The sequence below is a fragment of the Choloepus didactylus genome, chromosome 3 (assembly GCF_015220235.1).
Source record: "Choloepus didactylus isolate mChoDid1 chromosome 3, mChoDid1.pri, whole genome shotgun sequence".
Lineage (NCBI taxonomy): Eukaryota > Metazoa > Chordata > Mammalia > Pilosa > Megalonychidae > Choloepus > Choloepus didactylus.
In genome coordinates, this window is record NC_051309.1 from 41,327,263 (window position 1) to 41,471,441 (window position 144,179).

The window sequence follows — 144,179 nt, forward strand, 5'->3', positions numbered from 1 at the left end:
CAGCAATTCTTTAACTCCAATCCATTGACTCTACTACCTTTTCACAGCTCCTTGTAAACACCATATCCTCGCTTCCCTCCTTACTCAGATTAGATTCCAAGACCCATCACTATAACTACTCCCTTGCATGTCAGCCTCATTTCTCTAGCTCTCTCATTATTCTACATTACTCACTTAAAGAAGAAGGCATTTTTGGTGCCCTTTGTCTTACGTGTTCCTTGGCCAACCCCTCATTTCAGGCACAGCCATAGTATACAATTCAGTGCATAATTAAAAGCATCCCATACCAAGTACTCCTCACAAGTCTTTCTGTTGTGATGACTCGGGGCTTTTTCTTAAGCCATGAGAGGCCACTAGACCTGCAGGAAGGCACAATCTGGAAGTGCTGGGGACTTAACAATACCTGGGGCAATCTCCCACTAATGGAGGATGGGAGCTAGCAAAAAATGCTCCAGCCCCTTGGCTTATGGAAGGAAAATTCTAGAAGACATTTTCATCTCTTCTTGGAGGTCTTGATAGAGCCAAACCCCCATTATCTACAGTATCAACTTTGATAATGCAACTTTGATTGGTTTTTCTTTATTAGTTTCATTCTCCCTTCTCTCTTACCTTTACTCCTTGGAATCACCTCCCAAATAAACAAATTGCATCCAAAATTTTTCCCCAGGCTCTGATTATTGTGGAATCCAATCTAAGACAGTTGATACCAAGAGTGGCCCTAAAAAGCAGACAGGATAATTCCCACCAGTCAGATGGCAACAAGGAGCCTATTGCTGGTGGTAAGTTTGCTGGTGGTAAGCAAGATAGTGCCTGATAAACTCGAACCGAAAATTTCCCTGAACCTTCTGGGCTAGCAGAAGCAATCCCCTATCCCTACCCAGCCGAGGACAGCTTTGCCTGCTTAGAGAACATGCAAAGGCCATGCCGAGGTAGATGCCTTGCAAAATGATGTTATCCTCCTCAAAATCTGCCCCTGCCTCCATTCATTGCTTCCAGACCAAAAACTGGGGTTAGGTAGCTCAAGGGGGAAAATATAGGTCCTGCTCCGGAAGAAAACATTGTAATTGTCCACTGTAGGCTTATTGGTAATTGTCCACTGTAGGCCAAGGTTAGAATAGGTGATTCTACTATGCAATTAGGCTCTCTAGTGTCAGTGGAGATGATAGGATTCCAGAATAACAAAGGCCAGATATTGACACTTAATATTCAGAGGCAAAATGGATATAAACCATTACAAGCCACAAGTCCAGAGTGGCAACTAGAGTGTCTCAGCCCACAGAGATTTTGGTGATGTCTAATGGACCATGGTGTTCCTAGGAGTAAGATAGATGGGCAGCCAATAAAGGTATCGCATGACTTGTAAAACTAGAAAGAAAAAATCAAGAGCTGTCAAGCAGAAGCTTGATGTATCCAGTTTCCAGATCTGAGCCAGTTCTCAGACCCAGAACCCAGGTTCTCTTAAGAAAAGACTCAGTAATGCCTTTCACATTAGTGGAGTTTCTAGGGATTCAGTTGTCTAAGGCATGTGAATCCCTTGTAAGGTAAGAAAGAGAATCAGTGCTTGGTGGGCACTTTTGGATTTTGGAGCAACATATACTATGTTTGGGAATACCACTCTGACTTATATATTGTGTGATGTTCCAGTTTGCTAATACTACCATTATGCAAAACACCAGAAATGGATTAGTTTTTATAAAGGGGGTTTATTTGGTTACAAAGTTGCATTTCTACAGCCATAAAAGTGTCCAAATCAAGGCATAAACCTGAGTATACCTTCACTGGAGAAAGGCCATTGGCATCTGGAAAACCTCTGTTAGCTTGGAAGGCACATGGCAGGTGTCTGCTTGCTCCCAGGTTGCGTTTCAAAATGGTGTTCACCAAAATGTCTCTAGGCTTACCTTCTTGGGGCAAACTATGAACTAGAATCTCCAAAACATCAGCAAAAGTCTGCTTTCAATAGCCGTCTCCAAAATGTCTCTCTAAGCTGCAACAGCAAGCCCCTTCTGTCTGAGCTCTTCTTATAGGGTTCCAGTAAACTAATCAAGACCCATGCTAAACGGAGGTGGGGGGGGCACGCCTCCATGGAAACAACCTAATCCAAATATCCCACAAGTTTGGATTAAAAGATCAAGTCTTTTTCTTGGGGGACATAATATATCCAGACTGGCACAGGTGACTTGGGAGACCAGCAGTTCTGAGTGGGACCCAGAGCAGGACAGGCTCTGCAGCAGATCCAGGCTGCTATGCAAGGTGCCCTCGGCTCATAGGATCTGACAGGACCACTGGTGCTAGTGGTATCTGTAACAGATAGGGACACTGTGTGAAGTCTTTGTCAAGCCCCAGTAGGAGAGTCATAGGATAAAGCCCTAGGGTTCTTCTGGAGCTGCTTTCTTTGTGAGTGAACTACCCCTGCGTGAAAAGCAGCTCCTGACAGGCTATCTGCCAGGCCATATTAGAGACTGAAACTTTGTCCCTCAAGCAACTGCCTTCTTTTTTTCTTTTCTTTTCCTTTTTTTTTTTTTTTTCTTTTTGTTCCCCTTTATAAGAAAGTTTCTTTAAATTATTTTCTTTATATTTATTATCTCCACTTATTCTTTTCATTCCTTCTTGAAACTACTCCAATCAGGCTTTCATCCAATTACTCTAAACCTGCTTCTGTGATACTCAAGGATGACTTCTGTATTCCCAATCCAGTGACGAATTTTAAGTCCTCTTCTTACTTGATCTATCAGCAGCACCTAACATGACTGGATCCTCCCTCCTTGAAACAGCTTCTTCTCTTTTTCCCCCTCTCTTGGTCCTCTTCCTGTCTCAGTGACTACTACTCATCACCTTGCCTGGTTTCTTCAGAGATCCCTAACCTCCAAATGTTGGAATTCCCAAGTCTCAGCCTTTGGATTGCTTTTCCCCTCTACCTAAACCTTCTTCCTAGGTGACCTCATCCCATCCAGAGCTTTAAGTATTTTTTATGTGCTGCCCACATTCAAGTTCATATCTCTAGCTCTACCCAATCCCATATATGCATGTCCACTAGGGGGTCTATTGGGCATTTTGGACTTAATTCCAAAACCGAATTCTGGATCCCCTACCTCCAAACCCGTTCCTTCCTCAGCTTTCTCCATTTCAGTAAACAACAGCTCCATTCCTCATTCCTCAGACTGAAGACCTTGACTCATTGCTTTTTTTCTCATCAACAACACATTCATCCGTCTGCAAATCTTGTCGTCCATTCTTTTGAAATACTGAGAATCTGATAAAGCTTTAGTCAAAGGCACCATCATCTCTTGATGAGATTATTGTAACCTGTCTCCTTGCTTCCATCCTTCAATTCATTTTAAAAACACCAGCCAGAATGATCCTGTGTCACTTCTGCAGAAAACCCTCCACCAGCTTCCCATCCCATTCAGAGTAAAATTCAGAGTCCTTGCAACGATCCATAGGGCCCGATGAGATCTGCAGTGCCTCTCTCTAATTCCCCTCTGACTTCATTCCTGCCACTTTTCCTTTTGCCCTCTCTGGCAAACTCCCTCTGCCGTGAACACATGCCCTTCAGTTGGCCTCAGGGCAAACTCCCTCCCTCATTGCTGCTCCAACTCTACTTCCCCAGTGACACCAGTGCCCCTCTCCTGTACCCCAATGTATTTGCCTTCATAGCACATTTCGCCATCTGATAGATTATACAGTATATGGAGTTGTTTGTTTATTGTCTAATCTCCCACCACCCCTGCAGATTATGTGTTCTGAGAAAGCAAGTGTTTGTTCGTGTTTGGTTCACTTCTATATTCCCAACACTTAGAACTGTGGCTGGAATAAGATAAATGCTCAATAGGTTTTTTTGAGTCAATGAATAAATCTCAGGCCCTTGCTAAGTCTTGGGTTGGGGAGAGGAACTGTACATAAAATAAATAAGATTTAGCCTCAGCCTTGAAGGGCTTCCAGCTTGGCCCCCTGCCTCACAGCACAGGGTGGGTACTTATGTAGGCCTCAACATTGGTTGTGACTGTAAAAATGTGCTCAGTCATACCAAATAACTGATTTTATTGCTTCTTGCCCCCTCTGAACTTAAGATACAACATTATTTCAGAGACCTGCCATAAATCCATTTGCTACAGCAAATTCAGACATCAACACCCAAACCCACATTTATTTTCTGCTCTCCTAAGAATGGGAGAATTTCATGTGGCCAGGTCTGGTCTCACAGTATAGACAAAGCAAGAGTTTCCTAGATGCCTGAGTGACACCTCCTACTCCTCCAGCAGGGCCCCTCAAAAGTCCCCCCTACTCTGGTTCTGCAGAACCTGAAATTACACAATTTACAATTCAATGACCTCTGAAAAAGTGAGTCACGCCCCAAGGAGAGCTGCAAACAAAAGCGGTCCTAAACCAGATTCCTTGTTGACACTGGTCTCTGGTTACACCCCCGGTGTAAAAAAGGGAGGAAATTTGGGCTTCAAAGCCAGTGCTTTCCCACTTTTGTCTGTCCACAGCAAAGTCCCTTCCCCCCACTCCATCCAGACGACACACACTGTAAGTTCAAAAACACGAGTGCTACAGCAGGAGGCAATTCCGGGTTACACACTATATATAGCTAAAGTAACTTATAGGCCCTGTCTCATGTTACCCGGCTTGGCAAGGGTTTAAAGCCTTAAACAATTCCTCTCAGGCATGCCCTGTTGTGAATCCCCTTTCCTGTTCAAAACCCTCCCTTGGCCCAGGCCCTGGGAGTCACTTTTCTTCTTCCTGCCACTCCCAGAAGGCTCTCTTTCAGCCTCCTCACTTGCAGGGACTTTTCCCATCTGGGACCAGGTCAGCCTCCAAGCTGCAGGTTCACAGGGCTGACAGCCCACCAGCAAGTGCCTTCTGTCCCCGGAATTCCAGAGAGGCCTTTCCCCCGACCCTTCCGCAGTTCCCTGGATTGAGATTCTCCTATTCCTCAGGGCTGGGGTTTGAGGGGACAAACACAAGGCCCAGATAAGGCACCTCTCCCATCACACACCGACAGCGAATTTCACGCATCCGTCTGGTCACCTGTTCTTGTGGCCTCACCACGATTCTCAACACAACGTTCCATACAGCCATGGGCTCGGGGTAGAGTGAAACAGTATTTATCAGTCCCGGTTTGGGATGTGGGGCTCATCTGTGCCAGCTGCACCATTTTTTACAGTGGAGAAGACCAGAGCTATGCACGAGAGGGCAATTAACCTGTTAGGGACAGAGGTGGGACAGGGTCCCTGACCTACAGACGCAGACCCTGCTCGTCTCGTGACACTAACTTCACTTCTTTCCTCAAAGCTTCTCTTTTCTTGCTCTTGTCTCTTCTTGTCCCACCTTTTGGATTTTTCTTGGATATTTCTTCCAGGATCTCCATTCTGTCCCAACCCATAGAAGCATCTCATTACACTAAGAAAAGCTCACAGCTACAACCTGGATAAACCTTGAAATGAGTAAACCTTCTTCTAAGCAAAAGAAGCTGGGTACAAAAGCCCACATATTGTATGATTCCATTTATATGAAAAATCCAGTAGAGACAAAGCTATGGAGATATGCAGGAGACTAGTGGTTGCCTAGGGCTGAAGGGGATGGAGGTTTGGAGGTGACAGTTAAAGGCTTCAGGGTTTCTTTGGGAGTGATGAAAGTGTTCTAAAATTGATTGTGGGGTGGCTGTACAACTCTGTGACTATACTAAAAAACATCAAATTGTACACTTTAAATGGGTGAATATGTGGTGTGTGAAATGTATCTCAATAAAGCTGTGAAAGAATAAACAAAACTCAAAGCTCTGCTCCCCCAACATCATGGGCCCACTCGGCTGAGCTCAGACCACTCCACCATCCCTTCTGACCTGCACACAACTGTAAAGAACGTTGGGATTCTTAAAGCACTGTCATGTATAGTAACTCACCGATCATCACAAAAATCTTGTGAAGTCAGATAGGAAGGTGGCTTATTTTCTTCATTGTTACAGATGCAGAAGTTGAGATGCCAAACAAGGAACTAGTCCACAGCCACATGGTGGGTGGAGCTGAGGGGGAGGGTCTCTGTCCCCACCTCTACTTGCCAAGAGTCTTTCATTTTCAGTCTCCCCTCCAGGGAGGGGCCCCCAGGACACCATCTGGCCTCCCTTGTTCATCTACACATTCATCCCCTTGGACTCAGCAATCTGTTAACTTCCAAGTTTCCAAAGGCATATATTTATATATTTATATATATATTTTATGTATTTATATATTTTTGTTTTGAAATAATTTCAGACTCATAGAACTTTTGCAAAAATATTACAAAACCCATTGAGAAAACTCCAACATACCCCGTGGCCAGATACCCAGCTCCACCATTTTAGCATTTTGCCACATGTGCTGTATCATTCTATCTATCATCTGTCTGTCCATCCATCTATGTTTCCTAGACATGTCCACACCTGGGTGCCACTTCAGGAGCCCTGTACTTCCCTGGGTATCTGCCTCACCGCAGCATGCTGTCATAGTGTAAGGGTTAAGATTCTGAAATTGAACAGAACTGTTTCCAAATTCTGGCTCTGCTTTTTACCTGTTTGGACAAATTTCTTACCTTCTGAGAGTGCCGGTATCTTCATTTGTAAAATGCAGGCAAGACTCTCAACCTCATGGGGCCATTGTGAGGATGAAACAAAAGCACAGTGGCACATAGTAAGTGCTCAGCTAAATATTAGTTATCATCATCAACATCCTCTCTCAAAGGAATGGCAGTGGTCTCCAAACTGTTCCCCTGCCCCCAAGCATGACCCCCTCCCTGACCATCCAAGCCATCTACAAGTTATCTTTCACACACACTTCTCAAAGGAAAATTTAGGAAAAATTTTGCTGCTATAGAAATAAAAGCAAAGGAGTTAAAAAAAAAAAAAAAATCACTGAAATCCCACCTATCCCTTCCCCCTCCCTTCTCTCACAGATCCCAGTTGCAAATCCTGACCCAGATCTGTAATCTAGTAACATGTCTCTCCCCAACTAAAAAAAATAGCTCCTCATCTTCTTGACCAAAAGGGGGATGTGAAAGGAAATGAAATAAGCTTCAGTGGCAGAGAGATTCCAAAAGGAGCCAAGAGGTCACTCAGGTGGGCACTCTTATGCACAATATAGACAACCCTTTTTAAGTTCTAATGAATTGGAATAGCTAGCAGTAAATACCTGAAAGTATCAAACTACAACCCAGAACCTATGAATCTTGAAGACGGTCATATAAAAATGTAGCTTATGAGAGGTGACCATGTGATTGCGAAAGCCATGTGGACCACACTCCCCTTTGTCCAGTGTATGGGTGGATGAGTAGAAAAATGGGGGCAAGAGGAAAAAAAAAAAAGGGCATTTAGTGTTCTTTTTTACTTTAATTGTTCTTTTTCACTTTAATTTTTATTCTTTCTATTTGTGTGTGTGTGGTAATGAAAATGTTCAAAAATTAATTTTGGTGTTGAATGCACAACTTTATAATGGTGCTGTGAACAATTGAATGTATGCTTTGTATGACTACATGGTATGTGAATATATCTCAATAGAATTGAATTTAAAAAAATAAAAATAAAATTGAGAATAAAAAATATATAGCTCCTATATTCTGGATTAGGTTCAAATTCCTCCCCAAGTCTCCCAGGATCCCTAACTGCTGATCCACCTTTATCTCCCACGAGGCCTGCAGGAAGCAGGCTGAGATCTAACTACATCAAGCCACTTGTAGTCCCCAAACAGAGCAGATCTTTTTGCAAAAGGGTTAAGAGCTTGGGCTCTGGTCAGCAGCCTGGGCTAGTCTGGCTCTCCCACTCCTACATATGCAACTGTAGGCCAGTAACATAACCTTGCTTTGCTGCAATTTTCTCTTGATTAAATAGGGTTAAAATCTGCCTCGAAGTCTTGTTTTGAGAATTAAATGAGATAATCCATGTAATCTAGTTAGCAGAGTGGCTGGCATGTAATAAATTATCAACCAGGGCCAGACACTCACTATTTTCAGTTTTCATGGGTTTTTTTTACCTTTGCCTCAACTAGTTCACTGATCCCACTGCCACCTTTCCTTCCTCACTTCCTGCTTGTCTAGGTGTCTACAGAACACCTCCTTGGTGAAGCCTCTCTGGATTGACTCTTGGGAATCCCTTTGCGAATACACTTACAGCTCTGGTCTATGTATATTTGTTTGCCTGGAGGCCACCCTCGCTACATCAAGAGCATCTTGATGAAGACAGGTCCCATACCCAGAGCAAGAGGGAAGAGGGGAAGAGAGGAAGCAGGCAGTTGAGGAGGAGGGGAAGGGTGGGAAGAGATGCTGGCACCGTGCTGGAAACTGTCTGAAGCATGAATCCTCATTCTTTAATCTGAATGCACTAAAGAAGTCATTGCTTTGATCCATAGCGTCTCAGTACTCTCTTCCCAAGAAATATTTAAAAATACTTAGGAATTCACATTTACTTCATATTACATCTGCCTCCCAACTCCACCCCTATAGCCACAATCCCTTTAGGGAGGGTGCTGTTTGGGCCACACCCTTTCCTAGCATTCTCTTTTTGAATGTTTTTTTTTTAAAGAAATTAAATTGTTAAGCCCTATAATTTGTTTTATCAGATCTATTCTTTTTTACCTTAAGATCTTGGTCAAAAGGACACCACAGTTGCCTTGGAAGAATGTACTATGCAGGGAGAACCACAGAAGCTAAAGCTAAGAGAGCCAATATGCATAAGCCTGTATGTAGCAACTACAAGACTTATAGCTTGCACATACAATACAAATTCTTGGCCCCAAAAAGCAGGAAAAATGTTTTGTCATTATACATGTCCTTTCCATTATTTATGTTCTTGCCTCGTTGCAAATGAGAGAAATGTAGTTTTACCACACCAGCACCTCCTCCCCCCACCATTGTCGCCAAATTCATACTTTCTACACATCTATTAAAAATATATGGATGACAGTTTACATAAACCATCAAAGTAAATATGAGGAAACTCAACATCTCCTGGAATTGGTACTTCTGCATTTTCCAAAAGAATAGATAAGTCTCATATTCTCCTTTGTTTGTTGTGGCACAAAATAGGGGGAAAAAAATCTAAATTCTGTTAGTTTCAATCTGAAATGCAAATGACAGGCACCAGCCTTCCCATCTCACAATGAGTGCCTTGGAGAAATGGTGATGTGCCAGGGGTGGGGGAAGAGCTGTTTTTAAAGAAACCAAACACAAATGCAGAAACTGCAACACCCAAATGTTGGCCACATCTCAACTGGCCAGAAACAGGGGTGAAAGCTACAGCCTGCACCTAAAGGCACCTGAGTAACCCAGAAGCACCGAGGTCTCTGGACTGAACCCTGTGAACTGCAGATGCAGGTTACAAATGGGAGGTTCAAGCGTGAGAACACGCCAAGTACATAACAAAACTCAATTGAAGGGAGCCAAATTTAAGATCACAGCCCGAACTTGAAGATAGGAGGCAGCAAATTCCATAGGATTTAGGCATAAAAGGAGAATTGTAATTTTTTTTTTCTTTATGAGTTAATTTAAATACTGAGTAGAATGTAGCATCATATTTACTTTTCGCTGGGTACATTTTCATGATAGAGTCAATTCTTGGGAAACAAAATTCCTTCTGTATATAATTTAGTTCTGCAAACATTATATCAAAATCAGTCCTATCTTCATAAAAATAAAAACAGATTTATTTTGGTTAACAAATGTTTATAGAAACTTATACATTTATGGTACAAGTATAAAGTGAAGCAGCCAGTAATACCCTAAAACCGTTCCTAAGTTAGACCGCAGTTTTGCCTATTTTAATCTCCAGATTTACTGGTGGAGTGGACTGGAGAAGATGAGAAGGGAAGTAATATTTTTTTGAGCCTTTACAATATGCTAGGCACTACTGAGATAGTTTACTAGACATCTCTAATTCTCACAGCAGCCGCATGACCTAGGTATTATTATTCCTATTTTACAGATGAGGACACTGAGGCTCAAAGAAGCTAAGTAACTTACCTGAGATCACACACCTAGTGAATGGCAGAGGCAAGATTTTATATTTAGGATTTTTCCTGTCTACATTTAGAGAAGGCCATTATACATCCCTGAGTATAACAGAATATGATGAGAACCATGGCACTAATTAAAAACCTGTGAAAAATGGGCGGTTTGTGGTCACATTTTACTATTCATCAAAGAATAATTTCTGGGAAGATATTTATATACCGTATTTTTGTGTGTCAAAATTTAAAATTGGAATTTATAGTCAAATTGGCAATAGTTTAAAAATATTATCTGGCCTAATTTAATGACAGTTTCACAATTTCCTTCTTTATGTTTTATGGCACAGTTCTGGAAATGAAAGTGAAAAAGAAATTCTGTTTTAACATGTTCTCTGCCCCTCTAAATTTTCTTAGCTACTACTAGTGGCTTCTATGTACACAAAATTGAGAAATCTCCGAAGTGAAAATGTAATTTTGAAAAACAGCTAATTACGTCAAAGAAAAGCAGGCATGGGAGGATGTTTTCTAGAAGATAGTACCAATATACAATTATTTGAGGGAATCTATGAATCCGATTAAAGAAAAAAATGTAAATAATCTCATCAGATCACCTGAAGAAATGTGTTTTTCTCTGCCCTGCCCTGAGATCATATTGCTATTTAACCTGTTTTTAAACAAACAAGAATTTTTAAACATTTTCTATCCTTTAAGCAAATGTTCATTGCTTGGCTAAATGAGAATGTTCAAGAAATGCCTACCACAGAAGGATAAAAAACCCTTGGCAACATTCCAGAAGAAATCTACCCTGCATAATGTGTTCCAGCAAATGCTCAATAGCCTTCTGGTGAACCTGCTGGCTCAGTGTACACTTGAACAGGATCTGGAAAGAACAAAAGAAAAACTGATAGACATTTTCCTTTTTGTTAGCCTGGCAAAGGAGCCCTCAGCTCATTTTAGCAAACTTTCCAAGCCTGGAAAAATGAGCGTGTGTATGGCTAACTTATAGACTCTGCCCTGGGCTCTGGTGTAAACTTTATTTTACTACCTTTGATTCCCTGAAATTTAAGTATAATTATATTGTCTTTTCATCCAATAAAATGTGCATTAGCATTTGGTTCCCTCGGGAGTGTATGTGTTTAGATAAATGTATCCTTTCAAATGACTAGTCATGCTTTCATAATGTGAAAGCTTTAGACGATACATGAACTCTTAATGTAATATTTAAAAGAAGGAGACTGGAGGGACAAATCTCTTCATAATGTTTCAGAAGTGGGTTCATAATTGGCTAAAGCTCTGAACTTCTCTGGATATGTATGCAAACATTTTACCAAGAGAAGAAATAGTAAAAACTCTAAAATGAAATGCATTTTCCTTATATAAAGTGAAATAGATACACATTTTGGTATTTTATGCCTCCTTGCAGCTCTTTCTTAGGATGAACATTTCCTATTAAAAAAATAAAATGATTGGACATTTTACAGGTCTACTAGACTGTGGCGATACTTTTGGCTCCGACTCCGCCCTTGGCCGTGAGGGGAGGCAGGGTTGGGCTGGGCTGACACCAGGGTGTGTACCAAAGGCCTGTTTGACCTTAAATGCCCTGACTGGTGGAAAAGGGAGAGAGACAAGGTAACATGTTCTCCATTCAAGGTCACAGAACAACTGTAGAGTCTGGAAACTGAACCCACTTTGCAGGAAAGAAGTTACAGATACAAATGCCAGGCATGGAAAAGAACCTCTACCCTGGGGAAAGCACCCAGGGCCCCAGAACTTGCTTTACCAGAGCCTCCACTCATGGTCTGTCCCCAGGCCCCTTTTGTGTGGGGCCCTTTGGGGTTCCTGGGGCAGGCACCAGGGCCATTTCAGCAGGAGGGGCATTGGCTCCGGCCTTAAAATGTAGACTTTAAATGGTATTACCAGTTATATTGACAGGATTGAATGGGAAGGATTCATCACACAACTTTTATGACTAACCATTTAAAAGATACTGTGCTGGCTGTAACGTTCTTTTGTCATTTCTTCATTTTTTACTATGCTGGAAGCCTCAACAAATGGAAGGTTTTGTTCATTACCTTTGCCTTCTGAATAATATTCCATCACTTGAAACCACCACCTTTATTTAACCATTTCCCTATATGTGATCATTTAAGATTTCTGTTGACTCTGGTGCACTCTTCCAGTTTTTCTCAGAACTGCATTTTATTGCTCCTCAGTTGTTTCATGTATTTTAGGTCTATCTCTCAGACTAGAACATAAGCTTCTAGAGAGCCACCTCCATGTCCAGCATTTAAAATGCATTATTCACTAAATTTGTAGAATGAATGAACTTTGATCTTTTGATTCCGTCAGAAAGCTGAATAACAGCTTTGACATCAGCAGAGGCTCAACAAATTCTGTTTCCTACCCTTTCTTGAAAGAGAATTTTGTATTTTCAAATCAGCTTCAACTGAAATCCACTTCCTTTCCCAATCTAGTGTTCAATATCTTCTTACGATGTTTCAAAATCCTAAGAACTAATGATATAATGAAGGCTGAATCCTTTAAGGATGTGTGTGTGTGTGTGTGTGTGTGTGTGTGTGTGTGTGTGAATGAGGGGGTTGGGGAGAAGGAAGAGAGTAAATGGAGCCAAAATCGACCTTTGGGTGTGGCCTGTGGCCCTCCCACACCTGGAGGCAAAGCCCAGAACAAAGGACTGATTGTTGTTTGAAATCAAAGCTGGAAAACAAGCACTTTTCCTTCTTTTCTTAAAAAAAAAACAAAACACAAAAAACAAAAAAAACCCACCTCATTCTGCCATTTTTATTTTATACTTTTAGGTTGCTGGTGTCAAAATCAGTTTTCATTTCTTTCCCCGGAAATTTTATTCTCTGACACTTTAGGTTCCCTGAAAAAAAAAAAAAATTGCACTTTCCAGGGACAAAGAAAGTGCAAGTCTCGACATGCCCTCGCCAGATATCCGCCAGACCATTCAACCAGACCCTGAGTTATGTCACAAAGAACTGGTCTGAAACCATGAAAACCTCTCCAAAGAGACTCAACCATTGCATTGTTTGTTACAGGACAAAAAAGTATAAAAGTATCAAAGCTGCAGAGGCAAATAGATACGTAGGGACTTCTCTGGGTTTTTTCATCTTGTGAAGTCATTTTAATTCCTTCTTAGTCCAAGATGCACTCATCAGCAGTACTTGGCTTTTTTGAGACTGATCCCTTTGCTCTCAGGCTTCTCCCAAAATACACGTATGCTTGCACATATGCAATTCTGCAAAGAATTTCAAGGACTTCAAACATCTCTTGAGACCTACAGGCACCTAGGTTAAGAAGATCTATACTAAGATGGGATTGCCAAAAATCCAGATGTTTGCAGAAACAATAAAAGTGGCAGGCACTATAAGCACTGATACTAGCTGCAAAATAAAGCCAATTTCATTTAGATATTGGAGAAAAAACTACTGGACCTGGCTTGGTCTCTTCAGCCACACTTACAGCTATAAATAACAAGTAGCAGTATGCCATCAATACATCATCATCTTCCATTACAGAAAGTGACTCTGTGTCTGGAAGACAAAATGTGGGCCAAGTAAGAGTCTCTCCCTGAGTGCCTCTTTGTTGCTCAGATGTGGCCCTCTCTCTCTAAGCCATCTTGGCAGGTGATCTCACTGCCCTTCCCCTGACATGGGACCTGACTCCCAGGGGTGTAAATCTCCCTGGCAATGCAGGATATGACTCCCGGGGATGAATCTGGACCTGGCATTGTGGAATTGAGAATATCTTCTTGATCAAAAGGGGGATGCAAAATGAAATGAAATAAAGCTTAGTGGCTGAGAGACTTCAAATGGAGTAGAGAGGTCACTCTGGTGGGCATTCTTACGCACTATATCGATAATACCTCTTAAGTTTTAATGTATTGGAATAGCTAGAAGTAAATACCTGAAACTCCCAAACTCCAACCCAGTAGCCTTGACTCTTGAAGACGACTATATAACAATGGAGATTACAAGGGGTGACAGTGTGATTGTGAAAACCTTGTGGATCGCACTCCCTTTATCCAGTGTGTGGATGGATGAGTAGATAAATGGGGACAAAAACTAAATGAAAAATAGGGTGGGATGGGGGGGATGATTTGGGTGATCTTTTTTATTTTTAGTTTTTATTCTTATTCTGATTCTTTTTTATAAAGAAAATGCTCAAAAATAGATTGAGGTGATGAATGCACAACTATAAAATGGTACTGTGAACAGTCGATTGTACACCATGGATGATTGTATGGTATGTGAATATATATCAATAAAACTGAATTTAAAAAAATTGGCCCAAGACATAGGATGATTGATAATGAGGAAATTTTCTCATAGAACACATCTATACCTTGTAGCAAGTGCTAGAAATAAGTGAACAAACGATCTTGCCCTTCAACTCAATTTCTTATCACATCTTTTGTGTCATTTCTATCAGTAGCTGCTCTACCCTCAAAGCCCTTCTTAGCCCTTCTTGAACTCCAAAGACCTCTTCAAATGGCGTCTTGCCTAGATCTAAACAATTCCAAACCCTCATTTAGTCCAAAAACCATATAGTCATAATATTACTGTCATCATAGTGACAGTCATCATTTACAGAATGACTGCTATGTGCCAGCTGTGAATATGGAACTTAAATGTACCATGGACATGTACAACAACCCTGCTAGGTAGAAAGTAGAATTTCCATTTAAAGATGAGAATTCCAAGGCTCATAAAGAAGTAATTTGCTAAAGGTCACAGAGCCAGAACTGGCAGAACTGGATTCAGCCTTAACCCCATTTGACTTCAAACTCTCCATTTCAGTCTTGTTGGCCTGTGCCAGAGGCCCATTCTAGATGATTCTTAAAATTACAGAATTCTCCATGTATGTGTTCTTAGCCTTCATTGGCTCATAGAATATTCAAGCAGAAAAGAATTTTAGAGGTGATTTTGTCTGATCCTCACACTTTACAAAGAAGGAAACTGAGCCTCAGCTGGGGTAGGTTAGTGGTCCAACTATGACCTTCCTTTTTTCTATATGGTTCTGAGGAGCAGGAACCACATCCTTTGGGAAATAATATCATGCTTCTCCTGGCATAGCTGTAGGTGTACCAAAAGTCTTCAAGTGGACACGTGAATGCCTTCCAAAAGGAGCAGTAACTTAAGTCCGGAACACCTGAATGACCAAAGCCAAGGAGACCCAAACCACATGGCATCTGTCAGAGGGAACAGAGTAATCCAGGATGTGCTACCCCACCCCACCCCCAAGGGAAGCCAAGGATGCTGCCTGGTCCACAAAGCTAGAACCGGCATACCTCAGAGATATTGCATGTTTGATTCAAGAATACCGCAATCAAGCAAATACTGCAGTGAAGCAAGTCACATGAATTTTTTGGCTTCCTAGTGCATATAAAAGTTATGTTTACACTACACTGTAGTTTATTAAGTGTGTGATAGCATTTTGTCTGAAAAAAAGCAATGTACATACTTTAATTAAAATGTTACACAGAGAAATGAAGTGAGCACATGCTGTTGGAAAAATGGCACCGATAGACTTGCTCAATGCAGGGCTATCACAAACCTTTAATTTATAAAAAATGCAATATCTGCAAAGTGTGAAAAAGAAAGTGTAATAAAACAAAGTATACATATATAAAAATGAAAACAGACCAACTAAAATCACAGAAAAGGAGGTCCAGGATACCAATGCCTGCATATTGAAATCACTTCTACTAAGGACAGCAGTGACATGCAGCCCAGTTATGCTGATAATTTCAAAGCCCTTCACCTTAAATCTTCAGTAGCTGGAAAGAGGAGAGGAAGGACAAGTCAATGCTTGATAGCTTGCCTTAGGATTTGTTATCAGTTTGAATAAGTGATTGCCTTATTTCAAATGTGTTTTAAAAGGCTTGAATCAGATAACTATCATGTCTTGCACTGTCCTTGAAAATGCAAAATAGAAAAGGAAGAAATTATCAAAGGGCATTAAACCAAAGAAAGAGGCTAGACCAAGGTGTGGGCTATAGATCATTATTACTGATGATGATAAACATCTGCTGTATGAAAATAGTGTGACAGGCCCTGTTCAGTTCACAGAAGTAAACACGATTCCAATCTCTCTCTCTCCAGGAGAGAGAAACAATAATAGAGAAAGAGAATAAAGAATCATCAAGACAATAATTGGAACTTTTATTTTCTAAAGAGGCAGTTTAGATGACCTTAATGTTTTGACAATAATTTTTGTCACTTCATTATCTTATTAGGGAACATATAAAACACAAGGTACTATATTTAATAAATCAAACGTATCAAAGAGAGGATATTTCTTCCAGCTGACAAAGATGACAGTGTAAGATGCTCCTGGGTGCTGGTCCCCCACAGAATCCTTGAACAACTAGCAAACACTGGGAGAGCCATCTTCTTCAAAACTCCAAAAAGCAGTTAAAGGGTTGCAGTAACTGGGTAAGTGCTGAATCAAAAAAAAAAAAAAAAAAAAAAAAAAGAACCACCAAAAACAAACAAACAAAAGCCACAGCTGTAAAAACAGTAGGAGAAGCTCACGGTGCCCTTGATGGCCCTTCCCACCCCTCCCCTGTTGCTGTGTGGAGCCAGCCTGCACTCCCATTGTGGATCTCTGGCCCTATTCCTGTGGGACAAGAGTAACCCTTATGCACACACTGGGGTGTCTATACATCTGTGCCAGTCTATCAGGAGGCAGCCTGAAAGATTGAACCAGGAAATTCCTCCCTTGCTCACCCTCCCAGAACTTGCCTTGTAGACAGAAGCAGCTTGCCTACAGCTGAAGCAGCGTAAGAAACAATTAAGTCGAAGTGACCTGGAGCAAAAGATTACCTACTTTAATTCATACAATGGAGCACTGAAGAGGGGGGAAAGCCTATTTCATAGTGAATGGAGGGAGCATTTCAACTCCTGTAAATGGGGGAATGCCTAAAGCCATGAGCAAGCACAAGCCCTGGACAAGAAAGACACAGACTCAGAAAAGAAGGAAAGGATCCTGCACTTCACAGTCCCCTGGGGTTAATCTTGATAGGAGGGCTGAACTCTGAAGGAGAATACCAGCCGAAACAGAACCAATGATCAAAGACAGTGAAAGTTGGGTTTTTTTGTTTGCTTGTTTGTTTGTTTGTTTTGCCTTGGCTTGTTAGTTTTTGTTAGATCCTGGTACTCAAGGAAATTTCTGACATGTCACTAACTGTCTGCAAACTTCAGAAACAAACAGCTTAAGAGTCTAAATCACGGAGTTAACACTTTAAAATATTAAACTGAACAGTGTGAAACAAAAGATTACAACAGTAAAAAAAAAAAACAAAAAAAAGGAAATGATGGCCCATTCAAAAGAACAAGACAAAAATAAAGAAGTTACAAACAATGAAGACCAGATTTTGGATATACCAAATACTTTTAAAAAATGATCATCAATATGCTCAAGGAGATAAAGGAAAACACAGAGAAAGAAATAAAGGATACCAGGAAAACAGTGAATGAACAATATGAAAATCTCAATAAAAAGAAAATTTTAAAAGGAAAGAAATAGAAATACTGGAGTTGAAGAATACAATAACCGAAATGAAAATTCACATCAAGCAGATTGGATCTAGAAAGACAAAGAATCAGTGAACTAGAAGACAAGACAATTGAAGTGATTCAGGTTGAGGAACAGAAAGAAAATAGAATAGAAAAAAGTAAACAGAGACTAAGAGACCTGTGGGACACCATCAAGTACGTCAATATACACATTATGGAAATTCCACAAGGAGAAGAAAGAAAAACATGGATAGAAGGAATATCAAAGAAAGAATGGCAGAAAATCTCCCAAATTAAACAAAATACATGAATATGCACATTTAAGAAACTTAATGAACCCCAAATAGGAGGAACTTGAAGAGAATTATGCTCAGACACATAGTAGTCAAACTGTGGAAGGTCAAGGACAAGGAAAGTGTTCTGAAAGTTGCAAGAGAAAAGCAAAATTTTATGTATAAGAGAGGCCCAATATGATTAAGTACTGATTTCCCATCAGAAACCATGGAGACAAAAAAGCAGTGGTATGAAATATTTAAAGTGCTGAAAGAAAAAAAAATGCCAACCTAGAATTTTATGTCTGGTGAGATCATCTTACAAAAATGAAGGAGAGATTAAGACATTCCCAGATACACAAAAGCTGAGGGAGTTTGTCACCATTAGACCTACCCTAGAAGCAATCATAAAGGGAGTTCTTCAGAATAAAAGGAAAGGACAAAAGATAGTGGATTGAAGTGGCACAAAGAAATTTAAATATATATGAATATGAAAGTAGGAATTAAAGGAAGAATTGAAGGATGAAAAGAGGTGTAAGACTGTAGTAGTTTGAATCTGTGTACCCTCAAAAAAACATGTTCTTAAACTTAATCCATTCCTGCGGGTGTCCAAAAAGTAGAACCTTTTGATGAGGTTACTTCATTTAAGGTGTGGTCCACCTCACACAAGATGAGTCTTAATCATATCACTGGAGTCCTTTATAAGTAGAATGAAATTCAGTCAGTTAGAGAGAAAGCCATGGGATGAAAGAAGCTGAAATTCAACAGAACCCAGAAGAGAAAAAGAAAGGCCAGAAGAGACAGTCATGTGCATTGCCATGTGACAGAAAAGCCAAGGACCAAAGATTTCCAGCAGCCAGCCCCAGAATGCCAGGCTTTGGGAAGAAAGCATTGCCCTGATGACCTCTTGATTTGTGTTTCTCTTATCCTCAAAATCATGAGCTAATAAATTCCCATTAGTTAAGCCACCCATTGCTTGCTTGAGCAGCCAAGGGAACTAAAATAAAGACTTACAAAAACCAAATAGCAAAATAGAAGAAGTCCTACATTATCAGTAGTTACTTTAAATGTAAATAGCTTAAACTTTCCAGTCAAAATGTAGAGAATGGCAGAATGGATAAAAAGCATGATCCAACTATTTGCTATTTACAAGAGACTTACCTTAAATTAAAAAACATAAGTAGGTTAAAAGTGAAAGGATAAAAAAAAATAACCAAAAGAGAGCTGAGGTAGCTCTACTAATATCAGATAAAGCAGACTTTAATTCAAAAACAATTATGAGGGACAAAGAAGGTCACTATGTACTGATAAAGGGGTCAATTCAACAGAATACATACGAATTCCAAATATATATGCACCTAATGGCAGAGGCTGAAATACATGAAGCATATAATGAAAAATTTGCAAGGAGAGATAGATGGTTCTACATTAATAGTAGGAGACTTCAATGCACCACTTTCCATAATGCATAGAACATCTAGAAAGAAGATCAACAAGGAAATAGAAGACTTATACAATACTATAAAACAACTAGACATAATAGACATCACACAACACTTCACTTACCAGCAATAGAATACACATTCTTCTCTAGTCCACATAGATCATTCTCAAGGATGAACCAGATGTTAGGTGACAAAACAAGTCTCAAAAACTTAATAAATATTGAAATAATACAAGATATCTTCTCTGACAACTATGGAATGAAGCTAGAAATCAATAACAGAAGGAAAACTGGAAAATCCAAAAATATGTGGAAATTAAACAATGCACTCTAAACCAATGAGTCAAACAAAAAAAATCACAAGGGAAATTAGGAAATACCTTGAGACAAACAGAAACGAAAACACAACATACCCAAACTTATGGATGCAGCAAATGCATTGGTGAGAGGGGAATTTATAGCTCTAAAAATCTTAGATTAAAAAGTAAGAAAGGGCCCAAATCAGAGACCTAACTTTACAACTGGAGGATCTAGAAAAGGAAGAGTAAACTAAACCCAAAGCAAGCAGAAGGAGGGAAAGGTTAGAGAGGAGAAAAATGAAATAAAGAATAAATAAAGAGAAAATCAATGAAACCAAAAGTTGTTTCTTTGAAAAGATCAATAAAATTGACAATTCTTTAGTTAAAATGATGGGGGGGGGGGACATAAGGACATAAATAACTAAAATTAGAAATGAAAGGGGCAAATTACTACTGACACCACTGAAATAAAAAGGGTTATAAGAGGATGCTATGAACAGCTATATGCCGACAAACCAGATAACCCAGATGAAATGGACAAATTCCTAAAAATGCACAAATTGCCAGCACTGATTCAAGAAGAAATAGAAGATTTCAACAGATCAATAACAAGTAAAGAGATTCAATCAGTAATCAAAAACCTCCCAACATAGGAAAGTCTAGGACCAGATGGCTTCATAGGGGAATTTTTCAAAACATCCCAATAAGAACTAATGCCAATACTGCTCAAACTCTTCCAAAACATCGAAGTGGAGAGAACACTTCCCAACTCATTCTGTAAGGCCAACATTACCCTAATACCAAATGCCAAATAAAGATATCACAAGAAAAGAAGGTCACAGACCATTATCCCTTATGAATATAGATGTAAAAATCCTCAATAAAATATTACTGAATATTGTTGAATATTGTTGAATCCAACAGCAAATTAAAAGAATTATACACCATGATCAAGAGGTATTTATCCCCCAAGAAATGCAAGTGTAGTTCAACATAAGAAAATCAATTAATGTAATACACCACATTAATAGACCAAAGGAAAAAAAAAGCAAACAAACATGATCATCTCAATGGATGCAGAAAAATGCATTTGACAAAATCCAGCCCCCCTTCTTCATAAAAACACTTTAAAAACTGTGACTAGAAGGAAAATTCCTCAGCATAATAAAGGGCATATGTGAAAAACCCACAGCTAACATCATTCTCAGTGGTGAAATACTGAACATTTCCCTGTAAGATTAGGAACAACACAAGGATGCCTGCTGCCACCACTGTGATTCAACATTGTATTGGAAGTTCTAGCCAGACAAATTAGGTAAGAAAAAGAAATAAAAGGCATCAAAGTTGGAAAGGAAGAAGTAAAAGTTTCCCTATTTGTGATCCTATATACAGAAAATCCTGAAAAATCCACAACAGAGCTATTAGAGCTAATAAACAAATTCAGCAAAGTGGTGGGGTACAAGATCAACATGCAAAAATCAGTAGTGTATTTGTACACTAGTCATTAAAAATATGAGAAGGAACTTAAGAGAAAAATTCCATTTACAGTGGCAACTAAAAGAATCAAATATCTAGGAATAAATTTAACCAAGGATGTAAAGGACTTATACCCAGAAAACTACAAAATATTGCTGAAAGAAATTAAAGAAGATGTAAATAAAAGGAAAGACATGCCATGTTCATGGACTGGAAGATTGAATATTGTTATGGTGTCAATTCTACCCAAAGCAATTTACAGATTCAACAAAATCCCAATCAAAATTCCAATAGCCTTCTCTGCTAAAATGGAAAAGCCAATCATCAAATTTATATAGCAGGGTAAGGGGCCCTGAATAGCCAAAACCATCTTGATAAAGAAGAATGAAGAGAGAGGTCTCACACTTCTTGATTTTAAAACTCATTAGAAAGCTACGCTAATTGAAACAGCGTGGTACTGGCACAAGGACAGACAAATACAAAGTGTTAGTAATAGGCAAAACTCTGTGTAGTGAGGGAGTGTATATGGTAGCTCTGTATTTTCTGCATAATTTTTCTGCAAACCAACAACTTCTCTAAAAATATACATATATATTTAAAAAGTTAAAAAAGGACAAACTGGGTCAATGGCTAGGCTTGCATAATTACCTTTAATTGATTCACTTAGCATCTCCAAGCTTCTCTGGACTATTTTGCAAAACATTATGATTAAATACAAAGCAGTATGTAAGTGTTCAATGCATAAATAAATATACATATATAGAGAGTCTGATCCTCCCACTTTACCAATAAATATATATATTAAATATATAAATATCTATCTATACATATATATATATGTGTGTGTGTGTGTGTACACACACATTCAGGTACTGAGCCTGCTGTCCAGCTAAATAAGTTAGCTTAATCTATTTTTCCATAGTTCAGTAGCAAAACCAGCAAGATCAAGTACTCACTGGGTTCTCAAAGTATAGATCCTGAACCCTCTCAGGGCACATGCACTGTTTGCTCAATCTGTAAACACATAATTATTTAACTTGCTTTCTAAAGTAACACCACACCCTGGATATGATGCAAAACCCAGCATTACAAGATAAGCTCTGTCTCAAGTTTCTGCTCGTTATAGTGCCTGAAGTATTTGCTCATATGCTCAGGGACTGAAGCAGAAGTAAACAGTCTGGCCAGTATTATAGGGACACTGTCTTACAAAACCGACTTTCTTATATTGTGAAAGCAATGAATGAAGTTGAACAGGACTTCTGTAAGAATGCTGATTCATCCCACATCACCTTGGTCAAACAGGACTCCAACCCTATCACCTCCCTCCCCAGCCCGCCCTTCAGTCTGCACCTCCTTTCCTCAGGTGTCAGATTCAAGCTCCCAGTCAGGAGTCGTAGGGGCTGCGCTGCACCTCCTGCTTCTGTCTGCGCCCTCTTTCAGCTAAATCAGCCTTGCCTTCTCTTGATTTGCGCTGCTCTCAGATCTCCAACAAGGCCTTGGCACACTGCATTTGATAAGCCTGCACTAGTGGCTCTTTTTATCCTTAAAACTCCACAACATCACTTCTTTTATGAATCCTTCTCTAATTAAACAGAGAACAGTGTCACATGACAAGAGCCTCCTGCACAACTTCGCCCCATGGTTTGATGTTTGACACACACACATCTGCCCCCACCATTGAGATGCAAGAAAGCTGAATGGTTAAGAACAAGGACTTGGTTGCTAGATGGCCACGGTTTGAATCCTGGATTCACTGCTTGCTAACTGTGCCTCAGTTTATTTACCTGTAAAATCTATCTTCTATCCGTCTGTCTATCTATCCATATCTGTCTACATATATATATACACACACACACACATATGTGTGTGTGCAAGTGTTTAGAATAGTGCCTGGTATGCAGTCAATGCTACATATAAGCATGCACGCAAAATAAATGTGATAATAGAGGGCAGCTCCTACCTACCTGGGTGTTTGGGAGACCACGGGGAGTCATGGGACTGCTGCAGTGAACTGGTGGGGAAGCCTAACATGACAGTGACTGCTTTGCATCGACCAATTGTTCTGGGCCTAGTGTGACCAGCTCTTCACATTTTCAAGAGAAAGTGAAAGTTCAACATCTGGATTTTAAATTGTTGGCTCATACTTAAAAACATAAATCTAGGGACGGATTTAGCCTGTAAGCCCCCATTTTTGTGACCTCTAACATTTATGAATTTATAATATGTGCATGATTTTATTTTTCTATATTTATCTTCTATACTTCTTCCTCAACTCAATATGTCGGGTGCCAGAAAAGCACACAGAAAGTACTCAATTAAGACCAGCTGAGCAATGAACCGATTTGTTAATGAACAGACTCCAGTGGAACTTATCTGAAAGAAAACCATGAGAAACTTAGCGTCACCCACATTTAATGCCTTCTCCCAAAGCACTTCCTCAGTTCAGGTCAACACACCAGGTCCTGGGGATACAAATATGAATAATGAGCAGTCCCTGATCTTACAGACTTGTAGGGGACCCAGAAATGTAGACCACTGTCACGTTTACAAACACATTGACATGTATTATCTCATTTTATATCCACAAGAACCCAACGCAGCTGGTAAAGTACATGTTTTTATACCCAATGTATAGAAGAGAGAGTGAGGCACAGAGAGGTTAAGTGACTTGTCCCAGATCACTCTACTAATGAGTGGAGTGTGATAAGAACCCAGTTTGGCTGACTCAAAATCCAGGGATCTTTCTAATGCACACTAAGTTTCTAACACAATATTCATGTTTCCCAGTGCCTGTGATACTCACAGGCTTAGTAGAAGGGTCAATATCCAGTGAGTTAGAGGAGGGTTTGCTAGCAGCATCATGGAAGGCAAACTTTGAAAAGTACCTATAGACGGTTAGAGAATTTTTTTTTTCTTTCTGTTAATTATAAATTTCCTTCTACCAAAGAAAATGCAAGGCCACTTTCAATAAAATATATTGCTAAAAAAGAATTAAAAATACAAGGTAACAAAGAGAAATCGAGATGAAATATTTGTTCCAGAAAATCTAGGTTAAGAATAGGTGGCACAAGGGGACAGAAATCTTAGTTCTGAGCTTCCTGAGTGACCAGGCAAACTGGGAAGTGACAAGGTTCTTGTTGTCTATAAAAAGAGGCATACTAATTTTAAATTTAGCATATATTATCACTTCGGTCTCTAATTTCTGAAATCTCATAGCAAAAATCAGTATTCTTACGGAAAATATTGGGAAAATTTATAGCATTTTATTTAAAAAAACTGATTTGCTATATTTTTATAGTCTGTGGTTGATCAGAAGATTTGGAAATGTATGACAAATATATTGACTAGCACATGGTTGCAAATATTAATGGTTTGGCATGTTTTGCATAGGAAAATTAGCACTAATTTAGACAGATCATGTAGCAAATTATGGGTACTATAATATGAGGGAGAGGATGAACAAAGGTTTGCCCTCTTCATAAGCAGCACATATTTCAGGTTTTTAGCTGGGTGAACCATGGCTCAAATGGCACACTGAACGCAAGATGACATTTAACAGTTGCAAGAACATTTAGGCATTCACTCACTCATTCAACAAATAGTTACTGAGTACCCACAGAGGTTCAAGCCGTGTTCTTAGCAATGGAGATATAAAAGTGAACAAACAGACAAAAAAAAAAAAAAAAACTCTGCCTTCACAAAGCTCTCTTCTAGTAGAGTACAGTGTGTCACACAAATTAGAGACAGCTTTATATATTGCTTATGAGCAAGCTGGAGTTCCCCACAAAGATACTCTAATCCAGATCAGTTGTCCCAGAAAGTCTACAGCCCTGTGTTACTGCAAACCTTGAAACAGATGCTTGGCTTCATAATACTTCAGAGCTTTTGTCACAAAACTACCTGGAGAGGAGGAGCAGTTAGGAAAGGGAGGAGCAAACATCAACCCTATATGCAGTAATCCAAGCCCTGGCTCCCGCCTTTTAAACTCAGGAGGGATGGAGGGTGGTCTACCCTCCTGCCACAGAAGTAGCCTACGAGCACCTCCATTAGTCTGATGAAATGATTCTCTTCTCTTGTTCTGGAAATGGCTTTAAGCAACTGGGAGGACACGGATGAGGTGGGAAAGGGGCTTCAGCAGCCACGGAAGGTGTTAGCCAAGGTGAAAAAGAAAGTAATAAAAACAAACAATGCTTTTAAGAACATATCAGCATTTATTCAGCCTTAAATTTATTATACTCACTACATATGCAAAAGGCACAGGGCCAGGTGCTGGGGAAACAATAGGGTAATAAAAAGACATGGCTCCTCCCTGCCCTCATGCCTCTTACATTCTAGAAAGAGAATAAGACATTGAACAACTAATTAATTATTTCTTTAAAAGTAGGACAACTACATGGATGGAGAAATAATGCAGAATATGAGCTATAACAGAGCAAACTAACCTAGTGCCAAAGATATAAGAAATTGCTTTATACAAACAAACCACCCACCTTTCTCTCTCCTCTCTCTCTCTCTCTCTCTGCCACACACACACACACACACACACACACACACACATATACACACACAACACAGGCAAACACAACTATGTAATTAGACAACTACTTCTTCTTCTTCTTTCAATGGTGAAGGTGGTATTCCTTCTGGTTTTTAAGCCAACAGATTGAAACCTTGGTGAATCCCCATTCCTGCTCTGCAGACCAGTTTAGAGGCAAAAAGGAATGCTTAAACAGATTATTTCTTCTGTATTGGACAACTGGTGATTTAGGAGTACAGAATGTTCCATAAGGCTGATTGTAAAGGTTCCTTACAGCAGTCACATCTATGCCTGAGTTTTAACTGTTATTTCTAAATTCTGAGTTGCTGAACTCTTTGTGTATAACCTGGCAATTCCCTGGAACATTGGGTATCTGTGTGGCACCTGAGACTCAGAGTTAGACTTCTGCAGCTCTGAAAGTCAGCATTACTCCATAAAGCAACTGCTAAAGAACTTTGCTGAAAAGGAGATTAGACTTCAATTAAAGATATGAATGAAATGAACCTGGTTAGGACTAAGGTAAATCAAAATAAAGAGTAATGGATGATATTGTCTGTATTTTAAAACTTCAACTTCTGTGTGAGACCAAAGGAAGAGAGGTTTATTTGGCACAAAATTTAAATTTTCTGTAGCACACTACCTAATTTAATCTGTATGGTCAGTTTATTTAAACATAATTTCATGGAAACTAGAATAGGGAATGAGATCCTGTTATTCAGTACAGGTTAACATAATACCCCCAATATATCCCAGAGTATTCTGGACAGAAAAGAAACAAGTATTTGCAAAATCCTCCTGAGGGACTGGAGAAAAATGTGGAAATATTAAACTTCCCCACCTGGAGAATTCCTGATATCTCTCAAGCATTAGGAACTCCCAATTTAATAAGCCAAGCCCTCAATCTTGGCACTTGCCCTTATGAAACTTATTCCTAAAAAGGAGAAACTAAGCCTACTTATAATTATGCCTAAGATTACCCCCAGAGAACCTCTTTTATTGCTCAGATGTGGCCTATCTCTCTCAGCCAACTGTGCAAAGAAACTCACTACCCTCCCCACTATGTGGGACGTGATTCCAGGGGATGTAAATCTCCCTGGCAATGTGGGACATGACTCCCAGGGATGAGCCTGGCCCTGATATTATGGGACTGAGAAAGCCTTCCTGACCAAAAGGGGGAAAAGAAATGAAAAAAAAATAAAATTTCAGTGGCAAAGAGATTTCAAATAGAGTCAAGAGGTCATTCTGGAGGTTATTTTTATGCATTATATAGATATTTCTTTTTAGTTTCTAGTGTATTAGAATAGCTAGAAAGAAATATCTGAAATTATTGAATTGTAATCCAGTAGCCTTGATCCTTGATGATGATTGTATAACTATAAAGCTTTTATTGTATGACCATGTGATTGTGAAAATCTTGTGACTGACACTCCATTTATACAATGTATGGACAGATGAGTAATTAAATAAAGACAAAAAATAGGGGAGGATTAGAGGTATGGGATGTTTTGGGTGTTCTTTTTTACTTTTTTAGAGTAATGAAAGTGTTCTAAAATTGTGGTGATGAATGCACAACTGTATGATGATACTGTGAGCCATTGATTGTATAGTTTGGATGGATTATACAGTGTGTGAATATCTCTCAATAAAATTGCCTTAAAAATTGTCATCTAGATCTTTGAGTTTATGGTTGTGTTGTCCCTATTTATGCTTAATTTGAATGTACAGACCACAAACAAGAACTTGGAGGACAGCACAGTGTAAAAAATGAAAATGACAGCTTTCCATTGGATTGTATGCTGATTTATAGCAACTCTGTCTCAGGTATTGAAGTGAGGCTAAACTACATAAAAAGAGAAGCTGTAAAGTTAAAGTTGAAAAATCAAAATGTGAAGTCTGCATGCACTGAACTTTGATTAACTATCAAGTTACATTAATTATAATTTCAAATTGGAAAAAATTATAAGAAATACAAGTAAGGAATACTATTTTGGGCAAAGTATTGAGCCAGGCAGATTTTAATCACTTTTTAGTTAAATAAGTAATTTTACTTATTTGTAGGAGACAAAATTAGAAAATAAAGAAAAGTACATAGAAGAGAATAAAAATACAGCCATTTTAATAACTGGAAAATCTTTCAGTGTACAAATATATATCAAAATGTATTTTAATCAATCCCTTATTACTGGGCATTTATGTTATTTCCAATCTTTTTTAACACAAACAATGTTTTAATGAAAACTTTAATAATATAAGTTTCTGCACAAATCTCTGATTATTTTCTTATAAACTCCTAGGAGCAGAAATTTTGTTAGACAGTATTTAGATGTTTAAAATCAGAATTGAAGCAATAGTCAAATTCAAAGTCATTTTAAATTCTTTTTAAAGGTGCTTGCAACACATACAAACTGAGCAAGCTTACACAAATGGAAAGAGAACAGTCTTTATTTCCATATAACAGTCAATAATAGCACTGCATATAAATAATTTCGTGACTCTGACATTCCTTAAAACCTCACCAAATACTGACAGACAGCGATACCATATGGCTATAGATGCTTCTCAGAGCAAGCTATCTCTGACTGGAAAACAATAAATATGTTAACTGATTATTTAATTTCTGAATTTAAAATGCTGAACAGAAAACCAATCACACCAAATATACACAATATTTTCAAATGTGCACAATGGTGTTGCATACAACATAAGGAAACTGGACTGAAAACATTTATTTCTTTCTTTGGCCATAGGCAAACCTATCATCTCACCAGGTGTGTTGGTTTGAACCTATCATCTCACCAGGTGTGTTGGTTTGAACCTATCATCTCACCAGGTGTGTTGGTTTGAATGATGCAATCTTGTGGGGCAGACATATTAGTGGGGATTAAGTTGGAACGTTTGGATTAGGTTGTTTGCATGGAAATGCACCCCACCCAACTGGAGGTGATAACTCTGATGAGATATTTCCATGGAGGCATGGCCCCACCCATTTAGGGTGGGCCTTGATCAGTGGAGCCATATAAATGAGCGGACAAACAAAAGGAACTCAGTGCAACTGAGAGTGACACTTTGAAGAGGAGCTACAGCCAAGAGGGACACTTTGAAAGCACCAGAGCTGCAGATGAGAGAGAGTTTGAAGATGGCCATTGAAAGCAGACTCTTGCTCTGGAGAAGCTGCGAGAGGACAAATATCCCAAGTGCAACTAAGAGTGACATTTTTGAGGAACCGCAGCCTAGAGAGGAACATGCTGGGAGAAAGACATTTTGAAACCAGAACTTTGGAGCAGACGCCACTCATGTGACTTCCCAGCTAACAGAGGTTTTCTGGACACCATTGGCCATCCTCCAGTGAAGGTATGCGATTGCTGATGTGTTACCTTGGACACTTTATGGCCTTAAGACTGTAATTGTGTAACCAAGTAAACCCTCTTTTATAAAAGCCAGTCCATTTCTGGTGTTTTGCATTCTGGCAGCATTAGCAAACTAGAACACCAGGTCTCAATTCTGAGGATTCCAGACATTTTGGATTTAATAGACCAATTAAACGAAAACCCAAATCAGGAAGGAACTACCAGCTAATATAGGGTTACTAAGGAAATAAAAAATTTTAAAGAAAATACACTGTCAATTAGCACATCATTCATAAATGAAAAGGTCATTTTAGCTTTAAGATAGGAGGAGAGAGACATAAACTCTGAATAAAAAAGCATTGTTTAAGTGGAATACATTTAACCAGACAAAAAAGAAACCCCCTCCCTTGCTCATATTTTTCTCATTTTGCCCTGGAGTATGAAAACTATCACATACATATACTAGTCCACATCTCTTGATTGAAAACAACTCCTCTAAATAATTCCTAAGTCCTCTCTTGCTCCAAAGTGCTGGGATTTTGTGACTCTAAAATTTAATTTTAATTACAGAAAAAAGGAATTTGCAAAGCATTTAAAATGAGGCTGCCTGTGAGTGGATCCCATAAGGGGGTGGTGGGTACCAGAGCCTTTAACCACCCAACAGACAAGTAATGAGGGTCACCTGTGGCCAGGCACTGGGCTGTTGTATCTGTCAAGGTTGTCCAGAGAAGCAGAATGAAGAGGAGGAAATTTATTTCAGGGCACTGGCTCAAGTCTGAAATTTGTAGGGCAGACCAGCAGGCTGGAAACTCAGCAGGAGTTGAGGCTGTAGTCTCAAGGCAAACTTTCTTCTTCAGGAAACCTCAGTTTTTCCTCTTCAGGCCTTCAACTGATTGGATGAGTCCTGTACACATTATCAGGAATAACCTCCTTTACTTCAAGCCAACCACATCTACAAAATACCTTCACAGCATCACCTAGTATCTCAGTAGTTATTTAATCCGGGTACTAAAGCTTAGCCACGATGTCTCGTAAGACTAACCATGACCGCTGTGCCTGGGGTCATGGAGACCAAATGCACAACTTCTGCCTTCAGGGTGTCCTCACCTGTAGGGAGACAGGAGACTTCAATAAAGTCCCAGAAATGCCGAATAGGTGATGTATATGATGCAGGAGCTATGCCTGGGACACTTAGGAGCATTTAGGAGTTGCACCCTCTCCACACTTGGATGGAGTTGTGAAGTGGATCTTCTGGGGAAAGGGATACTTAAACTGGGTCTTAAAGGACAAGTATTAGGCAGCTGCGAGTGTCTTTATAGGAAAATGAGCAACCTGTGTAAAACTAACATGTATCAGAAATTGTGGAAAATACAGGAACTCTGTCCTACATGTAGCGTGTTCCAGTGAGGAAGTATGGGCTGGAGGTTTATGAAGACACTGGAGGGGCAGGTGAGTCACCAGATCGAGCAGAACCTGCAGCACCAAATTAAAGAGTTTGGACTTGATCCCCACCACTTTGGGAAGTCACTGAAATATTTTAATCAGAGGAGACTGAGGCAAATCTCACAGTTTTCCTCTCCCCCCATCTCAAATTTTAAAATAGAGCATTATAGTTGAAAGAATCTCCAGATCAGGAACTCCTATGTTATCTTTACTTTTTCAGAATGAAGGTAAGACAGTACATACTTATTAAAACAAATCCAAACAATATAGAAAGGCATAAAACAAAAGGGAAAAATTTAGATGTCCCAATCCCCATACCCAAACCCTATACTCCAGAGTTAATCAGTATCATGAGTTTAATGTAAATCCATTTATATTTTTCATAAGTACATCCAAATATATACAAAAGCACTTATATATTACACAAATATACATTTTGTAGTTCTTTAATAAAGAGTGGGTTTTGCTACATATACTGGCCTCCAACTTGCCTTTTTCACTTAATGTATTGTCTGTACAGGTAGAGCTCATTCTTTTGAGTGCACAGTATTCCAATATATGGTATGGGTATGTTTCAAAATTTATTTAACCCTTTCCTTATCAGGGGTCATTTAGGCAGTTTCCAATTTTCTAGTCATTGCTGCAATGAAAATCCTTGACTATTTGTATAACTATATTTTCTTGTCTAAAGGACAGTTTCTTAGGTTTGGAATTACTGGGTTAAAGAATCAATTCTTTTAACTTTTTGATAGCTACTGCTAAATTCTCTCTAAAAAGTTGTTCCATTTTACACTTGTCAACAGTATGAGAGTACCCATTTCCCCCACACTGGCCAAAGCAGAGTATTATCAAATCTTTGAAACTTTGTAATCTGTAGAGGAAAAATACTGCCTCAAGTTTGGTTTAATTAGCATTTATTTGATTGATAGTGAGATTGACCATATTATCCTAGTTTATTGGGTAAATATAATTATTTTCTTTACTGAATTTCCTTTTTACAAACTCTACAGGTCAGGGTTTCTTAACCTGGAGTTCCAGAGCCTCCAAAATATGATATTAAATATGAAATGAGCATTTTTTTTTTCAGGATAGGGCCTGTGCTGATTTGAATCTATTATGTCCCTCACAAAAGCCATGCTCTTTAATGCAATCTTTTGGGGGCAGACTTATTTGTCTTTTGATTAGGGTGGGACATTTGATAAGGTTGTTTCCATGGAGATGAGACCCACCCAAATGTAGGTAAGACCTTTTGATTAGATCATTTCCATGGAGGTGTGACCTCACCCATTCTGGATGGGCCCTAATTAGATGACTGGAGTCCTTTAAGAGAGCTCAAGGAGAAAAGGAGTGCAGAGAAGCTGAGAGAGACATTTTGGAGAGAAGCTAAGATATGTAATCCAGAGTTTGCCCCCTGGGAGAAGCTAAGAGCTGACACAGACCCAGATGCTTGGAGACGCAGACAGAAAGATGTCTGCTAAGCTAAGCTAAGCGATGAAGCCCAGAGTTTGCCCTGGAGAAGCTAAGAGAGGACCCCCAGATGCTTAGAGAGAAACGCTCTGAGAGAACAAGTAAGGATGCACAGAGGCCAAGAGAGAGAAGCAGAAGCTAAGAGGGGACACCCAGATGCTTAGATGCACAGGAGTTGAAGAAGCTGAGAGACAGAAGCCCAGAGACAATTTAGAGAAAGCCATAGGGAAATGCAACCCAGAAGCAAAGGACCAGCAGATGCCAGCCACTTGCCTTCCCAGCTGACAGAGGTGTTCTGGACACCACTTGCCTTTCTTCAGTGAAGGTATCCTCTTGTTGATGCCTTAGTTTGGATACCTCTATGGCCTTAGAATTGTAAACTTGTAACCTAATAAATCCCCTTTATAAAAGCCAATCCATTTCTGGTATTTTGCATAACAGTAGCTCTAGCAAACCAGAAAAGGGACCAAGAAATGTTAAGAACCACAGATCTTAAATTTTGTAGCTTAAGAAGTGGATGTGGAAAGAAAGAAGCAGGCATAGAAGGAAGGATGTAAAAGGGATGAGAACAGGATTCTGCAATTGATTATATTTATGTATGTGTACAAACACACACATATATACACATCTTTATTATCTCTCCCTCATCTTCACAAGGCCCTCCCAATAGCACTTCCTCATTTCCCTTCCTAAAGGACCCACCAGCCACAGGGGAGCTACTAGATCAATTGTCAATTAGGCTAACGCCATTAGTATTTTTATAAATACCACAGAGAATGTTGACAAACAACCCAAATGCTTAAAGAATATAAGTAAAGATTTATATTCTGGTTTAGAGAAACATTAAAAAACTTTATACATACAAGCTGTAAACCATTTAATTTGAAATCATAGAACAGCCATTAACTTCAATTTTATTTCCTAAATATTTCTCTAATTTGTCCACATTTCCTCATTTCCACACCATCACTTAACTCCAAGCAACCATCACATCTTGCTTTGACCACTGTAGCACACTTTTGTCTCCTCACACCCTCTCACTGACCTCCCAGAGAAGGTCCTGTCCCCTTCTTTCACACTTTCGTAGCATCCTCTACTTTTTTCCCTGAGCAGTTATCCCAAATTTCCAATTATATAGTTGATTAACACCTGCTTCCCTTCTGGTAGGAGAGCTCCATAAAGACAGGCATAGGATCTGTTTTGTTCTTCTCTGAAATCCCAGCATCCAGGGCAGGGCTGACACAGAGCAGGTGATCAATAAACATTGTTAGAAGAGGGAGGGAGGAAGGGAGAGAAAGAGAAAGGATGCTATTCCAAGTGATCCTTTGCAGGCCTTTATTTCCCTCTACACCTTTCCTTAAAATAAGAGAGGATATTAATTATATCCTGAATATAGAAATTCACTAAACCATTTAGCAATTCATTTATAAATTATTCATTCATTCCCAATATTTACCATGAAACTACTATTTGTGTACTAGGCACTCTTCCAGGAACTAGGGGACACCACAGTGAACACAACAGACCAATTCTCTCCCATTTGAGTTTACTTTCTAGGAGGAAAAAACAGACAGTAAGAAAAATAGATAAGTAAGTTACTGAGTATATTTGTAAGGTGAAAATGCTATGGATGAAAACAAAGTAGGATAAGGGGGATGAGAAGAGGGGACTAACACCACACATTTTATGATAAAAAGTTAGGTTGGAGAGACCCAACTAGAAGGTCTATCAGTACTCTCAAGAAATTTAAAATAAATGTGAGAGAACACAGCAGAAATAGATACCACTACATATTAACCGCAGGAGTAAAGTATGGTGTGCACCTGAGAGTGAACAGAATTATAAAAATATTAATGGCAGCCTGGTGGCCGGTTTGCGCTAGCTTCTCTCACCATCTGAGCCCAGCAAGTGCCTCAAGAACTTCACACACTTAAATGCTACTCTTTGCCTTTGAACTTTCTCCTCCTCAGTAAAATTGGCAAATCTTTCTTCCATGTTCCTATGACCTTTTGATCATCTTTCTACCATATCTCTTACCTCTCTGTCACGTAATGATTTATTTTTGTGTGTGTCAGCCCCACTAAAATACAGGAACTTCCCAAGGGCAGAACCAAGCACCCAGTATCTGATCATTTCTAGCACTTAGGAGTATAGAACTTGCTCGAAGTACTTCATAAATGTGTGAATGAAAGGATGGATGATGAATGAAAGAAGAGAACCAGTTAGAATGAGTATAGCTATGGCAAAGAATGAATATTGTCATGGCCACGTGAGTTCCCTAGAAATTTTCCATGTTTGCATGTGCTAACCATCAGCACTTCTGGATCCCAGGAATATCAGAATGGTCAGATAATTATTCTCTAGATGGGACCAAACTGATTGGATAGTGGTGATTTCATAACCATTTATGTGTTATGAAATCAACTTAATAAGTCCTGAAAAACAGTTTTAAATTAACTAGGATACATTTCAAACTTAAAAAGGTTAAATGGTTTTGTGACCTATGGACCAGTTTGCCTAAACCCCGATTACTCCTGTTGACCCAGCAGAGTTATTACTTTCAAAAGTGTCCCAGTTTGTACAGTAAATTAGGTGATCACCACCACTATATGTATGTATATGTATAATCCATGTACCATTTGTGAAGTTAAGTGTATTTCTTACTGGGGACGATGGTAAAAAGAGTTTGAAAAACACTCCTTTAGAGAGGTTCAAACTTCTGGGACTCAGCATGGAAGAAGAAAAGCTAGAGAGAAGCAGAAGGAAGAGAAAAATATTGAATCATGCTTGGATAGCTTCTTAACACTCACACGATTCTGTGAGGAAGGCATAACTGTCCATTACACAAATGGGGAAATTGCAGTGGAGAGGGCTTAAAGAACTTACCCAAGTTCACAAGCCATTAAGTCAAAGGGCCAGCATGGAAATCTAGGTCTACATATGGGGAAAAGAAAAGACATTTTGTTCTCCTACACATAGGGAAGGAGAAAGTATTTTTTTCCACTTCTAGGAGACCACAGAATTTATTAGCCACATGCAATTGAGGAGGGATAATGGAGCACTTCTCCCACACTAGTATTATTAGCATTATAATTTAATAAACATATTTTTGGTTTGGAAGTATTTTGCATTTGAAATCTCTTAACACTTTGACTCAGATGTCAGTTCTTGATGGCCTAAAAAGGTGGATAAATGTTCAGGATTGATGAAATAAGCCTCGCTAGACAAAAGCACAGAAAATGGGCAGTTATGTATAGAGTGGCACATTAGTAAAGAGTGCAGGTTCTGGATTCAGACAAACCTATGTCCAAATCTTAATAACTATGGGACTAGGGCCATGTGTGTTAATTTCTCTGCACCTTAGTTTTCTCATTTGTAAAATGCACACAACAGAACCTACATTGCAGGGTTTGTATAAAGATTAAATGCAAGAGAATTCACATAAAGCTCTGAGCATGCTTCCTGGGATGTGGGAAATTCTCAGTAATGCTAGCTGCTATAATAATGGAAATCAAGACTATTGGAGCTAAAGGTGCTCCCTTTCTACTTTTACTTCATATATACATTTCAATGCTCTTGGCCTATATTCTTTTCAAACAACAAGAAAAGGGTGGCTTCAAATGCCTCCTGGGAGAGTTGTTGGAATGAGATGAGGTGAAATTTATGAAGGGCTTGGAAATTCCTTTTCCATTTTGGTGAGGAAATACAGATTTCAACAGTTTGTAAAATGTGAAGAAAGGAAACACTTGTTGTTAGGTTGCCACCGTTAAGAACAGAAGACCCCAGGGCTTGTGTCTTTTCATTCTCAACTATCTCACAGAATTATTTTCCCAACTCCTCTTTAACTATCAAAGAAGGCCTGAAAACTTTGCATGAGACCAAGCTGTGTCCATGAAAAATTTCAGATTAGCCAATGGGCCAATAGAAAGCAGCTCTTACTACCTCGTTTTTCTTCAACATTATTGAGGCATAATTTACATACGATAAAATGAATCCATTTCAAGTGTACAGCTCAGCGAGTTTTGATTGATTTATACATTCAAGTGACAATAACCACTATCAAGATATTGACAACTTCCATCTTCTGGAAATTTCATAGTTTTCACCTTTACAGTTAAATCTATAAACCATTTCAAGTAAATTTTTTTGTATGGCACAAGGTAGGGGTCAAACCTCTTTTTTTTTTTCATATGGCTATCCACTTGTTTCACCTCCTCTAGCTGAAAAGATTATTGCTCCCCCCATTGAATTATCTTGGCACTTTTGTTGAAAATCAGTTAACCATAAATGGGTGGATGTATTTCTGGAATCTCTATTCTGTTCCATTGGTCTCTATGTCTATCCCTAAGCCGAAATATATAGTATTGATTACTGTTGCTTTATGAAAACTTGAAATAAGGCAACTTAAGTCCTACAGTTCTGTTCCTCTTTTTCAAATTGTTTTGACTTATCTAAAATCTTTGCATTGCCTCTAAAATTTAAAATCAGCATAACAATTTCTACAAAAAGACTGCTGGGGTTTTGACTGGGAATGTGTTGAATGCCAAGATCAATTTGAGGAGAACTGACATCTTAACAATATTGAGTCTTCCAAATCACGAACATTTTGAATCTCTCTGTCTTCTTTAATTTCTCTTAGCAATGTTTTGTGGTTTTCATTCTATAGATCTTACAGATATTCTGTTAAATTAATTCCTAAGTATTCCATTTTTTCTGATGCTATTGTAAATGGTATCACTTCTTGAATTTCAATGTTGAACTCTCTATACCTCACATATAAAAATATTTTTTATTTTTTGAATATTGGCTTTATATTCTGCAACCTTCCTATGCCAGTTTAGATATATTATGTCCCCCAGAAAAGCCATATTCTGTAATACAATTTTGTGGGGGCAGACTGATTAGTCTATTGATTAGGGTAATACTTTTGATTAGATTATTTCCATGGAGGTGTGACTCCACCCATTCAGCATGGGTCTTGATTAGTTCATTGGAGTATTTAAGAGAGAAGCTAAGTGCCAACTCATACCCAGACATTGTGGGGAAAGCCATTTTGAAACACAGCCTGGGAGCAAAGGAATAGCAGATACCAGCCATGTTCCCTTCCCAGCTGACAGAGGTGTTCTGGATACCACTGGCCATTTTTCAGTGAAGGTATCCTCTTGTTGATGCCTTAGTTTGGACATTTTTATGGCCTCAGAACTGCAAATTTGTAGCCAAATAAACCCTCTTTATAAAAGCCTATCTATTTCTGGTATTTTGCATAATGGCAGCAATTAGCAAACCAGAACACTTGCTAACTTACTTGTTAGCTCTAAGCAGCTTTTTTTGTAGATTCTTTATGATTATATGCATATACGATCATGTTATTAACAAATAGTTTTACTTCTTCCTTTCAAATATTTATGCCTTTTATCTCCTTCATTAGCTAATTACACTGGCAAGAGCCTAACATACAATGCAGAATACCTGTGGTTAAAGCAGGCATCTTTGCCTTGTTCCTGAACTTATGGGGGCAGGTGAGAATGAAACATTCACTCTCTCAGCAGAAGGCATGATGTTAGGTCAAGGTTTTATATTAATGCCCTTAATCAGGTTTAGGGAATTCCTATCTGTTCCTAGTCTTTTAGGGTTTTTATCATGAATGGGTGTTGAATTTTGTCAAATGCTTTTTCTACATCTACTTTTTCTTTAGTCATATTTATTAAGTTGTATTTCCTAGGGAATTTTATCATTTATCTAAGTTGTTGAATTTATTGGCACAGAATTGTTCATAATATTCCTTTACCATCCTTGTAATGTCTGCAGGATCTGTAGTTGTGCCCTGCTTTCATTCCTGGTATTGGTAATTTGTGTTCTCTTCCTTTATTTCCTGACCAGTCTAGCTAGAGTTTTATAAATTTTGTTGAAATTTTCCAAGAACAAGCTTTTGGTTTCATTGATTTTCTCTGTTGTTTCCCTGTTTTATATTTCACTGATTACTGCTTTCATCTTTGTTATTTCTTCCCTTCTATTTTCTTCAGGTTTAATTCACTCCTTTTCTTGCTTTTTAAGGTAGAAACTTAGACTACTTGTTTTAGACCTTTCATATTTTCTAATATAAACATTTAATGCTCTAAATTTCCCTTGAGGCACTTTTTAAACTACATCCCACAAATTTTGATATGTGTGTTTTCATTTTCATTCAGTTCAAAATATTTTCTAAGTTCCCTTGTGATTTCTTCTTTGACCCATGTATTGTTCAGATGTGTGTTTATTCCCAAATATTTGGAGATTTACAAGATAGCTGTTATTAGTTTTTAATTTAACTTCATTGTGGCCAGAGGACATACCCTATATTATTTCAATCCTTTTAAATTTGTTGGGACTTGTTTCATGGCTATTGTGTTTTCTCTTGCTTAATGTTCCATATGAACTTGAAAAGAATGTGTATTCTGCTGTTGTTGGGTACAATAGTCTATAAATGTCAATTGGGTCCAGTTGTTGATAATGCTTTCTTTATACACTTTGATACTCTTATTTTCTTTCTCTATCAGTTATTAAGTAAAAAGTGTTGAAATCCCCATCTGTAATTGTGAATTTTCCTATTTCCTTTCAGTTCTGTCAGGTTTTGCTTCATGTATTTTGAAGCTCTATTACATTAAGGATTGTCATATCTTCCTCATGAATTGACCCCTTTATTATTATGAAAGCTCTCTCCTTATTCCTAGTAATATTCCTTTTTATGTAGTTTACTTCATATATATATTAATATAGCCACTCCACCATTCTTGTAATTAATGTTTATATGGTGTATTTTTTTCCATCCCTTTACTTTTAACCCATCTGGTCTATATATTTAAAATGGGCTTCTTGTGCACAGTATATAACATGGTCTCATTTTTTAAAATCCATTCTGACAATCTCTGACTTTTAATTGGAGTGTTTACATGATTTACATTTAATATAATCATCAATATGGTTGAGTTATTTGCTATTTGTTTTCTATTTGTCTCATCTGTCCTTGTTATTTTGTTCTTCTTTTCCTGCTCCCTTTAAATTAATTGGTATTTTTTACTATTCCATTTTCTCTCCACTTTGCTTACTATATGTAACCTCTTTATTTCATTTTAGTTTTTTTTAATAGTTGCTGTATGGTTTACAATATGCATTTTTAACTTATCATAATATTTCTTCAAATAACATTATACTACTCCATATATAATGTAAAAACCTTACAACTAGAGACTTCCATTTCCCCTCTCCTGTCTTTCAAGTTATCACACATTTTATTTCTACATATTTGATAAATTTCAAAAATAAGTTGTTTTTATTTTTTGCTTTATACAGTCAATTAACTTTTAAATAAACTTAAAAATTATAAAAATCTTTTCTATTTCTCACATATTACCACTTCTGGCACACTGTATTCCAAGTTTCCATCTGGTATCATTTTGCTTCTGCCTGAATACTTACTTTTTTTTTTTAAATTCATTTTTATCGAGATATATTCACATACCATGCAGTCATACAAAGTGTACATTCAGCTGTTCACAGTAACATTCTATAGTTGTGCATTCATCACCAAAATGAATTTTTGAACATTTTCATTACCACACACACAAAAATAGTAAGAATAAAAATTAAAGTGAAAAAAAACAATTAAAGTAAAAAAGAACACTGGGTGTTTCCTTTTTTTTTGTCCCCATTTTTCTACTCATCCATCCATACACTGGACAAAGGGGAGTGTGGTCCATATGGCTTTCCCAATCACATTGTCACCCTTCATAAGCCACATTTTTATACAATCGTCTTCAAGATTCATGGGTTCTGGGTTGTAGTTTGATAATCTCAGGTATTTACTGCTAGCTATTCCAATTCATTAGAACCTAAAAAGGGTTGTCTATATTGTGCGTAAGAGTGCCCACCAGAGTGACCTCTCAGCTCCTTTTGGAATCTCTCTGCCATTGAAGCTTATTTCATTTCCTTTCACATCCCCGTTTTGGTCAAGAAGATGTTCTCCATCCCACATTGCCATATCTAGATTCCTCCCTGGGAGTCATATTCCACGTTGCCGGGGGATTCACTCCCTGGGGTGTCAGATCCCACATAGGGGGAGAGCAATGATTTCACCTGCCAAGTTGGCTTAGCTAGAGAGAGAGGGCCACATCTGAGCAACAAAGAGGCATTCGGGAGGAGACTCTTAGGCACAATTATAGGCAGGCCTAGCCTCTCCTTTGCAGCAACAGTCTTCCCAAGGGCAAGTCCTGTGGTAGAGGGCTCAGCCCATCAAACCACCAGTCCCCTATGTCTGTGAGCACGTCAGCAACCATCAAGGTGGGAAAGACCAACATCCCTGAATTCTCCACCAGCCCCTCAAAGGAGCTCTGCATATTTTTTCATTGTTTTTTTTTTTAATTAATTCTTTTTTTAAAAAAATCAACTATATCAAAAATTAAAAAAAATAAAAAATAAAAAAACATTTCAAACAAACCATAACATAACAAGGGAGTAAGAAAAAGACAACTAACGTAAAAAAACTACTTTACTTTCAACATATTCCTACCTACCCCAAGAAAATAACCTAAATTAGCAACATTTCTGTGAACTGGTTCCTATCATACCCATCAGAAATTAACAAACCATAGTCATTTCTGGGCATTCCCAGAATATTAAATTTACCCATGATAGCTTATCTGTTCTTACTGGGTTCTAGTTCCCCCTTCATTAATTGCTCTCTATCGCTAGTTCCCCTACATTCTACATTATAAACCATTTACTTAACATTTTTCAATGTTCACATTAGTGGTAGCATATAATATTTCTCTTTTTGTGCCTGGCTTATTTCACTCAGCATTATGTCTTCAAGTTTCATCCATGTTGTCACATTTCACGACATCATTCCTTCTTACTGCCGTGTACTATTCTATCGTGTGTATATACCACATTTTATTTGCCCACTCATCCACTGAAGGACATTTGGGTTGTTTCCATCTCTTGGCAATTGTCAATAATGCTGCTATGAACATTGGTGTGCAGATATCTGTTCACGTCACTGCTTTCAGATCTTCCGGATATATACCGAGAAGTGGAATTGCTGGATCGAAGGGTAACTATATATCTAGTTTTCTAAGGAACTGCCAGACTGACTTCCAGAGTGGCTGAACCATTATACAGTCCCACCAACAATGAATAAGAGTTCCAATTTCTCCACATCCCCTCCAGCATTTGTAGTTTCCTGTTTGTTTAATGGCAGCCAATCTAACTGGTGTGAGATGGTATCTCATTGTGGGCTTAATTTGCATCTCTCTAATAGCTATGAAGCTGAACATTTTTTCATGTGTTTTTTGGCCATTTGTATTTCCTCTTCAGAGAACTGTCTTTTCATATCTTTTGCCCATTTTATAATTGGGCTGTCTGTACTACTGTCATTGAGATGTAGTATTTCTTTACATATGCAAGATATCAGTCTTTTGTCAGATACACAGTTTCCAAAAATGTTTTCCCATTGAGTTGGCTGCCTCTTCACCTTTTTGACAGATTCCTTTGAGGTACAGAAACTTCTAAGCTTGAGGAGTTCCCATTTATCTATTTTTTTCTTTTGTTGCTTGTGCTTTGTGTGTAAAGTCTAGGAAGTGGCCGCCTAATACAAGGTCTTGAAGATATTTCCCTACATTTTCTAAGAGTTTTATGGTACTGCCTTTTATATTGAGATCTCTGATCGACTTTGAATTAACTTTTGTGTAGGGTGTGAGATAGGGGTCCTTGTTCATTCTTTTGGATATGGATATCCAACTCTCCCAGACTCATTTGTTGAAAAGACTGTTATGTCCCAGTTTAGTGGCTTTGGGGGCCTTATCAAAGATCAGTCGGCCGTAGATCTGGGGGTCTATCTCCAAATTCTCAATTCAATTCCATTGATCAATATGTCTATCTTTGAATACTTACTTTTAATATTTCTTGTATATCTGTTGGCAACAAATTTCCTCAAGTTTTGTCTGTCGAATAAAATTTTTATTTCACCTTTGTTTTTGAAGGCTATTTTCCCTGGATATAGAATTCTAGATTGAAATTTTTTTCTTTCAGACTCGAAAGATGTTATCCCATCATCCTCTAGCTTGCAAAGTTTCTGAGATGAAGTCTGTGATCATGCTTACATCTGTTCCTCTGTACATAAGGCATGTCTTTCTCTGACTGCCTTTAAGATTTTCTCTTCTGGGATGGTTTTCAGAAATTTGATTATCATGTGCCTCATATGCACGGGTATTTTTTTTTCAGTTTATAGATCAATAAATTCCTTGGATTTACAAGATTATGATTTTCATCAAATTTTGAAGTTTCAGCCATTATTTATTTAATTTTTTTTTTCTGTACCCTCTCTCTCCTCTCCTCAGATTTGAATTACATGTAATGGTAGGCCACTTGATATTTCCCACAGATCACTCAGAGCCTCAGATCTTGTTTTTGGGTTTGTTTGTTTTTTCAGTCTTTTTTTTTAAATCTTAGTTTCAAGTGCCACAGACACAGATTCACTGATATTTTCTTCTGTAGTCCCTAATCTGCTGTTAATTCCACCAGTGACATTTTCATTTCAGATATTATATTTTTCATCCCTAAAATGCCATTTGGGCATTCCTTTTCTATATCTTTTTTTCCTATTATGTTTTTTAAAATACTTATGCATAATTATAAAAAGCTGTTTTAATGTCCTTGCCTGCTAATTCCATTATCTGTGTTATTTCTAGGCCTGTTTCTCTTAATAGAATTTCTCCTTGTTATAGGTTACTTTTCCTGTTTTTCAGCATACCTAGTAATTTTTTTAATGGATGCTAAACATCAATAATATCACATTTTAAGTGTCTGCATTTTGTCTTTCTTTAAAGAGTGCTGGGCTTTGTTTTGGTAGGCGGTGAAGTTAATTGCTACCAGTTTGATTCCTTCAAGACGTGTTTTTAAAATTTACTGGAGAGAGGCTGGAACTGTGTTGTCCAATATGGTAGTCATTAACTATATGTGGCTGTTGAAATGTTGAACTGAGATGTGCTATAAGTGTAAAATATACACTGGATTTTGAAGACTTAGTATGAGAAACATATACAAATACCTCATTAATAATTTCTATATTGAATACATGTTGAATTGATAGTATTTTTATCTATTGCATGAAATAAAATCTATTAAAATTAATTCCTATTTCTTTTTACTTATTTAATGTGCTTATCAGAAATTTAAAATTACATATATTACTTGCATTATATTTTATTGGACAGCTCTGATCTAGGACAGGGATCAGCAAACTATGGCCCACTGGCCATAGTTTCTGTTAATAAAGTTTTATTGGAACATAGCTATACCTTCACTTGCATATGTCTGTGGCTTCTTTCATGCTGAAATGGTAAAATAGAGTAGTTGCAACAGAGACCATATGGCCCATGAGTCTAAAATATTTACAAATCTGAACTCTTAAAGAATAAGTTTTCTTGGTCGAAGTAATCTTCACTCCAAGGATAGTTCAAACCTACTAATAAAGTATGATTCTCTGGGGTCTCCACTGAATGTTCCAAAGATGAACAAGGACTCTCCGCTTTCGCTATTCAGAGCCCAAACATTTCCCCACTTTGTGTGAACTCTGGGATTTATTCAGCTTACAGCTCCCCAGTACTTTTGCCCAGCCTTGTGGAGTGTCACCCCATGCATTCACGTCCTAGTACTCAGCGAAGACTCAAGAGACCCGTACGTGTATTTCTGGAGTTCTGCATCACTCCCTCCTTCCCAGAACTCTGCCTCACAACCTCTCATCACCTCAGCCTTCCCAAACTCTGATCTCCATACCATTAATTCAGCAAGGTTGCCAGAGTCTGGTTCCTTCTTCCTGGGTCCACAATCTACAAACTGCTTCCAGGCAGAGAGGCAGGGCAATTATCAGGCTCACTTCCTTTGTTTCTCTTCTCTCAGGGATCACAGTCCTATGCACACTGTTTTCAAACGTCTGAAAGCAGTTGTTTCATGTATTTTGTCTAGTTTTCTATTTATACTGGGCAGTTAAGTCTGGTCTTTGTTCCTTCATCATTGACTAGAAAGGAAAATCTCCTCTAATTGTGTTTTTTAAAAATGCCGGTTATGAATTTTATTAAACTTCTTGTCCTTCCCTTTTTCTTCCTCCAGAACCACCCGCTTACTGCAGCAGGGGTACTTACTTCAGCTTTGCCTGTGCATACAAGCCGAGATCACAATGACTGTGAAGAAAAAGAGAACCAGACACACAGAAATGATGATGCCAAATGGGGATTGGCCCCTCAGGTATCACTGCTGGGTGGGAGTTGTACTGCAGAGCCATGCAGGGCTTCCAGTTAACAAAGCAATGTTCATTTGTAATACGTTGAGGATTGAGACTATGGCAAAGGAGACAGTCCAAGATCGCTCCTCGTAGTATGTCGGAAACTGAGATTGCAGGCTTTGAATCATAATCTTTCTAAACTTTCTTCAGTTCCTGGATTAGACTCCTCCTAAAATCCATGAGCTGTTCCAACAGAAAGCTAATTAGACTTTAAGTTTTTTCTCTGCTCCTTGGTAAAGGATGCCACAAAGTCCAGTTCAGAGAGTAGTCCCAGAAAAAAAAAGTCCCTCCATACCTCGTACTGGGTCCTAGTGCAGTTCTTCAGCTGCTCAAGGGGCAGAGTGCAGCTGGTCCAGGGCCTCAAGCACAGAGGGGAAGCATGGCAGGTAGCCCCAGCCTTTGCTGGTGCTGAGCCCCAAGAACGCAGAAGAGCCAAGTCTAATTGTATTTTGATAGGTAGAATTTTCTATATAGTTAACTCCGGGTCTTCAGACTTTCCAAAGGAGATTTGGTGGGTTTGACTTGTATGGAACTAGAGAAGTAAGTGTAGAACCTTTCTTGGTAGGTTTGCCTAAGAAGTTGAAACACTGTACTATTGCTGTTCTGGATTTCACATGTTCAGATTTTAACAGAAAGAACAGAGAGAACTTTATAGGAGAAACTGAAAGTAGAGTAATCTTTGGCTGTGCATTTCTACTTATGCATTTATACCAGAGGTACAACAAACACATGAGCAGGCTCATAAAGGATGTGTCTCTTTTAAAGGCATATGAAAAGTTTAAGAAGTGATTACCATCAGCTCCAGATATTGTAGTAACTTAAAGATAGAACTCTCTACCTTCAGGAATTTACAATTAAAAGAAAGAACAGAACCAAAATATAAACAGATGATAGATGATTAGATAGATGGATGGATGGATAGATAGATAGATAGATAGATAGATAGATAGATAGATAGATAGATAGATAGATAGATATTCCAAACGGCTGGTTTGAAAAGTTTTATTTTAGTGGCATTTCTTTATTAAGAAATGGAAATTCGGATTTGTTGACAAAGGAAACACTAATTCTATTGCACATGATTTAAAAAAATATTTCAGAAAAATGTGGGAAAGCATCCATTTGTTGGAAATAGGATGAGAAATGATATTTTAGCCAAAAGGTGGGGGTGGGGGGGGTGGGGAGGAGGAAAGGATTGGGAAGGGCATAACAATGAAGATGTGTGTGTGTTAAAAATGGGAAACTTGAGAATCAGATAAAGGGGCAGAACATTACAGCAGTCAAAGGAGTAAGAAGGAGAAGAGACAGGGGATAGAAAAGTAAAGGATTTGGGGCACAATAGTGCAAGACTCATGGTAGGTGCTCATGAAGGTTCACTGGATGGATGGATAGATGGATGGATGGATGGTCAGAAGAATGTAATAGAAAAGGATGACTGTAATGGCTAAGATGGGTGAAAATTTGATCTTACTGTAGACAGAGAAGGAATTTAAGGGTGACAGAGAGAATTTAGTGATGGGTTTTGCTACACCAGAATGGTGACTGTAACTATTTTAAGTGCAAATAAGGTTTTCCCTAGCTAACTCATGCTTGAGACCCCAAATAAAAGATCACTTCCTTAAAGAGGCCTTCCCTGATTATCAATCTAAACCAATTTATCCTTTTGTTTCCTCTCATGATAGCCTAAATTTTTCCTTTATAACACCACAGTTTGTAAACAAATATTTTTTATGATTATTGTTTAATATTTGTTCTCCCACCGACTCGAGGCTCCACGAGAGGAGAAAATTTGCCTTTTTCTAACAACTGTGTTCCATGGGTCCTGACATAAAACCTGGCATATATGAAGCTCCCAATAAATATCTGATGGTTAAATGCATAAATTAGTGGATGGATTCCTAAATGATGGAGGTTGGGACCTGTGAAGACGCAGAGGGCTGGGGGCCTTAGCAGCCTCAAAAGGACTGACGCCTGTGGTGGCCACAAAGAAGTGGCTGTGGTGCAATATCAAATGCCCTGGAATCGGAGCTAGAAAGTCTGGGTTTAAGTCCTGCCTCCACTATTTACTTGTGTTAACTAGGGCAAGGTAACTTTTCCAAGGTCCAGTTTTCTGATCTCTTAAATGAAGATAATATACCTCATGGTTTTTATGAAGCTTGAATGAAGAAAACGTCCAGAACTTCTCAGATGTTTCCTCCCAAGAACCCCTCAAGAAGGAGGGGGTACTCACATCTCTTTTGAACTGAAGGTTCACTCAAAACAGAGGCGGCAATCCAACTGAGGCAGCAGTCCAGGAACTTTCTCGAAGTGGATTTCATACATTTTATGGTGTATATGATAATGTATAGCTATATTGTTTCAATATTGAAAATATTACAATCATGTTTTAAATTAAATTCCATATCAAAATATTGAAATTCTTTTAAATTATTCACCAGTTAATTTACTTGACCTTTTCCCCATAAAATCATTGAATTAAATCAATGCTTATAAAAAGTGCACAATGTTATTCTTTGGTCTTTCATGTTTTCGAGAAGCATGGATCTATGTGAAATGGCCCACCACATGCTGGGTAGGTCCTCCAAAAACGTTTGTTGACTCTGCGTCTGTCTACCAGAGGAGCAGCATGGTTGATTAAACAGGCAAATCAGATAATACGAAGAGGATTCCTTCCATAGAAGTAGAGGTGGGGCAGGCTTGCTAGTCTGGAGGTAAATCAAGTAGTAACTGTTAGAGATGACCTGTAAATTTATTTGAATCTAGATAATCAAAAGAAAAAGACCATTATTATATATAATGTGGAATTTATATAATAAATAATTATAATACTGTCAAAGATTACTTGCATCTTTGGTTTCATTCTTAGAACATTATATATATATAAAGTAAGACTTTCCCCATCCACACCTCTATATTAATATCCAGCAATTCAGCAGTTCTAAATCTGAATTAGCCAAGAATATATGCCCTACATTCAGCCAAGGCTCGATTTCTATTTCCAAGGCTTCCACCCAATGAAAACATTAAACACGCTAGCCCTAAAGCAAACCTCCCCCCTCCAAACTAATGTGATCTGCCCTCAGCTTTCTCATGATAAAGTGGGATAGCAACACTCACATCAAAGGCTGGTTACAAGCATTAAACGTGGTGATGCAGAGGAGTAAACCTGGTATAGTGCCTGGCACATTGAAACCAGAGTCACCCAATGTCTAAGCTTGATTCACTGCTTTCTCTCCAATGCCCACTGGAATGAAAGCTCCACAACAGCAAGGTGTTTTGGGTCTGTTCAGTGATACACTCTGAATGCCTAGCACAGAGCATGGCAACATAGTCAATACCTAATAAATTCTTATTGAACCCTCTGATAAATGTCCAGTCCTGACATTTACTTTGCAAACATCTGATGACTGAATAAATGATTCTCTTTTCCAAGCACTGAATCAGGACATAGACTGAAAAGGACGTTTACCTAACTTATATGTATGTATATATGTTTTGTAAAACTTTAAACATTAAATCACATTTATGAATCAGCTTAACTATTGAAAAGGACAAAATGTTATGAAATCCAAGCCATTCTTGGAAAATTCTATTTTGGTTCTTAATTGTATAAAGTACAAACTCCTTGGCCTAAATTTAAGCACTGTGCCATATAGCTCTCACTTGCCCTTCCATCCTCATTTTCCCAAATCCTCCACCAGATCCCTCTGCTAGAACCACACTGGTCTCCACATTACTTCCAGACAAGCCATACTCCTAGGCTTAGCTCAAAACCCTCCTCTTATATGAAGCTTTCCCTGACTCTGAGGCCACAGTGATACCAATCTCTTGTTGGGCTACTTCTTTTATTATTAATCACATATGTCCTTACATCACTGGTTATCTTTATTTGAATGTGTCTGGTTTCCATTCAAGATTGCAAGTTCTTTGAGGACAGGGACTCATAAAAATACTTAATTCTGTCCAGATTAGTGTCTATCTAAGTAGAGGTCTAGGAAATATTATAAATAGAGCTTTAATTAAATCATTGGAAAACAGCAAGTCAGCATCTACACCTAAAACCAGCCCTGACAGTAAGAAGAGCCACAGAAGGCGTTGGAAAGTCTCTTTCACAACTCGGGCACAAGTCTAACTGAAAGGGAAATGTGGAGCTGAAATAACGTAGTCAGCAGTGATGTGTGGCATCCAAAAGGAACAGCATTGTCATTAACATCAGTATAGCAGAAATACATCATGCCCTATTTTTTAATAATGCCTATTTGATTAATGCCAGGAGTTTCCTTTCCAGAACTTTGTACTACTCATTTCTTTTCTTTTCTTTTTTTCTTTTTGATTGCGTAGGCACTCAGATAACCAAATCAGTAGGGGGATGGGGACATACCCTTGATCTTTGCTTTTGTAAGCTTTGGCAAATAGCTCAAGTGTTTTTACGCAATTATAGGTAGAAGAAATACTGTGAAGAATTACTTTCTTTCACTTTCAGTGATTCTTCTGATTCCCTTGAAGGGAAACATCAGCCAGTGGAAGGAAAAGTATTTTCTCTTGATTTAATGCAAAGCCTTTAGGGAAAATGAGTGTAATTTTCCTTAAGTTGCTTTCTGACCACTTCATATGATGTTTAAAAATCTTGTTTCTTTTCATTTAGTTGGATCCAAGCAATAATGATAAATAAAAGTAATGAGGAGGGGTCATCCAACCTCTAACACAAATAGATAAGCATGGATTCATCATCTTTGGCTACTTCAGTAAGCATTCCTTTTTAATCTCCAGTCTAATTTTCTTCCCTTTTTTATGTGATGCAATAGAACATTTTGGGGTTCCAGAAGAGTGTAACTCTTAATTAAAATATTTTCCATGGGAAAGTAAGCTTTGATTAATACTGTTTTGAGTAAAGTTTATATTTTCAGTAATATAATTCGGAGATACTAGAGAAAATGATATGCTATAAAGTGTAAAATGTAAAAAACACAAATGAACACTACATAAATCATAATATTTTTATGGACAAAGAAATTTAAATGGAAAAAAACATTTATATGGTCAAGTAAGTTAGTTGTTTGAATAATATAGAACTGTCTATTAAGTATACAGAGCTGTAACAGGAACTATAAAAAAAAAGATTTGCCCTAATTTGCTTACAAATAACTAATGAAGTTCAACCTAATTAGAAATATATACTGGGGTGGGATGAAGGAGGAAAAAAGGTCATAAGTCTGAAACATGAAATGCATTTTTGTTTGATCTTTTGGAGGATTTCTTTTTCAGACTTGCAAATAAACTTTGAATTATACATTTATATTTTTAAAAACAATGATACAGGGAGGGTTTTTTTTCTTTTTAAATAAGCTACCCAAATGCTACCTTCCTATACTAATTTTTAAAATCATGGAATAGAAAAATTGTTTATCTAGAATTGAAATAACATAGTCAAGTGTTACTAGGGAGGACATTAGACATAGCTAACGTTGTGTCTGAATTACATAAAGCATCTTTTCAGATCATCTTTACCAAATGTCTACATTAATTGGTTTTTTTTTTTAAAGGCTGTATGTGCATTTTTTCCTTCAAGTTCAAGAGACAAGAAAGGGAAATACATTAAGAAATGTGAAAAATTTGTCATTATCCTATTCATTTGATAACATTAGTGCCTAATCAAACTGCAAAGTCCTGAGGACTGGACTTGGGAAAGATACTTTCAAATGCAACAGAATTTGAAACTCCTTGAGATACTTGGTGAGGAGGAAAAAACTGAGATATTACCAAAAGAATTGCTCCTGTGACCTGGTAGTAAAATCTTGTCAAGACCTTTCCCATCTCCTCTGGATTCTTGGGGGCTTTTTAAGATGACCCCATCTTCACAGCACCAAATGGAAGTGAATTGTATTGGAAGAGCTCCCCAAATAAGAAAACAAACAATGAAAAAGTAGAGAAACTTGGATGGATTTAGGGAAAATTTTCATTTTTCAGACATCTGCAAAGGTTTTTTTTTTTAATGCAATTTTATTGAGATAGATTTATACAGCATACAAACCATGTGAGGTATACAATCACTGGCTCACAGCATCCTCACATAGTCTCTACAAAATTTTAAGAGAAACATAATCTATAGATGTGAGTTTATGATTCCACCATCATCAATTTCTGCTTCTTTTGAATCTTCATTTTTCTTATCTCCAACACAGAAAAGGAAACTGATTAAATTGCTGTGTAGCAAAAGTTGTACCCTATGAATTTTGAAAGTTTTACCCTTCTTTTTTAGTAAATGAGTATTTTCACTACCCTGAAGACACTGTGACTACTATGTTCAGCTGTGCTAGAATGCTGATGATTTCTTTTATGATGCAGTTCTAAATTTTTAAACTGTTTCTTATAAACTTACAAAACTTACTAGGTGCCAAATTCATTAATGCTTAATACCTAATAAATCCATCTGCAACAATAATGAAAAAAATTGAAATGTAAGCCTAAAGAGTTCATGTGAATTTATATATTATTGACTAAAATATTCTTTAAAATGTAATAAATTAAACACTATATTGATGTAAGTATAGACACACTCTACTCTGTGGACTTTTTGTTACAATCCTAAACAAGTAACTTTAAATAGGCAAAGACCACAAAAATGTCCTGTGCATAGTTCAAAGTTCATATATTCCTTTTTTCCTCCTCCACTCTTTCAAAATTTCTGGAGATACAGTATCTTTGAGACAGAAGGGAAACAAAAAAGACAAACACAGGAATGTACACCGAGACATATTTGACATATTTCAAAGGTTTTCACGATAGAGGAAAGCACAAATCAATGAATGAAAAAATCAAATACATAACATGCCTCCTTTGGTGTGGGAACATATAAATAGTTAAAATTAATCAACTGAGGGTAGAAAAACATGGCTCAAAGGACTGGTGGCTGAGTGGGGGTGGGGATGGGGTGGGGGAACAGGGTCAGGGAGGCAAACAGGATGCTGGGAGGTGAGAAATAAGGGTGGGGAAGCAGTGGGCAATCTCAAGAGGAACTAACAAACCTGTTGCTTATAGTTACCCAGAAAACCTTTAGAACAAAAACACACAAACAAATGTAGTTTAGAAGGAAACGTGACAGAAGCTAGAACCTGATCGCAGAGACAGTAGAGCCTGTGTAATAATGGTGTTTGTGGAGGCTTTAAGGCAATTTCTCACACGTCTGTATCCAGCCATAACTGCTGACACTTCTGTTTCCCGTGTAAGCAACAGATCCTGGCGAAAGACCATGGCGAGAGGGAAAGTGGACCTTGTGCTCCAGGAAGTATATTTCTAGTTCTTAAGAAATAGGAACTTCAGCCCTATTCAGACTGGTTTGCTGGTTGTGGTTGCTTTTTGGGTTTTTTTAATTTTAACTTTTTCTTTGGAGACACTTTTAAAGTAAATGCATATTATTTGGAGGGAGAAATCCAGAACCCACACAGGTACAGCCATTCAAGCAACCATTAAAAAGCTAAAGAATCAATGAAAGGAGATGTCTACCTTCTCCCACTGCCCTCTCCTCTTGGAGCTTCTCCTTTCCAACCCACTGCCCTTCAAAGCACACAGGCAGAGAAACACACCTCTAGCTCCAGGGGACTTTTAAGGGGCTATCTTGCAAAATTATACTTGAGGTCCCAAATTTAATTGTATGCAATTTGCACATTTCTTTCTTCATTATTTTTTTTCTTTTTTAAACATGTTTTATTGAAATTTAACATATTCATATGAAGGCACACAAATCATAAATATATAGCTCAATCCATTTCCACAAAATGAACACCCAGCTCAAAAAACAGAACATTACCAGAATCCCAGAACCTCTTTAGTTTTCCCCCACTCCAAAGCTGTTATCCTTCTGGTGCTACAGGTATTTGCCTTTGCAACTCCTAATTTTAGACCAGCTGGGAAATTGTTCACCTTTTTTGATAGGTAGGTTTCTTTATCTTACACCAGAGATTTTTTTTAAAAAACTCTATCTATCAAATAAACATTTCAGGATAAAATAAAACAGAGGAACAGGTCTTCATTATTTTTTAAAAACACATTTTAATATTCTTTTTACAAAAGTAATACAGGCTTATTAAAGAAAAACCCAGAAGAGTATTGAAAGAAAAGTACAAAATATCACCCTCGCTTCTATCACTTGTATATGACCATTATTATAACTGAGCATTTTTTTCAAGATTTGCTTTCTGTTAGCAAACCTTCTGAAACTGCAAGGGCGATGAAGAACTCTCCACCGTTCCTATGCTTATTTTTCTCTACAACAGAGCAGCAAAACTTCCAAAGCGGTTGTGAGCAGGGACTAGTTGCCAGGTCGGGAGAGCAAGGAATGAAAGGTTGAAGTCCTCTTCCCAGGCCAGAATCAGCAAGACTATGCAAGTGAGCTTTGACACGGAGGAAACCTCCCCAAACTTCAGGGTTTTGGCGGGGCAGGCATGAAAAGGAAGGTGGCAAGGCTAGTCTCCTAGAACATAATTTACACACTGCTGGCTCAGTCACTGAGGGGGGAAAAACGCGTGTGTGTTTCACATTTGGTACATGCACTGCAGTCGCTGTCTCCTGTTCTGCACTGTTGGAACTTCATATTAAAGTCATATGTAATGTTATTTTTATACCCTTCATTCAACTCACTTGTTCCAGAACCTTCCCTGTCTACTAAAAAACAAAGTTCCATCTCCTCAGCATTCAAGTTCCTCCCCACTACGGCCTCAACGGATCTTCCCTGTGTATCTCACACCACTCTTGGGTGTCCATATCCCTGCCGGGACTTTGCTCCCTCTGCCCTTTCCAATCCCTAAATGGGATTTGTAGCTCCCTCAGCCTCTAGCAATGAAGTTTTAGCCCAGATGTCACCTCCTCCATGAAGATATTTTTAGATTTCCCTGACCTGATGTGGTTTCTTTTGCAAAACTGTAAGCACCTTGAAAACAAAGACCAAATTGGACATGAATATTCATATTTTTCAATGAATAAATTTATCCTTTCATCCTTTTAACTCCCATATCACCATTATTTTCTAAATTTTACTCATTATATTCTGCATTGTGCTATAATTAAGTCATGTATATACTCTAATTCTTTAAATGCAGGGATCATATTATACATAGTTCCTGTGCACCCCCCCAGAATACTTATTTAACTAAATTAAATCCATGATTTAAATTTTTCCTTGACACAGAGGAAAGGGGTGGAAACAAAGTCAGCCTCACTGCAAAACAATTGAAAAATGGAAAGCGGTTTTCTGATTTTGTGGGTCTCCCATCGTCTACTTACTTTGGCCTTCTGGCTCGGGAGAAATATAGGTAGTCCCCAACTCAGAAATAAATTACATTCTAAATCATTATATTTGTGTGTCATTGATTTGGAAATGACAATTCAGTTTCCCTTTGAAATACTATAAATAATGTCGTAATACCCCCAAAAAGTTCCCCAAAGCCAATTTAAATTCCCAGTGGAGCAGAAACGGCACATTTGCAACAGAAATAGAAAATAAAACTATTGACATAGTTTACTAATAACCAGTAAACAGTCAAATATGACTGATCATTTTTAACCTGAATAATTATGATCAAGAGCAGATTTAACTTTAGAGAAAGGAAGATATATTCCAACCTTTCTCTCCTAGTTACCTAAGTCTTACCCTCAATCCCAAATCTGGCTGTAATTCTGGGTAATTTCAGAATCCACAGAGAACCACGTTCCATACCCCAGTCACTGTTTGCCTTTGTCTCATCATCAGGGGTCTTCTCCTCTCTTCTGCAGTGTCCCATTCCTGCAGGCACTCCCTGGACCATGCTACCCTCTGGAACTGCTTCACCTCTAAAATATAAAACATATATCCCACTCTGGCCACTCTACCCTTCAAGTCACTCACTATGTTGTTCCCAACACACCTTCTCTTCAACCTGTCTGGAATGTCATTTCACTGATCCCTCTGCTGTCTCTCTAGAGTCCCCTTTTGTTTTATGCTTCCAACTTAGATTCCAAGATCCAACATTGCAACTAGTTTTGTGCCACTGTCCTTTGATTAGCACCGTCCTGGCCAAACACAATCCAGGACAATCCCAGTTGTTCACCTGCACTAGAAATGCTGAGAGCTCCTAGGGAAAAAATCATACATTCCATTCTATCTTTATCAAAACTCTTGGTCACCTAACTTAGCAGCAATATTTCCTGGAAATCCTAAATTGGATGCATGGTTGGATGGATGAGTGGAATGATAATGTAGATGGAGAAGAAACTCTGGGCCCTTTCTTATGCTTTACAGACGGATAACCCTTAGCCTAGCATTTCTGATTTTACTTCAGAACATACGGCTTTATTTTCCTTTCAGGTAGATGCATCTGTACTGCTCATAATTCACAAACACAAGACACTCTCCTGCCCTCAGAGCCTTGTCCATTAGTTAGTGATCAAAATTAAAAGAGGAGAAACTTTTCTGGGGAATGAGCAAGCTCCAAAAGAGTGGAGAAGGAAGAAGGAATTTCAGGAAAATGTTGTTTCTGTATCAGAAAGAGATTGCCTGAGATGGAACTAACTGTGATATGAGCCATGAAAGAGGAAATGGAGGTATGTAGTGGCTTGTGTCTGCTAGGTTCTAAATCAGTGTCAACACAGGGTTATTGTCTTGGGGGAGTTTAGCTGTCATCCATTCATCAGCAAATACTTATTGAACACCCTCTATTTGTCAGACACCCTTTAAGGAGTTAGGAGAACAGGAGTGAATAAGCCAATGTCCCTGCTCTCAAGGAGCTCACATTCTAATGGGAAAAAAAGATTATAAATAAATAAATGAGAAAATTTTAACCAATGATACATAAAAAGAAGAAAATGAAACAGGACTATGACTAAAGACAGTGAATGGGGAAGGGGAAGGTTCTTGTCTTATCCAGGAAGTGGTAGCATTTGAGCTGAAAACTAAATGATGAGAAAATAACTATCCATATGAAAATCTCAAACTTTGGAAGATAAAGGACACTTGAAACTGTTTACTTCTATGTGTGGACTTTTGCAGGATGGCTATGAATAACCTGAGAAATGCAGTACAGAGGAAAGCATTCTGGAATTGGGGTCAGAAGATCTGAGTTCAAAGCCTGTTTGTATCACTTTGCAAACTATTTGGCCTTAGGCAAGTTACTTAACTTTCTTGATCCTCTAGTTCCTTCATCTGTAACATTGGGAATACAATAGCCTATTTCATAGGAACATGTATACAGTACTCTGTGTGATACTTGGGATACAATGGTGAGCAAAAACAGACAGTGTGGTAGATGAGATGTAAAATGACAACTTGACAAGTGGTATGAGAGAGGTAGACCATGCTAAGAGAATCTAAAACAGAGGGATCTGACCTAATAAGAGAGGTCATGAAAGGCATCCTGAGGATAGGACTTGAGTTGTAATCTGAATGGTAGCAAAGCATTAACTAAGCAAAAACCAGGGAGGGAGTAGTGGTCCAGATAGAGAGGCTAGTATGTGCAAAGGCCCTGTGGGCAGTGGGAGCATGTTGAATGTAAGGAGCTGAAAGAGGCTCAGTTAGGCTGGAGCATAGGGGGCAAAGGAGCACAGGGAGAGTGTGCTGCCTGAGGGTACTGACGAGATTGGGGGCTGGAAGCAGGGAGAAGACCAGAGGGTAGATTTAGATTTTGCAGGACCTTGTAGGCCATTTTAATGAATTTTATCTTTATTCGAAGCACTGGAATGTGTCTTAAGACTTTTAAGCAGGGACTGATATGATTCTATTTGTGTTTTGAAAATATTCTGGTGGCAGTAGGGAGAATGGGTTAGAGGGAGGGCCGAAGGGGATGCTCATTGCCCAGTTAAGTGGCTACTGCAACATAACTCCAGGTGACCAAAGGCTGGTGGCTTGGACTACCACTGTGGTGGTGGAGATGGGAGAAATGGACAAATTCAAGAGATATTTAGGAGGTAAAATCAATAGGACTGGGTGGTAGATTGTCTGTGATGTGGTATAGAAGAAGGGGTGTCGAGATGACTCCTGAATTTCTGCTGGCACGTTAGATCAAGGTTTCTCAATGGTGGTACTATTGACGTTCTGACCCAGATAATTCTTTGTTGCGGGAGACTGTCTCATGTGTTATACGATGGGCAGTAGCATCACTGGCCTCTATTCACTCGATGCCAGTAGGCCCCACCCCTAGTCATGACAGCCAATGATGTCTCCAGACATCGTCAAATGTCCCCTGGGGGGCAAAACAGACCCAAGTTGAGACCACTCGTCTACTTGGATGCTGTCCGGTGTCATTCACCAAGACTGGGAAACATTGGAATAGGACTGTGTCAGTATTATAGAATGTCACTAAAAGTCACTACAACAACACAGACATTTAATTATCTTACATGACAATAAGTCAAGGGGAATTAATTCAGCAACTCTATGGGTATCTTGGCTTTCCCGTCATGATCACAAGACGGCTGCCACAGCTTCAAGCATCATATCTTCACATAACACCTTCCAAACAGGTCTGGCAGGTGATCCTCGCAAAGGTCTCTTTTTGTCAGGGAGGAAAATATTTCCCATTAATAAATATAGCACACTTCTCTCCAGGTTCCACTGGCCAGAACTAGGTCACAGACCTAATCCCCAACCAGGCACCACAAAAGGGACTGAGACTGTAATGATTGGCAAGGAGTAATGACAGTTCTTCCACTGGTCCCAGAAGGGGCATCCTTCTTGGGCATATGCTGCCCAGAAACCAAGACAGATGGACCTGCTGTCAGCAGGGACAGAGGCTGAAGCAGCTGTCACAAGGACCAAGCTTGAGATATTTCATATACTTGGGATTTATTGAACACCTAACCATGGACCAACCACTGTGCTAAGTGCCAGGGAAGAAAACAAAATCTAAGCACCACTTTTATCATTTCACTCCACTCTGCTGCTTAAAACATTCGGTAAAGTAAACTCAATCCTCCATCTTCTTCACTATTTCAAAGCCCTCAGGTTTTTCAAGGTACATGTTCATAGCTGCTTGCTGCCCCGAAGCTTCCTCTCCCCTCTTTAGCTCAGAATGACTACTACTTCTTCTAAATTCAGAGAACACATTTATTCACTTTACACATATTTGTTGAATGTCTGGGCCCTGGGGATTCAATTATGCAAAAAAAGACAAGGTCCCTGCCCTCAGAGAGTCTCCATCTAGTGCCTTAGAGAGATAACTAGTCAATTACAAGAAATCATGACAAGTGTTATAAGAGGCAAAACACAGCTGCTATCAGCGCACCAAAAAGGAAACCTCAACTCATCTAAAGGTGCAGTGGGAGTGAAGGGTGAGAGAAGACATATTTTGAAGGAAATGACATTTAAGACAAGAGTTGAAGGATAAATAGAATTTAGGGAAATGAGAGTGGAGGTCAGGAGTTGGGGGGAAGGCAAGGAAGCTATTCCAAACTAGGAAAATGAGCATGTGCAAAAGGCCAGAGATGGGGAGAAGGAAAGAATTGGAAAAAAAGGAAAGAAGCTCATCATTGCTGGAGAAAAGAGTGGGAAGGGAGACCAGGGAGAGATAAGCCTAGAAAAATACAGATGGAGGCCAGGTCATGGGGGATGGTAAGCCCTTGGACTTTATCCTAAAGGAATTCATTGAAGGGCTGACATGTGTAGGTTTGCTAAATTAGAGAAGACACTCTTACTCCCTTGTTTCAATCCCTTTTCCACACTTCAGCCATGCTACCAATACAATGACCAACAAGAAGACACTGTGGCAATATGCTGGACCAAGATAGTGGTCAAGAGGAGGGTAGTGACTGAGCAGGTCAAGGACTAAGTGAATGATGGGCTGTGAGGGGTTTTAAGAAGGGGAAGGAGTCAAGGATGATGAGACTGTAGTTCTGTTTTGAGCAACTGTTGGGTTGGATGGTGGTGTCCTTTACTGAGCTAGCGAGCACAGGATAGACTTTTTGTACAAGTTACTTTGAGTGCCTCCCATAGGGCAATGAACACAGTGTGATCATTAATTAACCTTTTTTTACGGTTTTCCTCCTCCCTCCCAGGCTTCCATATCAAAACCACTCCCTACTCATCTTGGATCACACTTCTCAGATAGACCCATTTCACTCTTCTCCTTCGGATCCACACCCACATGAACACTGTAAAAAAAAAAAAAAAAAAAAAAAAAAAAGCATGGTTTTTATATTACAAGTTCTCATCATTACATGTCTCTTGAATGCAACTCGTATTTTTTGGACATCTACTGTGAACCAGGCACTGAAATACAAACAATTCCATCAGTCATCACTAGTATGGTTTTTCAGCTTACACATTTAATAATGTCAGTGATCAATGAATTGCAGTTTGTAATTGACATGAATCCAACTTCTTTTTCTTGAGTGTCTTTTATTCATTATAACACACGCACACACACACACACCCCCCTCACCTCTTTAAAGATTAATCTTTAAATACTGGCACAAAATCCGTGTCAGTTCTGGGCATCCTCCACGTGATCTTTTATGCGTGTGCATTATTTACAAGATGCAATTTCACTACTTGAGGTTACCCGGTACTAATTTTATAATCCTGTGTCACTACATAATGAAGCATGGGGCTCGGAATACACAATATGTAAGTAGTACCATGCCTGGATGAAGCATCAAAGAGAGAATGGTGAACTTAAAGGACCTTTAAAACATCTTGAAGCAATAACAAGCCATAGATTGAGGCAGGGGCGTTTTTAAACAATCTCAGGACTAAAACAATTGAACCAATTTGTCCTTTGTTCTTTTTATTGCATTCCTTATTACATTAATACAACTTAAAAAGAAAATCAAAAAGCATTAAACTCTAGAACCAAGCTATACAAAGTCCTCCAAAGACCTGTCTTTGGACAGAAAGCGCCTTTCCATCGCCTGGCTCGCAGCGCCGTGAAGGCCACTAAGCACGCTCGCGCTTGGTCCCAGGGAAGCACCATGAAACGAAAGGTCGCCAGGCCGAGCCCTTCGCCGGCCCCGGCTTCTCGCTTTGGGCGGGAGGATCCGAACAGAAGTTTGCCAAGTTTTCAGGCGGGCCTGGCTGAGCAAATGCTGCCACTGGCAGCTGCCTTCTTGCCCCGGGGACAGACCCAACCCGTGCGAGGTTTGCCTCGGGGGCCTCCGGGCGCTCAAAACAGCGACAAGGAGGTCCCAGAGTCCCGGGGCACAAAGAACCAGCGCGCCAAGAGGATGTCGATGACCATGGAAATTCTGGACCATTTTAAGCTTTAAGGCAGCCTAATTGCCCTTCCGTCCCCCTTCCCCAACGCTCTTTCTCTCCCGAATCCGTTCCCGACCATCTGTTCCCTCACCACCGAAGCCTTTTACGCCTTCTTTCTTTTTTTAATTTAAGAGTTGCATTTACTCGGCCTAGGAGGGGCCGCGCTGGCCGTGAGGCCCAGTCCTGCCCGCCGCGCCCGGGGCCGCCCTTCCCGCCGGGGCCGGCTGATTGATGGCCCCGGCCAGCCCGGGTCGCCGCCTCGGCTCGCCCGCGAGTCTAGGCTGTATGTTTTGGAAGCGGCGCAGCGGGTTGCAGCCCAGTGACGCCCGGAACGGGCAGCGCCGCCCTTCCTTTCCCCCGGGCTCGGGCGGCGGCGCGGCGGCGGGTCCCGGGCGGGCGGGGCGCGGCCTCTAGGGCGGAGGGCGCTGGGCGGAGGGTGCGGGGATGGGGCGCGGGCGGGGCCTCCGGGGCGGGGGCGTAGGGCGTGCGCGCCGGGTCCGCCACGCTAAACCAGGGCGGAGGACGGGGGGCGGAGGCCGCGCCGTGCACGCCCAGCCCCACGGCTGCGCCGCGCCTCGCGGGACAGGTTCGGCCGGCGGGGCGGCGCCCGGCTCGGGGGAATAATGACTGTGTGTCAGGCCGTCCCCGGGTGACTGGGCGGGCCGGGGCGGAGGCGGCGCGGGAGGCGGGGGTGGCGGGGGAAGGGTGCAGGGCGGGGTGCGTGTTTGCGCGAGTGACTCGGCCGACCCCTCCGGCGGCTGCCTCCACCCAAGTGGGTGGGGACCCGCCCAACCCGGGCGGCTGCGGCTGCTCCCTCTCCCCTCCCTGACCCTCCCACCCCGGGTTCCAGCCTCTACTTACCCCGCCAGCCTCGGGAGGCTCGCAGAGCGAGCGGCGCCGGCGTCATGTGACTGCCCGGAGTTGGTGCCAGGAGCCAGAGGGGAGCCAGGAACGGAGCCGCGCGGAGCCCGGGCCCGAGCCGGAGCGCAACGCAAGCGCCCGCCGAGCCGAGCCGAGCCGTACCGCGCCTGTCGCACGCGCGCCCATCCCCGTCCCCTGCGGCCGCCGCCGCTGATCGGACTGGAGCGCTGACATTACTGCATTCGCGGGACTCACGGAAGCCCGGAGCCGGGCCTTTATTTCTTGTCTGCTGCGCTCAGCACCGCGGTTCTCAAAGTAAGTCCCCATTCCCTTACTTTTCTTTCACGCCCGACTCCAGCCTCCCCCCTTTTCGGCGTGACTAGTTTAATATTTTTTTAATGGGGGTGGGGTGCATGGTGAATAGGTTTAAGGGGGTGTAGGGTAGGGGTGGGGGCGCCTGTGGGCTTGGGAAAGTGCAACAGCTTCTCGCAGCTGGGGGTGGGGGCGGAGAGGGAGGCGAGGGGGAGGGAGCCCCGTGCTAAGCGGTCTTAAGTGGGACCGGTCATGGTGAGAAAACCCACCGCGCGGATCCGGGGTTCGGGGGGAGCCAGGCTGGCGGCGCCTGCCACGGCCCCCAGGAGGGTCTCTGGTCCGGGGAGGGCGCGGGCGGGGCCTCACCTGTGTGGTCCCCTGGCCGCCGCCTGCCCGCCCGCGATTCCCTCCAAAGCCCCAGAAATCAGCGTTCGCTGCGTGTGGCAACGTTGTTTGGAGAAAGGTAGCGCCGAGGCCGCCGCGCGCTCCCGCTCCTCCCCCTCTCGGTCCCCCGCTCCCGCGCCCTCCCCCTCCCCGCCCTCCTCCGGTGCCCCCCGCCATCCCCCTGCCGGCCGGGGCGCGCGGGTGCTTGCCCGGCGGAGCAAACTTGGAGCAGCCTCTGGGCCCTCTGGGAAGAAACTTGGGCAGTTGGGAGTGGAGGCAGCATCCCGTTTTCGGTGCTGGAGTCCAAGCGGTGCCAGGGCGTCCGGATCCTTTGGGGCAGGAGAAAAGAGCTGGCTGGGTTTGGCGAGTCCTCCTCGGAACACGGAGAGAACCTGCCGCAGTGCCTGGAGCAAGGATTGCAGCGTAGCTGGAGGCGGAGAGTGCCTTAGGGCAACTGCCTGCAGCTTTAGGGACCCGAGCCCAGGTGTGGGCCGCGTAGCTGATCCCTGGACCAGCACTCCTGGGACCTAACCAGCAGTTCAGAGTAGCTTTCTGTGATGGTTAATTATAATACTTGCAGTTGTTATGTTTGTGTATTAGGCGGTTAATAAGGAGAACACTCTTTCTGCTTTAAATTTTACAGCAATGTGCAATAATGCTGAAGGGAGAACATGTGAATGGGACTTAGTTTTATTAAGTCAGGTTAAATGGAAATGGGAAATTGCTCCCCTTCTTGTAGTTCGCTAAAATAAACATTTTCACTGAATTTTTTACCAACTCTGAAATTTTTTTTTCATTAATATTACCCAAGACGCTTTAAAAATTGATTATGTTCTTAAAAGTCTGGTATCTGAAGAAAAGTATGAAGTGATTTTCTGACTTCATTAGATTTACTGTCTGTAATTACTAAGCGAAATCAAGTGGGGAATAGGCCGGTTGCTCATTATTATTGGGTTTTCCACAGAGCAGTTTTGTGCTGTCCTTTTCTGAGTGCTTTATGTATGAATTTGAGAAGAATTTTTTGAGAAATCCATCTGGATGATAGTGAAGACTTGATTGGGGGGCTTGGAGGGGGTGCAGAATTTTGATGGCATTAACATCTCCAAAATTTTGAGTTCGTATTTTTAAAGAAAGTTGACAAATCAGTTTTTTTTGGCTTGAGACAAGAAGTATGATAGTTGGCCTTAGGCTGTTCATAGAAATGTGAAATAAAATGTTTTATCAATTAAAACTGCCTAGAGAAACTGATTTCTCAGTTTCTATGTATGTTCTTTGGGGGTTGCTGTAGAACTATTAGAAAAATAACAAAGAGAAGTAGGTGCTTACACAAAACCTTGTCTGATATAAAACAGCAACATAGCTTTGGAGAAAGCTATTGTTTGTTTTTCACTGCAAAGTTTCTAATTGAAAATCCAGTCTTTTGGTTGCTATGGGCACAATGATGCCCCCTGCCCCTTTATTTTAACTTGTAGTTATGTCTATACACAGATCTCAAAATTTCAGATAATGGAAAGCTGAGTTAAACAGTCCTGCTTAACAGAGTAGAGAGAAATAATGAGAAAGGGCTAGGAGAGAATTTCTCTACCCTAAAAATTCCTAAGAAAATAGACCTATTAGAATATCTTTTAAAAGTTGGCACCCTGTTCTACAGATTGTATAACAATTTTGGATTAAGTGAAATGTCAGGAATGGAATCACATTCTCCAAGGTGAATTTCTGTAGATGTGTATACATTGGAACAGATGTGCAGCTGTGTGCAAATATGTCCATAACTGCAATTGGAAAAGACAGTGAAAACTTGGGGTGACTAGATGTTTCACAGTCCGTGTCTTGGAATTTAGTTGGGTGACTGAGGGACACTTAAAATTGATCTAATTTTCCATTATGTGGGATAACCCTATTGTAATCTGAATTCTTAACGGAAGTGCTCTGTTTTTTCCTCAAGATGCTCTGAGCAATGATAATCATTACCCTAAACCGGAATTTGATCAGGCTGGAGACCAGCCATTGGCATGGGGGAGAAAGGGACAAAAGAAATCTGGAGGGAGGCTGGTGTTAATTATGAGGGTCTCTGCTGCTTGAATATGATAAAATCACATGTTCACTTATGATGTTTACTGTATGTAGCAGCTCCTATTTGTAAATAGGGCAGGTCCCCTGTATAAAGCTGGTGTTATTATTCACACCCATAGAACAAACACCTCCACTCCCCTGTTGTTGTCTTAAAAAACTCCAGCTGCTCATGAATATAGGGTCAGGGAGGGCCGGCTAAATGTTTCTCTGTGCTTTCTCTCCAGCACAGCCAGCAGAGCTGTTTCCTGTTCTTTGTTTCAAGGCTGGGGTTTGCGTCATACATTCCAAGTGGCATATGTGTGCTCTTTCCTGTTTCAGGCTGCTTTCTGGTAGATCAGTAGCCCAGTCCAGCCCATGGTCCCTGCCCCTCAACTCCATATCCCCACCCAGGGAGTTATCATGTCTCTACACACTCGCGATTGCTTAAGATGCCTGTGTTATGTCATAATGAGCAGTCAGTTAACCTTTTAACATATACCCTTTGCTCCAGTGTGTCTATATGGGTGAATAAATACTTTTTTACCTTTTTTTAAATTATTATTTTCATTGCCAAATTGTCATTTTGAAACATCTGTGTGCATGATGAAGAAATCTAAAAAAGGTTGTTTTTTGTTTGTTTTTTGTGTTATTTTTGAAAACATATTCTTGTTTTGAGGTGGGTAATGTGTGTGTTTGTTTTGAGATAGGCATTTTGCCCCGAAGCTATCAATTTTGCATTGGTGTTAACACCTTAAAGAGTTTAGAATACCTAGCATTATTGAAAGATGTGGCCCACCCATGTTCATTTCACAGGAGGCAGGAGGCTCAGGGTTTAGGAGGCTTCATTGAATGGGGAATTTAAACAGTCTTGGCAGTCTGGGCCGGCTTGGATGTCCTTGCTTATGTTTTAAAGAAGAGATCTTTAGAAAAATGATTGAAGTACGTACGACATTGGCTATATTGAGAAAATCCCATGATTATTTCTTTTTAAAAGCACAGATTTAAATACCAGGATAAATTTTTTTTTTAAGGACAAAGATTTTACTCTTTCTAGAGCTGATTTCCAATCTGTTCTGAGAATTAAAAGCTCACAGAAAAAGGAGAACTAGAAATAAGAAATCCATTTAACGATAGTTTGGAGAATTTTAATCTTATTTTTTCAAAACAGAAGAGAGTTCTATTTTTTACAAAGACAACTTTTTCATAATTCTTTTTTTTTTTTTTGGTATAGTCTTCGAATTTGTGTGTTGACTATTTAAAACGTACCTTAAATTACTTCCCTCTTGGTTCTTCAGTAAGTTATGATAGACATTTTCATTTGTAAAAGAAGATATTTGGCAAGTTTATTTTTAAATTTCTTATTTTTGGATTATCTTTAAAATCTGGGAATTATCTAGTGTTCCCTAATGGAATTAAAGAGTTGCTGAGGCAGCAAATCAGGGCCTGTTCTAAAAAGTGATGAAAAAGTACTTTGGTTTTAAACTTCGCATCCCGCTGTATTCTTTCTTTATGGAAATATAAAATATGATATTAAGAAAGATGCTAGGATCAAGTAGTACACTACTGGGAACCTTACTTGAAAAAACATGGGATTTTTGTAAAGTCTCAGGAAAAATTTTTCTTTCTCCTTTGGGGAAAACAAATTTTAATATTAAGCTGACTTGCAGGCCAAAACGCCTTTAACAGTCATAACCCAAATTGATCCAGTTTTTTTAATTCCAAAATTGTTAACAAGCCTGTATAGGCTCTCCCCTAGGCATTCTTTCCTTTCCTTTTTTTTTTTTCTTCTTGTGGGGAGAGGTAGTTAATAGAGATGATTAGAGTCTAATATCTCCTATCAGGAAATTTGCAGATTTTTAAATGCTAAAGTAAGCAATTGGGAAAATTGTGCCAGTAGTTTCATAGTTATAATTACCCCCAAAATGGGGATAATAGTTTCATCTTATGACCATATAAATCATTATTTAGTTCAACTCCATTTGTCTCCATCCACCCTTTAGATACAACATTTCCAAGTCAGCATTTTTGCTTTAAAATGAACAGCTTAGGTGGTATTTCTTACTTGCTGTTTTCAGACCTAGTTGTGTTGAAAGGAGGAAAAAATAAAGACAAGCAAGCTCATCCTTTAAATGATAAGAACTACATTATTCTGGAATTTGGGTTTCCTTCCGCAGTGCTTCATGTATCATTGGTAATAGCTTTAAAAAAAAAAATCCTTATAGTCTTATCTTTAAAAAAAAAATGATACCTGGTTAGCTAATATGGAATATTCTAGTCAAAATTCATCTTGGGAGTCAGTTGGAAGAGAAAGGTTGCCCTGGTCTTCAGTGTCTTTAATTTCAAGCCGGATCTGTCCCCTGTCCCCTTTATTAGACCCTGGTTCTCATCTTAAGCAGTAATGCTGGAGCTTGAGACAGGAAACCAGACTGCAATCTGCCCTGATAAGGGAGAGCATTGTCTAAAGGAGGTAGCCCTGCTCCCCCACGCCCAACTCTCCTTCCTTGAAATTTAGTAGTAATAAAAGAGACACAATGCTATAGAAACAGTTTCTGAACCAGAACTAGGACTGTTTTCTCCCAAAGCAAAAAAAAAAATATGTATATATATCCCTTTAACTAACTCCTACCAATTCTGGAATGTCAGCATGGTTAGCAGTGGAACATTAAAAAGGTATCTGTATGCTTTGTATCCTTTGGTGAAAGTTTTCAGTAGTAAAGTTCTTTCCTTTAGCGAAGCAGGTTCCTGGAGCTTTTTGAAAGTCACTCCATTGTGTTGTCAGGCAGAATACATTATCAGTTTCCCCATCTAATTATTTAGGGGGCAAGGATTGGAGGCAGAGTGTAGTAGCCCATGCGTTCTGTGTAACCCCTGGATCTAGCCCTTACCCATATTTCCAAGAGGGGGGTGCTCCCTAAGGCACCCCCCCCACCCCACCCCTCGCCATGAGGAAGACTGGGAGGAAGTTCAGCTCCGGCTGGGAGATGCTCAAGGCAGATAGCCAATCTCTGGAGGGCCTGGGGACCTCCTCGGGGATGGCCTGGAGCTAGTCTAGACCCTTATCAGTGGAGTTGGGCAAAATCTACGCATGAGAGAGTCAAATTGCCATTGAGATCCCTGCATTCTACCCTGGAGAGCGACTTGGGGATCAAGTGTGGGGATTTTCTGTCTTTGGGCCTATTCTCTCTTCTCTCTCCTAACTACTGTCCTTTAAGTCTAATCACTGAAATCCATTCCTTTATCTGCTCTTGCACTTTACATCCTGGGAACTTTCAAAACTTCGCACCCCAAAATGGCATCCATTAATAAGTTCAAGTTTCTGTTCCCCTTATTCTCCAAACAAGGGAGTTTTTCCTCTCCTGAGCCTCCCAAAGACTGAATTTTGTTAATTTTTAGAAGACGATTTTCAGGCCAGCTTCACTGGCCCCTGGGTACGTTTTGCTTTGTGAGACACCTGGTGTACAATCATTTCGAGGCCCTTGCCCTTAATTTTATCGTAGCATGTAAGAACTGTAGCTTGACTTCCATTCATTTATTCATCTGGCAAATATTTATGGGGCACCTACTCATTAGAGGTAATCTCAAATTATGTGCAATCATTATTCTTAGTTATGCCACAGGACGGAGTAGATCTGCAGTGATCTAACCTGGAAAGGCATTTTGAAATCTTAATTGCCTGCTGGAACCTTCCTATATCATGGCTTAACTTGGACCAATGTGGATCTGCGCCTCTCCCGCACGCTCCATTCTGGGGGAGTTACCCCAGTGAGAGGTGACTGGACCTCAAAGTCAGCCCCACAGCCCAGACTCCAAGGCAGAACAGAGAGCACCCTGAGTCTGGAGGCTGCCACACTTCTGTTCTTGGCTGTAGCTTCAACCAGCTCTGTGAATTTGGGCGAGTCATTTCACCTCTGTGCCTCCATTTCCTCATTTTCTAAAACAGGGATAAGGACCTGACCCTTCCACCTTTGTACAATTATTATGAGGATTTCCGTATTTACTTGGGTAAAGCTGCCAATTTTTCTCAGCATTTTTATGGACCGATTGCAGGTGCATTGGCTAGGAAGGATGATAGCCTAATTTGGGGCCTCCAGAATGTGTCTTTTGATCTTGCGTCCAAGCATGCACACTGAGAGAGAGGTAGGCAGCAGGGGCCAGTTGGGAGGAGCTGAAACTGCTGCTACTGTAAATACACATTCTCCGTGTTTCGTATCCTCCACGTACAAAGCTTCTCACACAAATCACTACCCTGTTACTGCTGCTTGTGGTGTGACATTGGCCTCTGCGTGGAGAGGCAGGACAGAGGAGTGCCAAGTCCACCAGCCTTGAAGTCAGACTACCTTGGATTGAAATCCTGACTCTACAACTGAGCTGTCTGATCTTTGGCAGATTACTTTATCTCTTTGTGTTCCAGTATTCACATCAGTAAAATGGGAAAGTAAGTGGTACCCACCTCCTAGGGATTAAAACAACATGATCCGTGTAAAGAGCAGCCTCTGGAGATGCTCAGCAGGAACTCTGTGGCATCGCTTTGCCCCTAACTTTCCTTAGTCTACCTAAGTGTCCTTTGAAAAGCCTGATGTTCATCCCTCCCACCCCTTCCCCTGCATTCCCTCCTCCTCCTCCTCCCCCTCTCCTTTCTATTTTAGGTTTTAAAACAGAGAGTAGAGACCTTGACAGTAGACTTGTTTAGAAGTCCTCTCTGGGTGGGTGATTAAAAAAAAAATTCTTTGAAGATGATACTGATAAAGTTTCTGGAGGGCCCATAGCAAGGTTACTGCTAGGAGCAATAACTTTTTGTTAAGAAAGTTTGGCTTAATAGGTTTCCCCTAAGATTAGGGCGCCCCACCCTATTATTTATTTAGGGGAGACTTCAAGTGCATTCATAGGGAAATAGAAATGACTGTAGAGCACCTACTATGTGCAAATGCTCTGATAATCGCAAACCAGCCTGTGGTGTAATCTTTGGGGAGTGGGGACGGAGTCCTCTAAAGAAATATAAGGTGCTCTTGTCCTTCAGTTGCTCCAGCCCAGGTGGTAGAACAAGTCAAAGCATTTGGAAAGTTAAAAGCTCCAACATATCTAGGTAAGACGAGGCAGACTCAGATCTTCCAGGGAGCCATCAGCTGGCTGCACAGAGCAGGGAGGGCCTTGAGCTGGCCTTTGAAGAATTAGGAGGATTTAGATAAGCCGGAAGGGGGTGGGGGTGCTTCCACGCTGTTTGCTCAGCATCAGGGCCAAAAATGAACAAAGGGGGTGGCGGTGGGGGAAGGGAAGGAAGGACGGGGCGGTGGGCATGAGGGGTACTCGGTGCAGCTGGTTGGAAGGGAGGGTGCCGAAGATGGGCGTTTGAGTCTACTCTGTAATCCACTCTGATCCCTGGGGATCCTGTTGGAGGAAGGTTTTTGAGCTTGCAAAATACTAGGTGAGAAAAAGGACTTTGGGAAATTTAGGTAGCAAGGCGATAGAAGATGGATGAAGGAGTGAAGAAACCGGGGATAGGGAGACTAGTGGAGGAAAAATCCCCCGATAGCGGAGTCTTCAGGCACCGGGGACCCAGACCCGTTTCAGCAGTAGAAATGAAAAGAGAAAGAAGGGAGGGAGGCTTTTAAGATGACCCCTAGGTTTCCATGGTGGATGACTGGAGAATAAGGCCAATGGAGTGGGGGTGGGGGGCAGCTTTTAAAGAGGCAGGAAGGAAGAGGAGGAGGATTGGGGGTTTGGACATGTTGAATTAATTCTCTTGCATAGCAGTGGTTCAGAATGCTTTTCTGTTTCTGTGTGTTTACTCTTGCAGGGAGAGGACAGTATTTTTAACTAAAGGTTGGGTGGCTCTGTGAGATAAATGTTTCATGGAGACTCCTCGGTAACCCAATGAGTTACCACCACCCTGACGGTTCTTTCTGGTTATTTGTAAGGTTCCATCCATCCTTGTTCAGGCCAGAATTTCCAGGAACTGGTTGCTGACTGGGAGCCAGTTGATCCCTCCTAGCCTCCCACTCCCTCCAGGGTGGGGCCCCATGGGTGGAGACCTCCTGGGGTGGGGTGGGGTGGGGTAGGTCTCCCATGATAGGGCACCAGAGAGGAGAGGCGATGGCCTCATGCAGGCCGCCTGGATTTGATTATATAACGCTTCACAGAAGAGACTTGTGAAGGCTTAGCCTGGGCCATACGGAAGGGCTCATGGGCAGCAGGGTTTTTTACATGAGGGGTATTTAGAACCAAAATACAGAGTTGTCAGACAGCAAGGGGTAACCTCAGTAAGGAAAATGATTAGAGGTTGCTCACATTTCTTTAAGAAGGCTGTGGGTTGCTGTTGATCAGGTGGCATTGAACTGGAGAGCTTACTCCACCCCTACTCTGTTGAGCCACAGTGTGGAAACGTGTAGGGATTTTGCTTGGTGGTTACCTTTGCACCTGTCCTTATTTACATGCAAAATCAATTGCTTCACTTAGTCTTTCCGAAGTACAGGGTGTGGGCTGAATCTTATCTGAAGCCATGTCCTGTTTGGACAAGTTGGACTCGCCTTGGCAAATCTCCACAGGGTGGAGCAGATGGGTGGAGGCAGGAAAGTAAAATTGGGTGGCTTGTTAGCAGAGAGAAGAGAGAGGGCGGATTGTTTGCTCACTGGATCATTATATTTAACCTGAAACCAATTTAACTCCTTTCCCATTTAGAAAACATTTTAATGCAAAATAATCTAATTTATGAGAGGCAAAGATTTAGAAATAGTCCATGGAACTTTTCCTTTGAAGCCAGAGGTGGGTGAAAATCATCGAGTGATATGAAAACGGGACCCATTTCCAGGTAGGTGCAGGCATTTGGCTTTTCTAAAAGGAGCCTCCAACTTTAAAAGGCCTGCTTACATCCATTCCTGTCCCCTCATTTTTCTGGGCAGGGTCCCTGGGGTACCTGCCATGAAATATTATTCAACCCGTGGGCTGGTTTTGAAGAGTTTGGGTACAGATGTGAAGGGGAAAAAGTTTTTCTGTAAGGAAGTTTAGCTACAGTTGATGTTGCTTGTCTGCCTAGCCGAGAATTACAAACACACACACATATGCACACAAAATATATGTATTTTTCCCCCTTAGTTCCTTGGAGGATGGAACGAAGATAAGGGGTGGGGGAAGGTAACCTGCTTCCTTCTTTAAAAATCCAAACACTTGGGGCACACGTAAGATGGTGTGTTGGTTTAACCATACTGTTTTTCCACCTTAACCTGACGGAGGACAACTAGTAGACAAAGATTCATTTTGAAGGAAGCAGGTAACTTGAAGCATTTAGGGTAAGGCTAGGTTGGGGGAGGATCTGCAGAAAAGGACATGGGAAAGGGAGATGAGAAGAGAGAATGCCAGAGGTAGGTCCTGCTCTATCTCCAAAAATAGAGCTGGAAACTTCCTTTTTTCTCCTTGCTCAGAGATTAGAGACTTGTAGTATTAGAACTGGTGCCGTTTTAGACATATGCAAAAACAGACTCTCTCTCATGCTTTTGAGGAAAATGCACTCATTTATAGGGTCATTTCTATAGTAAAACATGTTCTAGGTTTGAAGCAAACTGCCTTAAAAAGATTTCCTAACATGGCTGCGTCCTGTACTCCGTGTATTCCTAAGCTCTGTTGTAGGTCATGTTGTACCCTCATAAAGCCATTGTCCAGGAAGCGCCATAGTGCCTTGAATAGGACTCTGAAACTGAACTATTTGCTTCTGAAACTTCATGTAAATGATTAACCAGGCTTTTTAGTAAATAATCACACAGTTTTGCATTTTGGCAAAAATTTGACCCTTATTTTGACATCTAAACAGTCAGAAGTGTATGTGGAGAGTGTGAGGGGAAATCTTTTTCTTCCTTTTGAGAAAAATTCAGTTTTATTGAGTCTTCACAGCAAGATTGGCAAGATGACATTTGCTCCAGTTATGAAAAATTATTTTAGCCCTGATGATGTTCGTATGTTTTTACTTTTAAGCATCTTGATAGCTTAGACATTTTTTAAAAAACCTATTTTGCCACCCCCCCCTTTTTTTTTTTTTTGTCTTAAATATAGTTTTGTTGTCCTGGGATTGCTTAGCATAGCTTTAGAATGTTATTTCTGCTTAACTGGTTAAGTATAACTGAGATGTAAATGTGTTTATGATTGGAAAATAGTTGTAAGTAAAAGCAGAACCACATTTGGGGCCTTCTCATCTCTTTGATACCCACATAAAATGGTTAACAGAATTCCTGAGCCTGGTTAAAATCCACTAACATTCAAGACCCCAGGGGTTGGCAAACTTTTGTTGCCATTAGCGTCCTACTTGCTAATACTTGTCTCAGTGCACCACCTACTGGTTATACACAAGATTGCCGTTACTGTTGTGTAATAGATTTTCTACAGCATATGTAGTTTGTTTGGCATTCTTTTAAAATGATGGTAGTATCCCGAGCTCTGAGCTGTCCATGCATAACAAAAGCCACCACATTTAGGGACCCTAATTCTTCAAGTACTTAAATTAATTCTCAGTTATATGCAAGGCACTTGGGGAACACTGCAGTCAGTCTTTTCTGGTTTTAGACCAGGACTCGATAGGAGTGGCAGAGAAGGTCTACTCAGAGATTCAGGCACAGTGGGTAAAGAATGTAGAATTGTTCTAAACAAAAGCCTGGTTTGTTTTAATGTGTTTGATTCTTCTTTCAAATTTGGTTCCTATATAGCTTAGTTTATCTCTGTTTTTATTCAAAGTTCTTAATTCTAGAGTTAATATTTAAAAAATTGGCACACAGGGGTGCATAAAGCTGTCCCTCCTCCACACCCAGGAAGCTGTTTTTAACAGTTTGGAGTGTATCATTCCAGGCATTTTCTTTGGTTGTCCTTAATCCTTATTCTTCTCTGTTGTTTCATATCCTGAAACTATTACTGAAAGAATAATCAGTTATTTGAGAAGCTACCAAATTGGAAACAAAGTGTTATTAGACATTTGGATAGTCAGTGAGTTTGATTCTGTTTATGATGATACTTGAATTTTGGACACTTTAAAAAACTGTTCAGTAATGAATTTTTTAGTTAGGAGTTTCAAAATGGTGATATTCTAATTCTATCATCCCTTCTGCATTCATTAGCTCGAGTAATTCTATAATGACGTATATCCCTTCAACAACTATTTATTTATTCTGAAGTACCGTCCCGAACAGAAATATTTTAAAATGATAAGACGATACAGCAAGTTAATGTATCATTCATTTCTAAGTGGCTTCAGTCGTCATTGCTATGGGTGTTAGAAAGAGCTGTTGGAGGCTTTATAAGCTAAGTGGTAGGGTTAGAATTTGAACCAAAATGAACTTTGAGCCCGTGGTTGTGTTTTCTTCAAAGCTGCTATTACTTGTAGTAAAGGGTGCAAGGTAGTATGAGGTGTGGAGATGCTAGCCCAGCATCTAGCTAGCATCACCCAGCTGTTGTAGTGATGCAGTTGTGAAGTGACAAGGTCCAGTGTGAGCTCTCATACACGATGTAGGCAGCTGATAATTTTTAAGCTGGTTTTTGTTTTTGTTTTTGTTTTTGTTTTTTAAGGGCGTTGGGGTTTGATCCTTAACAAAGAGGCAAATACCAGACGTTCGTCCAGAAGTTGGAACCTACCAATTCAGTGCTATGTGTAGAAGGGGTTATCCTGAAATTATGTTTGCATATTTATTGATATAAATGCTTAAGAGGTCAAAAGTTGTTGTTTTTTGTTCTCATCTCATTTGACCTTACTAAAACCTTGTGATGTAGGTAAGGGAGGTGTCATCTGCATTTTGCTTCTGAGAAGAGTTGCCTTGCCTCACCACAGAACTAGGATGCAGGTTCAGTCTCGAGGCCAGGGTTTTCCCTTCTACACACCTGAGATTGTGAGTGCTGTTGGAAGAATGTTCACCAAGATACTGGCTAGTGGGGTGGATGAATCTTAGAGATTCAACTCAAAAGGCTTATACGAGTGGTACAGGAGGGTCAGCTGGTAGGAAGGTGCAGCAGGTAAGCAGTGGGTCAGCGCTGCTAAATTGATGTAAGCAGATCTCACATCTTTTGTTTACGGTCTGCTACGGGGCACTGGACAACAGTCCTTGGGACAGTGTCCATCTCTACAGCCACTTAGGGTGGGACCTGGTCAATAATACATAGATCCCCCAAAACAAAAGGGGTTTCCATCCTTCACTGGCTGTTGGGGTTTGTTTCCATTAGGATACATAAGAGGGTAGTAGCACCATTGATTTGAGCAGATTATATTATATGTTCTGCGATTTCGAAAAGTATAATTTTGAAGTCAGGGCCTTGATATTCACTGTTTTCATAAGACCCAGAATGGGCTTTCTTCAAAGAAGCAGTGAAGCCTAAGAACTATACAGTATTACTTTTATAATTGTATGTGAACATATCTTAGCATGAATACAACAAATTACAGGGTTGCTATCATGGAGTTGGAGATGAGGAGTTTTGATACTGAAATACAAGAAGTAATCTGGAACCAGGGACTTGCTGAGCTCAATATAGAACTTGTTCATCTTCCCACTCAAACCAGGGTGATCTATAAATACCTCCTTATCACCCATCAAAGTAGTGAACACATAAACCAAATTTGAGTAGTAGCTGGGCAGTAATTCTGTAACCTGAGGAATGCAATTGAACATTGGACAGATTCTGAATATTTTGTTCTGTGAGAAAAGTCTTGATGTAGATTACTGTTAGATGTAGACTAGTGTAGAATGCAGAAGAGAATGGAGCAATAACACAAGCAAAATAATAGGAGAAGGATAGAACCAGGTCAAGGTGGACAATTCCTTTACATTAGACTGAGGATTGCCTGATTCCCTAATGAGTGGAAATTGGAGTGAATACCCAAACAACTTAAATAGTCTTCACATGTAAAAAGTGCTTAGAAAATAATAAGATGTTAAAAAACAAAGCCTCAAGGCCCAAATAAGCATTTTTCCAAAAGAGAAATACAAATGGTCAATAAAGATGAAACAAAATTATTCTTCATTAAATCAATTTATAATGAAAAATTTGCGACTTTGGGACTAACAGATTGGAAAAGTTTTTATTGTTTTAAGTGATAAATATACATTGTGGATAGAAATGTTGGGAAGCAAGTTATATTTTATTGATAGAAGTAATAGATAAATTTTACTGGGTGATACATCAAATGCTTTGGAAAATGTGTGTGCTTCTCACCCAAGAATTCCCCTACAGAACATTTAAACTTAAAGTTAATTGAGTACACAAATTAATTAAGATCCATATATAAGAATGCTCGTTCCTGTTGGAAAGAATGAAAATTTAGAAGCAACCTAAGCACCCAATAAAAAGGGATAAGTTAAACTGACCTACTCATACAGTGGCACACTGAATTTGATGGTGTGGAATCATATTTAATGAATAGGCAGCAGTTTCACAATAAATTGCCAAATGAAAAAGTGGATACTGAATATGTATATACTATGATCCCATTTAAAAAGGTTTGGAAGAGTAAAAGCAAAGATACTAATGACAGTTGAGTCTAGTTTTCTTTTTTGCTTGTCTTTTTCCCCTTGATTTATTCTGTAATGAACATAAGGAAAAAGGAAGGGTGTTTTAACATTCATATGTAATGTGAACTTCTATTAAGTGGCACATGCCTCTTAAGCAAGCTTTGCTGCTCAGAAGGGGTTGTACATATTCCAGAAATGTCAGGATTTATGTATTTGAGTTAGAAATGCTGGTTGTTCTCATCTGGTGATAACCATGAAATCTGGTTTTAATTATATGAAATGGCACCTTTCATAGGTAAAGGAAGCAAATCCCAGCTATTCCTCAGGGGAGGGGATGGGAAGAGACGGGTGAGGAGTATTGTATTTTGTTTTAACTAGTTTATATTTAAAATAACCTTGAAATTTAGATGGACACCTTGTTTTGTTTTCTAGGCCAAACACCAGAGCACCTTAGAAGGTTTAGCTAAAAGAATGCTCATGTTTGACCCAGTCCCTGTTAAGCAAGAGGCCATGGACCCTGTCTCGGTGGTAAGTTTTCCAAGATTGAACACCTCTCCTTATTTATTCCAAGTGATAATAACCTTATCGTATATTGTGTTATTCCTTAAAGTTTCTCATTACTTGACAGGCATTTGATAGGCAAGCTTTTCTCAAAGCCCTGGTGGTAAGTGGAGTTCATGCCCACCCTGCAGCCAGCAACCCCTTAATGAATGGGACCCTCCTTTCCCTAAGACCAAACCCCACATCCCCTGAGATAGGATCAGCATGGGGCTTGGGCCACAGGAGAATCTGGTCCTAGCAGAAGTAGGTTTACCAAAGCTCATCGGTCCTGTTGTACATGAAACTATTAAGACTGAAAGGCTTTGGTTAAAAACCATGACAACAGCTAGATGGTACTGGGGCTGTATGAAGGATGACTGAGAAGTGAGCAAGAGAAAGAACTTGGCAGTGAAGGTGGAATTTAGTTTTGCTTGGAAGAGTCTGGCTGGGCGGGAGTCATGCTCATTGTCCTTTCAACACCTTAGCGCTAAGCTAGCCCGGGTCGCATGCCAGACCCCGCTACGTGCTGCCGGGTCACTGGGGGCTAGTAATTATTCCAGGTGTTTATTTAGGTGCGGCTCTAGTGCTGTGGAGATGAGAAATGGGTGACCGCAGAAGGGTGTCTGGCTTCAAAGCAGGGAGTGGTTGAGACTCGAGATCTGGTTTACTGAACATTAAATAGCAAGGCAATGCTCCCGCTGTCTTGCTCTTTTCTTCCATGGGCTTGGAAAATAGTCACAAGGGAAAAATCTAGGCTCCAGTTGTGTATCTGAAGGTTGGTAATGACACACTTGCAAAATTAGATCATCTTTATGGATCGGCTGTAGAGGTTCCTGCCAAAAGCCTTTATACAAGGGTCACTCCAAGGCCCTTGGAACTGAGTTGCCATGGATATTACTAATCCGGTAAAGTATTTACTTACCAGTGTCTATAATGAAAAGTTGTCAGAGTGGCTTTAAAGAAATAACATTTTTTCATCCGGAAAAACAATTGGATAACCGAGTGTCTGAATATGGTAATATTCAGATATTCAGTTAACAACTGAGCAATAAGAATTCTATTCATCAAAAACCTCAATCTACTTCTAATGTTATTTGGTGCTGTCCTCATGTTCAACCATTCTCCCCCCAACTATTGCATGATCATTAATTTCATTTATCAGTGATGCATTTTACTGCTGGTGTGCTTCCAGTGCTTTTAATCAAGCATGAAAATATGGCTCAAGAGCCTAACTTAAAGCAAAGATGAAGTTCCATATTGCTTAGTTGGAAAGATTATTAAAGGCAAAGAAATGCACTTAACTGAAAAAATGGGAAATAAAATGAGTTTAAAGTAACTGTTATCCTTGTAATGTAACTTGTATTAATATGTGAAGTTAAAATATGTAGATGTCTTTTTGTAATGAATGATCCTTTTCTTCTTCGTGTTCTAGTTTTCAACTTCAACTAAAGCTTTTAGAATTTAATGACATAGTTTTGCCAGAGGAAAAATTTTCGTAATGGATGGTGGTGGCGGTGGTAGCACAACATTGTAAACGTAATTAACAGCACTGAATTAAATATTTGAATATGGTTAAAGGGGAAATTTTAGGTTGTATGTATGTTACTAGAATAAAAATTTAAAAATCAAACCACAGGACTGTACAACACAGTGAACCCTAATGTAAACTATGGAGTATAGTTAAGAGTATAATTATAATTTTTCATCATTTGTAGCAAAGGTACCCCACTAATCAAAGTCTTATAATAGGGGGAGAAGGGGTTATGGTAACTGTATTTTCTGCATGATTTTTCTGTAAACCTACAACTTCTCTAATATAAAAAATTATATTAAAAAAAAAAAGTAGTGTCAGTCCTTAGAGTGAAGGTTTTTTTCTTCATTCAGTGAAACATCAGTTAACCGAAACATTTGGGAAGAGTAAAGTGTTGTGATTATTTTACCTGGCACAATTAAATTTAAAACTTTTGTTTCTACTCTTAAATCTTCAAATTTCACCTTTCCTGCCTTCATAGGTAGAGTGTATTGAACCTAGTTAATATTCTTTTTTCTTTTTGCTTCAGTCATTGACCCGAAGGACAAAGTCTTGGCTTTTCTAGTCAAGACTGTAAACCTTATGGCAGTATATAGGACATTTGTAAGAAGATTGTTTTGTTTATTTTAATTCCACATATGAATTAGGAATATTTTCTTGGTGACTCACCCTTTTTTAATTTTTATTTTTCTTGAAAGGGGAGAGCACAGCAGAAGCAATCTGCTTATCTTGTACTCTGCTATAGTTTATATAAAGTGAAGAAATGTCATTTCTTTCTTACTGAGTATAAGCCTTCATACCTTTCTCTGCTAAACCTTGTGCTTTAGGGCAGATGGTAAAGCTTTGGATTGCCCTGTTAAAATTTGCAAGAATGTGGAGCAGAATAGGCAGTCCTTCCCGGTCTGGGCCTCTGATCTCTGCTACTTACCAGCCACCAGCAACCCGAGCCTTCGTTTTTATACATTTATAAAATGAGAGATTTAAATCTGTAAAATAGGAGACAGCATGTGTATATAAGATGCACATGTAAAGGAATTGTTTTTACCAATACATTTCCAAAGGAGGTTAAAAATTAAAGGATATAATTCAGGAAGTGAGAAAGGAAACAAATTGTTGAAGAAACATAGCCTTTCTCATTCTGCTCCTATGGAAAGAAGACTTCTGAAGAAAATGTGTCCCCCCTCCCCTTTTTGCTTAATGAAACTTGCCATCTAACAGCTTCCTTACAGATTGAGAAGTATTTAAAATCAGTAGTGCTCTGTGCTCTTCTAGCAAACTTCATGCCTTTTTGAAGCTGATAGAAAGAGATTTTTCTGCTTTTGTTTGCTTAGTGGAGCATGACATTTGCTGGTTCCAGAATGTTTGTTTATAAATGAACCACGCCTTCCCGCCCTTGGAACCCACCCTTGATATGAAGATTCCTTTGACTTGCATTGCCATCACAGAGTTTTTTTGTTGCTGTTGTTGTTGTTTTTTCCATATTAATGAATATTGAAATAGAGACTTGATACATGAATGAAAAGTCAGTCACTCCATCAACTTAAATTGTCTTGTCATGGAAAGCTCACCAAAACTCGTACTAATTTAAAAAAAATAATGGAACTCTCACTTTAGTCTAAAGTGATAAAGCTTTGGAAAATTATCCAAACCCTGTTCCTTTCTCCCCTTCCCAATTAAAATTTTTTTTTGTTTTTTTTGTTTTTTTTGTTTTGAGATTCAAAAGAATTGGTGTTATCCTTATTCTTGTCACTAGTAAAAACTTGCTAAGGGAGTGTGTTAATTCATTTCATTCATTCATCAAGTATTAAGCATCTATCCCAGGCTCTCAGTTGACTTACATTCTAGGTGGTGGAAGCAGTCATCAAATAAATGGATACTATGTGGAGGTTTAAACATTTCAGTGCATATTACAACAGAAGAAAAGCCGTTTCCTTAATAACTTTTTTTAAAATGCGTTTTTATTGAGATATATTCACACACCATGCAAACCACCCAAAGTATTCAATCACTGGCTCATGGTATCATCTCATAGTTGTGCATGCATCCCCGTGATCAATTTTAGAACTTTTTCATCACTCCAGAAAAGAAATAAAAAGAAAAAAGAAAACCCAAATCCTCCCATACCACTTATCCTTCACTATTATTAACCCATAGTATTGGTGTGGTACATTTGTTACTGTTGATGAAAGAATATTAAAATATTGTTTGCATAATACTTTCCTTTGGAAATTAAAGCTCATTGCCACCCTTAATGGGTTGAGGGAGGGGAGTTGCCCTTTGCTGTGTCCTGTCTTCAGAAGCCTCTCTGTTCCCAGGACTCAGGGTTTCCTCAGAGAAGCAGCCTGTGCAGTGGGCATTGGATGTCCATCAGATGTGGCCAGAGGTGCTTTTTCTGCTTCATCAGTGCTTGTCTCTGACTTAGATTTGAGGCCATACAGCTGTGCTAATTTGCATTGCTTTGTTAGAAGATCAGAATGGTCTGGAACAGAGGGAAAGCGACTTACCCACCAGGGTCTACCCTCCCAGAGCACACCCCCAGCAAATGCTTTATCAGTCCTTAGGGCTGTGGAGAGCCAGATTGTTGCAAGCTAATTGCAGTAGCTTGTGTGCTCCACCCAAATAATTAAAGTAAATGTGTCTTATATAAGGCTCTAGTTAAACCTTGCTATGAAATGTACTGGTGCAACAGTTTGAGGGACTGCATTTCCTCACCGTTTTGTGATACAGTGGGACTGGAAGTAGTTAATTATGTACTCAGAGTGGGTACCTATGTCTAAATGTATCTCCCTACATTTAGCTTTATAGTAACTGCACATCCAAAACAGGAGGGGGCATTCGTTCAAGAGTGAGGTGTCAGCAAAAGTACATAATATTTATAAAGCTTGGTTTAATGTGGTGCTTTCTCTTCCTTCATAGCTTAAGAAACCTGGGGATATTATTAAATTTGCAAATCTCCCAGGTCTAAATTCCTAGTTTCTTAAACTCATCCCATGGATAGAGAAATAAAACAGTGACAACAATTTTTAAAAAGTATTGTCCTCATTTTGCTTCCCACTTACCTGCCAGTAACTTATTGGCATGAAAATCTAGGTCATGGGGAGGTCTTTGAGGAATAGGACTGAAAATAAGGGAGAAGATACATTTCATAAGTCAGGACAATTAGCGCTGTCTCTCAATTCCTGAAGATTTTTCTAGTACCAGAATTTTTGCCCTTTTGAAAATTATATAAAGCAGATTAAATTTTAGAACTGGGAGAAATCTTTTTCCCCCTGTCATTCTGTATTTAATTAGTTCCTTTAACCCTCAATGTGTGTAATTTATAATTTTTGTTGTAGTTCATGAACTTTGCATCTCTTAATATTGCTGTACATTTTTGCCCTCTCTCTCTATGTTGTACTTGCGGTTCCTGGTCCTAAAGAAAGGTAGAAGTAGTCTTTTCTTCATTTGGTTCTTGATATATAACTCAAAGCTGTTTTTAAAAACAACTTACATATTTCATATTTCCTGATTTTGTAGCCTTCCTATTCTTGTTTTTAAGCAGATTATTAGTAAACATTTTCCCCCCTTTTATTTGAGCTTTAGTATTTTTATTCTATATCTCTGTCACTTAGAGCCTTGCTATTCAAAGGGTGCTCTGTGGCACTCAGGCCCCTGCCCTGTTCTACTGAATCAGGAGCTGCATTTTAACAAGATCCCTTGGTGAATTCGTGTGCACAATAAAGTGTGAGAAGGCCTGATTGGAGCACCAGAGCCCATTACAGTGTGTGTCTCCGTATGGGAAGGGAAGGGAAAGGACTCCTGGGATGATATTGTGTGCCAAGCATTGTGTGAAACCCATTGCCTATGTTATCACATTGAATCCAATTTTAATTTTATCCACCCAACTTTCAGAAGGTGGGTATTCAATACCACCTTCATGATTTTTGCCGTATCCTCAGAGTACTGCACTTCTCATATTTAGTTAATAACTTTTCTTGTCTTCTTTTATAGAATCGACTTTTTTAACTTAATAACTTTATTTTAAAAGGGACCTTTACATCACTACTGTAAAAAACAGGTTCTCTCTTACACATTTAAGTAAACACACAGCTGTGGTAAAGGTAGCATATGTTCATCATGCACTGCCTATAAACATCTTAGATACCCCCAGAGGGATGTACTGTACTGCAAGAAGGACTGTTAGGTTATCACTAAAGATAGATTATAATGATATGAATGAAGAAAGAAAGGACATAAGAAAACAAAGTACACGATCTTAATGATGAGAAACTGACACCAAACCCAGATAAAGGTAAATAAAATAGAGTATGTGATACAAAGGTCTGTCCCCACCCATCCCCAATAATCTGATGCTCAGGAGGTCTTGGGTAAGGACCAGGCATCTAGAATTTTAAAAGCAGCACAGGTCATTCTAATGCATAGGCAGGGTGGAGATTCACCCAGCGTAGGCTTAGAGTGATCTCCGTATTAATCCCAGTGAAAACCACTCCTACCCCACAATTATTTGCAACTATGGTGGCCTCTAGGGGGAGGTCTTATAAATTAACAGTGCACTTAGGATGTTTAATTATAAGGCCACATTGGTAGGTGTTCTTCATTGCATCGTGATTTAGTGTTACCTCAAAATCACAGAAGCACTGGATTTTAGAGCTGGAAGACAGACTATGTTGCTTATCATGTTAACTGTAAAACATTCAAATAAAGTAATTTTTTTGCAGGAGTCTTCACATCACTACAGATTTCAATTTCCGTAAAAAGCCTGTAAATAAAGAAAATAGATTATGTTGAGTTTAATTTTTAAGAAAACATTCTCCAACAAAGTCTTTTGTGGCTTTTTTTCTTTTTTAGCTAAAGAATAGAAATAATTTTAATGAATTACATGGCCAAGAATAATACCCACTGATTTATTATAATCATGAAATTATCATGCTTGATTTGTATTTAAAGACAGTAGATGCAGGCTAGATTTCATCCTGATATTATAAGAGAATAAATTAGGTCGCTTGTGGAACATATCATAAATTTGGCAGAAAACAGACCATTTTGTCTCACCTCCAGCATCTAGTTGGGTTGTCCTCCAACCTCCTGATGAGAGGGTAGTAGGCTGTAGACCTCAGCTTGTGTGCAAGTCACTTTCCTTACCCAAGCACTATGTTTCTTCATTCAAGTAACATCATATTAGCTATTTCTCACAATTCTGTGCAATCCACAAATTTGGAAATCAAGTCATCTTTACAACTTTGATCAAATTGTGCAGCCCTGTTTCTCCATATAATACGCAAGTATATAATATGTATACGAAAAATGTTGTGTCCTCTTGAAATTAAAGACACTAAAGCTAAAGAGCATTTCTTGCCAATTGAGAAACCCCACCAGAAAAGCAATGTTATTAGTTTGGGTTGGCTGGTTCTTGGTGAACCACTGATTCCTACTAAATACCATGTTCTTTTCTAAAGGCTCATAAGCCTTCTGTTTTATAACCTGTTACGTTTTGCCAGGTTATCAACCTCAGCCTTAACGTTTGACATGGGAATCATTTTAGGATTAAATTTCAGATTTTCCATGTGATGTAGTAACCACATTGACCTTAGTTCTAATGTTTATTAGACCAACTAATAATGGGTAGGCCAATTAGACCAGTGCTCTCTCATGGCACTTTTTAGGGCCAAACGTGTGTCTAAATCTAAACCACCTTTTACAGTTCATGTAATTCAAAGTACCCTGTTACATATTTTCATCTTAATTTGTGTTCGAAGCAAATGCACTTATTTCATCTGTTTACACCTGTCCTTTTTTCTTTTCCAACAGTCATACCCATCTAATTACATGGAGCCTATGAAGCCCAACAAGTACGGAGTCATTTACTCCACACCATTGCCGGACAAGTTCTTTCAGACTTCGGAAGGCCTCTCGCACGGAATACAGATGGAGCCAGTGGACCTCACGGTGAACAAGCGGAGTTCGCCACATTCGGCCGGGAGCTCCCCGTCCTCGCTGAAATTCCCGTCATCGCACAGGCGAGCCTCCCCCGGGCTGAGCATGCCCTCGTCGAGCCCACCGATGAAGAAGTACTCGCCCCCTCCACCTGGGGTGCAGCCCTTTGGCGTGCCGCTCTCCATGCCACCAGTCATGGCTGCCGCCCTCTCCCGGCACGGAATACGAAGCCCAGGGATACTGCCGGTCATACAGCCTGTCGTGGTGCAGCCCGTCCCATTTATGTACACCAGCCACCTCCAGCAGCCGCTCATGGTCTCCTTGTCGGAGGAGATGGAGAATTCAAACAGTAGCATGCAAGGTAAACTGCTCTCTGCTGCCCCTCCAGGCATTGAGCACCCCAGGTCTTCCCCAGCCAGTCCGGGTGAGGAAGCAAGGAGCCAAGAGCTGTTGAACTCCAAAAAGGAAGTATTCCTCTTAGATTTTGCCTACGGCATTTCCTTTTTCTTTGAAGTGTTGATCCTGAAGAGTTTCCAAGAATCAGGGAAGAGTTTCCAAGAATCAGGCTTGTCTGTTTAATACCATTAGGTGATTGCTTTCACTATTTAATTGCCGACTCTGGGATAGTAAGAATCTTGACTATAAATTGCTTTTATTGAACACCAACATGGTTCTAGGTACAAAAAGGCATCTAGTAAATACCTTTTGATCATGGCAATAGCTAATGGCTTTTAAAAACCACCTTGTTTACTTTAGGTTAGAGGCAGAGAACGATAGGATTGAAAGGTAATAACCATTAATCCTAGGGAAGAATCATTTCAGAGCTGATGTCTTAGAAGTTGTGGCCCCTGCTGAAGTTTTGCCAGTGACAAATAATACTCTCACATCAGTGTTGTAGATAGGTGCTGTGCAGTGAGCTTTTGAAAGTGGAAATTGGCAGATTGTACATAGAGTGACTTTTCCCTTTTTATTTTTTAGTACCAGTAATTGAATCGTATGAGAAGCCTATATTACAGAAAAAAATTAAAATAGAACCTGGGATTGAACCACAGAGAACAGATTATTATCCTGAAGAAATGTCACCCCCTTTAATGAACTCAGTGTCCCCCCCGCAAGCGTTGTTGCAAGAGTAAGTATACTTAGGCCTGCCTGGCATTTGTATAGTAGTGTGCATCTTGGAAACTGAATGGAAGCACGGGCTTTAAACATTTGATGTGGTGTGGATTACGTAGAACCTGTATTGTATGTGGCAGCCACTGGTTCCATGGGTCAAGACGGGAGGATCTCCGAAAACAGTGTACTCTCTGTCACACGGACAACATTTGCAATATTTACAGTGAAACGGTCACCCATGGTTTTGCCACCATATCCCATAAAATCATTTTTTTTCATCCTCCCAGACCATTTGTATATAATTCTCACATAATTGTAATTGACATGGATTGAATTTGCTGTTCTGGATATTCTACTTACGTTTAGAGCATGAAAACTTCATGTGGACATACAGAATCTTCCCAGTTGTCACTTCTAATAGAATATTCTATTTCTATTATATGGGGAATGTCTTTAATCAAACTCTTCAGGCCAAGCAAGCTCAAGAGAGACACTCCAAAACAAGTTACAGCAATAGTGACAGCACCAGAAATTTGTCCACATAGCTCAGAGTAGTTCGGCATTTAAAGAAGTCTTTATTCTCCGGTCTTTTTAACCATTTGTGCCCATAGAGTATTCAGTCTCCTGTAGAGCTGCCATCAGTAGGCCAGTTACACATATCAGTTAGCATCAAGAACCTTAGTGGCTCTTGTAGTTTGTTTTAGATTCAACTTGCTATAATGTGATGGTGACACACACACACATTCAATAACATCATTAATGAGATTTGCCACTGTAGGTCTGCTCGACTTTTACTGGTTGATTACACTGGAGTAGGCTGTGTTTATAGTAGCTAAGAAGATGGCTTTTGGATACGACATCATGGATCCCAGCTCTGCCGTAGACCATATGTGCAACATTGGCTTCATCTTGCTACCCCAGTTTCCTCTTTGTTTTCATCATTGGTTGTAATTGTTTGGTTGCCTTCATAGTAGCTCATGTATTAATTGTCTTTGGCACCAAACTGTAGTCGGTTTTTATTGGTTGTGAATCTTCTTACCCAACTACATCAGCTGGTAGGGAGAGAGTGTGTCCAATGCAATTGTACATGATTACCATTTGCAATTGGGAATTATCTCATTTCCTTCCCCCATAACAAGTATGTGGGAGTCAGCACACAGATAGCTGATGAGCCAGGAACTTGCCTACATTCACACTGTTAACAGCCTCGGGCGCCCTGGACTGGATCCGCTGTTTCCGGAGGAGGGCTCTTTCCACCATCTTGTCCTTGCCTCACCCACTGCATCTGTGCTCTTGCACTTGGGTGAAGGGAAAATAGAACAACTAAGTGAAATGTACAAATCTTGTAGGCTGAATTAAGTCTGTTTTACAATGAGGAGTGTCTTTTTTCTGAGAAGGTAACTATTAACATGGCAGTCACTTGTAATTGTTCCTGCAGGGGTGATGAGCAAGAAGCTATAAAACTAAATATAGCCAGCGGCCCACATAGGGATCCAGTGGCTGATACAATGTTATTCCAAGTCCAGGTTCTTATGAGTTACAGTGTGATAAATTACAGAGGAATATTTGAAGGCAACACTCTGTGCTCTGAAAGCTACCAAAAGAAGATACCTCCTTTTCTTTCCTATTTTACTAAGATGTGTTCTTTTGATGATCACAAGTGCAGTGGCTTTTAATGGTTAACAAGTAATAGGTTTATTTTAATGCTGACAAAAGAATGCATTTTGCTCCTCAAAAAATTCAACATATTAGCCACAACTGGGACATGTACTCTTCAATTAATTCTCTCACGATGTTATTAAGTAATGTCTTGGAGGATACTCAGAGCAGCCTACATAGGAAACCAGCTAGCCAGGAAAGAAGCACTTGAAACCAAATGCCTAGCACCATTGCAGTGAGTCAGCCCCTTAGGAAACCCTTCCTTTCAGGAGGCAGACTTTAAAATACAGCTTTGGAATCTATTGACTTGATCAAAGAATTATAGCTTTGGAATTCTTTTTAAAGGCACTCAAATATATTTCAGATTCCTTTTGGCATATATTTATATATGTGAAAATGTATTTAGAATAAAAGTCTTAAGGCTCAAACTTACCCCCATTTAGTTGTGCCTGTGAAGTGTAGCAAATTTAAGAGGGGTCACCTTAATTCAGAACAGTTACCAGATATCTAATCATTAAATGCTATTCAGACTTTTTGTAATGGTCACAAACAACTTCTTTAAAAATGAGGAGTGAAGAGACCAGAAAGCATAAGATCTGGAAACCCTCATCTCTAGCCACAGGCTCTTCGGACATGGGGCTGCTAATCACTCTCAGAATGTTGCTTTCTTTCAAGGTAGATGTTAGCTTGAGTAGACATTTCTTGATCTGGTTTTAGGACATCCCAGAAGCTCATTATTGAATAGGGTGCTAAGTCCCCAAATGAATAAGGAATTTCTGAGCCCTAAATATTAACCACTACCATTTGGTTTTACCTCTGGAGCAGGTATAGTTCAAAGTGTTCTATGTACATTATTCACAGCAGCTTTCTGGGATAATATCTTCAGCCCCATTTTACAGAGAGAAACTGAGGCACGGAAAAGATAAGTACCTTGCCCAGGGTCACAGAAGCTAGTCAGGGTCAGCCTTTCAGTGTACCTTTATGTACAAAATGAGCAACTGGAAAAAGCGATTGTACACAAACTATTAGACAGAGTCCCAATCCATAAATATCTTATAACTGGGAGAGACTTCTCAAGTCATCTGGGATACCTTCCCAGTATCCCAGAGGCATGTGAGATAAATTTAAACATTAATTTTTTCCCGGAATTTCATTTCCTGATGATCTGCTCTTAATGAAGATGAAACATTTTGTTGAAGGATTGTAAATTAATAATTCAGCTTTATAAAAACTGTATCTGTCTATAAACCTCACTTCTCTATTTGTCTAAACGTATGTAAAGTCCTCATTCTTTTTTTTCCTCACTATTTCACATTCACTTTTCTGTGTATCTAAACTTGGCTACCTTAGTCTTCTGTATCCCCCTCCAGGCATCAGGGTGGAGGTGCAGTAATACTCAAAACTGACAGCTTTCTTTGCTAATAATAAAAGTGTGAAAAATAAGTAAGGCCGTTTAAAATAGACACATCTTCCAGTGTTTCCCTAGTCCCTTATTAGCAAGCCTGGAAAAGTATAAGAACTTTTGATAAAAGGAAGTACATTCACATTTTACCAAGATAAAAAGTAAGTTTCATTTCAGGGACCCCCTTTTGATTTTTATGGCTAAATTTTTGTTATACCTTTATATCTCATTGGCTTAGGTATTTACCCTCATTGAATTTTTTCCTTTGCACCAACATGTTTCCCCATACACACTTGTACAAAACAGTCATGATAGTTGGAACATTTCAGGGGCTGCAGATTAAAGTTTAAAACAAAAAGAAGTCTTTCATTACAGTTGGAGGCCAACAGTGTAAATGGGTGGTGTGTCGAGTCTTTAACCCTTAGGAAAGCAAATTTGAAGAGATTAGAATTTTTAATTATGTTAATCCACAGAGGGAAGCTTTGGGAAACTTTCACAGACATTTCCCAACTCTTCCCCATCCACATTTCTTCTCTTCCACCTTCCTTTCTGAAAAAGAGAATTCATAGTGATGATTAACTTGATTAGATTTCAAGCCCACCCTAAAAAGATGTGCAATCAGGAATGTGAGTCTGGGGTGAGAAATGAAGAAGGGAAGGAGAGTGCCAGGGGTCCTGTGAGTCAGCTGGAGCCACACCTGGAGCCAGTGTAGTGGGTAAGGCTTGGCTTCCTTGCCCAACTGCCAGCCCTGCCCCCTTACGAGAATAATAGTAAAGATTTGAGTTTATGAAGGCAGCAGTGTCAGTTTTTTTTTTTTTGGAAGAGCCAGCATTTGAAAATCAAGTATCAGTTTGCAGTCTTAACAGACTCACACTAAGTACCAATGATGTAAAGGATAAAATGTATTATATCCCATTTGACCTTTTACATTTGACCTTTTACATTTTTTGACCTTTTACATTTTTTTCCAAAACAACAATAAATGAAAATCAGGCCAGCCTGTGGGAGAATGTAGTGTAGTGGTCAGCATTGTCAAGTGCCACAAAATTCTTAAAATAGGCAAATTTTTATCAAGGGAAAGAGAGTCTCCTAGCACTTTTGCACACCTCACCCTTCTTGCTGTCCTTACTTATCTCCGTGTCTGTCTCCCCCTAGAGTGTGAGCTCCTCGAGGGCAGGAACCCTGTTTTTATTCATCTTTGTGTCCCGGTGCCAAGCTCGGTGCCTGGCTCATGGTAGGTGCTCAATAAATGTTTGTTGAATGAATATAGCAGTGCTTCTTGGGTTGATCAGCTATTTTCTTTTTAATTTTGTTGGGATCTTTTTGTTTGTTTGTTTTTGCCGACTGTTAATGCTTTTAGTGAACGGAAGAAAGGGAAGAGGCTTTTATTCAACATTTTATGTTTAACATTGGTTTTCATAGGAATCACCCTTCAGTCATTGTACAGCCCGGGAAGAGACCTTTACCTGTGGAATCTCCAGACACCCAAAGGAAACGGAGGATACACAGATGCGATTATGATGGATGCAACAAAGTCTACACTAAAAGCTCTCACTTGAAAGCACACAGAAGAACACATACAGGTATTAGAAATACAAGGCTCGCTTTATTTTTCTTTTTTTTTAAGATGTCTTCAAACGGAATGTTAAAGACAAAAGTTGTTAGTTTAAGAGGTTGTTACAATGAAAAATTTTCAGGCATCTTGAAAGTTGCCATAGTCACCCACAAATGCCCTTATTTGTTGCGAAGAATTAAATTTTGGATAACAATTTGCTTTTTTGATGAGTTAGAACAGATTCAAAGTTATCTGTGTAACAGGGTCCCTGGCCGTCATTTGCAGTTCTTTACTCTGTAGTAGGGAGAAAGGGATGGACTCTCAGCTGGAACAAGGGGAAAGTGCTCACAACTGGGCCTGTTTCATCAAGGACATGGCCTTCCTGTGGCTGGTCACTTAATAGACAGCAAAGAGCAGTTCTTTATGTAGAACAGATAAATGCAGCAGTTTAATAAAAATGACCTTCAAATAGAGAACTGTTACTGAAAGAAAAGTGAGGGAATTTGGGTGATTACTGTCTTCTTAATTGGGGGGAACTTCTTTGCTGTTGCCCTGCCATACTTATTCTAGGGTGTTTGTCATCTTGCCCAGTATTGAATATAGACAGTGGGAAACCAGATCATATATAAATTGTTATGTAGATGAAGAAAAAGTGAAACTGTTCTGAGTGCTCCTAAACATTCTGATACAACAAAACATCTAATGGAAATCATTTAAAAATGTTTTAAACAACCTGATCGATTGTAGTCACTATTAGTGATTAGTTATGAGTCAGTAAGCCTTATCTGACATTAGATTCCTTGAAGTGGAATTCTAGGATAACTGATTTATCTCTGTACATTTTCTTTAACTCAGAAAAATTATTTTTCTGACTCTTGTGCATCATTCTTATTAGGAAATTCTACAAAAAGCAGTATCTTGGGGAGGACACAGAGGAAATTGAGGGAAAATCAGCCTACATATAATCGTTCTTTTGGGAGTGTTAGAAGATGCTGAGACCTGGGGTTCCTGAGAGAGTACTCACTTTGGCATAACCTTGTTGTGGAGAGAGCTGAGGGTTCCCCCATGTTCAGTGGAACACCCAGTCAGTGATGCCAAATAGATGAGTGAAAGCATCCCAGGGCAATTAATGGGAACAGAGGGGTAGATGTTACCAAATTCCAGCCTAAGATTAAAGGCATTGAATGTTTGGATAATAGTTGCGATGTTTTTTAGCTTTTATATTCTGTGCAGTAAAGCAGATATTACAAATTGGGTGTCTCACTGAAATGCCAAGAATGGCAGTCCTGCAATGTATCCAGAGCACACGGTGTTTTGGTTTGCTAAAGCTGCCGGAACACAATACACCAGAAATGAATTGGCTTTTACAATGAGTTCAGAAATTTACAGTTCTAAGGCCATGAAAATGTCCAAATTAAAGCATCAGGAGGTAGAAACCTTCTCTGAGGAAAGGCAGCTGGTATGCAGGATCCCTCTGTCACATAGAAAGGCACATGGCGACGTCTGCTGATCTCCCAGCTTCTGGTTTCAGAACGGCTCTCTCAGCTCCTGTGGGTCTTCCTTGCTTCTCCCAGGGGCAAAGTCTGGATTACATCTCTTAGCCTCTCTCCTGGTTCTGGGTTCAGTGGCAGCCTCCAAAATGTTTTGGCTTCTGTCTCTCTTAGTTTCTCTGAGCCCTCTCCATAAACTCTATTAAAGGACTCCAGTAAAGGATTAAGACCCACCTTGAATTGAGTGAGTCACATCTCCACAGAAACAACCTAATCAAAAGGTCCCGTCCACAATAGGTCTGCTCTACAAGATTGGATTAAAAGAACATAGGCTTTTCTGGGGCACATAACAGATCCAAACCAGCACATAAGGGATGGTAAATGAGAATTAATTTGTGTTGCCCATTGCCCATTATTACTGATTTAAATATGTAAAATTTCTATTAACAGCCTTTTTATTTGTAGGTGACCCTGGCTCTTCCTGTCACTTTCCCACAAGGGTCTGCTCCTCACCTGCAGATTAGTCCAGAGGAACGGGTTTTAGTAACCTGACTTATGACAGGGTGGGGAGGAGTTACTCTATTTTTAGTAGTGAACCTATCTTGGAAGTAGAGGCTTTAGATCAGAAATCTAAACTTTACTGTCTTCACTGATTAATTTCCTTTTGCTTTCAGAAAAATTAAGCTCCTACTCTTTTTCCTTTTTGCAGGAGAAAAACCCTACAAATGTACATGGGAAGGATGCACATGGAAGTTTGCTCGGTCTGATGAACTAACAAGACATTTCCGAAAACATACTGGAATCAAACCTTTCCAGTGTCCAGACTGTGACCGCAGCTTCTCCCGATCTGACCATCTTGCCCTACATAGGAAACGCCACATGCTAGTTTGAAGGCCACCGTCTCCCACCTCAGCACAACTCCCCACTCTCCTGGCTCTCTCTCGGTCCTCCCTCCCATTATCTAACTCATTTTTTACATGTACATTTTAATTTTGATTCAGCTGGTCTGAGTCTCTGAATTTGTATCATTCAAAACTTCCATATGGTCAGTAGTAGAGTTTCTCTAATCTTTCCTTCTCCTTACCACGGGTCAGACCTAAAGAATGTGAACACTTTTTTTTTTTTCCTGGGGATGCTAAGCAAACCCTTCTTACAAATACGTTTAATGTACTGAGAACAAGGGAACTTGTAAACTAACATAAACAATTGTCGATTTCTCCATGTATTCCTCAAAAGAAGTCAAAGTAAATGTATTAGAATTATAACAGTATCCAGCCTGCTAGTCCTTGCCAGAGACATTCATTCCTACGTGCCCTGTGATCGCATTTTGTGCTCGACAGTGAAAACAGTGGTGGACCCTTTCCAACATGCAGTTAGTTAGAAGTGCAGCAAGACATCAAGCTAGTTCAGTCCAGTCTTCATTGCCCTTCGCAGATCTTGCTTGTCAGCCTGGATTTATCACTTCATCTAGATTAAGTCCTGTAATCTCCTTCGTGCTCGTAGCTCATGGAGGTGTTTGCCACCATTTGGAGACAAGTCAGAGCTGCTGATTTAGGTGGATGATGTGCCTGTTCAGCATGGAGTGGGAGCAAAGGGGCATTGCACAGGGGAGATGCAGAGGGGGCAAAAGGAAGCCAGCAGTTCCTCCTGGGTTAGAGTTTGTCAGTGATGTTTCAGCATTTGGCTAGATATGCAGTGCATTCCCAGAGCCTCAGTCTTTATGGATACTAAGCTGCCAGATACCAGCGGGGTTATCCATGCAACCATCTCCATTCCTGCAATGTCCAAATATGGATAATCAAGCATTGATTGTAGGGACTACACAAGTATTTACCCATTAATGGTAAATATATTTTGGGTAAGAGTATGGGTAGTCTTTATTTTACCCACCCTGCTTATGCTTTTGTGCAAACAGGGAAATGTTGAGTGGTAATTGTATTCCCCTATCAAAATGATCATATAGCTTTTATACAGATTCTCTTCTGTGAGAACTGTAAGGTGACAAATTGACTCTCAATTGTGATTATGATGCATATCAAATAATCATCTGCTAATATAGATTCATTCAATTTAAGATCAAGAGACACTCTTTGTAGATACAACTAGTTATGAAGCACACAAACCTTTATTCTTGGGACAAATTTCTGAAGAAGATAGAAAACTACAGTTCAGGGATTCATATATATTGCTTAAAATTCCCAAAAGTTTACTTTTGGAGCTGGCAATCTCCTATCACTAACAAGTATCCTGTCAGAAGAACAAACTGAAAATGACTCGTGTTTATGCTGAAGATAAATAGTACCATTATTCTGGGGAAGTTTTTCAAAAGCTGGCTTTTGAGTATCATATTCTAAACGCCCATAAAAATAATCCATGCATAGAGATGCCATTTGTCCTAAATTGGAAGAAAGTGGACAACAGTGGTCAAATGTGGGTGCATATAACCAAATGTGCCTTCATCCCTTGATAAAGGATGGAGTTGGAGAAGAGAGAAGAATGGAATCCTGAAGATGCATCCCAGCCACAACTCAGGATCCAACACAACCTTGGCTGGGAGGAAGGTTGTTTAATCCTTTTTTAAAAAAAAAAAAAAATCAGTGATTCTGGAGGCCTGTGACTTGTGTGGGGAGCTTACTTTGATGGCGCTATGCTAATGAAAGTTAGGTGTAGGGACTGTGTGTCCAGGAGATCCAGCCCCGTGAACCAACAGAAAGGAAATGTAGTTGAGAAATGAAAAGTAATTTGTTATCCTGGCACTTGGGTTTGATTTTCTTTTTTTAAGCACTGCAAAATTTGTTTAGAATATTAATTGGGCTATTTTTTTTCAACTATGATATGAATTGAGGGATAAAAATGGCTCTTGGAAAACTAGGTCTGTGTAATCAACGCTTAGTCACATTCATGCCAAAGTGTTCATTCCTTAAAATGGTTCTACAACACTGAAGAATCAAGTTGGAATGCAAGGAACTTTTTTGTTTTGATGGAGATAACCAGTGTATGTGTTCCAACCCATATAGAAGAAAAAAGGGGGTTGAGGGAGGGTGGGCAAGAAAAGATAAAATTCATTTTTGAATGAGCTTTGAGTGTTGAGTCCAGTTAATAGAAAGTTTCATGGGTTGTCTTGAAATTTGATGTGTTTGTTATGGCATATTTAAATTTTGCAAAAACTCTTACTTAATGTAGTTTGTTTAGATTATGTTAACAGTTCATTAACAAAGAGCCATTTTAATTGAAAGAACAACAACCCAGAGAGGCCAGTCTATTCCCATGCTGTCTATATACTTTAGTTACCAATTGGCCCTTACCAAATTTCCTTATATATATTTGCATTTTACTATGATAGTTGGGGAATTTAGTCTCTTAGTCATTTTTAGCTATTATTGTGGAAGACCTTAAATACAAGATAATCTTAAAATGCCCTTGAACATATGGATTTAATGATGTACCATGTTACTATCCATGGTGATTTTAATTGCAATATTTTAAATATTGAGAATGATTTGTAAACATGATGTTAGTGTCATGTAAATTGTTTGTTATAGAATTTCTTGGATTATTACCCAAGTGTCCTCTAAGGGATGAAGTCAGAAAACTTAAAATCTGAATCCATCATACTATAAAGTTTCAAAATGTGAATATACATCCTAAGTGGGCATTACCATTCTAAATTGTTTGGTCTGAAGAATGTGTTAGCAGCATAGCTATGTTCAGTTAAGGAGATGCTAAATTTGCAGAAGTTTCAAGAGCCTTAGAACAGATTTGCAGGGGAACTACATTATGTACATTTATATTTTATTAAACACCCATCTGCACTATCAGTATTGCACTAATGTGGAATTTGAATGACCATATTGCTGATACTGTGTACCTGCACATCATTCCTGATAGATTGTTTTAAAGACAATCTCAAAGAGCTAAGATGAATAATTGGATTTGTTTGAAAATATACAGTAGTCTTGAAAGAATTCCTGTCATACGTGAAGTCGCTCAGAGTTGTCTTTATTCTCTTCTTGGTCAAGGTTAACAATTGCTAAATGATTGCAAATTCACTTAAATAATACATTTACAAAGCCATTTTACACGCATTAAATGAGGGCTACAACAATATTATGTTTTAAAAATACTAGCACTTTTTTTTTTTTTTTTGCTGTTATGTACTTAGTGTTAGAGGGTCAAAATAATCTTTCTGCTTAGCATCTCTTAAACCATACCTGCAATATAGCAGGAATATTACATTTACAGTACTTTAATACCTGTATAAACTATGCAGAAATTTTTAATAAAGTGTAATATATTTTATAAGCTAATAAGACTGAATGGGTAAAGGTTTTTAGCATGCAGTAGTATACTTCAAATACTGAAACATTTTGGTAATCTTTCTTACTAAAGATGTGAATGTTTAATGTACCTTCTCTGTTTCTACTCTGTAGTCCAATGGGAATTCAGTAATGACATTTTGTCATGTCAAACTGTGAACATAAATTTGTACTGTACAGTCCTCATATACTATATACAGTATGCAATATATGTATTATATACTTGTTAATAAAACCACCAGAATATTAAGTATCATCGTGTGGTTATGTGTCTTGATCACTAGGAACAAAACTTTTGAGAGAATAAAACGTGTATGAGACCCTGCTTAGAAAATTTCAAAGTAAATCACTCTTTGTTGGGCAAACTTTTGTTGATGGACAGAGAGAAAAATAGATCTAACTGGAAGATGCACTAAATGAGTGCATCAAAACTCAGCCCTAAAGCGTTGTCCCTAGTTTTCTGGTAAAAGCCAACAGAAAGTCTTCTAAATGCAAACTTTACAAGCCTTCAGACAATCTGGCATAAAGGTACAAACTCTTGGAATCTGTTGTTCATGGCCCCACCTGCTTCCAAAAAGAATTTGCAGTGTCTTGTTTTTAAAAACACATCTATCTAATACTTTAAATTCTTAAGTAAGATAAAGGATCAGGATGCATACCTTGGGGAATGGAGATTCAGGAACAGGACAATAACAAAGTAAATTCTGGATAAACAGTTGTTCAGTCCTTCAATAAGTCCTGTCCATGGACAACTGCAATTGACACCATCTCAGCAACTCCAACAAGTACTTTACTGAGGAGAGTTTACAGTTCTTTTGTTCAAGGTAAAATGTAATCACCCCTTCCTTCCTCACCCCCACTCTCTTACAAATGGCTTTACAGGTTGGACAAGGGAAGGAGGCTGGGGAAAAGGTTGAATTCAAATTTAGTCTTTGGAGCACTCTTTCCATCTGCCTTCCTGGGAACTGAGGTAGTTGACTCCAAACTCAAAAGCTAGTCTTAGTTTGCCAGACTGCCATCACAAATACCACAAACCGGTTTTGGCTTAACAACAGGAATTTATTAGCTCATGGCTTGGAAGCTGGGTGTCCCAAATCAGGGTGTTGGCAGGGCTTACTTTCTCACTGAACAGGGGCTTGCCTTAATCCTCAAGATTGCTTGGCTTGCAACTCTCCCTCCCATTACAGGGGAATTGCTCTCGCCTTGTGTCTGCTCTTCTGGTTTCCACTGAGTTCCACTTCTTCCCATGGCCTCTAACTTCTGACTTCCAGTTACTTCTCTGTATAAAGCCCCCAGTAATACGGATTAAGACCCATCCTCATTCAGTTGGCCACCCTAACTGAAAGGAACATCTTTAAAAGATCCTATTTACAGTGAGTTCACACGGGGATGCATATTAAGATTAAGAACATGTTTGCTGGAGTAACTGAACATAAGTCAACCTACCACAGCTAATGTAGGTGAGTAAGTCGTAATGGAATTCTGGTTTGATCAGCCCAGACCTCTGGATGTAATGCCACTCTCCATGTGAGTGAGAAGACACCTGCTGAGTTCAAAATGAGACCTAACCTAGAAGGAATAATGTTACAAGCTGGATTCTGTCCAGAGAGGAGTAATCAGCATGATGACAAATATAAAATCTATGAGAAACTAGATTCTATGGAGAATGGTTGAACAAAGGATGTTCTGCACACACAAAGAAGACAAAACATAACCATTGCCAGATGTTTTAAATGCCATCAGTTTGAAGGAGAGATTAGGATCCTTAATGGAGGGTAAATTGCCAATTCTAGTGTGCATTAAAGGAACAAAATGCTTCTGTTCAGAGAAGGATGGGCTGGGATGGTAACAAATGCATACATGTACACATGTAGAAATTAAACTATTAGAGACCAGAGTGACCTGTGTGTGTGCACAAAACACAACAATGAATTGCTCTTCAAGGGTGCATTCACTTTAAGATGTGTAAACTGAACCTATTACCTGAGTAGATGACAATTATGGAGGTCAGTAATGGTGCTATATATAGACAGGGTGCCCCCCAAATTAGAATTCTTTTAAGTTTATTTTTGAGAAGAACAGTTTATACCAAATTTGGACATGTTTATTGCTTTAAGAGTTTTTTTGTTCATTAAGCCCCAGGTTTTGCATTCTCCAGAAGCACCCTGAATACTCCAGGTCAAGGATAGAAAACAGAAGTTGGTTCTTCAGTATCCTAGATCATGTCTCTTTCTCAGCAAGCACATTTGATCATTCTCCTCTCAAGACTCAGGAACTCCATCAGACCCAAGAACTTGGCTTCTGAAGAACTCTGAGAGAGGAGTCCTTTGAAGACCTACAAGGCTTAAAGATCTGCTCCAGGTTTCATCTCTTGTTGCCAAGTCTAGCTACCTTCCCGTTACACCTCTGCATGTGCTCATGCAATACCTCAACTTAACTAAAATCCCACCCAGCATGAAAGCCAGCTTCCCCTATATCGTCCTCAGTCCTCTCTTCTTTCTCAACAGCCTTTACCCTAGCCTTCCTGAGATGACTCATTACACTCTATTTGTCCAAGACTCTTTTCCCCACCAGAATGAGAGCCCCATTGGCTGAGCTGGGACTTATTTACCCTTGTGTTCTCAGCACCACAAACAGAGAAGGCATCATTAAATATTAATATTGGTTGAATAAATAAGCAAATCTGAGTTCTAATCCTAGCTCTGGCACTAACTCTCTCATCCCTTCACATCCAACTGTCACCTCCAACCTGTCTCCTGAATTTGTCCTCTTCTGTTCTGCCTCAGCTCAGGCCTCTTCGTTTCTTGCTGGGACTGTCCCAGAAGCCCCTTTACTCTCTCACCACAATCATCCAGGAGGATGGAAGACCACACCAGCCACCAAAACAAAGATTTGATCATGTTACTGCTCCCCTGCTTAAAATCTTTTCCATGGCCCTTATTGTACCTGAACTGGTCTTTCTTGATCCAACTCTGCCTCCTATAAGGCTCTTCTATTATCATTGAACTTTTGGTTCTCTTTTTTTGTTTTCCCCCAGAACCTTCAAACTCTCTCCAGGCTCTGTGACTTTCAGGGAGAGTCTCTCCAAATTCCTACTCATCTTTCAAAACCCTACTCAACAGTCACCTCTTCATTGAGACTTTCCCTGGGTGAATTCTACTCACCCTCTCAGCAGATGCTAACATTAATTGAGCACTTAATATATTCTCAGCACTCTTCTAAGAACTTGAGCATGTAACTATCATCATTTTTTTTAACAGATGCAGAAACTGAGGCACAGAAAGGTTCGGTAACTTGCCCAAGGTCACAAAGGTAGAAAGTGGAAGAATTAGATTCAAATTCAGGCCACCTAACCCCAGAGCCTGCTCTCTCAGCTACTATATGGGTCAATGGTCTGGGTGGTCTCCAGGCCATTTTGTTGCCTCCTCTCAAAATTCAACCTACATATTTGCCAGACCCCAGTCATCCATCTCGTAACTAAGAAAATACTACTAATTCTTCAATTCTTACACAACCAGAACTCCCCCAAGAGATGATAGAGGGGGATAATTTGCTGGTCTCCATAAAGAAAAGGCTTGATATATATATTTAATGTCAGGTGTACTGGGGTATATTTTACATAGGGTAAAAATAATTCTTTTTAATGTATCATTCAATGAGTATTGTCAAACACATACAGTCATATAATCACCACAGTCAAGACAAAGAACGGTTCCATGCCCCCATACCCCCACAAAGAAAAAAATCCCTCATGCCCCTTCATAGTCACCTTCCACTTTCAGGCCTAGTTTCTTTCCCTGTACTCTTACCTTTTCCAGAACGCACCTGTCCTTTGAGTCTGGCTTCTATCATTTAGCATCATATATTTGAGGTTCATCTATATGTTAGATCTATCAGTAGTTTATTCCTTTCAATTACTGAATATGGATATATCATAGTATGTTAATGCATTCACTACTACTTGAAGGATATCTGGATTATTTCCAGGTTGGGGCAACTATGAACACAATCACAATAAATATTCAAAAACAGGTTTTTGTGTTAACACAAGTTTTCATTTCTCTTAGGCAAATGCTTAAGAGTGGGATTGCTGGATTGTGTGGTCAGTGTACATTTAGCTGAATTACAAAACTGACAAAACTGTTTTCCAGAGTAGCTGTGGCATTTTGCATTCCCTCCAGCAGTGTATGTGAGTTTTCTGGCAAACCCTGACTAGTACACTGCCCTCCTGTAGGGCAACACTATAAAATATGCACCCCCAGCCCCTCCCCACCAGGCTGCAGCAACTGTGGGATGGAGCACACATCAACCATTCCCATTCTGCCCTATGTGACTGTCAGCAAAGAAGAGGAGTTCTTCTCCTTTCCGGCGCTGCAGTATCAGCAGAGACAGTGGGGAGGAGCCTGGTCCACTATCTCTGCCCCCATTAAGGGAATGCAAGCAGAAGCAAAATCTCTCCTCCTGACCACCAGGTACCGTAGCCAAGGAGATGGTAGGGTGCTAAGCAGGAAACAGGCAGCATCTCCTCCCCTCCCAACTAGAGAGTTCAGTGAGGATCATGGAAAGGAGGAAGCAGAAGAAAGAGATCTTTTAAGTCTAAGTACAAAGTCCCAGGCTTACCCCTGAGAGGCCCAAGGATAAAATTGACCAGAATCCACACAGCAGAATCTTTGAGAATTGAACTACAGGGTGGAATATCACCTGGGCTTCAGATTGGCCTCTGAGTGGTACACGATGGGGCAGACCAGAATAGCACTGCAAAGGTTTGAAAGTCAAATTAACCTTCCAACCACAGCCCACAAAAGTGGGCCAGGATGTGTGTTCTAAATCTAAATGGGTTGACTGCCTGCTAAACCAGAAGATTTAAACAGGAACCAAGTCAACATAACACACAGTTCTGGGGCTGGCTGCCAGCTATCCTCGGTCCTTAGCTTTTCTGTCATATGGCAATGCACATGGCAGCTTCTCCTGGCCTCTCCTTTTTCTTCTGGGTTCTGTTGATTTCCATTTCTGGCTGCCTCCTCTGTGACTTTCTCTCTCTCTCTTTGAATTTCACTCTGCTTATAAAGGACTACAGTAATTGGATTAAGACCCATCCTGACTAAGTTGGGCCACATCTTAACTGAAGTAACCTCATAAGAAGGTGCTACTTACAATGGGTTCACACCCACAGAAATAGATTGTTTAAAAACATATTTTTCTGGGAGACATAGATACAAACCACCATAGTTGGCTCTCTGGACCCCCAAAAATATGTTCTTTCCACATACGAAATGCCTTCATTCCAACACAATATCTCAAAAGCCTTAAGCTACTTCAGTTACAATGCTAAGTACAAAGTCTCATCAAAATCAGTTACAGGCACAGTCTGTCCTGGGGGCACAATTCCCCTCTGACTGTGGACCTGTGAAATCTAGAAAACAAGTTTCAGACATACTTCAGAGATATTGTGGGTTCAGTTCCAGACCACCACAATAAAGCAAATCAGACAAATTTTTTTGTTTACCAGTGCTTTATATTTATAACTTTTATATAGTTATGTTTCTACTATGCTGTAGTCTATTAAGCGTGCACAATAGCATTATGTCTAAAAAACAATGTACATACCTTGATTAAAACGTGACAGAGACACAAAGTAAGCACAAGCTGTTGGAAAAATTGTACCAATAGACTTGCTCAATATAGGGTCGCCACAAATCTTCAATTTGTAAAAAATGCAATATTTGCAAAGTGCAAGAAAGCAAAGTACAAAAAAAATGAGGTACCCTTGTATCTGCTTCTAATATACAATGGAGGGATGGGCATAGGGTAAACATTCCCATTACAATAGGGAAAAATTGGAAAGAAATCAGGGGTCACAGGTCCCAAACAATTCTGAAACCCAGCAGGGCAAAATCCAATAGATTTCAAGGTCTGAGAGTCATCTATAGATCCAGGATTTGTTCTCTAGGCCTAGTGGAGAGGCAGCCCAGCCCCTTCCAAACACGTGTGCATCAGTCATGCTGTCCCCAAAGACTGGGGTGAAAGCCTCACCCTCTCTGAGCATTGTAATAGTGGCCAGACTCTACACAAATGCTGGCACACAGGCCCCAGGCTATCCAGGCATTGGGGTGGTAGCCAGGCTGTCCATGAATGCTGGGACACAGTCCCACCATCTCCAAGCACAGGGGTGGCAGCACTCTCCCTGAACAATCGGGTGGAAGGTCCACCCCCTACAAGCTCAGGGGTGGACTTGCCCTTCCCACATACATGGATGGGCCTGCTTTCTTTGCCCAAGGAGATCTGTTTGGTCCAGACCTTGTTTTACATGGTTCTGCCCTTGAAATCATTCTTTCAATTAATCCCTTCTCCATCCCTTTTAGTCCAGGCTGGTAGTAATTCTGCTCATACAAATTTCTCAGGAAACTTGTCAGCTTTGTGTGCAGTTCACAGGGATCAAAACCATCAGACCCAAGAAATTTCTGCAGATCCCTCCTGTATATCTGTGTTTCCAATCTTGACTTCCACTAAAATGACTGACTGGATCCATCTTCAGTTAAGCCCTCACATGGAGCCCTATTCTCCAGGGATTCACTTTCCAGAAGTTCAGGGAGATCCCTGATGAGCTGCTTCTGGCCCGTCTCAGAGCACACTATCTGGATAGGCTCAGAATGTCCTAAATCATCAATTTCTGATTTCTTCGTGTTTAATAGTTCTGTTTTCAGTTTATCCCTTTCTTCTCACATTTTATTATAAGCTTCAAGGAGAAACCAAGAGGCACTTTCCACATTTAGCTCAGAAATCTTAGCTAAATCTCCAAGTTCATCACTTTCAAGTCCTGCCTTCCATCCAACATTAGAACTCTATCTTGCTGAGTTCTCCACCACTGTAAAACAAGGATTGCCTTTCTTCCAGTTTCCAATAACACATTCATCATTTCCTTCTAAGCCCTCATAGGAATGACATTTAACATCCGTATTTCTACCAACAGTCTCTTCAAAGCAATCTAGGATTTTACTATCAGACACCTCACAATGCTTCCAGCCTCTACCCATTACCCAATTCCAAAATCATTTCCACATTTTTCATATTTGCAATAGAGCACCCACTCCTGATACCAAAATCTGTTTTGGTTTCCTTGGCAGCTCAAACAAATACCATGTAATGTGTTGACTTAAACAATGGGAATTTATTAGCTCATGGTTTAGAGCCTAGGAGAATTCCAAATCAAGCCATCATCAATGCAATGCTTTCTCCCTGAAGACTGGCTGCCAGTGATTCTTGCTCCTTAGCTTTTCTGTCATATGACAATGCACATGGTAGCCTCTCCTGAACTCTCGCTTCTCTTCCAGCTTCCATTGATTTCAGCTTTTGGCTGCTCCCTCTATGGCTTTCTCTCTATCTCTCTGAGTTTCACTCTCCTTATAAAGAACTCTGGTAACAGGATTAAGACCCATCCTGTTTGAGGTGAGTCACACCTTAACCAAAATACCCTCATGTAAAAGTCCTACTTACAATGGGTTCACAGCCGCAGAAATAGATTGTTTAAGGACACGATTTTGCAAGGTACATAGCTCCAAACCACCATATTAAACAAGGTGATAAAACAATGAGATCTAATTGACATTTATAGAACACTCCACCCAACAACAGGATAATATACATTCTTTTCAAGTGCATGTGGAAGAGGTGGTATTTCCAGAAAGGTAATCTGGTAACTAGTAAGAATTTGCAAAGACAATCATTTGCTTATAACAAATTGAGAAATATTTTTTCAACAAAATATTTGAAAACTCAGTAAGGACAATGGGAGACCATAGCGTATGAGCTTGAACTGTACCCAACCCTCACAGATCTGCATTGTGGAAGAACTGTTTCAGCAGTTCCCATCTCCCCCAGCTCATGTGGAGGGAAGATCTATTCTGGATGGATTAGGCAACTGGTTAACATCAGCAGAACCCATTTTCTATATCTCTGTATTAGAGTTTTCCAGAGAAACAGAACTGACAGAAGATAGCTATAGCTATAGCTATAGATATAGATGTAGATGTAGATATAGATATTAAGAGATTAATTATAAGTATTGGCTCATGCAACTGAACTGTGGGGATTGGCACATCCAAATTCTGTAGGGCAGGCTGCAAGCCAGAAACTCTGATAAAGGTGATTGTGCTGGTTTGGATGTATCATCTCCCCCAAAACGCCATTATCTTTGATGCAATCTTGTGGAGGCAGACATATTAGTGTTGATTAGATTGTAATTCTTTGATTGTTTCCATGGAGATGTGACCCACCCAAGTGTCAGTGATAACTCTGATTAGATAATTTCCATAGAGGCATGGCCCCACCCATTCAGCATGGACCTTGATTAGTTTACTAGAGCACTATATAACAAGGAGCAAGCTTGCTACAGCCAAGAGGGACACTTTGAAGAATGCACAGGAACTGAGAGAGGAGCTGCAGTTTACAGAGACATTTTGGAGATAGCCTTTGAAAGCAGACTTTTGCTCCAGAAAAGCTAAAGAGAGGACAAACACCCCAAGAGCAACTGAGAGCGACATGTTGGAGAGAAGCTGCAGCCTAGAGAGGAATGTCCTGGGAGAAAGCCATTTTGAAACCAGAGCTCCAGAGCAGACATCAGCCACATGCTTCCCAGCTAAAAGAGATTTTCCAGATGCCAATGGCCATCCTCCAGTGAAGGTACCCAATTGTTGATGCATTACCTTGGACACTTTATGGTCTTAAGACTGTAATTTTGTAACCAAATAAACCCCCTTTTATAAAAGCCAATCCATTTCTGGTATTGTGCAAAACAGCAGTATTAGCAAACTGCAACAGTGATTCTGAAATCTGGCATGTCCAAACTCCGTAGGACAGGCTTTGAGCTGGAAACGCCAATGCAGTTAACAATGAAATCCCCAGGAGAAGCTGGCTGACTGAAGTAAAAGCAGAAATTCTTCTTTCTGACTCCTGAAATCCTCACTTCTGGTTTTAAGGACCTCCAGCTGATTAGATGATGAGACTCCACATTGCTGAGGGCAATCTCCTTTGTTGACTACAGATGCAATCAGCTGTACCTGCACTCAACTGACTATAGCTGGAACTCCACTGACAAAATACCTTCACAGTAACAATCATGCCAGTGCTTGCTCAACTAAACTATTGGAGACCAAAACCTAACCAAGTTGGCTCATGAACTTAACCATCACAAGCTCTGTGCTTCAGAGGGTCTAGATCATACAGATACAGCAGCTGAGAAGTGGCACACATCTCCCCTTCTCCACAGAAGGATTTGAGCAGGGTAGTTGGTGAAGAGTGCAGTTTCCTTTTCCCACAAAACTGTATTGTGGGAGATCTTCTCCAATGGGCTTGGCAGCTGGGTTGTACCTTCTATTTCTCCCAGTTTCTGGGGACAGAATAAATATCTGGGTAGATTTGGCAGTCAGTGGACATTGGCAGATCCCATCCTTCCCAGCTCTGGGCTGGAGATAACACATACTGGGCAGTGGTTGCAAGTTGGTAGTGGCACTAGTTGCCACCTCATACCCACACAAACACACAGCCTCTACTCCATAGGAAGGATGGGGCTGGGTGGATGAGTGCAGGCAGCTGGTGAAGATCAAGCTCCTCAACCCCCTGGATCTTGTTCCACAGCACAGAGATTATGCCAAGGAGAGGGTCTGAGTATGTTTCAAAGATTGTCTACACTCAGTCCCTGCCAAGATGTCTGATTTTAATTGGATCAGACTGTAGAGCAAGGTATCTTCCTGTGCAGTGTTGAAAGCAATAGAGTATTAGTCATCACAATAGCAATTAGTAATTAGTGGAGACTAACAACCAAGTGTGATGTCAATAGAAGACCAGTCAGAAGCTTAGTGGGGAGATCATGGAAAGCGATGGATAAACAGAGCTTGGCTAACAGTACAGTCATTCATGGTGGTCAGAAAGTCTGTGCTTATGCCCAAGGCTGAGTCTGCTGAGAGGCTGTACACTGTGGGAAATACACTTCACTAAACTTGTCTAGTAAAATCACTAAACAAATAAATAATCAAACAATAGCAAACCATATGGGAATGAGAGAAGAATCTCGATCCACAGGTACTACAACAGCTTATCTAAACTGTCAAGTTTTTAGCAAAAAAAATGAGACTTGCATAGACACAGAAAGTTGTGACCCATACACAGAGGGGAAAGCAGGCAATGGAAACTGTCTTTAAGAGGGCTCATGGAGAACCTAAGATGGCTGCTACATGAGACAGGGCAAAAAAACATCTCCGTGAATAATACTAGATAAAAACCAGAAAGTGATCCAGAACACCGCTTCCAGCAATGCACCAGCCAGACAAGGTCTGCTAAATCCACAGGGAATGTGCATTTGGTGAACCAGGAGCCTGCATTCTGAAATGAGTGAGTGAGCTGGCTGGAAGTCCTGTGGCAGCGCTGCAGTGTGGGGAAATGGTGGGCTGGCGTTTGGAGATGGACTAGCTCTTTAAAAACAAAAAACCCAGGAGTGGCTGCAGATACAATGGGGGAGACCTGCGCAGTGAAGCATGGCAGGAGTGGGCTGGGCTAACACCTCGGTGTCTGGTATGGAGGATACCCCTTCCCACACATGCTGCTGATTGTCTTGAGACAAGGGGAGCAGAGGGGAGCCAAAAGGAGAAAAAAAAAATGCATTCCTTGCAGCCATCTCCCCAGCAGGTGGGGGACGCTCCTGCCCAGGGCCAGACCCACAGCCCGGAGTTGCGCCAAGAAACCCAGTGTGATGGGGAATCTTTCCCGCAGTACTACAATTTTTATTTCCGTAAGCCACACTATCAGCCATGGACAGTGGCCTTTAATACACCCACGGCTGATTGTCCTGGAGCTGGGAGGGCGGAGCTGTGTGAAAAGGGGGAAGTTAACGCATCCCATTCAACCATCTTTGAAGCGGTCTGGGAGCACCCCTGCATGGGCCAGTGACCCAGGGTTTCCCTGGTGGGCCAGCACACACTAGTGACGTGGCACAGTCCTCCCTCAGCAGAGGTCCTGGAAGAGCACAGCTGGGAAGGGGGAACCTCTCAGAAATCCCAGGGACTCTACGTGAATACCAAGGACTTGTGGGTCAGTGGCAGAGACAATCTGTGGAAAGACTGAAATGAAGGCTTAGGCTCCTGCAACAGCCTTAAACCTCTGGGAACACCTGAGAGGTCTGATTATTAAAGCTGCCCTGCCTGCCTAACCACCCAGACACACACCCTACATTCAGGGTGGACAGCACCAGCAACACACCCAAACTTGGTGTACCAATTGGACCCCACAAGAATCAGACCCTCACACACCACAAAGACAAAGTGGAGGAGAACTGACTTGAGGGGAATAGGTGACTCACGGACACAATCTGCTGGTTAGTTAGAGAAAGTGTACGCCACCAAGCTGCAGTTCTGTCAAATTAGGGATCAAGTAAAGCAAATGCCAAGAGGCCAAAAACAACAGAAAATCTTAAAGCATATGATAAAACCAGATGATATGGAGAACCCAAACCCAAACACCCAAATCAAAAGATCAGAAGACACACAGTATTTGGCACAATTAATCAAAGAATTACAGACAGGCAACAAGAGCATGGCTCAGGATATAAAGGACATGAAGAAGAGCATGGCACAGGATATAAAGGACATAAAGAAGACCCTAGAAGAGCACAAAGAAGAAATTGCAAGAGTAAATAAAAAAATAGAAGATCTTATGGAAATAAAAGAAACTGTTGGCCAAATTAAAAAGACTCTGGATACTCATAATACAAGATTAGAGGAAGTTGAACAACTCAGCCTCCTCAAGGACCACAGAGCAGAAAATGAAAGAACAAAAGAAAGAATGGGGAAAAAAAATGAAAAAATCAAAATAGTTCTCAGAAATATGATAGATAAAATAAAACGTCCAAATTTAAGACTCATTGGTGTCCCAGAAGGGGAAGAGAAGAGTAAAAGTCTAGAAAGAGTATTCAAAGAAATTGTTGGGGAAAACTTCCCAAACCTTCTACACAATATAAATACACAAAGCATAAATGCCCAGCGAACTCCAAATAGAATAAATCCAAATAAACCCACTCCAAGACATATTCTGATCAGACTGTCAAATACTGAAGAACAGGGGCAAGTTCTGAAAGCAACAAGAGAAAAGCAATTCACCACATACAAAGGAAACAACATAAGACTAAGTTGTGACTACTCAGCGGCCACCATGGAGGTGAGAAGGCAGTGGCATGACATATTTAAAACTCTGAGAGAGAAAAATTTCCAACCAAGAATACTTTATCCAGCAAAACTCTCTTTCAAATTTGAGGGAGTGCTTAAATTTTTTACAGACAAACAAATGCTGAGAGATTTTGCTAATAAAAGACCTGCCCTACTTCAGATACTAAAGGAGCCCTACCGACATTGAAAAAAGCTGAGGGACTTCAGCACCAGTAGATCAGTCCTATAAGAAATGCTAAAGGGAGTTGAGCAGGCTGAAAGGAAAGGACACTAAACAACTGAATGAAATTACGTGAAGAAATAAAGGGTACCACTAAAGATCACATGGTAAATATAAATACTATGGTATTTTTGATTTGTAACTCCACTATTTACTTCCTACAAGATCTAAAATACATAAGCTGTAATGATAAATCACTGGTTTTGGACTCAATGTAAAATATGTAATTTTTGACAAGAACTACATAAAAGTGGGGGAAAGAGGGAGTATAGGAACATAGTTTATGTGTCATATTGAAGTTAAGTTGGTATCAAAGAAAAACAAGATTGTTATAGATTTTAGATATTAAATTTAAGCCCCACAGTAAACACAAAGAAAGTATCAGAGAATATGACCATAGAGATGAAAAGTAGAGTAGGGGTTCCAAGAAGTGGGGGAAGGGGCAATGGGGAGTTAAGAAATGAGTGTAGGGTTTCTGTTTGGGGTGAAGGGAAACTTCTAGAAAGGGATGGTGGGAAGGTGATAGCATTGCAACATTCTAAATGTGATTAACCCACTAATGGAATGCTAGGGAGGGGGTGAAATGGGAAGGTTTAAGCTGTATATATGTTTCCACAATTGAAAAAAAAAAAGACACTCTAAATAGATGACAATTAAATGCCAGGGATGATCCTGGATGGGATCTGAGGATGGAGGAGAGGAGGCTCAAAGGGACACAGATGGGACATAAGGAAAAGAAAAAAAGGAAATATAGAATGTAAGCTTTGTATCAAGGTTGAATTTCTTGAACTTCTTAGCTGTGTTTAATGGGATTGCATAAAAGGATGTTCTTGTTCATGGGAAATGTATATGTGAATTATATTGCTTTTTCAAGGATGTGTGCAGCTTGTCTCATATGTTCAGAAGACAGAGCAATAGATGATGGATGATAGGGAGGGAAAGAGGGAGGGAAAGAAAGAAAGAAATAGTGGTGTGACAGGATGTTAAAGGTGGTGGATCAGGGTATCGGGGGAGAGGGGTCGGGGTATGCTGGAGTTCTATGTATGGGGTTTGTACTGTTTTTGCAACTGTTCCTGTAAGTTTGAATTTATCTCAAAATAAAACTTCTTATAAAAAATAAAAGAGAGGGCTGATATGTTGGACTTAGTACACGAAGACTTCAAAACAGTCATAAATATGTTTAAAGAACTAGAGGAAACCATGTTTAAATAATTAAAGGAAGAAATGTCAACAATATCTCATTGAGTAGAGAATATCAATAGAGATAGAAATTATAAAAAAGAACCAAGTGAGAGAAACTAAGATTGTGGCTAGGTGAGACAGGGTGAAAAAACACCTCTGTAAAAAACACTAGATAAAAACCAGAAAGAGACCCAGAATACCAGTTACAGCGATGTGCCAGTTGGACGAGGTCTCCTAATTCCAGAGGGACTGTATACTTGGTGAAACTGGGAGTCTGCATTCTGAAACAAAACCCTATCAAGCAAAACAAATGCCAAGAGGCCAAAAACAACAGAAAATCTTAATGCATATAATAAAACCAGATGATATGGAGAATCCAACTCCAAACACACAAATCAAGTTATCGGAAGAAACACAGTACCTCACAAAAGTAACCAAAGAACTACAATCGAGGAATGAAAACATGGCAAAGGATTTAAAGGACATCAAGAACACCATGGCCCAGGACATAAGTGACATAAAGAAGACCCTAGAAGAGCATAAAGAAGACATTGCAAGAGTAAATAAAAAAATAGAAGATCTTACGAAAATAAAAGAAACTGTTGGCCAAATTAAAAAGACTCTGCATATTCACAATACAAGGCTAGAGGAAGCTGAACAACATCTCAGTGTCCTAGAAGTCCACAGAACAGAAAATGAAAGAACAAAAGAAAGAATGGAGAAAAGAATCTAAAAAATTGCAATGGATCTCAGGGATACGATAGATAAAATAAAGTGTTCAAACTTAAGACTCATTGGTGTCCCAGAAGGGGAAGAGAAAGGTAAAGGTCTAGAAAGAGTATTCAAAGAAATTTTGGGGGAAAACTTCCCAAACTTTCTACACAATATAAATACACAAAGCATAAATGCCCAGCAAACTCCAAATAGAATAAATCCAAATAAACCCACTCCAAGACATATTCTGATCAGACTCTCAAACACTGAAGAGAAGGAGCAAGTTCTGAAAGCAACAAGAGAAAAGCAATTCACCGCATACAAAGGAAACAACATAAGACTAAGTTGTGACTACTCAGTGGCCACCATGGAGGCAATAAGGCAGTGGCATGGCATATTTAAAATTCTGAAAGAGAAAAATTTCCAGCCAAGAATACTTTATCCAGCAAAACTCTCCTTCAAATTTGAGGGAGAGCTTAAATTTTTCACAGACAAACAAATGCTGAGAGACTTTGCCAATAAAAGACCTGCCCTACTTCAGATTCCAAAGGGAGCCCTACCAACAGAGAGACAAAGAAAGGAGAAAGAGATATAGAGAATTTTAACAGACATATATAGTACCTTACATCCCAAATCACCAGGACACTCATTTTTCTCTAGTGATCACGGATCTTTCTCCAGAAGGGACCATAAGCTGGGGCATAAAACAATCTTCAAGAAATTAAAAAAATATATTGAATATACTCAAAGCACATTCTCCAACCACAATGGAATACAAATAGAAGTCAATAATTTTTGAACTGTAACTCCACTACTTACTTCCTACATGATATAAAATACACAAACTCTAATGACAAATCAGTGGTTTTGAACTCAATGTAAAATATGTAATTTTAGACAACTATATAAAGGTGGGGGAATGAAGGAGTATAGGAACGTAGTTTATATGTCCTATTGAAGTGAAGGTGGTATCAAAGAAAAACAAGATTGATATGGATTTAAGAGGTTAATTTTAAGCCCCACAGTAAACACAAAGAAATTATCAGAGAATATAACCATAGAGATGAAAAGTAGAGTCTGGGTTAAGAGAAATGGGGGAAGGGGCAATGGGGAGTTAAGAAATGAGTGTAGGGTTGCTGTTTGAGGTGAAGGGAAATTTCTAGTAATGGATGGTGGGAAAGAGCATTACAACATTCTAAATGTAATTAAGCCCACTAATAGAAGGCTAGGGAGGGGGTGGAATGGAAAAATTTAGGCTGTATATATGTTTCCACAACTGAAAAAAAAAAAAAAAAAAAAAAGACAGTCTAAATAGATGACAATTGAATGCCAAGGATGAACTTGGATGGGATTGGAGGAAAGAGGACAGGTGGCTCAAAGGGACACAATTGAGACAAAGGAAAAGGAAATATAGAATGCAAGCTGTGTATCATTGTTAAATCTCTTGTACTTCTTAGCTGAGCTTAATGGGATTGCATAAAAGAATGTTCTTATTTATGGGAAGTGTATATGTGAATTACAGTGTTTGTTCAAGAGTGTGAGCAGCTAGCTCTCATATGTTCAGAAGACAGAACAATAGATGATGGATGATAGGGAGGGAGGGAGGGAAAGAAATAGTGATGTCACAGCATGTTAAAGTTGGTGGATTGAGCTATCGGGGGGGGTCAGGGTATGATGGAATTCTGTGTAGGGGATTAGTATTGTTTTTGCAACTGTTCCTATAACTTTTAATTTATTTCAAAATTAAAAAAAAATGAAAAAAGAACCAAGTGGAAATTCTGGAGTCAAAAAGTACAATAATGAAAATGAAAAATTCACTAGAGGGACTCTACAGTAGATTTGAACTAGCAGAAAAAAGAATCTGAGAACTTAAAGATAGATGAATAGAGACTATGCAATTTGAAGAACAGAGAGAAAAATAATGAAAAAAATCAACAGAGACTCAAAGCAACATGGGACACTATTTAATGCACCAACATATGCACAATGAGAATACTAGGAGAGGAGAGAAAGAAAGGAGCAGAAAAAATATTCAAAGAAATAATAGCTGAAAACTTCAAATTTAATGAAAAGCAGGAATATACACACTCACAAAGCTCAAAGAACTCCAAATAGGGTAAAGGCAAAGAGGTCCACACCCTATTCCTTCATATTCAAAATGTTGAAAGACAATGACAAATTCTTGAAAGCAGGAAGAGAAAATAATTTCATCCTGCATGAAATAAGATCAACAGCTGATATCTCTTCAGAAACAATGGAGGCCAAAGAGCAACAATATGACATATTCAAGAAAAATTGTCAATAAAGAATCTTATACAAGCAAAAGTATCTTTCAAAAATGAAAGTGAAAGAAAGACATTCCCAGATAAAGAAAGACATTCCTAGAGAATGTATTGCTAGCAGACCCATCTAACAAGAAATACTAAAGGAAGTTTTTCAGGCTGAAAGTGAGTGACTACAGGCAATAATATGAACCACATGAGAAAACAGAGTTCCAGTAAAGGTAAATATATAAGCATTTTGGTTTGCTAAAGCTGCTGGAATGCAATATACCAGAAATTGTCTGGCTTTTAACAATGGGGATTTATTAGCTTACAAGTTACAGTTCTAAGGCCATAAAAATGTCTAGATTAAGGCATCAACAGAAAAATTTCTCCCCAAATAAAGGCTGCTGGCAATCTGGGGCTCCTCTGTCACATGGGAAGGGGCAGGGCTGGTGCTTGCTCATCCTTCTTTCACGGGTTTCCTTGCTTTCAGCTTCTGACTGCATGTTTTTCTCTTTTAGCTTCTGTCTCTCTCAGCTTCTCTCAGTGTGACCTTGACTCTCAGCTTCTTTGGGGCATTTCTGTAAGCTCTCTGGATTTTCTGTGTGTCCTTTATCCTCCAGTAGGAGGAATAAGGCCTACATTGAATGGAGTGGGCCAGATCTCAATTGAAACAACCTAATCAAAAAGCCCCACCTACAACAGGTCTGCACCCACAAGAATGGATTAACTTAAGGGCATACTTTTTTGGGGTCCATAAAGCTTCAAACGACCCAGTAGGTAATCATAAAAGACAATAAAATTGGATAATTTTTCTCTTAACTGATTAAAAAATAATTGCATAAAACTATAGGTATACAATTGTATTTTAGGGTTTACAAATACAGAAATATATTTCACACTAACAACACAGAGGAAGATGGCAGGAACAAAGCTATATTGGAGTAAGGGAATAATGTCAATGGTAACTCAAAATTCACAGAAAGAAATGAAGAGAACCAGATATGACAAATAAGGGTAATATGAAAATTTATAAATATGTATTTTTTCTTTTCTCCTCTCAGCTTCTTTAAGAGATGTAAAATTATATAAAGTAATAATTATCACACTGTATTGTTGGATTAATAACATATAAAAATGTAATATATACAATAATAATGGCATCGAGAGGAGAGAAGGGAATAAGGCTATCTAAGAGTAAAGTTTCTATTTCTCACTGAAATTAACTTAGTATAAATCTGAAATAGAACCTGATAAGATGTGTATTGTAATCTTTAGAGCAAGCACTAAGAAAATAACTCAAAAACATAGTTAAAAAAGCATTGAAGTAATTAAAATGTTATACTATAAAATATTCACTTAATGTAAAAGAAGGCAGTAAAGGAAGAACAGAGGAACAAAAAAATACTTGAGACATAAAGCAAAAATCAAAATGGCAGGTGCAAATTCCATCAAAACACAAACATTGCCAGGCTGGATTTTTTTTTTTTAATTCAGTTTTATTGAAATATATTCACAAACCATACAGTCATCCATGGTATACAATCAACTGTTCACAGTATGATCATATAGTTATGCGTTCATCACCACAATCTATTTCTGAACATTTTCCTTACATCAGAAAGAATCAGAATAAGAATAAAAAATAAAAGTGAAAAGAGAATACCCAAACCATCCCCCCATCCCACCCTATTGTCATTTAGTTTTTACTCCCATTTTTCTACTGATTTTTTTTTCAATTTTTTAACTTTGTTTATCAAAAATTAAAAACAAACAGGCAAACAACAACCAAAAAAACCCCACAACATTTCAAACAAAGCAATGGATTAAGGAAAACAAATAACCTAAAATAACTACTTTGCTTCCAATATGTTCCTATCATACCCCAAGAAAATTAATAAACCATGTCCAAACAGAGGAGTAAGAAAAACAAATAATCTAAAATAACTACATTGCTTCCAACATGTTCCTACCATACCCCAAGAAAATTAACAACCCCTAAGAAAACAAAGGAATAAGAGAAAAAAAAAAAAAAAAACCTAAAATAACTCTATTGCTTCCAACATGATCTTACTATATCCAAGAAAGTTTACAAACCATAATCATTCCTGAGCATTCCCATAACATTGAGATTACCCTCCATAGTTTATCTGTTCTTATTAGATTATCATTCCCCCTCCACTAATTGGTATCTCTAGGTCCCCTACATTCTACAGTATAAAACATTGTACATTTTTCACAGAATTCACATTAGTGGTAACATACAATATCTCTCTTTTTGTGCCTGGCTTATTTTGCTCAGCATTATGTCTTTTTTTTTTTTAATCTTCATTTTATTGAGATATATTCATATACCACGCAATCATACAAAACAAATCGTACTTTCGATTGTTCACAGTACCATTACATAGTTGTACATTCATCACCCAAATCAATCCCTGACACCTTCATTAGCACACACACAAGAATAACAAGAATAATAATTAGAGTGAAAAAGAGCAATTGAAGTAAAAAAGAACACTGGGTACCTTTGTCTGTTTGTTTCCTTCCCCTATTTTTCTACTCATCCATCCATAAACTAGACAAAGTGGAGTGTGGTGCTTATGGCTTTCCCAATCCCCTTGTCACCCCTCATAAGCTACATTTTTATACAACTGTCTTCGAGGTTCATGGGTTCTGGATTGTAGTTTGATAGTTTCAGGTATCCACCACCAGCTACCCCAATTCTTTAGAACCTAAAATGGGTTGTCTAAAGTGTGCGTAAGAGTGCCCACCAGAGTGACCTCTCGGCTCGTTTTGGAATCTCTCTGCCACTGAAGCTTATTTCATTTCCTTTCACCTCCCCCTTTTGGTCAAGAAGATGTTCTCCGTCCCATGATGCCAGGTCTACATTCCTCCCCGGGAGTCATATTCCACGTTGCCAGGGAGATTCAGTCCCCTGGGTGTCTGATCCCACGTAGGGGAGAGGGCAGTGATTTCACCTTTCAAGTTGGCTTAGCTAGAGAGACAGGGCCACATCTGAGCAACAAAGAGGCATTCGGGAGGAGGCTCTTAGGCACAACCATAGGGAGGCCTAGCGTCTCCTTTGCAGCAACCGTCTTCCCAAGGGTAAAACCTGTGGTAGAGGGCTCAACCCATCAAACCACCAGTCCCCTATGTCTGTGGTCATGTTAGCAACCATGGAGGTGGGGTGGGCGAATACCCCTGCATTCTCCACAGGCTCCTCAAGGGGGCATTGCATCTTTTTTTTTTTCCTTGTTTTTTTTTTTTTTTAACTTTCCCTTCTTTTTTAAATCAACTGTATGAAAAAAAAGTTAAAAAGAAACAAACATACAATAAAAGAACATTTCAAAGAGACCATAACAAGGGAGTAAGAAAAACACAACTAACCTAAGATAACTGCTTAACTTCCAACATGTTCCTACTTTACCCCAAGAAAGTTACCTAATATAGCAACATTTCTGTGAACTTGCTCCTACTAAATCCATCAGAAACTAACAGACCATAGTCATTCCTGGGCATCCCCAGAACGTTAAATAGCTTATCTGTTCTTCTTGGATTATTGTTCCCCCTTCCTTAATTGCTCTCTATTGCTAGTTCCCCTACATTCTACATTATAAGCCATTTGTTTTACATTTTTCAAAGTTCACATTAGTGGTAGCATATAATATTTCTCTTTTTGTGCCTGGCTTATTTCGCTCAGCATTATGTCTTCAAGGTTCATCCATGTTGTCATATGTTTCACGAGATCGTTCCTTCTTACTGCCGCGTAGTATTCCATCGTGTGTATATACCACATTTTATTTATCCACTCATCTGTTGAAGGACATTTGGGTTGTTTCCATCTTTTGGCAATTGTGAATAATGCTGCTATGAACATTGGCGTGCAGATATCTGTTCGTGTCACTGCTTTCTGATCTTCCGGGTATATACCGAGAAGTACAATCGCTGGATCGAATGGTAACTCTATATCTAGTTTTCTAAGGAACTTCCAGACTGACTTCCAGAGTGGCTGAACCATTACACAGTCCCACCAACAGTGAATAAGAGTTCCAATTTCTCCACATCCCCTCCAGCATTTGTAGTTTCCTGTTTGTTTAATGGTAGCCATTCTAATCGGTGTTAGATGGTATCTCATTGTGGTCTTAATTTGCATCTCTCTAATAGCTAGTGAAGCTGAACATTTTTTCATGTGTTTCTTGGCCATTTGTATTTCCTCTTCAGAGAACTGTCTTTTCATATCGTTTGCTGCGGTCGCGGTTACTGCTTCTAGGGGGAGGGGCGGCCGGTAGCCGAGCCCTCAGCTCTCGGGGCTGCTTAAAGGGTACCGGTGGCGGGGGCTCTTTCCCGGAGGCGAGGGCGAGGCGGAGGACGTGGCCGGGGTCCTCGGCGGGAGGCGTGCAAGGTATGGAGGGCGGCGATAGGGACAAGACACTCTTCATCCAGTAGGAGTATGCGCCAAAGAGATTTATTCAGGGGTGATTACAGGTTATATAGGCTGGTAAGAAGGGCAGGGCTGGAAAGGAGGTGAAGCAGCCTTAAATGGCAATACTGAAGGGATAGGGGCTAGGATTGGTTCTGAGAGAACGCCGGAACCGTTGCAGCGGGGCGGGGGTAGTTCTGGCCACGGGCATGCGCGCTGGCGGTGGCAGGAGTGGCCTTGGCACCAGGGAGTGAGTGGGTAAGATAAGGAAGTGGGGAAAGGGCAGTTGGGAGAAAGGCGGTTTCCTCCGGCAAGCCTCCCCTGCCCGTGACATTTTGGGTGAGGAAAAGGGAGCTGCCTTGACCTCGCTCCCCAGGCTCGGGGGGGCTGCAGAGGGCACTCACGCCCGTACCTACTACCCTCCCCAGGGGGTGATATCAGGTCCCCTGGCCCAGGCGTGGTAAGTCGAGGTACAAGCTCAGACACCCGCAGTTTGCCCATTTTATAATTGGGCAAACTGTACTATTGTCATTGAGTTGTAGGATTTCTTTATATATGCAAGATATCAGTCTTTTGTCAGATACATGGTTTCCAAAAATTTTTTCCCATTGAGTTGGCTGCCTCTTTACCTTTTTGAGAAATTCGTTTGAGGTGCAGAAACTTCTAAGCTTGAGGAGTTCCCATTTATCTATTTTCTCTTTTGTTGCTTGTGCTTTGGGTGTAAAGTCTAGGAAGTGGCCGCCTAATACAAGGTCTTGAAGATGTTTTCCTACATTATCTTCTAGGAGTTTTATGGTACTTTCTTTTATATTGAGATCTTTGGTCCATTTTGAGTTAATTTTTGTGTAGGGGGTGAGGTAGGGGTCCTCTTTCATTCTTTTGGATATGGATATCCAACTCTCCCAGGCCCATTTGTTGAAAAGACCATTATGACTCAGGTCAGTGACTTTGGGGGCCTTATCAAAGATCAGTCGGCCATAGATCTGAGGGTCTATCTCTGAATTCTCAATTCGATTCCATTGATCTATATGTCTATCTTTGTGCCAGTACCATGCTGTTTTGGCAACTGTGGCTTTATAATAAGCTTCAAAGTCAGGGAGTGTAAGTCCTCCCACTTCATTTTTCTTTTTTAGAGTGTCTTTAGCAATTCGAGGCATCTTCCCTTTCCAAATAAATTTGATAACTAGCTTTTCCAAGTCTGCAAAGTAGGTTGTTGGAATTTTGATTGGGATTGCATTGAATCTGTAGACGAGTTTGGGTAGAATTGAAATCTTAATGACATTTAGTCTTCCTATCCATGAACATGGAATATTTTTCCATCTTTTAAGGTCCCCTTCTATTTCTTTTAGTAGAGTTATGTAGTTTTCTTTGTATAGGTCTTTTAAATCTTTGGTTAAGTTTATTCCTAGGTACTTGATTTTTTTAGTTGCTATTGAAAATGGTATCTTTTTCTTGAGTGTTTCTTCGGTTTGTTCATTTCTAGCATATAGAAACATTACTGACTTATGTGCATTAACCTTGTATCCCGCTACTTTGCTAAATTTGTTTATTAGCTATAGTAGCTGTATCATCGATTTCTCAGGGTTTTGTAGATATAAGATCATATCATCTGCAAACAATGACAGTTTTACTTCTTCTTTTCCAATTTGGATGCCTTTTATTTCTTTGTCTTGCCGGATTGCCCTGGCTAGCACTTCCAGCACAATGTTGAATAACAGTGGTGACAGCGGGCATCCTTGTCTTGTTCCTGATCTTAGAGGGAAGGCTTTCAGTCTCTCACCATTGAGTACTATGCTGGCTGTGGGTTTTTCATATATGCTCTTTATCATGTTGAGGAAGTTTCCTTCAATTCCTACCTTTTGAAGTGTTTTTATCAAAAATGGATGTTGGATTTTGTCAAATGCTTTTTCAGCATCTATTGAGATGATCAATTGATTTTTCCCTTTTGACTTGTTAATGTGTTGTAATACATTCATTGATTTTCTTATGTTGAACCATCCTTGCATGCCTGGAATGAACCCCACTTGGTCATGGTGTATGATTTTTTTAATGTGTCTTTGGATTCGATTTGCAAGTATTTTGTTGAGGATTTTTGCATCTATATTCATTAGGGAGATTGGCTGGTAGTTTTCCTTTTTTGTAGCATCTTTGCCTGGTTTTGGTATTAGATTGATGTTAGCTTCATAAAATGAGTTAGGTAGCGTTCCATTTTCTTCAATGTTTTGAAAGAGTTTGAGTAAGATTGGTGTCAGTTCTTTCTGGAAAGTTTGGTAGAATTCCCCTGTGAAGCCATCTGGCCCTGGGCATTTATTTGTGGGAAGATTTTTGATGACTGATTGGATCTCTTTGCTTGTGATGGGTTGGTTGAGGTCTTCTATTTCTTCTCTGGTCAGTCTAGGTTGTTCATATGTTTCCAGGAAATTGTCCATTTCCTCTACATTATCCAGTTTGTTGCCATACAGTTGTTCATAGTATCCTCTTATAATTTTTTTAATTTCTTCAGGATCTGCAGTTATGTCACCTTTTTCATTCATTATTTTGTTTATATGGGTCTTCTCTCTTTTTGATTTTGTCAGTCTAGCTAGGGGCTTGTCAATCTTGTTGATCTCAAAGAACCAACTTTTGGTGATATTTATCCTCTCTATTGTTTTTTTGTTCTCTATGTCATTTATTTCTGCTTTAATCCTTGTTATTTCTTTTCTTCTATTTGGTTTAGGATTGGTTTGCTGTTCATTTTCTAGCTTCTTCAGTTGATCCATTAGTTCTTTGATTTTGGCTCTTTCTTCCTTTTTAATATATGCATTTAGGGCTATAAATTTCCCCCTTAGCACTGCTTTTGCTGCATCCCATAGGTTTTGGTATGTTGTGTTCTCATTTTCATTCGTCTCTATATATTTAGCAATTTCTCTTGCTATTTCTTCTTTAACCCACTGATTGTTTAGGAGTGTGTTGTTTAACCTCCAGGTATTTGTGATTTTTCTAAGTCTCTGATGGTTATTGACTTCTAATTGTATTCCATTGTGGTCAGAGAATGTGCTTTGAATAATTTCAATCTTTTTAAATTTATTGAGGCTTGTTTTATGTCCCAGCATATGATCTATTCTGGAGAAAGTTCCATGAGCACTAGAAAAGTATGTGTATCCTGGTGATTTGGGATGTAATGTCCTGTATATGTCTGTTAAATCTAATTCATTTATCAGATTGTTTAGGTTTTCAATTTCCTTATTGGTCTTCTGTCTGGTTGATCTATCTATAGGAGAGAGTGATGTGTTGAAGTCTCCCACAATTATTGTGGAAACATCAATTGCTTCCTTTAGTTTTGCCAGTGTTTCTCTCATGTATTTTGTGGCACCTTGGTTGGGTGCATAGACATTTACGATTGTTATTTCTTCTTGCTGAATTGCCCGTTTTATTAGTACATAGTGGCCTTCTTTGTCTCTCAAAACATCCCTGCATTTGAAGTCTATTTTATCTGAGATTAATATTGCTACACCTGCTTTCTTTTGGCTGTAGCTTGCATGAAATATTTTTTTCCATCCTTTCACTTTCAGTTTCTTTGTGTCCCTGTGTCTAAGATGAGTCTCTTGTATGCAACATATTGATGGTTCATTTTTTTTGATCCATTCTGCAAATCTATATCTTTTAATTGGGGAGTTTAATCCATTTACATTCAACGTTATAACCGTGAAGGCATTTCTTGAATCAGCCATCTTATCCTTTGGTTTATGTTTGTCATATTTTTCCCCTCTGTCTATTAATATCCTTTATTGTACCCATACCGAATCTCTTTAGTACTGAACCTTTCTCCAGGTCTCTCTGTCCTTTCTTTGTTTCTCTGTGTGTAGGGCTCCCTTTAGTATCTCCAGTAGGGCAGGTCTCTTGTTAGCAAATTCTCTCAGCATTTGTTTGTCTGTGAAAAATTTAAGCTCTCCCTCAAATTTGAAGGAGAGCTTTGCTGGATAAAGTATTCTTGGCTGGAAATTTTTCTCACTCAGAATTTTAAATATATCGTGCCACTGCCTTCTCGCCTCCATGGTGGCTGCTGAGTAGTCACTACTTAGTCTTATGCTGTTTCTTTGTATGTGGTGAATTGCTTTTCTCTTGCTGCTTTCAGAACTTGCTCCTTCTCTTCTGTGTTTGACAGTGTGATCAGTATATCTCTCAGAGTGGGTTTATTTGGATTTATTCTATTTGGAGTTCGCTGAGCATTTATGATTTGTGTATTTATGTTGTTTAGAAGATTTGGGAAGTTTTCCCCAACAATTTCTTTGAATACTCTTCCTAGACCTTTACCCTTTTCTTCCCCTTCTGGGACACCAATGAGTCTTATATTCGGACGTTTCATATTATCTATCATATCCCTGAGGTCCATTTCGATTTTTTCAATTTTTTTCCCCATTCTTTCTTTTATGCTTTCATTTTCCATTCTGTGATCTTCCAGGTCACTGATTCGTTGTTCCGCTTCCTCTAGTCTTGTACTATGAGTGTCCAGAATCTTTTTAATTTGGTCAATAGTTTCTTTAATTTCCATAAGATCATTCATTTTTTTATTTAGTCTTGCAGTGTCTTCTTTATGCTCTTGTAGGGTCTTCTTTATCTCCTTTGTATCCCGTACTATGGTCTCATTTTTCATCTTTAGTTCTTTGAGTAGCTGCTCTAGGTGCTGTGTCTCTTCTGGTCTTTTGATTTGGGTGCTTGAGCTTGGGTTATCCATATCGTCTGTTTTTTTCATATGCTTTATAATTTTCTGTTGTTTTTGGCCTCTTGGCATTTGCTGAACTTGATAGGATTCTTTTAGGATTTGTAGACCAATTGAAGTCCTTATCTCTAATTTATCAGATCTACAGCTTCGTGGAGTACACTTTCTCTAACTAACCAGCAGGTGGCGTCCACGTGCCACCTGTTCTCCACAAGCCAGTTCTCCCCTGCTTAGCCTTTTTGGTGAGTGGGGGAGTGAGTCTTGTGGGGTCCAATTGGTGTACCAAGCTTGCGTGTGTAGTTGGTGTTGCCTGCCCTGTATATGGGGCGTATTTCTGGGCAGTCAGGCAGTGGGGGTGGCTCTAACAATCAGATCTCCCTGGTCATCCTAGAGTTTTAAAGCTGCTGCAATAGTCTAATCCTTCAGTTCAGTCCTGCCACAGTTTGTCTCTGCCACTGACCCACAAGTCCTTGGTATTGGCATATGGCTCCTGAGACTTGCAAGTGGGTCCCTCTTCCAGGCTGTGCACCCCGGGTCCTCTGTTGAGGGATGACTGTGCTATGTCACAGGTGAGTGCCGTCCCCCCAGGGCGGTTCTGGGCTGCTGGGCTGTGTTGGGAGGCTCCCAGTCTGCTGAAATGATGGCTGAATGGGGCTTTGTTAATTCACACTGTTCCATGTTCTCAACTCTGGGACAATCAGCTGAGGTTGCAGGGAAGGCTAATGTCCACGCCCAGTTTTGTGGTGTGTGCCTGTTATTTGAAGCACTTCCGTCACACTGGGTTGTCTGGGGCAGCTCTGGGCTATGGAGCTGGTGATGGGCAGGAGTGTTTCCTGTCCACCAGGATGATGGCTTTGAGCGGACACACCCCTTTTCTTGGGAAGTTGTGGTGTTTAGTGAATTACCTCAGCCATTGGATTATTGCCTTTTGTCTCAGAGCTCTCTTAGTTCTGCTCTTGACTTGACCTGCCCAAATTGCAAGTCTTTGAAGCTTTCTGTATTGGGCTTCTTAGAGTAATTGTTTTAGAAAAAGAGAAAAGGATTTAAAAAAAAAAAAAAAAGGGCCCTCCTCAGAGATCTAATGGGTTATTGAAATGCTAAGAGACAAAGCAATTAGGGCCATTAAGGAAAGGTCCACAGGGCAAAGAGATCAGTTTTTCTTCGGGATTTGCATATGAGCCTCAGGGCATGAGCTCTGCCCTTCCCCTTTCTATGTTCACCAGAACTCCAAAAATCCTCCGCTTTTATTTTAGAGTTTTTCGTGTTGTTTTTTTTCTATGCCTGTCTCCTCTCTGCTGGGCTGGCTGCTCTCAGATTCTCTGGTGTCTGGTCTCAGTCTATCTACAGTTGGAGTTTGGATCAGTAGAATCAGTTTCTGATAAGGGCTGCCACTGCAGTTCTCCCTTCTCCTTCCCGGAGCTGACAGCCCCTCCTCCCACGGGACTGAGCCTGGCAGGGAGGGGTGCGGGTCCCCTGGCCACAAAAACTTACAGATTTCGCTGATCTCAGCAGTTCCACATTTTCATGAGTGTTGTATGAAGTATGCCCAAAGTCAGATTGCTCTGTGGTGTCTAGTCCACGCGGTTCCTGGCTTTCTACCTACTTTCCTGGAGGAGTAACTAAAACATACAGCTCACCAGTCCGCCATCTTGCCCCACCCTCAATGGCTTTTAATATATTCACAGAGTTGTGCATTCATCACCATAATCAATTTTAGAACATTTTCAATACTCCAAAATGAAAAACTCCATACCCCTTAGATACCACCTGTCAATCCCTCTATCCTTCCCATCTCTACATAACCAGTAATCTATGTTGTAGATTTATTTTTATATACATTTTATAAAAATGGAATCACACCATATGTAGCACATTGCGTCTGGTTTCTACACTTAGTTTAAAGGTTTTTAAAATTATTATTATTTTGTAATTAGAAAAGTTGTAGTTTAACATAAGTGATGAAAAAAAGACCCAGACATTTGGAGAAGATAAGCTAAGAGATGAAGCCCAGAGTTTGCTCTGGAGAAGCTAAGTGAGAATCTACTGATGCTTAAGGAGGAAGCCACTGGATTCAGAAGCTGAAAGCAACACAACCACAACCTGGGAACAAAAGAATTCCCATATATCCCCTTATTGTTCACATGTTGCATTAGTGTGGTACCTTTGTTACAACTGATGAAAGAATGTTAAAATAGTACTATTAACTATAGCCCATTGTTTACATTAGGCGTATGTTCTGGTTTGCTAAAGCTGCCAGAAATGCAATATACCAGAAATGGATCGGCTGTTACAATGGGGTTTATTAGTTCACAAATTTACAGTTCTAAAGCCATGAAAATGTCCAGATTAAGGCATCAAGAGGTAGATACCTTCTCTGAGGAAAAGGCCGATGGCGTCTGGAATGCCTGTCAGCTGGGAAGCCATGTGGCTTGTGTCTACTGATTCTTTGCTCCCAGGTTGCATTACTTTCAGCTTCTGATTCTGGTGGCTTTCTCTTTAAGCATCCGTGGGTTCTCATTTAGCTTCACCAGGGCAAACTCTGGGCTTCATCTCTTAGCATAGCATCTCCAAACATACGGGTCTGTATTGGCTTCGAGCTCTCTTAAAGACTCCAGTAAACTAATCAAGACCCACCCTGAATGGGCAGGGTCACATTTCCATGGAAATAATCTAATCAAGAAGTTCCTAATCAAAAAGTCCCACCCACAATTGGGTGGGTTATGTCTCCAAGGAAACAACCTAATCAAAAGATCCTACCTACAATAAATCTGCATCCACAAGATTGGATTAAATGAATATGGCTTTTGTGGGGTACATAATAGATTCAAACCAGCACAGTGTGTTTTTCCCTGTATATCATCCTATTACTAACACCTTGCATTAGTGTTGTATATTTGTTATAATTTATGAAAGAACATTCTTGGTCTATTAACCCCAGTCCTCCATCCACAACAAGGTTTACTGTGCTATGTAGACCCATGTTTTATCTTCTAACTATCATTCTAGTAACATACTCAACCCAAAACTTCCCCCTTTCAACCACATTCACATATATAATTCAGCACTGTTGATTACATTCACAATAATATGCTACCATCACCACCATCCATTTCCAAACTTTAAATCAACCTAAATAGAAATTCTGTACCACATAAACATCAACTCCCCTTTCTCTACCCTCAATCTATCCCCTGGTAAACTATATTCCAGATCTTAACTCTATGCGTTTGTTTATTATAATTAGTTCATATCAGTGAGATCACACAATATTTGTCCTTTTGTGTCTGGCATATTGCACTCAACATAATGTCCTCAAGGCTCATCCGTGTTGTTGCATGCATCAGGACTTCACTCCTTCTTACAGTGGAATAATATTCTATCGTATGGGTGCCAGTTTGTATATATTATGTTCCCTCCCAAAGCCATGATCTTTTTTTAAAATTCAATTTTATTGAGATATATTCACATACCATACAATCATCCATGGTGTACAATCAACTGTTCACAGTACCATCATATAGTTGTGCATTCATCACCCCAGTCTATTTCTGAACATTTTCCTTATACCAGAAAGAATCAGAATAAGAATAAAAAATAAAAATATAAAAGAACACCCAAATCATCCCCCCACCCCACCCTATTTTTCATTTAGTTTTTGTCCCCATTTTTCTACTCATCCATCCATACACTGGATAAAGGGAGTGCAATCCACAAGGTTTTCACAATCACCCTGTCATCCCTTGTAATCTACATTGTTATACAGTAATCTTCAAGATCCAAGGCTACTGGGTTGGAGTTTGGTAATTTTAGGTATTTACTTCTAGCTATTCCAATACATTAAAACCTAAAAGGTGTGGTCTATATAATGGATAAAAAAATATGTACCAGAGTGACCTCTTGACTCTATTTGAAATCTCTCAGCCACTGAAGCTTTATTTCGTTTCATTTCACATCCCCATTTTGGTCAAGATGTTCTCAATCCCACAATGCTTGGTCCAGATTCATCCCCGGGAGTCATATCCTGCGTTGCTAGGAGATTTATACCCCTGGGAGTCTGGTCCCACATAGCGGGGAAGGCAGTGAGATCACCTACCAAGGTAAAGCCATGATCTTTTAATTGAATCTTGTTGGATATTTGGATTAAATTATTTTCATCTGCCCATTCAGCATGGGTCTTGATTAGGTTCCTGAAGTCCTTTAAAAAGAGCCATCAGAGGCCCAGATGCTGTTGACACTTTGGAGATTGTCCTAGTTTGCTAATGCTGCAGAATGCAAAACACCAGTGATGGATAGGCTTTTATAAAACGGGGGTTTATTTTGCTACACAGTTACACTCTTAAGGCCACAAAGCGTCCAAGGTAACACACCAGCAATCGGGTACCTTCACCGGAGGATGGCCAATGGTGTCCGGAAAACCTCTGTTAGCTAGGAAGGCAGCCGGCATCTGCTCCAAAGCTGCAGCCTCAAAACGGCTTTCTCCCAGGATGTTCCTCTCTAGCAAGCTTGCTCCTCTTCAAAACATCACTCCCAGCTGCACTCACTGAGTTTTCTGTCTCTCAGTCAGTTCATTTATATGGCTCCACTGATCAAGGCCCACCCTGAATGGGCGGGGCCACACCTCCATGGGAACATCTCATCAAAATTATTACCCACAGCTGAGTGGGGCACATTCCAAGCAAATCTAACCAGCACCAAAAACGTCTGTCCAACAAGACCACAAAGATAATGGCATTTCGGGGACACAATACATTCAAACCGGCACAGAGATGCTAGCCCAGAGGTTGCTTTGGAGAAGCTAGGAGAGACAAGCCCAGAGACATTTTGGAGAAAGCCATTTTGAAACCAGGACCCCAGAGCAGATATTAGCCATGTGCCTTCCCAGCTAACAGAGGTTTTCTGGATGCCAGTGGCCATTCTTCAGTACAGGTACCCTATTGTTGATGCCTTAGTTTGGACACTTCTATGGCCTTAGGACTGTAACTTTGCAAGCAAATAAACCCCTTTATAAAAGCCAAACCATTGACTCCTTCAGGAAAGTAGGTAGAAAGCCAGGAACTGCATGGACTGGACACCACAGAGCAATCTGACTTTGGGCATACTTCATACAACACTCATGAAAACGTGGAACTGCTGAGATCAGTGAAATCTGTAAGTTTTTGCGGCCAGGGGACCTGTGCCCCTCCCTGCCAGGCTCAGTCCCGTGGGAGGAGGGGCTGTCAGCTCCCGGAAGGAGAAGGGAGAACTGCAGTGGCAGCCCTTATTGGAAACTCATTCTACTGATCCAAACTCCAACCATAGATAGACTGAGACCAGACATCAGAGAATCTGAGAGCAGCCAGCCCAGCAAAGAGGAGACAGGCATAGAGAAAAAAAACAACACGAAAAACTCCAAAATAAAAACAGAGGATTTTTGGAGTTCTGGTGAACATAGAAAGGGGAAGGGCAGAGCTCAGGCCCGAGCTCAGGCACTGAGGAGCATATGCAAATCCCGAAGAAAAGCTGATCTCTCTGCCCTGTGGACCTTTCCTTAATGGCCCTGGTTGCTTTGTCTCTTAGCATTTCAATAACCCATTAGATCTCTGAGGAGGGCCCTTTTTTTTTTTTTTTTTAAATCCTTTTCTCTTTTTCTAAAACAATTACTCTAAGAAGCCCAATACAGAAAGCTTCAAAGACTTGCAATTTGGGCAGGTCAAGTCAAGAGCAGAACTAAGAGAGCTCTGAGACAAAAGGCAATAATCCAGTGGCTGAGGTAATTCACTAAACACCACAACTTCCCAAGAAAAGGGGTGTGTCCGCTCACAGCCATCATCCTGGTGGACAGGAAACACTCCTGCCCATCGCCAGCCCCATAGCCCAGAGCTGCCCCAGACAACCCAGTGTGACGGAAGTGCTTCAAATAACAGGCACACACCACAAAACTGGGCGTGGACATTAGCCTTCCCTGCAACCTCAGCTGATTGTCCCAGAGTTGGGAACGTGGAACAGTGTGAATTAACAAAGCCCCATTCAGCCATCATTTCAGCAGACTGGGAGCCTCCCTACACAGCTCAGCAGCCCAGAACCGCCCTGGGGGGACGGCACTCACCTGTGACATAGCACAGTCATCCCTCAACAGAGGACCCAGGGTGCACGGCCTGGAAGAGGGGCCCACTTGCAAGTCTCAGAAGCCATACGCCAATACCAAGGACTTGTTGGTCACTGGCAGAGACAAACTGTGGCAGGACTGAACTGAAGGATTAGACTATTGCAGCAGCTTTAAAACTCTAGGATCACCAGGGAGATTTGATTGTTAGAGCCACCCCCCCTCCCTGACTGCCTAGAAACACGCCCCATATACAGGGCAGGCAACACCAACTACACACGCAAGCTTGGTACACCAATTGGACCCCACAAAACTCACTCCCCCACTCACCAAAAAGGCTAAGCAGGGGAGAACTGGCTTGTGGAGAACAGGTGGCACGTGGACGCCACCTGCTGGTTAGTTAGAGAAAGTGTACTCCACGAAGCTGTAGATCTGATAAATTAGAGATAAGGACTTCAATTGGTCTACAGATCCTAAAAGAATCCTATCAAGTTCAGCAAATGCCAAGAGACCAAAAACAACAGAAAATTATAAAGCATATGAAAAAAACAGGCGATACGGATAACCCAAGCCCAAGCACCCAAATCAAAATATCAGAAGAGACACAGCACCTAGAGCAGCTACTCAAAGTACTAAAGATGAACAATGAGACCATAGTACGGGATACAAAGGAGATAAAGAAGACCCTACAAGAGCATAAAGAAGACATTGCAAGACTAAATTAAAAAATGGATGATCTTATGGAAATTAAAGGAACTGTTGACCAAATTAAAAAGATTCTGGACACTCATAGTACAAGACTAGAGGAAGTTGAACAACGAATCAGTGACCTGGAAGATGACAGAATGGAAAATGAAAGCATAAAAGAAAGAATGGGGAAAAAAATTGAAAAAATCGAAATGGACCTCAGGGATATGATAGATAATATGAAACGTCCGAATATAAGACTCATTGGTGTCCCAGAAGGGGAAGAAAAGGGTAAAGGTCTAGGAAGAGTATTCAAAGAAATTGTTGGGGAAAACTTCCCAAATCTTCTAAACAGCATAAATACACAAATCATAAATGCTCAGCGAACTCCAAATAGAATAAATCCAAATAAACCCACTCCGAGACATATTCTGATCACACTGTCAAACACGGAAGAGAAGGAGCAAATTCTGAAAGCAGCAAGAGAAAAGCAATTCACCACGTACAAAGGAAACAGCATAAGACTAAGTAGTGACTACTCAGCAGCCACCATGGAGGCGAGAAGGCAGTGGCACGATATATTTAAAATTCTGAGTGAGAAAAATTTCCAGCCAAGAATACTTTATCCAGCAAAGCTCTCCTTCACATTTGAGGGAGAGCTTAAATTTTTCACAGACAAACAAATGCTGAGAGAATTTGCTAACAAGAGACCTGCCCTACTGAAGATACTAAAGGGAGCCCTACAGACAGAGAAACAAAGAAAGGACAGAGAGACTTGGAGAAAGGTTCAGTACTAAAGAGATTCCGTATGGGTACAATAAAAGATATTAATAGACAGAGGGGAAAAATATGACAAACATAAACCAAAGGATAAGATGGCTGATTCAAGAAATGCCTTCACGGTTATAACGTTGAATGTAAATGGATTAAACTGCCCAATTAAAAGATATAGATTCACAGAATGGATCAAAAAAAATGAACCATCAATATGTTGCATACAAGACACTCATCTTAGACACAGGGACACAAAGAAACTGAAAGTGAAAGGATGGAAAAAAATATTTCATGCAAGCTACAGCCAAAAGAAAGCAGGTCTAGCAATATTAATCTCAGATAAAATAGACTTCAAATGCAGGGATGTTTTGAGAGACAAAGAAGGCCACTACATACTAATAAAAGGGGCAATTCAGCAAGAAGAAATAACAATCGTAAATGTCTATGCACCCAATCAAGGTGCCACAAAATACATGAGAGAAACACTGGAAAAACTAAAGGAAGCAATTGATGTTTCCACAATAATTGTGGGAGACTTCAACACATCACTCTCTCCTATAGATAGATCAACCACACAGAAGACCAATAAGGAAATTGAAAACCTAAACAATCTGATAAATTAATTAGATTTAACAGACATATACAGGACATTACATCCCAAATCACCAGGATACACATACTTTTCTAGTGCTCATGGAACTTTCTCCAGAATAGATCATATGCTGGGACATAAAACAAGCCTCAATAAATTTAAAAAGATTGAAATTATTCAAAGCACATTCTCTGACCACAATGGAATACAATTAGAAGTCAATAACCATCAGAGACTTAGAAAATTCACAAATACCTGGAGGTTAAACAACACACTCCTAAACAATCGGTGGGTTAAAGAAGAAATAGCAAGAGAAATTGTGAAATATATAGAGACGAATGAAAATGAGAACACAACATACCAAAACCTATGGGATGCAGCAAAAGCAGTGCTAAGGGGGAAATTTATAGCACTAAACGCATATATTAAAAAGGAAGAAAGAGCCAAAATCAAAGAACTAATGGATCAACTGCAGAAGCTAGAAAATGAACAGCAAACCAATCCTAAACCAAGTAGAAGAAAAGAAATAACAAGGATTAAAGCAGAAATAAATGACATAGAGAACAAAAAAACAATAGAGAGGATAAATATCACCAAAAGTTGGTTCTTTGAGAAGATCAACAAGATTGACAAGCCCCTAGCTAGACTGACAAAATCAAAAAGAGAGAAGACCCACATTAACAAAATAATGAATGAAAAAGGTGACATAACTGCAGATCCTGAAGAAATTAAAAAAATTATAAGAGGATACTATGAACAACTGTATGGCAACAAACTGGATAATGTAGAGGAAATGGACAATTTCCTGGAAACATATGAACAACCTAGACTGACCAGAGAAGAAATAGAAGACCTCAACCAACCCATCACAAGCAAAGAGATCCAATCAGTCATCAAAAATCTTCCCACAAATAAATGCCCAGGGCCAGATGGCTTCACAGGGGAATTCTACCAAACTTTCCAGAAAGAACTGACACCAATCTTACTCAAACTCTTTCAAAACATTGAAGAAAATGGAACGCTACCTAACTCATTTTATGAAGCTAACATCAATCTAATACCAAAACCAGGCAAAGATGCTACAAAAAAGGAAAACTACCGGCCAATCTCCCTAATGAATATAGATGCAAAAATCCTCAACAAAATACTTGCAAATCGAATCCAAAGACACATTAAAAAAATCATACACCATGACCAAGTGGGGTTCATTCCAGGCATGCAAGGATGGTTCAACATAAGAAAATCAATGAATGTATTACAACACATTAACAAGTCAAAAGGGAAAAATCAATTGATCATCTCAATAGATGCTGAAAAAGCATTTGACAAAATCCAACATCCCTTTTTGATAAAAACACTTCAAAAGGTAGGAATTGAAGGAAACTTCCTCAACATGATAAAGAGCATATATGAAAAACCCACAGCCAGCATGGTACTCAATGGTGAGAGACTGAAAGCCTTCCCTCTAAGATCAGGAACAAGACAAGGATGCCCGCTGTCACCACTGTTATTCAACATTGTGCTGGAAGTGCTAGCCAGGGCAATCCGGCAAGACAAAGAAATAAAAGGCATCCAAATTGGAAAAGAAGAAGTAAAACTGTCATTATTTGCAGATGATATGATCTTATATCTAGAAAACCCTGAGAAATCGATGATACAGCTACTAGAGCTAATAAACAAATTTAGCAAAGTAGCGGGATACAAGATTAATGCATATAAGTCAGTAATGTTTCTGTATGCTAGAAATGAACAAACTGAAGAGACACTCAAGAAAAAGATACCATTTTCAATAACAACTAAAAAAATCAAGTACCTAGGAATAAACTTAACCAAAGATGTAAAAGACCTATACAAAGAAAACTACATAACTCTACTAAAAGAAATAGAAGGGGACCTTAAAAGATGGAAAAATATTTCATGTTCATGGATAGGAAGGCTAAATGTCATTAAGATGTCAATTCTACCCAAACTCATCTACAGATTCAATGCAATCCCAATCAAAATTCCAACAACCTACTTTGCAGACTTGGAAAAGCTAGTTATCAAATTTATTTGGAAAGGGAAGATGCCTCGAATTGCTAAAGACACTCTAAAAAAGAAAAACGAAGTGGGAGGACTTACACTCCCTGACTTTGAAGCTTATTATAAAGCCACAGTTGCCAAAACAGCATGGTACTGGCACAAAGATAGACATATAGATCAATGGAATCGAATTGAGAATTCAGAGATAGACCCTCAGATCTATGGCCGACTGATCTTTGATAAGGCCCCCAAAGTCACTGACCTGAGTCATAATGGTCTTTTCAACAAATGGGCCTGGGAGAGTTGGATATCCATATCCAAAAGAATGAAAGAGGACCCCTACCTCACCCCCTACACAAAAATTAACTCAAAATGGACCAAAGATCTCAATATAAAAGAAAGTACCATAAAACTCCTAGAAGATAATGTAGGAAAACATCTTCAAGACCTTGTATTAGGCGGCCACTTCCTAGACTTTACACCCAAAGCACAAGCAACAAAAGAGAAAATAGATAAATGGGAACTCCTCAAGCTTAGAAGTTTCTGCACCTCAAACGAATTTCTCAAAAAGGTAAAGAGGCAGCCAACTCAATGGGAAAAAATTTTTGGAAACCATGTATCTGACAAAAGACTGATATCTTGCATATATAAAGAAATCCTACAACTCAATGACAATAGTACAGACAGCCCAATTATAAAATGGGCAAAAGATATGAAAAGACAGTTCTCTGAAGAGGAAATACAAATGGCCAAGAAACACATGAAAAAATGTTCAGCTTCACTAGCTATTAGAGAGATGCAAATTAAGACCACAATGAGATACCATCTAACACCGGTTAGAATGGCTGCCATTAAACAAACAGGAAACTACAAATGCTGGAGGGGATGTGGAGAAATTGGAACGCTTATTCACTGTTGGTGGGACTGTGTAATGGTTCAGCCACTCTGGAAGTCAGTCTGGAAGTTCCTTAGAAAACTAGATATAGAGTTACCATTCGATCCAGCGATTGCACTTCTCGGTATATACCCGGAAGATCGGAAAGCAGTGACACGAACAGATATCTGCACGCCAATGTTCATAGCAGCATTATTCACAATTGCCAAGAGATGGAAACAACCCAAATGTCCTTCAACAGATGAGTGGATAAATAAAATGTGGTATATACACACGATGGAATACTACGCGGCAGTAAGAAGGAAAGATCTCGTGAAACATATGACAACATGGATGAACCTTGAAGACATAATGCTGAGCGAAATAAGCCAGGCACAAAAAGACAAATATTATATGCTACCACTAATGTGAACTTTGAAAAATGTAAAACAAATGGTTTATGATGTAGAATGTAGGGGAACTAGCAATAGAGAGCAATTAAGGAAGGGAGAACATTAATCCAAGAAGAACAGACAAGCTATTTAACGTTCTGGGGATGCCCAGGAATGACTATGGTCTGTTAATTTCTGATGGATATAGTAGGACCAAGTTCACAGAAATGTTGCTATATTAGGTAACTTTCTTGGGGTAAGGTAGGAACATGTTGGAAGTTAAGCAGTTATCTTAGGTTAGTTGTCTTTTTCTTACTCCTTTGTTATGGTCTCTTTGAAATGTTCTTTTATTGTATGTTTGTTTTCTTTTTAACTTTTTTTTCATACAGTTGATTTAAAAAAGAAGGTAAAGTTAAAAAAAAAAAAAAAAGAAAAACAAGGAAAAAAAAAAGATGTAGTGCCCCCTTGAGGAGCCTGTGGAGAATGCAGGGGTATTGGCCTACCCCACCTCCATGGTTGCTAACATTACCACAGACATACGGTACTGGTGGTTTGATGGGTTGAGCCCTCTACCATAGGTTTTACCCTTGGGAAGACGGTTGCTGCAAAGGAGAGGCTAGGCCTCCGTATGGTTGTGCCTAAGAGCCTCCTCCCGAATGCCTCTTTGTTGCTCAGATGTGGCCCTCTCTCTCTGGCTAAGCCAACTTGAAAGGTGAAATCACTGCCCTCCCCCCTATGTGGGATCAGACACCCAGGGGAGTGAATCTCCCTGGCAACGTGGAATATGACTCCCGGGGAGGAATGTAGACCTGGCATCGTGGGACGGAGAACATCTTCTTGACCAAAAGGGGGATGTGAAAGGAAATGAAATAACCTTCAGTGGCAGAGAGATTCCAAAACGAGCCGAGAGGTCACTCTGGTGGGCATTCTTATGCACACTTTAGACAACCCTTTTTAGTTTCTAAAGAATTGGGGTAGCTGGTGGTGGATACCTGAAACTATCAAACTACAACCCAGAACCCATGAATCTCGAAGACAGTTGTATAAAAATGTAGCTTATGAGGGGTGACAATGGGATTGGGAAAGCCATAAGGACCACACTCCACTTTGTCTAGTTTATGGATGGATGAGTAGAAAAATAGGGGAAGGAAACAAACAGACAAAGGCACCCAGTGTTCTTTTTTACTTCAATTGCTCTTTTTCACTCTAATTATTATTCTTGTTATTTTTGTGTGTGTGCTAATGAAGGTGCCAGGGATTGATTTGGGTGATGAATGTACCACTATGTAATGGTACTGTGAACAATCGAAAGTACGATTTGTTTTGTATGACTGCATGGTATGTGAATATATCTCAATAAAATGAAGATTAAAAAAAAAAAAAAAAAAAAAGCCAAACCATTTCTGGTATTTTCCATTACAGCAGATTAGCAAACCAGAACAGTATGTATAAACCACATTTTGTTTATCCGTTCATTCGCTGATGCACGCTTGGGTTGCTTTCATATTTGGGCAATTGTGAATAATGCTACTATGAACATCAGTGTGCCAATATCTGTTCAATTCCCTGCTTTCAATTCTTCTGGGATTATACCTAGTAGCAGTATTATTACCAGGTCATATGGTAATTCTATATTTAGCTTCCTGAAGAACTGCCAAACTGTCTTCCACAGTAGCTGCACCATTTTACATTCTCACCAACAGTGAGTGAGTGTTCTTATATCTCCACATCCTCTCCAACACTTGTACTATGCTACTTCTTAAATAGTAGTCATTCTAGTGGGTGTGAAATTATATCTCATTGTGGTTTTCTTTTTCCTTCCATCACCATATATTAGTTTTTTTTTTTCTTTTTTAATGCAATTTACTGAGATATATTCATATACCATATGATCCATCCAAGGTATATAATCAATGGCTCACAGAATCATCATATAGTTGTGCATTAATCCCACAATCAATCATTGTGGTTTTGATTTGCATTTCCTTAATAGCTAGTGATGTTGAGCATCTTTCAGGTGCTTTTTAGCTATTTGTATATCCTCTTTGGAGTAATGTCTGTTCAAGTCTTTTGCCCATTTTTAAATGGGGTTGTCTTTTCATTGTTGAATTATAGGATTTCTTTATATATTCTGAATAGTAAACCCTTATTGGATATGTAGTTTCCAAATATTTTCTCCCACTGAGTAGATTGTATTTTCACTTTTCTAAAAAAAGTGTTAATTAAAAATTTAAAAAGTTTTTAATTTTGAGGTGCTCCCATTTATTTATTTATTCTTTCATTGTTTGTGCTTTGGGTATAAAGTCTAAGAAATCATTGCCCAAAACAAGATCCTGAAGAAGCTTCTCTTCATTTTCTTCTAGGAGTTTTATAATATTGGCTCTTATATTTAGGTCTTTGATCCATTTTCAGTTTATTTTAATATAAGGTGTGAGACGGGGTCCTGCTTCATTCTTTTGCATAAGGATATCCAGTTCTTCCCACACCATTTGCTGAAGAGAGTATTCTTTCCAAATTGACTGGACTTGGCAGCCTTGTCAAAAATCAGTTGGCCATATGTGTATGTCTATTTCTGAACTATCAATTCAATACTCTTGGTCAGTATCTCTATCCTTGTGCTGGTACCATTTTTTGAACACTTAGCTTTGTAATATGCTTTAAATTCAGGACATGTGAATCCTCCAACTTTATTCTTCTTTTTCAAGATGTTTTTGGTTATTTGGGGTCCCTTATGCTTCCAAATAAATTTTATAATTAACTTTTCCATTTCTGAAAAGTAAGCTCTTAGAAATTGGATTGGGATTGCATTGAATCTGTAAATCATTTTATTCAGAATTAACACCTTAACAATATTTAGTCTTCCAATCCTTAACATGGAGTGTCCTTCCATTTATTTAGGACTTCTTTGATTTCTTTAGCAATGTTTTTTAGTTTTCTGTGTACAAGCACTTTACATTCTTCTTCAATTTTTTCCTAGATATTGGATTTTTTTAGCTGCTAGTGTAAGTGGAATTTTGCTCTTGATTTCCAACTCAGTTTGTGTGTCACTAGTATATAGAAACACCACTGATTTTTGCATGTTGACCTTGTACCCCACCACTTTGCTGAATTCATTTATTAGCTGTAGTAGCTTTGTTTTAGATTTTAGGGGACTTACTATATATAATATCATGTCTCCTATAAATAGTGAAAATTTTATTTCTCCTTTCCAATTTGGATGCCTTTTATTTCTTTTTCTTGCCTAATTGCTCTGGCTAGAACTTCCAGTACTATGTTGGATAATAGTGGTGACAGTGGGCATATTTGTTTTGTTCCACATTTTATAGGAAAAACTTTCAGACTTTCATCAAGTATGATGTTAGCTGTGGGTTTTTTCTATATGGCCTTTATCACATTGAGAAAATTTCCTTCTATTCCTATTTTTCTAAGGGTTTTTATCAAGAAAGGTTGCTGAATTTTGTGAAATGCCTTTTTTGTGTCAATTGTGATGATCACTTGGTTATGTCCTTTCATTCTGTTGATGTGGTATATTACATTAATTGATTTTCTTATGTTGAACCACCCTTGCATACCACTTGATCTTGATGTCTAATACTTTTGATGAGCTGTTGGATTCAATTTGCTAATATTTTGTTGAGGATTTTTGCACTGATATTCATAAGAGAAATTGATCTGTAATTTTCTTTTCTTGTTCTGTATTTATCAGGTTTTAGTATTAAGGTGATGTTGGCTTCATTGAATGAGTTAGGTAGTATTCCCTCCTGTTCAATTTTTTGGAAGAGTTTGAGCAGGATTGGTATCAATTCTTCTAGGAATGATTGGTAGAATTCATATGTGAAGTTATCTGGTCCTGGGTTTTTTTTTGTTGTTGTTGGGAGGTTTTTAATGACCGACTCAATCTCTTTACTTGTGATTGACCTGTTGAGGACTTCTATTTCTTCTAGAGTCAGGGTAGGGTGTTCCTGTGTTTCTAGGAATTTTTCCATCTCATCTAAGTTGTCTAGTTTGATGGCATACAGTTGTTCATCTTGTGCTCTTTTTATTTTTGTGGGGTCATTAGCAATGTCCCCCTCTCTCATTTATTAAATTATTTATTTGCTTCTTCTCTTTTTTTCTTTGTCAGTCTAGCTCAGATTTTGTCAATTTTATTGCTCTCCTCAAAGAACCAACTTTTGGTTCTGTTGATTCTCTTTGTTTATTCTTGATTTCATTTGTTTGTGCTTTAATCATTGCTATTTCTTTCTTTCTGCTTGCTTTGAGGTTAGTTTGCTGTTCTTTTTCTAGTTCCCTAGGTGTGCCATTAGCTCTTTGATTTTAGCTCTTTCTTCTTTTTAAATATCATCATTTAGGGCTATAAGTTCCCGTCTCAGCACTGCCTTTGCTGTATCCCATAAGTTATGATATATAATGTTGTTGTTTTCATTTGTCTCAATGATATTTACTGATTTCCCTTGCAATTTATTCTTTGGCCCATTGATTGTTTAAGAGTATGTTATTTAACATCTATGCATCAGTGGATTTTCCTGTTCTCTAACTGTTACTGATTTCCAACTTCATTCTATTATAGTTAGAGAAGATGTTTTGTATTATTTTACTATTTCTAAATATATTGAATATTTTGTGACCCAACATTGGTCTATCCTGGAGAATGATCTATGTGCACTGGAGAAGAATGTAAATCCTGCTCTTTGGGTGTGCAGTGTTCTGTATGTCTGTTAGGTCCAGCTCATTTATCATACTATTCAAGTTCTCTGTTTCCTTATTGATCTTCCTTCTAGGTGTTCTGTCTATTGATGAGAGTGGTGTATCGAAATCTCCAGCTTTTACTGCAAAGGTATGTATTTTGCCCTTAGTTTTGCCAGTGTTTGCCTCATGTATTTTGTATATTATATACAAAGATGGTGGTCAGCTATACTAAAGACCTAAATGGAAAAGAAAAAAACCAAAAGCTAACTGAAGACATAGGAGACCAGCATTGTGACCTCTGGGTGGGGGAGATGTCTTCACCGAGTCTAAAAATGTATAAACCGTATGGCGAAAGTTTGATGGATTTGATTGCAACATAATTAATTTATATTCAGCAAAGTGAGCAGATAGTTAACAGAATGGGAGAAGATTTTCCCAGTATCTATATAAAGACGGTACAAAGAGCACCTGAAAATCAACATGGTTGGCCCTCAAAAACAATGTTGAGTGAGAAAAGTAGGAAACAAGATTTATATCACACACCATTCATATAAATTAGATATACTATACATATGAAACAATACTACATATTATGCAAGAATACCTGCATATTTAAAATCACAACTAAACACATTAAAGTGGGGGTCAGTGAGGGGACGGAGATAGAGAAGGAAGAAGAGAAAAAAAGAAGAGAAAGGAAATTTATGCCCTGCTCAGAGGGCAAGGTCATCAATATTCTATACACAATTAATTCAATTCTAAGCAGAAAGAAATTAGAGTAGAAAACATTTGCCGAAGTGTCTATCCAGTAACTGTCACATACTAGATGAACAGTTACGTTAGCTGCTTTCCACCACTACTACCTTGAAATCCCAGGTTAGACTGCACAATCTAGTCTAGGTTGGCAGGATTTTTTTTTTTTCAATAAGCAGAACTTTCAATCTTATAGTCAGTAGAACTTCCTCTTTATTAAAAGTAAAATGGTTGAGCAAAAGGCTGAACTGAATATTTGAAATGAGAAAGGTGTCAGCCGGCTAACTTCTTTTCAAGCCTTCTCTTCCCTAATAAAGAATGGAGAGAAATAATTGTGTGTGTTTGAGCTTTTAATTAGATCAAATTTAATAGGCCTACAAATATTTTGCCTGTTGGGCATCACAAAAATCTCAGCTGTTGGTTTTATAAGAATTTAATACATGGGAAGGCAAGTTGACTGGGATTAAATAGGATATTATCATGTTAAGTGAGAATGACAAAAAAAAAAATCAGGAGGACATACAACCTTATTTGGAATGTGTGGGGAAAAGGAGGGCTGGGCCGCCAGCTCTGCTGGAAATGTCTCAGAAGTGCAGTGAATTTTGTCAGGGGCAGAGCCAGGTACCTGGGCCCTGAAGCTTACCAATTTGTCAGGGGAGAGGAAAGACAAAACAGACCTCTTGAGAAAAGGAACACAAAAACATGAACGCAAAATCAGTTATAATTGTGAATATTTCTTTAGAAGAAGAAAAGAAGTCGCAATGTATTAATGAATTTTTAAAGCCGAAAAATGTGATAAACATTACAAAGTCGACAAAAATATCATAATGTCTCTATTAATGAACTGCCCAATTACCACTATACTTGTTTTTCTACATTTTGTTGACTCTATAGTCTTTGATGTCCTCTTCCCATGACAATTTTGCAATTTTTTTTATATAAAGAGAATAGAAAGACAAGTTAATCTTCCTCTAATATGGTTTATTAATTTTGTTTTTCTATTATTAATAAAAGATTGTATAAAACATGTGATTTCCCACACAGTTGTGCCTGCTTTTGTAGGACTACTACAAGTTTGTGCCCTGTAAGTACAGAAATTCTGATAAAATCGATTTCATGTGGTTCATAACAAAAAGAAAAAAATACATAGGATTCATTTAAAATTATACTTCTTTAGCTATTGAGTAGAATCTTGACAGGAAATAACGACTGTTGGACCAGAAATTAATGAGAACACGTCCCATATTTACAGCTTCATATACCTGATAATTAGAAGAATTTTCTACGGATTTGCTTCTGACTGCACATTTCAAACTGTGTTTCTCTTCCACTGCTACATCCTTTTGGGGCAAGATGCCACAGGACATGTTCTTACTGTAATATACAGCCTCTGGTCCTGCAGCTTAATGTCTCGATGCAGGTCAAGTCAGCACAGTGGGTGATAAAAGTATTTATGGACACGATTCTTATACTGGGATGAGCTGCAATAACTCAGCATGCGAGTGACTGAAATACATGCATATATCCTATTAAACCCAAACCAACTGAAACCCCCCACTTAATATCCCTTTAGCTGAATCCCAAAACTGCCTGCAGCCATTTAACAGAGGGGAAGTCAGAAAGGAGGGAGATAACAGTCAGACCCATAGCAATTGAAATGTCATTTTTCTCCAAATTTTACAAAAAAGCAAATGGTCAAGGAAGCACAACACCGGGGCCTTTCCCAGGACTAAGGGGCTGTGCAAGTGAAGGGCTCTGACACTTCAGCCTCATTAGCTTCACGATAAATGCATCTTGTTATCTATTGAGCCACAAGCCTGGCTGGTAATCAAACTCAACTGCAGAACTTATTTAAAAATATAGACTCCAAGGCCTCACCTCTGGAGATTCTGATGCAACAATAAAAAGGGAAGTGGTGCTTTAGGAAGCTAAGTGGGGTGGGGTAAGGTGGGCGTCAAGGTGGGAGGGAGGAAAGGACACAAGGCACTTACTGAACCCTCTGAAAATTCATTATCTTCAATGCTGATCTTGGCAACTGTGACGTCTCCTGGTGTTCCAAGAAATGTTGGCCAGAACCAACTTCTCCGTCTTGCTATCACTGCCCTTCTCACCACAAACACGCACATCCTCCTCCCTCTTGCTCTGCACTCCCATTCTGATCTTAAATAAAGCTACCTCACACACACACGCACACACACACACACACACACACACACACCTCCTGTGTCTTCCTCTAAGTTACTACCATGATGGCAAACATTAAATGAGGAGCTGAATGTATCAACTGGACTGTTGGACTGGCCACTTGAGAACTGGGAATCTTTGGTCTTCTCCCTGTGATCCTAAAATGGAAGTGATTATACTTTCACTCAACTCCTGAACAGATGGTGCAGATAAATGATGAAATCAACGCAATCCACCTGGAGTGCATAGAAAGCTCCTTAAATCCTAAGGATGATTTTCCTTCTAAAAATAAGCATTTATTTCTGCACTGCTGGAGGGTGAGAGATCCAATATTCATAACCATGGCCTTGAGATACCATTTGAGTAATCAAATCCACCTAAATAATACTTTTAAAATAGTAGCAATCATCACTACATCTGTCTCTTTTCTTGACACCTCCATTTTTAAGTGTATAGGCTTCGGAAGAGTCTGCCTTTGTTCATACTTCTGCTTCTCCTGAGGCTCTGGAAAATTATTTAACCTCTCTGAGCCTCAGCCGCCTGGTCTGTAAAACCGGAGCAGTTCATACTAGGATAGGGTCATTGGGAGGATTAAATTAAATAGTTTTTGTAAAGTGCCTAGTGCAGTGTATGGGTTGGAAAGCTTTGCTGGATAAACCGTAGTTACTGTTTTCACTACATTACTCTTTGTGCTTTCAGAATGTCGAAGGAGGAAATACAAATGAAAAGAAGAAAGAGGCCCCAGGGCATTGAAGCTTCAGGGAAGAGGGCCTTCTCAGACACTGCTGGTAGGAAGAGTGATAAAGATCTTTTGGAAAGCAATTTGATAGTGTTTATCAAAATTTAACAAGTACCTCTCTAATTTCTAGGAATCTGGTGCAAACTGATCTAATTTGACCAGTCAGCAACTGTCGGTTCTCTTGATAAAATTCAATTGACTCAAGTGAATAGAGGTGGATGATACAACCTTCATGTTAAGAACAATATACTCCAAGTGTGGATCTCTCATTAGGGGACTTCAGGTGCTATCTAACTGCCCCTAGTGTGTAGATGAAAGACAAGCGATCACGCACACTGCCAGTGCTCATGGGTGGAGATGGTGAATTGGCCCTCTCGTTCCATGGTGCCTCTATCCCAAACACCTTCCTGTGCTGCAGAGTGAGCCTGGAAAGTCAAACATTAAATTTCCCCGGACTTTCCTGCAGCTTGGATTCGGGATGAATATCTGATAGTGTCCAAAATATCTCCTTTATTACTGATAAAGGCTGAGTTGAAAGACGTGCGAATGAGATCCAGGTGGACTGTTAACTGAATGCTAAGTTCAGGTTGCCCAATCAGGCAACCTGGTAACACTAATAGCATATAGGAGCAGAGGGGAACTTGTGTTTCTTGCAGACAGCTCATTCCTAGGAGAAAAAAAAAAAAGGAAAACCTTGATCTGAGCATGCCCAGTGTTGTACCCAAACTCACCATCTAGGCTAAACTAACCCCTTCCTCTCCTTGCTGCCCTGGGAGAGGAGAGGGAGAGACAGGCCAGGAGTGTCACGACTCCACATGGGGGGACATCAAGAAGGATAAGAAGGGTAAGACTTCCCTAACAGGAAGTCTGGTGAAAAGGGGGCAAAAGAGGCTGTCACAGTTTACTCCAGCTGCTTCTATTCCTTTAAATTAACTTTTACAAAGATACTATATTCATGTACAATTTATGTAGTTAAAAGAGAAAAAAAATCACATGAAAGGAAGTCACGTGACTTCCCCTTCTGTGTTGGATGGAGTAGCCTACAGCAAACCAAGGCTTCTGCCAAGAAAAACTGGAAAATCTAGATACAATTAAAAAAAAAAGATAATCTTTGAAGAGCATTAGAGGGTTGGGTGAAGCAATAAGAATTAGAAGGGGCCAGGTTCTGGAGAAAGCAGAACTGCAGAGAGGTGAGCTACTAATCAGCAGCCACCCCACCTGGGGTGTGGGGTCCTCATCTCACCCGCTTCAGAGGAAAAGTCCTCAAAGGACCCTAATCTAAAGCAGCTCTCCTCCTTTGTTCCCTGTCAGTTTGATTGTGCTTTATCTGTCTCTCCCTCATTAGACTGAAAACTCCATGTGGGCAGGAAGAGTCTGGCTGCCTTGTTCTCTGCTGTGCTCCCCATAGCTTCCATTACAGAGACTGGCCCATTGTTAGATGCTTAGTAAATATTTGCTTTGAATGGAATTAAATTGAATTGGACTGAATTGAAATAGTGAATGTTCTCTGGCTCTTGCAGATTTCCTGGATTCTAGAAGCACCTTTTTCTCCCTGGAGGTTCTAGTCCCATAATACTCTGTCAAGAGGTCAAACCCAAGCTCTTTTCACACAAGAATTACATCCTCCTGACCCTGCTCCAAAGCCTTCAGGGCTTGGAAGTGGCTGGGGTTGGGAGGCTTATCTCCAGCCCTCTAACATCCACCCCACCCAAGCCACCCTAAGGGCTGTAGATCCCGAGGCTCTAACCTAAAGAGTCTAAGAACTACTCTGACACCCTGTCAAGCATCCAGTTTCTGCTCAACTTAACCCATTTCACCATTTCTCCAAAGCCCAAAGCCCTGTAGGTTGCCCAGAGCTTTCAAACACCTACCTCAAGTCTCTAAAAGCAGGTTTGTTCACCTTTAATATGTAACAAAATCTATGGCCCGGCCACTGCACCTCACCTCCCCGATTCTCACAGGGCCCTGGGCTTCTGCCTCCTCTAGAGGTTCCACAAAGAAGACAGCTGATGGGAAAAAAACTACATGGTACCTATTTAAGTCCTCAGTTGCAGTTCTACACGCAGCTTGATGTTCTCAGAAGTTCATGCCTGTGCATTTCAATTCCTCGTTTCTTTTCCTCCTTTCTTTCCTGTAAAGAGCCCAAGAGAGGCGGTGGGAAAACTGAGTTCTAGTCCTGGTTCTTGGACCCTAACTCATTGGCTTTGGGGTTTGGTCCCTCCATGTTCTTGGTCAGGACTTTGATTTTCTTCTGAGTACCCCGAGGCAGCCAGTCTCAGGGAAATAGAATTACGTGGTCCACATTTACACGAGACTGAGGTATAAACCCGATGCCACATATCTCAGTTGCAATGAGAGACAAGCAGACATCAGTCAGGTACTATTGATCCAGGATCAAGTGACCAGAGGCCAAACCACTAACAAGGCTATTTTGGTACATGTGGAAGAACAGCTAAGAACTGCTCTCTGCTACTTAACTAGCTGTGTGAGGTACTTCTCTTAGACAAGTTACTTAACATCTAGAGGCCTCAAATTTTGGAGTTGTTGGAGACACAGTGCACCTACTCCACAGGTTTGCTGTGAGGATTAAGGGCCATCAGGCGCAAATGCTTAAGACAACCCCCCACCTTATACCCCTCTTCCGATCCTCCATCCCCCAAACACAGAGGCAGCCTCTATGAGAACTAAAGTGGTAAATGATGGTAAGGAGAGTTGCTCCAGGTATGAAGAGGTCTAAAGAGCTTTCTCTGGCCCACCCCAGCTCATGCCTCTCCGGCCTGGCACCTGGGCCCTCCTTGGGGCTGGATAAACCCTGAGAGGGCTTGACGGTCCAGCCTTGGGGGTAGGTTACCCCATCCCATCAACTACTTCCTTCCTAGTGTCTTAGTGAATGAGTTTCCCGGCCTCTTCTTCAGAATCTGGAAGTGGTTTTCCAAAGCCCACTGCTTAGTAGAGGCCCTTGCCCATATGGGGTTTAGATCCTGAAGGGGTCCTTCCTTTCCCCCAACCCTCATCGAATCTTTCTAGTCTTTCAGAGATTAACTAACTGTTAAATGCGTGGTAAAACGGCTCTTCTGTTTTGTGTGTGTGTATGTGTTTCATTTTATTTAATAGTCCACTTTAAAACTCAATCTAAAAATGGAATTTCAAGCAAAAGAAGGTAGAGCTCCTGGGTCAATGTTTTTACTTAAGGCTCTTTCCTCATTCTCTCAAAAGCGGTAAGATAGTTCAGGAATTTTCTAAAGGGAATTGGAAACAGAGACAATCACTGAGACTCGTTTCCAGCAGGGTCTTTTATTTGTTTGGAGATTTGCCTCTGCTTAGCCTGTGAGCTTCTAGAGGGGCAGGCCTGCACCCTACTCATCTGTAGAATCCAGCCCCAGCTCAGTGCCGGGTCAGTGGGAGCTCTGTAGATGCTCATGAATTGAATGGAATTGGAACTCCCAAACAATTAACAAAGGTGCTCATAGAAAGGTGCAAAGTTCAGGCAAAGTTGGTAAATGAAAGGCAGTAAGGCACAATCATTTTGGATCCAGAGTTTTCGAATTTGGGGTCCCATCACCCTAGGATCAAATCCCAGCTTTGTTTACTTGTTTCTATGTGCCCTAAGCTGATCTCCACATCAAGAGAAGGGGGATAAGCAGGCTGATTTCACAGGATTGTTATGAGAATGATATGAGATCATGCATGTGAAACACAAATTAGTAATTGCTGATACTTATTGAATATTACCTTGGGCCAGAAATCATTCCAGGCTTTCTTTTTCAATCCTCCCACAACCCAAAGGGGAAAAAAATCCAAGAACACTTTTACTGCCTCAGTTTTTACAGAGGAGGAAGTTGAGGAACAGAGAGGTTACATAATGTGTCTGAGGTCACACAGCCAGAGAGTGGTGGAGCCAGGAGTTGCACAGAGCCTTGACCTACTAAGGGAAATCTGTGGAATGCCCTGGCATGGCTAGAAGGGACTCAGTCCGTGTGAGCTGCTGCTGGAGGTGGTATTGTTATTTGACAGCTGATAGAAGTGAGGTGCAGAGAATCTGAGTTCCCACAGCTGCTCTATAACAGAGCCCCAGCATTGAGACTCGGGGCCCCAGGCCCAGCAGCTGGTTTCTCAGCCTGTTTTCTTCTCCAAGGCCTCTCCTGGGTAGCCACACCCAGTGTTCTCACCACACCCTAAAGCTCTTGCCACCCCAGAAATTCGCCACACCCTGACTGCTCCCGGAAGGTAAACAGGGCCCCCAGAGAAGGGCTGCATTGTTGAGCCTGTGGTCTTGGCCGGAGACTGGGAGGACAAGCACTTGGGCTGAGAAATGCCACAAATCTTCAAACAGTAAAAGTCAGAAGGGAGGCCCCCCTTGAACTTCCACTCACCTCAATGCCAGGCCGGTTTGTTCACGAGGATGAATGCCCAGGGACCCGGTTCCAGGAGAGAAAACTTCTGCCTGGCATCTAGCTGCTGCCTGGAAGGAGGGGGTTTGCATGAGAAGGGTGTCATGTTCCCCCAGGGAGGCTGGAAGTTTGCCAGCGTCATCCAGAGCAGAACAAACTGCCCATAGTGCCAATAAAGATGGCAGTAGTGAGGGATGGCAAGATTCCTTTTCCCAGAGTCGTGGTCTGTATCAATGGGTTTAATCACAACAGCTAAGATTTATTAAGTGCCTCCTGCATGCCAAGCACTAATGCTTAATTGTCTTAGTTTCCTAGGATGGCTGTAACAAAATTACC

General features: G+C 39.8%; 2 protein-coding genes across 3 annotated transcripts; one reads left to right on the forward strand and one right to left on the reverse strand.

Annotated features, from left to right (window-relative positions):
* Positions 1 to 28,909: 28,909 nt before the first annotated feature.
* On the reverse strand, positions 28,910 to 60,521 carry LOC119530243 (putative uncharacterized protein FLJ13197; the record flags this gene model as incomplete). The annotated part of the gene is given in 3 exon segments (XM_037831420.1): positions 28,910 to 29,994; positions 60,192 to 60,333; positions 60,336 to 60,521. Coding segments are annotated over 3 exon segments (420 nt in total), but the record flags the coding sequence as incomplete, so codon positions are not given.
* KLF3 (Kruppel like factor 3) lies at positions 60,070 to 94,209 on the forward strand. Of its 2 annotated transcripts, none has more exons than XM_037829572.1 (6): positions 60,070 to 60,506; positions 74,846 to 74,941; positions 82,293 to 82,779; positions 83,397 to 83,547; positions 88,015 to 88,175; positions 90,347 to 94,209. In XM_037829572.1, exons 2-6 carry the CDS (start codon positions 74,885 to 74,887, stop codon positions 90,526 to 90,528), a joined length of 1,038 nt encoding a protein of 345 aa, XP_037685500.1. In that variant the 5' UTR covers positions 60,070 to 60,506; positions 74,846 to 74,884; the 3' UTR covers positions 90,529 to 94,209. The 2 variants fall into 2 exon arrangements, with proteins under 2 accessions (XP_037685500.1, XP_037685501.1); XM_037829573.1 differs by lacking the exon at positions 60,070 to 60,506 and adding an exon at positions 69,183 to 69,744.
* Positions 94,210 to 144,179: the final 49,970 nt, after the last annotated feature.

What these genes read in the sequence shown, in the direction of transcription:
- KLF3 (XM_037829572.1), top strand. Translation starts at nt 74,885, where the DNA reads ATGCTCATGTTTGACCCAGTCCCTGTTAAGCAAGAGGCCATGGACCCT. An exon ending in TTCAAACAGTAGCATGCAAG is followed by an intron (nt 82,780 to 83,396) that starts GTAAACTGCTCT and finishes TTTATTTTTTAG; the next exon opens with TACCAGTAATTGAATCGTAT. An exon ending in ACACAGAAGAACACATACAG is followed by an intron (nt 88,176 to 90,346) that starts GTATTAGAAATA and finishes TCCTTTTTGCAG; the next exon opens with GAGAAAAACCCTACAAATGT.